At 39.6% G+C, this 101,864-nt stretch overlaps 1 protein-coding gene across 1 annotated transcript; it reads left to right on the plus strand.

The window, feature by feature from the left end:
- The first annotated feature begins 2,427 nt into the window (after window positions 1-2,427).
- On the plus strand, window positions 2,428-93,009 carry LOC124994247 (uncharacterized). The gene is made up of 3 exons (XM_047566023.1): window positions 2,428-2,494; window positions 3,019-3,362; window positions 92,473-93,009. Exons 1-3 carry the CDS (start codon window positions 2,428-2,430, stop codon window positions 93,007-93,009), a joined length of 948 nt encoding a protein of 315 aa, XP_047421979.1.
- Window positions 93,010-101,864: the final 8,855 nt, after the last annotated feature.

The following is a 101,864-nucleotide window of genomic DNA, read 5'->3' on the forward strand; positions in this document are numbered from 1 at the left end:
CTTAGACAAGTATTTTATACATATCTGCCAAATAAAGTCTCTCTGTTGATTTCAGAGGAGATCTGGAGTATTGACCTATTCGTGTCCATGTCTGCTTTCCTAATTAATGTCCTTTGTACTGTCCTTGCAAGCCACAAAGGCTTTCCTCCAACTGGAAGATGTTTATTTTCCTTTTGCAAGGTCTTTTCTTTGACCCACTTATTTGATCATTTCTTCTTCATTTATCCAGCACCAGCTGTGGACCTTCTTTCTTTGTGCACCAAGCCTCAGCCACATTCCCCTGGCAGCAGCCACCCTGCCTCTTGGCTCCCTCCTCCTCTGGAGGGCTAAGCCTTCCCCTCTTTATGGGTCAGCGGAATTGCAAAGGTCTTTGACCCACAACTCACTTGAGACTTTGCATTTCTCTTGTCACCGTAGCCTTTTTCTACTTTTGATTGTTTTTAGTCACTGGGTAAGATACCCCCAAAATGTATGTAAACACCTCTACTCTGCTCTGCATTCTTGGCATTTTTATATATGGAAGCCAGGAGATGTTACCTTCGCCCATCCAAAATAATCTTAAAAGAGGTAGGTAGAACCAGGGCTGCTGTCATACAAATTTTGACTTTACAAATGATTTCTCCAGGAAACAGACCTACCCTCCCTCTATTATGTTTGCAGGGGGTCATTCTATTCTTATTTTATTTGGAATACAGAGATCACTTAGAAAAAAAGAAAGCAAATGAATGAAATATCACAAGTCATTCTTTCAAGAATTAAATCAAAGGAAATGAAATCTCAGGACAATGATGTGTGCCAAGATATAAAGGTAAGGCTTCTTGGGCAATGACAACTCTGCTAATACAAAGCCAGGTTAATCCAGAGTGAAGTGGCTTCTACTGGGATTCTGAAAGGTAGGGCAGGAATGTCCAGAGTCTCCTGAAGCATGCTCAGAATCCCTGTCCCTAAGATTGTGTGAAGTAGGCAGTTTCCTTTTCCTCAGACTCTGAGAGTTCAACTATAAAAATCAACACATAATAGATGAGATAAGACATATTCAAAAGGGCATCTTAGAGACAAAATGTTTCCCACACCAGAAGCAGAGAGTGCAAGACTGCTCAGTAACCTTATCGATTTCATTAGCATATCTAAAGAAAGAATGTGTCAATCAGAAAGGGGATTTGGTGTTGACACACAGAAGAAATGAGAATGGAGAGGAGCCCTTTAGTAGCATGATTCTCTGGGGCCCAGAGGAGAGAGGCCCTGACTCGCTTATGGAAGCATCTGGGCTGCTTGGCAGACTCGTCTCCAATAGGCAGATGAGCCATTTGGCCAGCAGAAAGGATGCCAGCATACACTGGCACCCACAGGTCCATGCTCTTCACTCTGAGACAGTTCATCACGCCAATGCCTGACCATACCTAGGCTTCCTGTTTTGTTTTCCTGTAGGGATGAAGTATGCTGATTCTTGGTCCATTCAAAATATTTTTCCCACTTAGAGTGGTCTTTCTCCAACTAAGTTAAGGCATTGGCATTCTTCAGTTTCCTATGAGCTTGGACAATGTGACTTAACAAACCTAAACTTCATGCCCTCTGGGACAGTCGTAACTAGTTTTAGACCTATAAGGCTGGTGTACCAGTCGCTAAATGGAATGAAAGGGGAGCTTTCAGATAACCAGGCAGCCAGCATATTTGGTAATATGGCAATGCTCCTCCGTGTTACCACAAACCTCTCTCTAACCCTGTCCAGAATAATAATGATGAAATATTGCCCATATACTATGTGCTTAAATTTTATTTAGTAAAATCCTTATAGTGCTCTTTTGAGGCAGGAATTATTTCCATATTACCAATGAGGAATGGAAGTTTACAGAGGCCCAAGGTCACACAATTTGCAAATGACAAGGCCAGTGTTTTAAGTCAGTTTTTTCACCGCTGTGACTAAATGATCTGACCAGCACAATTATAGAGGAGGAAAGGTTTATTTGAAGACTCACAGTTTCAGAGGTCTTAGTCCATAGAAGGCCGGCTCCATTCCTAGGACAGATCATCATGGTGGAAGAGCATGGCAGAGGGAAGCAGCTTATATCATTAGGAAGCAGAGAGAGACTCCGCTCTCCAGATACATAGCCACACCCCAATTCCCACCTCCTTCAGCTGCACCCTCCACTTCAATTAATCCCACCAGGGATTAATTCACTGATTGGGTTAAGACTCTTACAACCCAATCATTTTTCCTCTGAACCTTCCTGCATTGTCTTACATGTGAACTTTTGGGGGACACCTCACATCCAAACCATAACAGCCAGATTCCAACATCAAAACTGTCTGTTTCCAAAGGTTCCCTTTGAAGTAGTTTAAACCTCACTTCACCATCAACTATACAGCATATCTAGAAAGCAGCATAACCACTCTTCACAGCAGGGAAATGGGAAAGCCTTTCCGGAGATGACGCTATACTTGAGTCCTGTCAAAACATATCAGGAGTGTGGATTCCACTATTGGCCTTCAACGGGTAAACACCAGTGTTCTCAAGTTGGACTTTAGGTTTCAATGCCAAGGTAAGTTCACACCTTCAACACTCTTTTGGACACAGGGAACAAGCCTAATAATTCTGAGTCTTTCTATCCATCTGTTTCAAAAACCACTACATTTTGAAACGACTACTTGATTTACTCAAATCTTGACCCAGAGGAATGGGCCTATGTCTAGTGTTGGCCAATAATAATATAAATAATATCAGGAATATCTTTTGTTAACATGTAGAATGGTACACTTAATCTTCCCTATTATCTTCTAGAGAAGGTTGAACTTCACCCTCCCCCCCAGCTTTACTGCAGTATAACTAACAAAACAATAGCTATTCAAGATGTACAATTTAATGACTTATATATGTACATTGTGTAATGATTACCACAATTAAATGCCTTTGCTTTCTCCTCATGGGCCACAAGATGGGCAAGAAGAAAGAAAAGGAAAAAGGCACAAGTACCCCCTACACAGGTTTAAAGACAAGCTGCCAACCTTGAAATTCCCCAGCCTTACCCCCATCAGTGGGGAGGCGGAGTGAGGTGGTAGGAGGAAATGTGGGGGCCAGTGCCCACCTACCTGCGCACCACCAGTCTGAGAGTCTTGTAGGATCCTTTCACGAGGGAGACGGCCTCCCTTCTGGAGCTGTTCAGTGTGACCTCATTGATGTGGACAACCTCGTCCCCAGCTTGGAGTTTGGTGGTCACCAAGTCAGCTTTTCCCCCTTCTTCAATCTGCTCAGAGAGATGAGAGAACCAAAAGTGAGCTTCCACCAGCCTGGGGTCCAACTGACTGTCCCAGGGCCTGTCTGGACTCCTGCAGAGTCTGATAAACTGGCTCTGACCAACCAGAGGGTAAGCTTCTAGAAGGCAGACAGGCTTCTGTTTTTCCATACCCTGCAGCACTCAGCACCGACTACCCAGAGTGTGCTCACAAATATTAGCTGAACAGATCAATGAAGGTATTTGCATCCAAAGACCATTATCTCAGGGCACTCAGGAAATACTCCCCTCTTACATCTCCAACTCCCAGCAACTGCTGCGCTTGCAGCAAATGTTTGTTTGTTGGTTTGTCCTTTCTTTTAGAGGTTGAGTTCTTTTTATCTCATTTTTTGGCCCCAAATTAAAATTCACTGGATGTGTAAAGTGGTACAGACAATGGAATTTATTCAGCACTAAAAAGAAATGAGTTATCAAGCCATGAAAAGAAATAGAGGAACATTAAAAGCACTTGATTAAATGAAAGCAGCCATGTGAAAAGGCTACATGCCCTATGATTCCAACTACATTAGACTCTGGAAACAGTAAAAAGATCCTTGGTTTTAAGGAACTGAGGAGAGGGAGGAATGAACAGGTGGAACACAGAGGTTTTTTAGGTAAATAAAACGATGTGATACTGTAACGTAGATACATGTCATTGTACATTTGTCAAATCCCACAGAAGGTACAACACCAGGAGTGAATCTTGCTGTAACCTATGATGGACCAATGGAGCCACCGCAGCGAATGTAGCACCTCGGCACTGTTGTCAATGGTGGGAGAGGCTAAGTACGTGTGGGAACAAGAGATATATAGAAAATCACTGTACCTTCTGTTCAATTTTACCATAACCTAAAACTGCTCTAAAAATAAAGTAATACAATAAAAATAATAAAATAAATTATAATTCATTCAACAAGGATATTCAACACCTGTATTATTCCAGAAATTGTTTTGCTGTTTGGGCTCTAATAGTGGATAAAACAGGAAAAAACCTTGGTTCTTCTGGTGTTTAGACTAACAGGTTCTGGAGAAGAAGCAAATGACAAATATAAGAAATATGTCACTGATATAGCATGTTAGAAATTGATGATATGCTCTGGGAATAAATAGAGGTAAATAAAGCCCGATCCAGTGCCCATATGTTAATACTAGCGGGATGTCAATAACGATAAAAGGGAAGAAGAAACTGATTCATATTTTCTTTTTTGGAGAATTATTTTCCAGAATTGCCCATATATTTAAAAATCTTCAATAGGTCTTAAGATATGTAAGATAGGGCTGGGGTTGTGTCTGAGTGGCAGAGCGCTTGCCTGGTATGTGTGAGGCACTGGGTTTGATCCTCAGCGCCAAATAAATAAATAAATAAACAAATAAATGAATGAATAAAGTTTAAAAAAGATATCTTAGATCAGATCAATTAACAATATATATGATTTTAATGATATAAAATAGTTTAAATTTATAAATTTGGCCCTTGTCTAACTTTTATTTTAATAACTGAAATAACTCACTAAAATTAACACTTCTATTGTTTTGTTATTAAATTATTTTATATTTATTTATTTTGGAGGCTGAGAACATCACACAATGTGTGTAAGAGGACAAGGATATAGGACCCTAGCCCTGTTTCATCCGTATTACTCTCTAAAGATAACCACTGATTGCTGTTCAGTTTATGCATTTCATGTGTATTTTTTTCTCCTTTTCACAAAAATGACATCCCACATCACATACCTCCTCAAGCCTCTTTTCACACTTGATGAGAGGCATTAAAGTGAGGTAATTAAGAGTCTGAGAAGTCAGATAGCTGAGAGGAAGTTACGAATTCTCTCTGAGCCTCCGCCTCCTCATCTACAAATGGGACTAACCATATTAAGCACCTAGCAGAACTACAGTGAGGGGGCTGGGGTGGTGGCTCAGTGGTAGAGCACTTGCCTGGCACATGTGAGGCACTGGGTTCGATTCTCAGCACCACAAAAAAAATAAAGATATTATGTCCACCTACAACTAAAAAAAAAAAAAAAAAAAAAAAAAAAAAATTAAAAGAAGAACTACAGTGAGCATTAATGATGTATACCACATGCATTGTTAGATGCAGCTGGTTTACTGTTAGACCTCAAAAGTGGTAGCTATTGTTTTTATATACCATATATTATGAAGATATTGCCAGTAATAAAATAACCATAATAACATCTTGGTTATTCACTGCATGATATTGTACGGTGTAAAAATATCTTGGTGTATTTAGCCATTCTGTATTGATGGTCATTTCTTCCTGCCTTTCTGTGCATCTTATCCTATTAAAGTTCACTGCCCACCTTCTGCGAATTCACTACTGCTCTTACGTATTGAGCACACTCTAACATCCAGGCCTCTATATCAGTTGCTCAGGTTTTTCTCCTGCCTGGATTTCTCCACCTTCGGCTGGCCTCTTAGACACCTACAAAAGCTGCAGTATGCTATAATGGTCAAGAGTGGGTGCTCTGGAACCAGACCATATGGCCCTGCTTCTTAATAGCTGTGTGTCTTTGAGGAGGCTATTAAACCTTGCTTTTCCTGGATTTCCTCTTCTGTAAAATGATAGTACTTAACCACATATATTGTGAAGATTAAATGAGTTCATGCAGATAAAGTGCTTAAACAGTGACTGACTCATAGTATGTATTCAATAAAGTTTAGCTATAATTACTACCCATCTTTTGAGGTCAAGTTCAAATTCCATCTCCTCTAAAGCTTTCCAGGCCTTTCATCAGTACCCACCTCACTTCCTTGCCCCTGCATTCTGTCCTTTAAAAAGTAAACTCTTGGACTGAGGATGTAGCTCAGTGGTAGAGCACTTGCCTAGCATGTAAGAGACCCTAGGTTTGTTTCCCAGTACTGCAAAAAGAAAGAAGTAATCACTCCCGTTGATTCCATTTCAAATAATAATTCCTTCTCTGATCCCCTCCATTTCAAATAATATATAAACTACAATGTGACCTTGAAATAATTTATTATTTTGATACTACTTTAACTTGCAGATGTGGTTATCACACCACCTTTGGGCAAAGTTATTTACGTCTATGCCTGATGCCTGTTCCCTGACCAGCTTGAACTGTGAACTCTTGACTTCCTCTTTACTTCTGGCAGAATGCCTCCCCTGAGCTTAGCACATAGGACCTCCTCCGAAAATATTGGTTCCTTCATTCAAAACATTTACTGAGCAGGTATAGAGATTAAAGTTGGGGTACAAGGTGGAACACAATAGATGTGGTTCTGCTCAAGGTGCGGTTTGTAAAACTGAATTCCCTTTGCATTATCTGTCAACAATTTTGATAAAATGAGATCTAGGATATGTATGATCAACTCCTTATATGAAAAAGGAAGTCAAGAAAGCTCATTGTATAGCTTATTATCATGTCCTTATGATGGATTTAATGTGAATGCAAACAGGAGGAAGAATGTCACAATTTCACTGTTGTTCACTGTTCTCATCAACGATTTCTGTAACCTGTATTTATAGAGTTTCTCACAAGCTCCTGTTGCACTAACCTTTTAGGTATAAAAGGCTTACCTTTTCAAAGTCAATTGATGAAACTGAGAAAGTGAGGATTGGGATGATTTTTTGGAAACGGCATTTATCACATACTAGCTGGCACTTACTACCTGCTTAGTTTTTGCCTTGCAGAGAATGGAGCCCAGCATGTTAGGCAAGTGCACTACCTCTGAGCCCACCACCTGCCCCGACTACATGTTTGGATTCTCACATCTCTCCATACTTTCTCAGTGACTCATGCTGTCTCAGGATTTGAATTATGACCATAGATAACTTTTAATTCTTTTCTCCAACACTGATCTTTCACACAAACTCCTATCCTATATTTTCAGTTTCTTGTTTCCTCTTCCTCCTTTTTTCCCCCTTCTAAACCCTTCTTCTATTACACATGTTCTCCTTATATCCCAGACTGAATTCATATCTCTCTCCCTCTCTCTCCTGATTTCTTTCTGTCTGAGACAAGCCTTAGTCACCACCTTTGTCATGGGTATTTCAGATCATGCCCTGTCTCTTCTTTTAAGTTTTAAACTCCTAAAGTTAGAGACTTGGAATACCTTGTTCCATTCATTCTATAAATATTTTTTGAGCATCTCTCATTGTCAGGCACTGGGGATATGTCAATGAAGGAAACAGACCATACTCTCTTCTTTCCTAGAGTTCACATTCTAGTATGTTTTTAGTATATTTCACATCTGTGTATTTTTAAGAAAATACACATTCCCTGTGGCATGTCAGAGAGCCTGGTGATACAAACAAGACTGGATTCTTCTCAAAAGCCCTCTGATCGATGCATATAAACAAGTCTTCCTGGGAGGTCAAGCAATTTCTAGTGAACAGGAGACCCCTCACCTACTTCATTTCAGCTATCTGGGTTGAAGCTGCTGTCCCTGTGTGTGGATTACCTAGGACCCCCACCTGCCTTCTTCACCGCTGCTGTACCCCACCCCCACCTTTCCACTTGGTTGCACCAGGGTCAGTGGATTTGCTATTTGTTGGCCACTCAGTGTTAAACCTGGTTGCCAAGCAAGTTGAAGATCCTGGCTAGAACAAGGCTATGACTTACCTTAATCTATAATGTTGTCACCATATATTACCACAAGTGATAAATTAAAATGTTGATGTGCTTTCATGGATGCCCTGGTAACAGCACAATTGATTGCAATGTCCTGAAGCTGACTTAGGTTGATGTTGATTGTTCTCGAAGTTTATCTAAAATCATTGTTATGACATTTTTTTAAAAAGCATATTTACAAAATATTTAACAATAATCTTCCTGACCTATTCATCAAAGAGAATTCTACTCTTTCTAATCTTGCACCCTGCTGATCCTGTCTGTCAACAGGATTCAGTGAGAAATGAAGTTTATTATTTTAAACCTTTGGACCAATACTTGAGCAGCTAAAGAGGTCAGTGGCATTATTTGTTCAATTTCACCTGTGTAGAATTTACTTATTCCAAGAATGTGACTGTCAACAGGTTAAATGACTTCAGATAACACACCAGGTACAACTGGGTGGGAAATCCCAAACTACAAACTAAGGAGAAGATGTGAAAACACACAGTGAAGCCTAAACCATAAGCGTGCTTTCTCCCTCTCAAATACTAAATTTATCCACACATAATAAGCTGATTTTTTTTTTGATGATTCATTGTTCTTTTTCTGATATGTGAGGGGTTGGTGTGTGTTTTTAAAACTATTTATAATATTTTACACACATTTAGAACCTACTATAGGGCCTGCACATAATAGGTGACCAATAAAGATTTATTAAATACATATTGGAGCAACTGACCTTAAAGAAATAAACATAGGCCGGTGGGGGGAGGGGGTTGTGGAACACACCTCTAATCCCAGCGGCTTGGGAGGCTGAGGCCAGAGGATTACAAGTTTGAAGCCGGGCTCAGCAATTCAGTGAGGCCCTGTCTCAAAATAAAAAATAAAAAGGGCTGGGGATGTGACTCAGTGGTAAAGCACCTCTGGGGTAAATTCCAAAAAAAAAAAGAAAGAAAGAAAAAAAAAAAGAAAAGAAAAAGCAAGCAAGCACGCACGCAAGCACCAGGTTTTACGTGCTGTGATAAGAGTTCATTTGAAATACAGGTGTAGGCAAAAAAGGGAGAGTTCTGTGTGCCCATGGCAGCAGCTGGATGTAGTGCTGTGAGGAGCAGGGTGCCAGCCCATCACTTTCCTGCCCTCTTAACCCTTCTGGTTCAGTCAAAATGAGGAAGAATGAAGTTGCCCTTTGGGGACTGGGCCAATGTTGTGCTTCTCCAGATCCAAACGCCTCCACTCTGCCTCCCCAGCCCTGTCTTCCATCTTTCCAAGCAAGCCACTCACATTACCTTGATCACCAGCATGTGATCGGTGGCAAGCTAACAACCTATTACCACTTCAACTAGATGAGGTCATGCCCCTTCTCACGACCCTTGTTGCCACACTCAAGAGTAGAAACCAGTCATCCCTGTGCATCACGGGCGCTGCTGGATTGGGGCCCCTTGGCTCTGTGACGAGTGCTGCTCGGCCCATGCTTGCTCAGTGCCAGCCCCTGACCGCCTAGTGGCATGTGGAATATGTCAGGGACACTCCTGCCTCACAGTCCTCACAGGCAACTTGCCGTGCCTCAGCCTAGCATGCTTTTCCCCAGGTAATCATCTGACTTTCTCCCTCAACTCCACCAACCAGGTCTGTATCCAAATTTAAATAGGTAAAAGCTGGAAGAAGACTTTCCTACCTATTCCTTTAGAATTTTTGAGAGGGTGGGGGTGAGCAGGGCTAGGGATCTAACCCAGAACCTCAGGCACTCCAGGCAAGTGCTCTACCATCCAGTTACACCCCAACCCTGCACCTCTAAATTTGTTGTGGAGGGTAATGGGGATTGAACTCAGGGGCACTAGCCCACTGAGCCACATCCCCTGCCCTTTTTTGTATTTTATTTAGAGACAGGGTCTCACTGAGTTGCTTAGGGCCTCGCTAAATTGCTGAGGCTGGCTTTGAACTCATAATCCTCCTGCCTCAGGCTCCCACGCTGCTGGGATTACAGGTGTGTGCCACCATGCCTAGCTCTGCACCTCTAAATTTTAACCTCCCCTAATGCTACTTATCTTCCTCCCCAATTTTAATTTCTTCAGCACGTAATTCATGACATATATTTTACTTATGTGTCTTGCTTCTTGTCTGTCTCCCCTTGGAATGCCAGCCCCATGGGAGCAGAGACTTACATCTGTCTGGTTTGCTATTGTATCCCCTGGCTATTGTATCTCCAGTGCCTAGGACAGCGTGGGAAATAGAGCAGTGGGCACTCAATATTTACTGTAGCTCGTCATTGCAGCTACCAGTTGCTGAGTGTTTCACGTTCCAATGAGTTTATGGTATCGTTTTTATTATTACAAAGTCCCCTTAAGATTATTATTATCCCCCCCTTTTTCATATTCAGGATGCAACCCAGGGCATCCTACCACTGAGCTACATCCCCAGAACTTTTAATTTTTTATTTTGAGACAGGGTCTCACTAAGTTGCTGAGGTTCTCGGCTACATTGCCCAGGCTGGCCTCAAACTTGCAATCCTCCTACCTCAGCCTCCCGCCTCAGCTTCCCAGGTCACTGGGATTCCAGGGGTTGTGTCACTACACCCAGTTAATTGCTTTTTTATGTAAATGAGAATACTAAGGTTCAGAGGAGCAAAACACCTTGTTCAAGTTTGCACAGTCAGTAAAATGAGAGGTGGGAATGGAATTTCAGATTCTGATTTCAAAGCCCACATTCTCCAGCCTCTGCGAATCCTCCAGATCTTTTTCTGTACACTAATACTTCTTCACTTGTCTGCCTAATCCTTCAAGTGCCTCAGAGACCTGACACCCCACACTGCTGTGTGCTGATCTTTGTCTTTCAGGGATCCTAAGAACTCCGAACCTATTATAGGGGCTTACAGGTCCAACAGAATTCTCAGCTTACTCTTGAGAAAAAAAAATTTTTGGCATACACTACCCTGGGGCAGGGAGATGGCCTTGCTACAGAAAACTGAACCCATAATGACTTCTATTTACATATGCCATTTGCAGTTCTATCTGGAGTTTAATTAAAATCAAATTTATCCTGCAGAGATCTACCACAAGTGAATTTCACTTGCACATTATTTCTAAACTCTCGAATGACTGAATTTCCTTTTCCGACTATTTTTGTTCCCTGATGACTAGGCAGGAGCACAGGGAGGGAGGGGGTGTTCAAGGACTCATAGTTAACACAACATAACCTACAACTTATTTGCTGTTGATGGTTTGAGGAGAAATACACTCTCTGTTAGTGTAATAATGGTACTAAGGCAATAAGTAGAATATAGAAAGATAAAAAAGATAAGTAGATGAAGAAATACATTAAGAATCTCTTGAACAACGCTGTTCAAGTATTGCTTTTTACTCTCTGGAAATGATCACTACAGATAACCTGGTGCACATTGTTGGTTTTGAACCATACATAATGCAGGGACAATGAAATTAAGTAAAATAAATGAAAGTTCCTCCCATGATCTATTTCTGGTTCTCAGGTTGTATGAAACTAACCAGCATTTGTGGGGGAAACCCAGAACCAACTGCTGGGTCTTAAAATACAAAGAAGCATTTCAGTGAATTGCACTGAGTGGCTCAAGGGTACAGATGTGATTCCTCCCATGTCCCTACCTGCTCTCAGCTAACCCCAAATCATTAGACTTATGTGGTAGAAGATTCCTTTACTGGGTCACAAAATACTATGTATTGTGGCAGCAGAATGAACAGCAGGCAGGGCATCAGGAATCCTGTGCTCCAACCCCAACTCTGTCCCTTTCACCTACAGGACCCAGGTTAGGCCCCTCATCTATATAAAGTGTGGATAATGCTGCATGTCCTCCATCATGCTGAGACCGTGCCTTGCAAACAGAAATGCATCTTTATCACATTCAAGATGACCAACAGAAAATTCCATAGTTTTTTAATACATACATACCACTTGATATTAAAAATTACATAAACACTTTTGTTACTTTTTAGATAGGTGGTATGTTACTCTTTTCCAATTTTCATAACCTGGATGGGAAGCAAAAGAAGAGAGATTGAGGCAATGTCATGTATAAAAAGTGGGAGCTCTGGACTCAGACCACATGGGTCTGAAGTCCAATCTCCAAAGAGGGTGATCTTAGGCAAAATATGCATTTACTCTGAACATCTGGATTTCTACTCTAAATAAGGAACCAAGAAGACAAACCAGAGAGAGCTGGGGTAAGCATCAAGTGAATGAAGACACAGAAATTTCCCAGCACATAGCAAGGGTTCTATAGATGTGCTTTATGAATTGCATGGCTTTATTCAATAAATTTAATATTTTTCTGTTTCTGCCACAATACTTACATTAGCAACTGCAGAGAACAAGGGGAAGAAATTTTCTGGGAAGAGGAGAGAGATCATTTTCTTCAAGTCAAAGAATAAGAGATAACTTGATTTATAAATGAAAGAGGAGACAGTCTCTCCTTCGGAAGGAAGTTTTTGTTTCAGAGAGAGGTCCCAGGGCAGGAAGTTAGCCGGTGACACCCTATATAATAGTCACATGAGCTGTGGCCCTGGAAAACCAAGACATGCTGAAGTTCTTGATTTACTGCTCACTGGAGGAAGGAACACAAAGGTAGGATCATGTCAAGCTTCACCGAAGCAACCAGGTCACTCAGATTTCCTCACTGCTTTGAGAAAAGGTCACAGATCCTGTATTCCCTGAGATAGTTGATGCTAAAAAAACAAGTTTGGGGGTAATTAAAAATTAAGTTGTCAGTATTTGTTTTTGTCTATTTATTTCCTGCCTCAAGATGGGAGGCAACTCCTTAGAAATAGAGGAAAGGAAATAGTTGAGGAACCTGAGTAAAAGAGGGGACAGTAATAAAATAAAAAAACAAGGGTAAGAATGATTGCACGAAATATACATGTGGGGCTCTCATTATCGAGCTGGGTAGTCACTGTCCAGGTCTCCACAGTTACAAGGTTTCATGAGAGGCCAAGTCTTCCTAACTCAAAAATATGCACTGGCCGACAGACCAGTCACAAAATGAGGCCACACTCAAACAGCACTGGCAGTTGAGTCTCATCTGCTGTCCTGTCAAGGTCTCTACAGTCTGCCTGGGCGTGTGAAGTCAAACAACCAACACCACAAACAAATAAGATGCAAATCAAAGGTTTAGTTGACTTGAATATCTTTCGAATAAGGCAAAACATAAACCATTGAGTTATCTTAAATTTTTGTACAGAAATTAGAATCCAGACTGTCAACCTGATTACATTCTTCATTCTGAGAATTTATTTGTAGTTTTTTTTTTTTTTTAAGGAAGATTAAATCAGCTTATTTTCATAGTCTTTTGTCTTGATTTGCAACTTTATAAAAAAAAATCCAAAATCATTTTTGGTCCTTGATTTAAAGTGAATTCCCAGTCAGATGCAGTGGTGCACACCTGTAACACCGGTGTCGGGAGACTGAGGCAGGAGGATCACAAGTTCAAGGCAAGCCTAGGCAACTTAATGAGACCCTGTCTCAAAATAAAAATAAAAAGGACTGGGAATGTAGCTTAATGTTACAGCACTACCTTCAAGTCTTGTTCTTTGACTTGAAGAAAATGATCTCTCTCCTCTTCCCAATAAATTTCTTCCCCTTGTTCTCTGCAGTTGCTAATGTAAGTATTGTGGCAGAAACAGAAAAATATTAAATTTATTAAATAAAACCATGCAATTCATAAAGCACATCTATAGAACCCTTGCTAGGTGATGGGAAATTTCTGTGTCTTCATTCACTTGATGCTTACCCCAATCCCCAATACTGCAAAAAGTAAATACATTTAGTAAATTCCCTTAAACAAACTTCTTTTGGTACTAACTGTTTGCAGATAATAAAGACTATAGTGCAAATCTGACTCTAAGCTTCTTGGTGGCCAAAGCACAGCAAAAACATGCTTTGATAGAAAAGTCCTGGTGCATAATATAAAAACAGGAAGTCATTGTGGAGAACTGGAAATAATGGTATTGAAATCTACTATTAGAAAGGACTCAAGTCAATTTTTTTAAAAATAAAAATTAAAAAAGAAAAAGAAAGAAAGGACGCAAGCCCATACTGGCTACTAAGAAATCAAAGAAGATAGAGAGCAGTCTTTCTAAATTGCTTTGTGTTTAGCTTAACAGTGTCCCATGCTATGTCAGTTAGTTTTTGTCACTGTGACCAAAATGCCTGACAAGAACAACTTAAAGGAGAAAAAGTTATTCTGGCTCACAGTTTCAGTCCATGGTTGGTTGACTCCATTGCTCTGGACCTGAGTGAGGCAGAACGACATGGTGGAAGGGCAACCAGGAAGGAAAGAGAGAGAGAGAGAGAGAGAGAACGAGAACTTAAGTAGAGAAGCCCCGGACAAAATAGAAATTCCTAAGAGCATGTCCGCAGTGACCCACTTCCTCCAGTCATGCCTCATCTGCCTATATTACTACCCAGTAGTTCATTCAAATTAATCCATTAAATGAATTGATTCATTGACAAAGTTACAGCTCTCATCATTGCCTAAAAGCCTCGCCTCTGAACCTTGTTATACTGGGGACCATGTCTCCAAAACATGAGCTTTTGGGGAAACATTTCCAAATCTAAACCATAATGCATGCTAAATGCCAAATGAACACAAAGCTGTCATTAATGCTCTTCAGCAAGTAGGTATTCCTGGCTTTCCGCCTTGGCTACAGGGGAAATGCTCTTTTGCTGAGTGTTAGGCTGGAACCTGTGCTGTTGGATGGAACCATGAAACTATTTCTGCTCAGTGTGTTTTGAGCAGAAGAAGCATGTCACCTACACTTCTCCCTGTTTCCTTTCCCTCTGTGACTAATGATGTTTGACATGCTGGTCCCTCTGTCAGCTAGTGTCTGAGTAGGAAAATGAGCTGCTGTCCTGCAGATACATCATGGACATATAGAATGAGCCAAAAATAAACCTGTGGGCTGGGGTTGTGGCTCAGTGGAGAGTGTTTGCCTAGCATGTGTGAGGCACCAGGTTCGGTCCTTAGCACCACATAAAACTAAATAAACAAAAAAAAAGGTATTGTGTCCATCTGCAACTAAAAAAAATACTTAAAAAAACCTGTAATTTAAGTTATTAAGATCCCCTCTTTTCACTCCATTCAGATCAAAGACTAAGGCAGGCACTTTCTTTTAATTTAAAGGTATTTATTTGTATTTTACACCATACCACAAATATTTTCAGGCAATTTAGCATGTTTTTTTCCTCCATATTCCTAAGAAAAAAATCTCTGAACTGCCCTTATTTGTTTCTATTTAAATCACAATGTTTTCAGAACTTAAATTCTGCTGTATTTATTCATGGAAGTATAATATATTCTGCATATGTAACATATATATGTATAAAACATTTCTTTTTTTAAAAATTTTTTAGATGTTTATAGACCTTTATTTTATTCATTTTTTTTTTTAATATGTGGTGCTGAGAATCGAACCCAGTGCCTCACTTGTGCTAGGCAAGCGCTCTGCCACTGAGCCACATCCCCAGCCCTATTTTGTATTTTATTTAGAGATAGGGTCTCCCTGAGTTGCTTAGTGCCTTGCTTTTGCTGAGGCTGGCTTTGAACTCACGATCCTCCTGCCTCAGCCCTCTGAGCCGCTGGGATTACAGGCTAGAACATTTATTTTTTATGTATATATGAACATATTACAAATAAGAGAAGGAGAGAACTTCTTTTCACTAACTTCATCATAGAGAGCCTGTGTCTTTGGAAAATAAACAAAATCTACAAATTGCTTGCGTACTTCAAGTACTTTAGAGATACATAAAGTCCACTTTATTACCAAATAGAAATAGAAATAGAACTCATGGTTAAATATGCACATTGGCACACACAAACATGTACATTCCCATCTCATTTTAGCTAACAAATTCCAACTCTTTTTTCATCAGATTTATATCAAAGTTATTGACATATTTAAATAATCAGGCTTTAGTTTCCCCTATTTCTGGTCTGGGAGAAATTCCAGTGGTTACAAACTAAAGTGAGTGGCAATGAGAAGAAAAATGGCAAATCTCTCAAATCTCTCTCTCTCTCTCTCTCTCTCTCTCTCTATATATATATATATATATTTTTTTTTTTTTTTTTTTTTTTTTTTTTTTTTCTTGGAAGTACAGGGGATGGAACCCACTTTACCACTAAGGTACATCCCTAGCCTTTTTTATTTTTTATTTTGAGATAGGTCTCACTAAGTTGCTCAGATCTGGCCTTGAACTTGTGATCCTCCCACTTCAGCCTCCTGAGTCTCTGGGATTACAGGCATGTGCCATGACACCCAGTGAGCATCTCTTTATATTTTAAATGACCATCTGTTGATTATCTCTCACCCTACCAACAACACTTAGCTATGAGGTCTCTAGCACTGAGTAAAGAGACTACAATGTGAAAAAGTAGATCTGTTCTAAGATGAGTGCCTAATAGTTTGATCTTAAGCTAGATATTCTGCTTCCTAAGGAAAAGTTCACACAAGCCAGAGAATCATGAGATTGATTTTATTCTCTTGAATGATTTGTTTCTCAAAGTTTCCCCAATACTTTTAGATTTATGATGTCAAAAGATTTCACGGTTGTGTCATTATGGTTTTAATATTAATACTGGAAGGTGGTGTGCAATAAGCAGGGTTGAAATGTGATAAGGGTGGTTGTTAATACTATTATCTCAGAAGTCCCAACTTCTTTGTCTCTGCAAAAGAATTCTCAGGGGTGGCTGTGCTGGAAGGATTCAGGGTAATAAATCTCACAAGGAGAGATGCAAGACTCCCCTCCTCTCAAAGGTAGCTTCCCTGTTCTATTAGTCTCCACCGTGAACTGACAGTTTCTACAAGATGCATGAGATTCTGGAGGCCAGAAAGACGCCTGAGCTGTAACTGGCAAAAGGAGCCCTTCACGATGTAGACCCAAGATGACATGTTTACTTATATCCGAGGCCACATTGTGGTTAAGCCATGCAACCAGACTGTGGGCTTCAAATCCTGCCCAAGCTCGGAAGTTATGTGAACTTCGACAAGTTATTTATCTCTCTGTGCCTGTTTCCCTTCCTGTGAGATAAAGTTAATAGTACTTCATAGGATTGTTATGAAGATTAAAAAAATTAATGCATATAAAACAGTTTGAAAAATGTCAATTCATATATTGTCCAATGAATGTTAAGGTTATGTTCAGTCTTTTCTATTCTCCTTCATAAGGTAGGAAAACTGATGTCTCTTTTTTAAACCACTTATTTAAATGGTAAGATTAGAAATATTTTATAAAACACTTTGAGAAGTATAACATGGCACGTTAAAGTAAGTGACCAAGTGACTCTTTCAGCTTGGAAGCTGGCTTGGTTATTTCAATCATCCCTAAAAGAATGTTTCTGATCTGATGCCAGACCCTGGAAATGCTGGGAGTGAGGGATACAACAGTAGAAGTACCATCAGCAAGAAAGCAAAGGAAGGGAAAAGTGAGGAAGGAAGAGAACCAACACTTCAGGTTGCACCTACTATCTCTTAGGAGCTGGGCCTGCAGAGTGTCCTTGAATTTTCACCAGTACATATAAGGTGTTTTGTCAACAAACAAAATACAGACTAACATCAGCAAGATTAAATAAGTTGTACAAGTTCACAAAGTTATAAATAGCAGCAACAAAATTCAAACCCAGAGCTGTCATAAGTCAGAGCCCATCATAAATGCTCCTATCCAATTCTTGTGTGTGTGTGTGTGTGTGTGTGTGTGTGGTGCTAGGGACCAAGCCCAGGGCCTTGCACATGCTAGCTAGGCAAACTCTCCATCACTGAGTTATAGCCCCAGCCCTTTCGCACCTAATTCTAAAACAGCCAGCAACCACTCCTTGAAATATTGAAGCCATAAACTGTGATGGTGTCATTGAACAATGACAGCCAGTATGAGGGCTGTGATCAAGGAAAGGTGACACACTGATCAGGACAGCCCTCCACTCTCTTCAAGGGCGACAGGTTTTGGGAAAGTTGCTGAAAAAGAGATGGTCATATAGCAGCTGGATGCTCTCGTCACCAAGTGTTAGCTCTAGCATACCTGGCTGCATCAGCAGAGACAACCTCATGAGTGGATAAAAGCACCAGAAAAAAAAAAAAATACATGCCGTATGAGTAAATAAATAAAGGAAGGAAAAGTACAGTGTGCCCTTAATTCTTAAGAATAATTTAAAGTCCTTCACAAATACCCCGGTTCCAGAATTTTCTCTAAACACACCTTAGTTTTGAACTACCTGCTACCAGACTCCCTGCTATGCTTCCTTCTTCTAGTCACCTGAAACCTCACACTACCCGTCTCATTCCCTAGAGGTTTTTACCCCCTGACTTGCTGTCAGACCTCTTGCCAACATGATTCCTGCCACCAGTCTTGGTGATGCCCATCACTTCCTAGATGATCCCGCAGTGGCTGAGCCCATCTCCCTCGACTCCTTCCCACAAGCCATCTTGTTTACTCACTTCCACAGCCAGAGTGCAGCTCTTGTCATTACCAAAGTGCAGACTCTCCCTCATCTCAATTTGAAGCATCCCACTCTCTGACCACCATCTTTATTTATTTATTTTTGGTAACAGCTTTATGATGCAATTCAGATATCATAAAGTTCACCCTCTTAAAATACATAATTCAAGATTATTCGTATATTCATGAGGTTGTACAACCATCACCATAATCAACTTTAGAATATTTTTATCACTCTCTCCCAAAAGCACTGTACCTATGAGCTTTCACCATTCCCCACCCCATCATCTCATTGTTCCCAGCTCAAGGCAATACTTTACTATTTGTCTTTATAAATCCGTCCTTTCTGAATATTTTATGTCATACAATACATAGCCTTAAGTGGCTGGCATCTTTCTCTTAGCATGTTTTCAAGATTCATTCAAATTGTAACATGTATTTTATTGCCACATAGTATTCTACTGTATGGATGTGCCATATTTTATCAATCCATCAGTGGATGGACATCAAGGTTGTTTCCACTTTAGGGTTATTATGAACAATGCTGCTATAAACATTATGTACAACATTTTAAGTGCACATATGTTTTTATTTCTCTTGGGCCTATACCTAGGAGTAGAATTGCTGGGTCATGGTAACTTTATGTTTAACATTCAAGGAATTTCCACATTGTTTTCCAAAGTCACTGCACCACTTTATAATCATACTAACCAAGTATAGGAATCCAATTTTTCTACATCTTCCTCAACACCTACTATTATGTCATTTTTATTATAGCCACCTACTGAATGTGAAGTGATATTTCATTGTGGTTTTGATTTCCATTCCCCTCCTAACTTTTTTCAGACCACTTCCTCTAAAACTCTTACTCCAAAAATTTTTGTTTGTTTGGTTTTATTTTATTTTGAGACAGGGTCTTGCCTTGGTGCCCAGGCTGGCCTTGAACTTGTGATCCAGCTCTTCCCGGGATTACAGGAGAGTACCACACCATCTGGGTCCAGCTTTTTTTTTTAATCGTTTTTATTTTTAGTTGTAGATGGTTCATTGTTTTCCACCCATTTTATGTATTTACTCCCCTCTAACCCATCTTAACATCCATGAACCAACATTAAAATCAGCTATTTGCATAAAATCTCAGCTCTATTGCTCTTCTCTCGCTTCCTCACACTTAACTGGCAAAACCCCAGTCCTGGTTAAATTGAGTTCTCTACCTACTCCATATTTTTACTTGCAGAGATGAAGGTGGCTTGCCTCAGTTTAAATACATGCCTGGAAGTCCTAAATTCATTTACTTGGCAGTCCCAAATCCATTCATTCTTTTTTTTTTTTTTTTTTAACATTTTGTTTTAATTGTAGGTGGACACAGTACCTTTATTTTATTTTTATGTGGTGCTGAGGATTGAACCCAGGGCCTCATGCATGCTAGGTGAGCGCTCTACTACTGAGCCACAACCCCAGCCCCCCATTCATTCTTTTGTTCCCTGGTCAATTTTATAACTTTGTTATACTCCTGAAGTTTCCAAGATCTCTATCACCTACACTGACTTTGCTTCCTATTTCACCAAGAAAACAGATGTGAGAAGACAATCCTTCAAGTTCCCACCACCACATTGGGACTTCTGTATGCACATCTCCTTCATCACCATTTTTGTTAATAGGAATGGACCAGCAACATTGTTCGCTATGGCTGTCCCCTTCATTTGTACACTAGATCCTGATATTTTATTGCTCAAGGATACCACTTCAGCCATTATCTCAGGCTTTATCACATTGTCCCACTCTACTGGATTATTCTCATCATTGAAAAACATTCTATTATTTCTCCCATCTTAAAACAAACATACTATCCCACATTCCTTCAAGTTATACCCCGGTTTCTCTCTATGGCCTGTATCTCATCTGAACTCTAGGCTCACATATGCAATGGCCTTCTGTTGGATATTTATTTGGCACTCAAATTTTATAAGGCTAAAGGTAAATTCCTAGTGTTCCCTCCAAACCTGCTCCTTCATGGCAATAGCATCACGACCCTTTCAACTTCTCAGACCCAAAATCTTAAAGATGTCTTTCTCACATTATATTCTAAACCCACCAGCAAAGTCTAAATTGCTCTACCTTAAAAATATGTTCACAGTGTGACTACTTACCTACTCTACAACTGACCTGCTGCCACCTCCTACCTGGCTTATTCAGTGGAATCCTCATAGGTCTCCCTGCTTCTGTCTACATGCCCCTTGTCCTACTCACTTCATACTCCCATCCTATAATGTATTTTCAACACAGCAGCCAGAGCCAAAGCAGTTCCTTTCAAAACTAAGTGAAAACACATACTTCTCAGCTTAAAACCATCTTTAATGGCTTCCCAACCCACTTAGAGTAAAAGCTTAAGCGCTTCCTTTGCATTCCTCCACCCCCGACATTTGCCAAGGTGGTCTTGAACTCCAGGGCTCCAGCCATCCTCCCCTCTTGCCTCAGCTTCCTGAGTAGCTGAGACTACAAGCACATGCCACCATGCCTGGCTTCAAAGGCTTTCAGTGGCCTTCAAGGGGCTACACAATAGCACAGGCAGCTCCTATGTATCTCTTTACCTCTTTCCCACCATTCCCCTTGGAGTTACTCTACTTCAGCCACTCTGGTTTCCCTAAGAGTCTCTGAACTGTCCAAGAACGTACCCATTCACGACCTTTGTGCTTGGAGGGCCCTTTGAATTTCCGTCCCCAAGGTAGCCACATGACTCCCTTTCTCATCTCCTTCAGGTCACTTTACAGGCTTAGCAAAAGCAATTCCAGATCAGATACTTTTAGGACAGTCACAGATACTGCTGCTGGGGTAGGGTTGGAGGGAGACTGGAATAGAAGACAGAAGGGAAAAGAAAAAGGACATTTGAATTTTGAGGGTCTTCTAAGGCCTTGCTTTATAATTTGGTTTAATCTTTCAGCCTATGGGATGAAAATGATTATATCCATTTTACAGATGAGATAAGAGGAGCTCAGAGGGATTAAACAACCTCAAAAAAGCTCTCTAGTAAATAGCAGAGCTAGGTGTTGGATGAAAAATGTACCCTCGAACCCATCCTGGGTCTACTACATCACAGATTTCCAGCCTCCTATTTTAGTTGAGTGCAAACTTGGAATGAATGCCCATTACAAAATTCAAATATTTGCAAAAGTAAATCAATACAGCATATTTTTTATATGTATTTTTACCTTGGCTCTAAAATGAAACCTTTGTACACTCCACTGAGAGTTAATTAGATTCCAGAGATTCCTGGCAATCTTTCAAGGCATCATCCAGGACCATTTTTACATGATAAAAATTTCATCAATAATTCCATCTGTGGCCCTGCACACTGAGGCTTGTCAGCAAATTCACTTCTTCTATTTGCTTCTAAGGAGGCATAAACAGAAGGTCCTGCCGGTGAAGAAAATGAAAGGAAAGGCATTTATCATGGACTTACTCAATAGTGCCATCTCCCAAAATTCCCTGCTGGGTGGCCCCAAATATTTTGAAATCTGCGCTCTATGGGCCTTCCTTAAAGAACAGTTGTAACCCTGGGCCTTGCTCTGATGCTGGGGGTGTCTGGTCCCCCTGTGATTTCACTGCTGTGTTCCACCCCCACATCCATTATCTTTCAATTATCAGCTTGGCATTTCTTCCTCTCCCTCTGGTCTATTCTTCTCCCCTGACCTCCTGACATATGTATTTGCTTTTCCCTGTCTGGAATTCTTGCCCAAACTAACTTCAATCACTCAAAAACTTGATGCTGTGAGACAGAGATGAATGTGGGGAAGCCGTGACAACCAAGAAGTGCTGTGGCATCAGTCCTGGCCACCCTCCCACTTACTGGGTGACCAGGGGTTATTCATTTACAGTGGTGAGGGACTGGCTTCTATCATGGGCTGGTTTGCTGTAAACATTAAACAAATTCAACAAAATAGCGAATTTTAAATGTCTTATCAGAACTGGTTTCTGTCTGCTTCCTATAACTGATGAGACGAAGTGGTAGTCAGGATATTGATGGAATGATCCCCTAAGTCTTATGAATTATCATCAACATAACCACAATTTCCAGTTGGAAATGTTTCCCAGGTGTTAATCAGTTCAAAGTTGAGTTTAATCAAATAACAATCCCGAGAGCATATTATTCCCATTTTATAAAGGAGGAATGTGAATAACTTGCCCAAACTTAAATATCAATTAGGGAGGAGGAATTGGAATTCAGACTCAGATGAACTCTAAAGTCCATTAGACAACACACCTCCCAGTAACTGACTGCACCCAAAGGGAATGTTAATTTTCTCTTTTTGGGTACCATCATAAAAATTTGATACTTTTGGTAACTACTGTATGTTGAAGATACAAAAACATTTAGTTAATAGACCCTACTCTGTTGTTGTCCAGTTGAGAATGAAAGACCGGATCTCATGAAAATCAAAGGGAGATCAGTAGAACAGAAGAAAGGGACCAAAGGATGGGAGGAGGAGGGGTGGGGAAGTGCTAGGGAGTGATATTGGTCAAATTATATCACCATATTATGTGCATGTACAAATAGGTAACAACAAATTCCACTGTTATGTACAACTATAATGCACCAATAAAAATGTGGGGGGGGGGAGGTAAACAGTAATGCTAAGTATCAAGTTGGAATTGGGAACTGGCAGGGCTGTATGTTTAGAACAGAGAGCAACCACAGGTACTGGGCAGGATGGTCTTTTGGAAGGAAATGGTATTGGGCTGGACCTGACAGGTTCTTTAGGCTATTTACTATGAGGGCTTTTTAATTATCATATGAACACTGAGCCAAAGAGAAAATCTTTACTATGGTTCCTGAAAAGGAAATCAAAACAAGGATAGAAAAGCACATGTCAAGGGCCAATTTTTCTTTTAGAAAAATTAGCTGTGTATGCATGGCATTGACTTTAAAACAATTTTCTTATGTCTGGGTATTATTCATTATTTATCTGAAATTAAGATTTAACTGGGTATCCTGTATCTTTTACCTGCTAGATCTGCCAACCCTACTCTCTATACAACATTTCATTTAAAACTGCCTTCCTCAAGTGCTTTTTATAGACTTTGAAAAGAAGAACTGTGAGAAAGAGGAAGAACATAGTTCAACTTTGAAGCCCAGGAACTTGATTTGGTCATTTCAGCCAGAGGTGAGTTCAGAGGGAAAACTCACAGGCGTCAAGCTCATAAGAAACAACACGTGTATATCCAAGCCAATCAGCCCTGCTGTGTTCCAGATCACTATGCTTTTGCCTAGTGTCTGCAATACCTTTCTTTCTAGTCTCATCATTTGCTTGGAAAACCAAGTTATTCATTCACTTATTTAGTTGATCCATTCACTGAATCTACCAATCTAAGCAAGTGCTAGGTACTATGTTAGGAGCTAAACACCTGCACCTCCCCCACTATTCAGGCAACAATAATTGTGATAATAGCTAATATTTTTGAGGGCTTGCCATGAGTGAGGCCCTCTGTTAAATACTTTCTAGCTATTACATCTTTAATCTTCACACAACACTACGATATAGTTATCATTTTTCACATTTGACCCACAAAGACATTGAGACGAGATTTTAAAAATAAACAAAACTCTGCTTTGTTACTAATAATACAACTATAACATGTCGTAGGCAGAATTTGAAGCAGTTTCTAGAGCCTGTACCCTTAGTACTGTATTAAATACTTTCTCTTTAATACCTTCCCTTCCTGATCCCTCTCTCCCACATTCAGAAACTGTGAACTGCCTTTATTAGTATTATTTTCACTGCTTCATAAATTCTCCACTTACATACATATCTTCCCTATCAGACTGAGGTCTTTCAGGTCAGGGATAGCATCTTTTTGTTTGTTTTTTTCTTTTCTTTTCTTTCTTTCTTATTTTTTTGGATGGAACCCAGAGTCTCATGCATACGAGGCATGTGCTCGCCCACTGACCTATGTCCCAGGACTTATTTTATTTTTATTTTATTTTTGAGACAATCTCACTAAATTGTTCTTGTTGGCATCCAACTTGTGATCCTCCTGCCTCAGCCTGCTGAGTAGGTGGGATAACAGGCATGTACCACCGTGCCCGGCCCAGGGACAACATCTTGTATCCTCAGTACTTAGCACAGTTTGTGGCTCAATAAATATCATTGGATTCTTTTCTTGCCAGTGTGGGAAGCTAGAATGGTATATATGTCAGTCAGAGTAGATTCAGGAAAAGAAAAATTATTCTTTATTTAAAATGGGGAATCAGTTACCTAGTTGGTAGATGAGCTCACAAGTCACAGCAGGAAGCCATCCCCAGGGCACTGGACTGGCTGGTGAAGCCATGGCAGGCAGGATTAGTGTCATAGACAAGACAAAACCACTGCCATAGATCCTGTCTGCGACTGAGGAATGAAAGAAATACTTTGGCTCCCACCCTCCAAGCATCCACCTCCCATTGGCCAAACCCTGCCAGAAGCCAGCTGAGAGGAAGACTGAGAAGGGTAGCTTGCCAGAGTAAGTCCCCCAGGGAAGGGCCAGGAATGCATTAATGAGCAAGTAGACTCAGGACAATGAGCAGAGCACCCATCAGAGATTCCATTTCTCTTGTGGCCATGATGAGAAATGTGGGGCAAGTACTCTGGCTACCTTGAGGGCCAGATGACAATGACAAGCGTTTGCCCTTTGGTGTCCCATGACAGTCTAGCCTCCATGAACACATCATTTTCTCTCCTAACTTACTATTTCTTCAAATAAATCTAAACCCAGTTGGATCAGACCACATTTTTCTGTATGTTCCAAGTGCCAATGACGATCATACACATTTACTGAGTAACTGCTCTCCCCCAGACATGGTCTGAGGAAAGAAAGCTCAAAGGGTGAGAGTCTCTCTTATGTCTAGGAAATCCCAGACACAGGGTGACAGACAACTAAGCAGACAATTCGTCTGCCACATGGTAAGTGCTGCGACCATGGTTTGAACTTGAAGTCTCCCATGAGGGTTCCACCCACCCCTAATAGCTTGGAAACTCAGGAGATGAAATTGTCTTTTTTTTTTTTTTTTGGTACTAGGGGATTGAATTCAGGGACACTTTAGCACTAAGCTATATCCCTAATCCTTTTTATTTTTTTTATTTTGAGACAGGGTCTCCCTAAGTTGCTTAGAGCCTTGCTAAATTGCTGAGGATAGCCTTGAACTTGTGATCTGCTTGACTCAGCCTCCCAAGTCACTAGGATTGCACCACTGTACCTGGCATGAGATTGTCTTATGAAAGTTTAATCCGTAAAATCGATGCACCATATCAGAGTGGAAACATGCAAAGAAAAATGAAGAAATGGAATAGACCCTAAGGCTCCACCCAGCTCTGAAATCCCGGGAATCCACATTCTGCACGCACACCAAGAGGACACCCCTATGGCCACCTATTGCATCCCAAACACTGGGCCAGGTGTTGCAATGCATAATCCCCTTTATTAAGCCCCTGGGCCTCTGAATTTCACTCCATATAATCTTGAACCTCATAAGTAACCACTTTACAGGTAGAAAATGAGGCACTCAGATGTTTGTCCTATCCAGGATCATAGGGTTAAATAGTTGCAGAGCAGGTATTGGAAACCCAGTCTCCAGATTCCCATCTCTGTGCTCTAGGCACTACCTCAGACACAGGGGTGTGTGCTACAGTTGCAAAACAACACTTGGCCCAAGGAGGAGTCCCTAAATTTCTACTTAGTTACTGATAGTTTTCTAGGTTTTTACCTTAAAATTTTTTCCACTTAAAAAATTAAGTGTATGTAATATTTGGCTGATATTTTTCATATCTATACAGTTGTAAGATGGTATTTTGTATGCTTATTATTTGTTTTTCAAAAGCAAAATATTTGCACCTTTGTATGTTGCCTTTAAATATTCTACACCCATTGTGAGCTCATTCTTGGCTTTCCCACTGCATTGTCTAAGGTGATATTTACTGCACCCAGACTTTCTCCACCTCTGTCTTCTACCCACAGTCTCTAACCTGCTGAGCTACTGAAGCAGTTACCTCCTTGGCAATGAAAGAGAATAGCCTGGAAACAGGCTTTCCAACCATAAAAGCAATGGTTCTTGGTTCCAGTGGCAACAGCCATAGAGAGTGTCTGGGACCTTACAAATCCTTCCTTTGGATTTTGTATCCATTTCCATTTAATGACACATCTCCCATTTATAGATAGTTTTGCTCCTCTCTGACCCTAATGTATGTGTCCCCATGGTAAACCCAGAATAGGCCAGGCAACTATTATGAGGGTGCCTATAAGTAAAACAATAAAATGATAGTTCAAGACCTGCCACGTAAGGAAAAACGACAATTCCAGTCGTGACTCTTTCTAGTTATTGGAAATGAAGTGCAGCAGACTCTCAAATTTGAGGAATAATTTTATTCCCAGTGGAACAGGGGATTGAGGCGCTCATACTTTTCTAGCTACTTACTACAAAAGAAGGAAGCCTTCAAGAGCAAGTTGGCAGACAGAGCTGGAGCTTTTCCCAGAGGCCCTCATCATATTAAATCTAGGACAGCTTGGCCTTCCTGGAAAGGAGTTACTTGTTTGATGCCCTTGTTCATGGTTTTCAGAATTCTATTTGTGCAATGGAGTGGGAGGAAATTATCTTTTAGACAGTTTCCATACGCTGGCTAAATTGGATAGCTGGCTGTGGATTGCATGGAGGAGACATCGTGTCATTTGGCCATCACTAAGTGCTGTACTGAACACTTTGCATGGATCTCCATTTAATCCTTACAATAGCAATACGAGGAAAGTACAGTCATAATCGATACATTAGGAAAGGGTCACGAGGACAATGTATTCAGTCTTTTCCACATTATGGTATCTCTTCAAGGTCTGGGACTGGGGTGCGGGGGGCTCAGCTCTCAGCACATGTGTAAACCATTCACTGTGCCCTAGAGGGAAAGCTCAGATCTGGACCGGGTTATTTAGCTTGCTAGGGTTAAGAAAGCTGCAGATGTAGTGTTAAACCCAAGGCAGTGCTTCCAAAGATTGTGCTCTTTATACTGTGGGGTATCATCAAATTATTGTGGTGTAAAATTCTCACAAACATCTCCACAGGATTTATATAACATATATAATATATATATACTTTTGTATATCTAAATTTTTATTATGTTTATATATATACATTTTTAAATTTGAGGAGTGAATATAGGTAAGTCTCTTTACTATGCTGCTATTGGGATGTAGGACAAATATTTACTTTTTTGGGTTATCCTATTTATTTATGTGCTGGGGGTTGAATCCAGGGTCTTGCAAATATTACCCACATGTTCGACCACTTAGTTAGACCCCAGACCCAGATTGCATTTTCAATGTTCAGTGCTTGTCGGGTGAACATCTGGCTAATGGAGATCCTGAAATCTCATCGGCCACATTGTAAGATTCTACTATATGTACACTCTATGTCAGAGAGTGTTAGAGGTAGAAATTGCAAAGCCAAGAAAATAGCACAGCTATTCTTACTACACTAGAAATACAGTGAATGAATGTGCCAGACTGGCTTGATGTACCCTATGACAATATGGGAAAGCAAATACATTCCTCACCGAATTCTCCTTTTTATACATCTGAGTTCACTGAGAAACTGGGTGGGAGAGTGTGACTCCAGACACCAGCTACTCAGTGTCTGGCCTCCAAGTGCGCTAGAGTTTGTTCACTGAATGGAGACACAGGTGAGGGCCTTCTCTTCTCAGGGTCACTTGTTAATCTGGTCTTCAAGCTCCATGTTCAGTTTATTGGAAGCTTGTATGGGGTGGGAGTTAAACATGTCATGTGGGAGATAGTTCAGTTGGTAGAGTGCTTGCCTTGCAAGCACAAGGCCCTCGGTTCAATCCCCAGCACCACCAAAAAAAAAAAAAAAAAGATGTCATGTGAAGCCGGGAAGCTGGGCATGATGGTGCATGCCTGTAATCCCAGCAGCTCAGGAGGCTGAGGCAGGAGGACCGCGAGCCTCAGCAACAGTGAGGTGTTAAGCACCTCAGTGAGACCTTGTCTCTAAAAAAAAATACAAAATAGGGCTGGGGATGTGACTCAGTGTTCAACTGCCCCAGAGTTTAATCCCCAGTACAAAAAAAAAAAAAAAAGAAAAAAAGAAGAAGAAGAAGTCATGTGATCTGTCTACCCAGAGACAAAATCTTTCCCTGGGTTTTCTTCTTTTCTTCTTCCAAGTTATATTTCTCATCTTGTGTTTATTGCTTCCTCATCTAGAAGGTAGTTTCAATGTTCATTTAGAAAAGACAAAAAACAAATATACGAAAGACAGTAGGACTATACACAAGTTTTAATCCTAAGGAAACGCCTGTACATTTCAGTGAAATTACTCTCAGTTAAATGCTGAACTAAGGTGAATATGTGTTAAAAAACCCTGGAGGATGAAATGTCAAGCGAGGCGGCAATCTGGTCCTCACAGCCCCTGATCTAGGCCTTTCTACAAGCCCAAATTTGTAGGTACCACTTAATGAAGCAGAGTCTTCAGAGGAAAGGGGAAGTGGACGTGAGGTTGCCACACCACACCTTAAATGTACATACAGGCAGACTGTACTCGGTGTTTACCTAATGCTTTGTTAGTACATATTCTAAAAGACCAACCCATGGGTGAAATAGCAGAAGCAGTTGTCATTTATCCCTACAGGACTTCCCATTTGCCTTACAACAAATAACTTTTTCAGATAAGGACTTTTTTTTTTTTTTGTGGTTCTGGGGATTGAACCCAGGGCCTTGTGTTTGCAAGACCAGCACTCTACCAACTAAGCTATATTTCCAGTCCCAGATAAGTTCTTTTAAAAAAAAATCTTAAATATGAGAATCTCTGAAGAAAAGCAAATATTAAACCTCCATATATAATTATTCACCTCAAAAGAATTAGACCAGGAGACACAGTAAAGGGCAAATTGTGAATAAGGTACTTCCAGAAACAAAATTAGTAAGAAACAAAGTGTGAGCATAGCATACTATTCAGTTTGTGAGAACTTTCTATGGTACTGCTAAAGCTGAGAAAATAGTTTCAAATCACCTGACTATAGTCAATGTCCAGACTTAAAGCAGAATTATTATTAGGGTTCATGCCACAACTAAGAAATTTGAAAAAATGTGAAATTATGTAAACTTCCCTCCCCAAATTAGACAGAGGGAAAAATCTTTGCTAGACTGGAAAAAGTCAGAGAATTGGGAAAGGGAGCAAGAGGGTAAGTCACAGTAGCTGCTGAAAAATTCAAACTCTAGGAGTAGGAGTGACAGAAATCCCAGACGCAATTGAGAATTTCAGGATTTGTGCCTCCACTCCCCATCAAGAATCCTGCAAGCGGGCTGGGGATACAGCTCAGTTGGTAGAGTACTTGCCTTGCATGCACAAGGCCTGGGTTCAATCCCCAGCACCACCACCAAAAAAAAAAAAAAAAAAAAAAAAAAGAATTCTGGAAGGAAATATTCTCATAGAAATCCTCAAGCCAAATTGAGTATAGCAATGGCCACAGGAAAGACCCCCCAGAGAAACCACCAGAGATAGACCTGCCGTGTTATAGTTTGGATCTGGAACATCCCCCAAAAGCTCATATGTTGAAGATTTAGTCCCCAGCTGGTTGTGCTATTAGGAATTGGTGGAAACTTTAGGAAGTGGACCCTAGTTGGAGGAAGTGAGTCACTGGGGGTATATCTTTCCCTGGCCCCTTCCTTTCCCTGTTCTCTCTCCTTCCTGGACACCATGGGGTGAGCAACTTTGCTCCACCACAGCACCCCACCCCACCATGATGGTCCACCTCACCACAAGCCCACAGCAACGGATTCAACTGAAACCTCTGAAACAATGAGTCAAAATAAATCTTTCCTCATTTTAAGTTGTTGTCCTCAGGTATTCTGCCACAGTAACAGAAAGTTGACTAACACACCCCTCTTCCACAATCGTTCCATAGTTTCCCCACAACCTCCCCCATCTCCCTCAGCAAATGTTTAATAAGAAGCCAGTAGACTGGGAATACCCTGATAGTTGTATGGACCTGGGAGCTAAAGGGCAGCATTTGACTGTGGACATCAGTCATGGATGGCATTAAGACAGAATTCAAAAAAACAAAGCCATCTCAGAAGAGGTTTTCTCTCAAGGAGGATTTCACAGCTGCCCAACCCTTTAATGCCAAGATCATACATAAGAACCCCTGGAACTACATCGAGAACACCTTTAGGGAGAAGGTTTGTTGTTGTTGTTTTGTTTTGTTGAGATAGGGCCACTAAGTTGCTGAGGCTGGCCTCAAACTTGCAATCCTCCTGCATCAGCCTCTCAAGTTGCTAGGACCACACTCAGCTAGGGAGAGATTTTTAAAAAGAGGGAGGAGAAAAACTTTGAATTGACTGAGAATTTATTCAAAAAGACAGTTTTTAAGCAAGAAGTAATTGAATTTATCTTTAATTAGAAAACGTTTTCTATTATCAAGTAGAAGTTGGGGCTTGTGAGTTAATTTAATTCAATTACAGAGAAACAAAATTACTTCTTAGCTCACCTGACATTTGTAAAAGTGATTGTAACCGTTTATTCCTGTAACTCATTTTAGTATAAATTAATTCACTGCTACTACTTACATTTATCTCAAATTTCAGAATGAGACATTTGATGTTCTCTTAAAGGCAATTTAACCATCATCAGTGCAGAAATGAGAGTGAATTTTTTAGATGTAGTAGCGACGCCCCAATACTAAGTCACACTTCCTTCATGACTTATAAGCCAATAGGGCAATTCCACCACCACTGCCGTGGGGATTGGTCCAGGAAAGCCAAGCTTCAGCCAATCAGCACTTGACATTTCACTGGCCAGAGGGATTGGTCATGCTGCCATTCAGCATTGAGGACAGGCCTCCTCTTCAGGAGTTATGGGAAGGGATTGGCCTCTCTCTAGAAATGAACGCTGACACATGGAGTTAGCCTTAGATGGCAACTGCTACCACAAAAGGTGAAGAAAAAATGTTTGGCAAATTACTGAATCAAAACCACACTGAAATCACTACTTCTGAACTTTCCAGGGCCAGGCTAATCACGCTCTTTTTATTGTTTTATTGGTTGGACTTGGATTTCTGTTACATGTAACCAAAAAAACCTGAAATGTTACATTTGGAGAAGGCAACTCTTTTGGTTCCTAAATCGAAATGGTTGAAAGGTAGCATCTTAAAATAGTTACCACATCCTTCAACACCTTGTTCTAGAAGAGTATTCACTGAGAAAAATCACTTCTATGAAGTGAAATCACCGTGTGTCCCTTGATTTCCATATTTCATATTTCTCTTCCCTCTTAGTGACATCTATACAAGGGACTAGCATTCCTTCCCTTCCTGTTCCTTAAAGAGAGAGGAGGAGGAGGATGAAGAGGAGGAGAAAGAGAAGAAAGGCAATCAGGCAGGCATCTGAAAGCTCCCTGCTTCTGACTGGGTGCATGGAACATTCCTTATTAGCTCTTACATAAAACTAAGAATGTGTGCTCCCATTGTTCAGGGATATTGGTGACTCCAAGAGAACAATCCATTCCGCGAATTCCTCTGACAACTCATGACCAGGTGATGCAAGCGGTGGAAACGAGTGCAAATTGATTGTTTGCTCTGCCATGGATATCAGGGCTGGCAGCTAAATGAATATTAGATTTCCTTCACCAAGGTTCTCTCCTACATGCTACTCCTAGGCTCTTCTGGTAATCTCCCAGACCAGAGTTTAGAACAAACCAGGGACCAGGGCATTTATCAAAGTGCAAACGTTTACTTTACAATGTGGCAGTTAAAAATAACCAGAGACTCTGCTTACCCCAGGGAAAGCCACTGTCCTGTGTGGTATACAGCATACCCAAGACTTCCTCCTAGAGACCTTCTCTCCTGCATTCTGTATTTCTTTCCAGTGACTACAAATGGGGGCCACTGTCTTTAGGGGGTCACATTTCCAACTTCCTACCCTTTTCCATTTACTCTTTGCCTTTGGAAACATGAGACGAATCACAGACTGGCTGGTGCACAGAGGAACAAGAGCACAGGAACCGACTAGCATTTATCTTTTAAATCACAAGATATGAGAATCCAGGAAAGAGATCTAATTCTCAAAGCTTGGTTTCAGCTTGCAGAGTGAACTCTGGGGTCAGGAGGAAGTCTAAAGTCTGACGTCTAGGCTGTGCTGGAAACTTAAGTTACAGGAGAGAGGCTCAGGGAACGCCTGGGGAAGAGAGGAGGAGGCCGCAAAGTAGCTTCCAGAATGACCTAGGGGAAATACAATAAGAAAGAATTGGTTTCTGCATCCATGCTGAAGCAAGGATGAATTTAGAACTGATACCCTGCTAGTTAGAGTCACATTAGAAGAGATTTTGTGCTTGGGAGAATGATATCCAAGAAACTCTAACACTCTACTGAAAGAACTCACAAAGCTTCATTAAAAACAAACAAACAAACAAAAAAATCCCATTAGACAATGGGCAAAAGACAAGAAGAGATATTAACCCAAGAGGATTTATCAGGGTAAATAAGCACAGGAAAAGCTACTCCACATCACTAGCCATTGGGAAAATGCAAACTAAGATCAACTGTTAGAATAACTAAAATGAAAAAAATGTAATACTTCCAAATGCTGGCAAGCCTTGAAGAAACATGATCTCCTGTGTGTTGTTGGCAGGAATTTAAAACGTTATAGTCACTCTGGAAATAGTTTGGGAGTTTCCTTAAAAATTAAACACATACTGACCACATGATGCAGCCATTGTGCTATTATTTACCCCAGAGAAATGAAAACTAATGTCCATATAAGAACCTTCACACAATTGTTCGTAACAGCTTTGTTTGTAATAGTCAAAACTGGACATGATGAATATGTCCCTCAAAAGGTGAGTGGTTAAAGAAACTGCTGAACATTCAGACCATGGAATATGAATTAGCAACTAGAAGAAATATTTAAATAACATGTTCAAAATGACAGAATCAGAAATAGAAATTTGGTTAGTGGTTCGAGACGAGGGGCTGCAGGGGCATGAGCCTGACTACAGGGTGGCATGAGGGAGACAATTTGCTGAAGGAGTGGTCCTGCATGTTGATCTCACCGCTGGCTATATGAGCCTACCTACGTGACAAAGGGCACAGGACTATACTCATGCATTGCACCAATGTCAAATTCCTGGTTTGGATATTGTACTATAATTATGTGAGATGGAACCACTGGAAGCAATTGGGTGAAAGGCATACCAGATCTCTCTCTAATTTTTTTTCCAACTTTCTGCTTCTAAAATTATTTTTTAAAGTTTTTTTATTTTAATTTTTATTTATTCTAATTAGTTATACAGGACAGCAGAATACATTTTGACTCACTGTACAAGAATGGAGCACAACTGTTCATTTCTCTGGTTGTACGTGATGTAGAGTCCATACCATTCATGGGATCATACGAGTACCTAGGTTAATGATGCCAATCTCATTCCACCATCTTTCCCACTCCCCTACCCGCTTCCCTCCCTTCACTCCCCTCTGCCCAACCCAAACTTCCTCCATTCATCCCTCCCCCAACCCCATCATGGATCAGCATCCACATATCTAAGAAAACATTTAGCCTTTGGTTTTTTGGGAGTGGCATATTTTGCTTAGTATGATATTCTCCAACTCCATCCATTTACCTGCAAATGACATAATTTTATTCTCCTTTAAGGCTGAGTAATATTCCATTGTGTATATATGCCACAGTTTCTTGATCCATTTATCTATCGAAGGGCATCTAGGTTGGTTCCACAATGTAGCTATTGTGAATTGAGCTGCTATAAACATTGATGTGGCTGCATCACTGTAGTATGCAGTATGTATGTAGTATTTTAAGTATTTTGGGTATAAACCGAGGAGGGGCCTAACTGGGCCAAAGGGTAGTTCCATCCAAGTTTTCTAAGGAATCTCCATATTGTTTTCCAGAGTGGTTACACTAATTTGCAGTCCCACTAGCAATGTATGAGTGTACCGTTTTCCCCACATCCTCACTAACACTTATTGTTGCTTGTATTCTTTATCATTGCCATTCTGACTGGAGTGAGATGATATCTTAGTTTTGATTTGCATTTCTCTAATTACTAAAGATATTGAACACTTCCTCATGTATTTGTTGATCAATTATATATATTCTTCTATGAAGTGTCTGTTCAGTTTCTTAGCCCATTTATTAACTAGGTTATTTGTGTTTTTTTGGTGTAAAGTTTTTGAGTACTTTATATATCCTGGAGACTAGTGCTCTATCTGATGTGTGTGTGGTAAAGATTTTCTCCCACTCTATAGGCTCTCTCATCATGTTATTGATTGTTTCCTTTGCTGAGAAAAAGCTTTTTAGTTTGAATCAATGCTGAAGATCCAGAAACACAGAAGTTCACAGCAGGTGGTTTAGGTTGATTCTTGATTTGTTGAGACTTGATTTTATTTCTTGTGCTTTAGGAGTCTTGTTGAGGAAGTCAGCCAACAGGATGAAGATTTGGGCCTGCTTTTTCTTCTATTAGGTGCAGGGTCTCTGATCTAATTCCTAGGTCCTTGATCCACTTTGAGTTGAGTTTTGTGCAGGGTGAGAGGTAGGGATTTAATTTCATCTTGCTGCATATAGATTTCCAGTTTTTCCAGCACCATTTGTTGAGGAGGCTATCTTTTCTCCAATGTATGTTTTTGGCACCTTTGTCTAATATGAGATAACTGTATTTATGTGGGTTTGTCTCTGTGTCTTCTATTTTGTACCATTGGTTTACCTGTCTATTTTGGTGCCAATACCATGCTGTTTTTGTTACTATAGCTCTGTAGTATAAAGTCTGGTATTGTGATGCCTCCTGCTCCACTCTTCTTCTTAAGGATTGCTTTGGCTATTCTGGGTCTCTTATTTTTCCAAATGAATTTCATAATTGCTTTCTCTATTTCCACAAGGAAAGACATTAGAATTTTAATTGGAATTGCATTGAATTTGTATAAGGCTTTTGGTAGTATGTCCATTTTGACAATATTAATTCTGCCTATCCAAGAGCATGGGAGATCTTTCCATACGTTAAGGTCTTCTTTAATTTCTTTCTTTAGAGTTCTGTACTTTTCATTGTAGGGGTCTTTCACCTCTTTTGTAAGATTGATTCCCAAATATTTACTTATTTATTTTTTGAGACTATTGTGAATGGGGTAGTTTTCCTAATTTCTCTTTCAGAGGATTCATCATTGATGTATAGAAATGCACTAGATTTATGGGTGTTGATTTTGTATCCTGCTACTTGCTGAATTCATTTATGAGTTCTAGAAGTGGAATTTTTTGGATCTAAAAAAAGATTTTTTTAAACCCTGCCAAGAGTCTGTAAACCTAAGTCAGATGCTGTGAACGTCTGTGGTTTTGGCTCTTTAGCATCAATTCTCTGATCATTTCTTGTTAACTGTGCCTGCTTTGCCTCAGAGGGAACCCCTCTTTGGCATTCTCATCCCACACGGTTCCCGTGAAAGCATACAACCCAGGCCAAAATGGGCAGGGTCATATCCCCTCACCCAGTCAGACTGGACTTTTGCAGGAGTGCACGGCTGAGATGATTGTCTTTTTGCACTGGACTCAAATCTGGAAAGATGAAGGTGTGAATAGCACATCCAGGGAACATAAGTGAGAAATGGAGAAAGGAATCTGTGTCAGAGGACATGGTTTCAGTCATGCTTGCCTTTGGACTGTTCTGTTTGTGACCCCACAAGTCTCAAATTCTGCAGTAGGCAGCACTATGTGAGTTATCCTAACACTGGACATTTAATAGTTAAATGTAACACAGGAAAAGAAAATGTTCTTCTCTTTCATAAACAAAACAAACGAGGTCTCAGGGGTTGCCCGCTTGCCCCCCTCTCTGCATGAGTGGGACCCATGAAAACTTGTTTCTGGGTGTCCTGGCCACAAATCTATTGAAGCAACCCTGTAAGGGTTGATGCCGAAACCTAACACTCTCCCATCCCATCCAGGTGTACCAGCAAGATGGGACAAGGAGAAATTGTGTTTCATTAATTAAGGGAAGATTCTGATCCCTTGAGTCAATAATACCTAGGCCTCCATCTCTCCCTCCAACTCCACGTTCCAACCAATGCCGATCATTTTGCTTCCAAATTCCCTCTCTGTAACCCTTTTGGCTAAGTCACCCTCCTCGCTCCTGCCCACTCCAATCGCTGTCTTCCCTAAGACTCTGCCCAACCCCTTAGCCTTCATGAGGGCCTGAAAAAGCCTGAGACCCCCATCTCTTCCCTCCTCTAGCCCCCTGCCTCAGCGTCTCAGTGAAAACAGGGCTCTTGCTCCTGTCCTGCTGGTTCCAAGTCCCCAGGAATTGCTTCATCACTTATGAGGTACAGTTTTAAGTACTGACATCAAATAGATAATAAGTTTGACAACATGTGCAGGTTCTTATTAGTAACTTACAGCACCTCTTATAAATCTAGGACACACCGCTGGGGCACAGTGACTTTGCCATCTCCACTTCTACAAATGTTACTATTCTGCATGGAAATGTGAAACATGTGCAAACAGAGAGTTATTGGCTCTGTAGAATTCAACTGTGGACACAGGAGCTTCAGACCACAGTTATCAGGGATCAAATACTTTAAAACATAGTATCATAATATATTTTTTAAAAAGCAGATTATGTTTTACAGACTTGAATAAGATAATTTTCTTTTAAGATATCTTATTTAGGTCCTAGCAATTTAGGACAATTTCCAGAGTTAGTTAATATGTTTGTGATAGTAACATTATAAAATAATTATTAAAGTTATTAGTTTATATATATATTAATTGTTGATGGACCTTTATTTATATGTGGTGCTGAGAATTTATTTGATTTTTTTTCTTTTTTTTTTTTTTTTTGCGGTACTGGGGATCGAACTCAGGGCCTCGTGCTTGCAAGGCAAGCACTCTACCAGCTGAGTTATCCCCCAGTTCCCAAAGTTGTTTGTTTGTTTGTTTGTTTTTTGCAGTGCTGGGGATTGAACCCAGGGCCTTGTGCTTGCAAGGCAAGCACTCTACCAACTGAGCTATATTCCAGCCCCTGGTGCTGAGAATTGAACCCAGTGCCTCACATATGCTAGGCAAATGCTCTACCACTGAGCCACAAACCCAGCCCTTGTTTATTATCTACGCACACACACACACACACACACTTTAGATCCCTTAATATCCTGGGGCTTATTCATTTATTGATTATAAATCAATTAATCAATTTCTGTCTGGTCACATGTCAGTATTTTTTCAAGATACTCAAATTTAATCAAATCATTAAAGGGAAGTTAGAGATTAGATCATGAACAATAATTAAAAATAGAAGGTTCTTGTCAAAGGAGCAAATAGTAATAAAGTCATATGATTCAGCTAACTCTCCTGAGTATAAAAACAGCTAAAGGAAGCTACTCACAATCCACAAATGGAAACAGTAGTCCCTGATAACCATAAGAGGAACCGTTGACTCTCACACAGAGGGAGAATTCACCTCTAGGATATGTTCTCCCCAGTTTTAGCTGCCAAATATGGGTGGACAGTAGTGACAACTATTCTAATAGTGTATTATAATAGTAATAGTATTCTAATAACTATTCTAATAGTGACAACTATTTGCTCAGTCTGAGTGAACACCACATATTCAATACCGAGTAGATACAGTCACATTTTAAAGAAATTTGATGAGCTCCCTCTTGCCTCAGTTTTAGGAGGCATAGCATTGGCTAATGGAAATTTGGGTGTCATTAATAGAAATTTACTAAGTAGAAAAAGGCAGTTCATGGGCAGACAGCACCTCTAAAACCACATCCATTTTTGAACTTCATTCTAGGAGATTCAGGGACTACATTGATCACACACAGAGGAGCGCCATCTAGTAATAGTGTTAAGAAGAAAGGCTCAGGTCTTAAAGCTCCTGGGATCAAAGTTAGAGTCAGTTACTTACTAGCTATATAACTTTAGGTACATTAACTTTTCTGGGTCCAGTTTCTTCATCTGTAAAACGGGTATAGTACTTCTTTTAGGATTGTTGTGACATTTATACAAATATGTGTACATCCACATATAAAGCTTAGAACAACACCTGGCACATATTATGCAATCAAAAGATGTTGCCTATTACTAGTGTTGTTATCATTATCATCACATCAACAGTTAGTGAAAGCAAAGCAAGGAGGATAAAAAGTGAACCTGTAGAGACATGCCTGGTCTCTTCAAAGTCTTGAAATGCTGCCAAGAGGCAGAGAGATTAAATGATTTCTGTTGGACCCTGGAAGCAGATTATCAAATATCAAAGAGTATAAATAACAGGAATTCAAATTTGGGCTCCATATATAGGGAGGATCATCTTAATGGTCAGAGTTATCTGAAGATCAAAGGCTGCTTTGAATGGGAAGCACCCTAGGTGGCTGGGTATTCAATCCTACCCCGGATGGTGCTTTGGGACTGAAGAATTAGCTGGGCAACTAAGTTAGATGACCCAAAAGAATCTACTCTCTAATCAAATGCATCAATTAAACCACCCAGCATAATTTTAAGAAATGATTAAAATAGAAGAAGTACTATGCAAGTAAAAATTTCTATGTTGTGATACCACCATATTCCACACCTCAAAGACTCACTAGTCATCTTTCCCATATCCACTCAGTACCCGTAAGTAGTAAAGAGACTCAGCAAAGAGATTTCACTCGGAATAATACCCTCAGATGCACATATAAACATCATAAAGCACTCATTTTATGGAGGTTCAAATTCTAAAATTAAATTGATCAGTGTGTGTGGCTAAAATCACACATTATCAAAATACCCTGAAAAATCCTCCAGGGAGGCCCCACTTTGACACCTATCTCTTCTCAAGCTTAGTACAGTCTGTCCCCCTCTAGCTTTGGAACGGGCCTCTGTTTTTCTGTTTGAGCACTAGATAAAGGAGTTGGCGTTGAGTTTCAGTGCAAATTCTGGTAGACGCAATAAACATGAAAAGATATTGTTCTAGAGGAAAGAGATCAACTAAGATTCATGTACTCCCCTAATTTCACTTTAGGACATATATGCAGTACATAGAATGTCAGGATGTGTTAATTTTACCATTTACACTGCTGCTTTTCTATTTCATATATTTCTTCTCTTTTCTCTATTTATCCAAGTCACTTCAGTGATAGAAGTCATGGAAGTTACATGTACCTTCAGAACATTTAAAGTTGTGTTAGTTAGCTTCATGTTGCTAAAACAAAGACCTAAGGTTAACAGTGTAGGAGGAAAGGGTTGTTTAAGCTCATGGTTTTAGAGATTTCAGTCCATGGTCCCTTGGCCCTGTTGCTTTTGGGTTTGTGGCAAGGCAGAACAACATGGTGGGAACACATGGCTGAGGAAACTGCTCACCTCATGGCAGCAGCCACAAGCAATGGGAGAGGGAGGAGGGGCCAGGGTTCCAATATCTCCTTCAAGAGCACGCCCCCGGTGACCTAACTGCCTTCCACTAGGCCCATCCTAAAAGTTCCACTACCTCCCAAGAGGACCGAGCATTCAACACATGCATCTTTGGGGGAACTGCCAGATCCAAACTGTGGCAGAAGCAAACCAGGGCTTCTTGGTCAGCACCTGCTCTCCAACTCTACAGTTTCTATGACTACTTCTTGGCCCCTGGAGATGCACTTTGTTTATCCAGACCCCTTTCTTCTGGGGGAAAGGCAGCCCTTCTTTGGGGGCACTGCTCCTACCCTCAGTGATTCTAGGATGCCACCGACCATATTTTTTCACTGGTCATAGAGGTGGGCATGTAGGACCCACCAGAAGTTTCCTTCCAATTAGAGAGTAGTTCTCAGATGCTCTGAGGGCAAGGCTGTGCTGCAACCAGAGCCTGCATCAGTTATGTGCCCAGCCCATGGGGTGAGGGAAGACAAGGAGCAAAGAAGGAGAGATGGTTTCTGGCTTCGTTCCTGTGCCAGTTTCAGGAATCTCTAGTGTCCATAATCCCTATGCCTCGGCCCTTCCTGTGGTAAGCCAATAAATACCTTCCTTTTGCTTAAGTGGGTTTATGTCACGTGTGAGAAAAAGAATCTCACCACAGCCCTCAAGAGTTTGATTCTCTGACTTGCACTAGTGTCCAAAGTTCTCTAGCATATGAGAGAATACCCAAAATAGGCATGGATGTTTGGTCTCAGACTTTAGACAAGCTTCATAGAGCCCTGTGGAAGGTAAAGAGCCACTTTTGATCCTTTCATAAAATCACTTAGATTATTTAATGAAAGGAAGAAAGGGAGAGAGAAGGGGGAGGGAAGGAGAGAAAAATGGAAGAAAACCCAATGCCTTTATGAGAACTCATTCTGGTTTTTGCCTCCTTCAAAGGCATTGAAAAGGTTTGCCTTCAATCACAGGAAATGCTTATGGAGTACGTATTTGGTGTTGGGTGCTGATGTGGGGACATAATGGTAGCCCCTGCCTTCAGGAGGCTTGCCACTTAAAGAATTGGAGAGGTTGGGACCATACCTAAAGCATCTCTTCTTTTTCCCTATGCTTCAGAAGTTGAGACATTTTATATTTGACAAGAGTCTTAAGACTCCAGCTCCCACTCTGCACTAGCAACATACACAAATAACAGAAAGTCATCTTGCAATTTCTTAGAATTGAGTAGATATTTCCTTATAATGTAATTTCTCATTTTCATAACTATCCCTCTGTATTAAAAATATGACTTAAAGAAATTTACTGCAACCTTTTCATAGCATTTACTTTGGAAGGAAAAATGCTTCTTGTCCCTCTCCCACATGCATTGCTTGTTCTTGTAGCCACAATGTCCTGTGGATGCTGCTGGTGGCCATTCCATCTACCTCCTTCCCACAGAGGAGGGTTATGAAGCTCCATGTATGAGTGGTCCAAGGTTACGTGGAAACCAGTTCTTTTCCATTTCAATTTCAGGGATAAAAATCCTAAATCTCTTCTGCCTAGTACATAATCTGAAAAAATGACAAGTTAACCAGACAGGAATTCTGAGCAGTCACCCCGTGAGAGCCATGCATGAGGCATGCAGGGTGAGGAATGTTCTGGACTTGGGATGCAGCTTTACTGCCTGGGATGGGGAGGCAGTGGGTCTCTGGGGACCCTCTGTCTCTAATAGTCCAGGTAAGTTGCCTACACCCATCGATGCCACCCCAGTAAGCTGGGGTGACTTGCCAGTTCCTGGACAGTGAGGGTATGGTCCAGGATGGTCAAATACAGAGTTCACTCTTCCCCACCAGTGTCCATGGTGGACATCTGCCATTTAATCTAGTTCGGACTCCTTTTTCCACAGTAATGAGCAGGCAGTTAGTTGTCCCTTAGAAGAAACTTTATTGCTATTCTTGGAATGGTCCCTTGGACACTGAGTATATACAGTAGTCCCTTTGTAAGATGGGGATGAGAAAGTCAACAAGTCTGTTGTACAGCAGTAAGAAACACATTTGAAGACCGTTTTAATGATAATGAGATGACCAGAAATTCCAAAATGTAGGAAGGGATTTCCTCAAGTGAGAATGTAAACAACTCATCATCAGATCTTGGGTATGGTAAAAATTTGACTGAAAATAAGACTATTTGCATTGGCAAGATCAGAGAGAGTTCCTGAGTCTTTCTATAAACCTGTTTTTTCCAGATTTTTCTGTTCATAGGTCTGGAACTGGAAGTGGAAATAGCAGTTGTAATTTATGAAAGAACCCAGGACCAGAAACCCAGCAAATCAGGACTAGGGACGCATCAAGTGTTGTTGACTGGGCTTTACCTACCCAGAGACTGGCATTGGCAATGCATTATGGGACAGTGTATTTATTGCATGATACCTTTTAGATAGGGGTTTGCCTTCCTTTTTAATTTTTTTTTTTAATCATACTCTTTTATCTTTCTTTCCATATTCTGTTATCAAAGTGCTACTACCTGAGAGTGTTGGCTTACTGAGGACATACTGAACGGGCATTTTTCCAGGTTCCTGCTGGGTGCTCAGGTAAGGTAAATCCAATGGCCTTGGAAGGGACCCCAGTCCTTCTTGCCATCAGCATCATCTCTGCATATAGATCCATCTGCTCTTGACAGAGAGAGCGAATGAGGTGGGTAAATGGCAAGACAACAATAGGGAATGACTTTAGTGTGAAGGAGGGATTTTGAAGATAAAGGCAGGTTAGAGTCTAGAAAATGTTACAAAGCTATTGCAATTGACCAGGCTCTATAGGAATCAGGATCGTGTGAGAGAAAATGTTGTACAACTTGAGGAATGGGTAAGAGATAAAATCAGCAGCCTGGGTAATTGACCAGGGAGGGTGAGGAGAGGGAGGACTAGCCATTTCTAAGAAGGACCAGAACCTGATTCACCTCTTAGTTTATGGCTTCTTTCCATAATTTTATGTTAACCTTACTCTTCCCCAACCTCCCTTTGTATCTTTGTTTCATTATGAGAGGTGGTTTCTGATTATGAGAAGTGGCTTACCATGTGATTATGTCCCATGCCAGGCCCTATGTCAATAGGCTGAGCTCTCTAAACATGTGGAGCTGCAGTTTGTGTAGTCCATTTCATGCCCAAGACCTCGAATTCTATTATTTACCTATAAAATTGTACCAAGTAGATGAGTGATTTGTTTCTCCTGGAAAAGAAGAAAGACCACAACTGGGTTTCTCACTGTGACTATGAACAATGAAATTAAATTTGGCAATGGAGAACCCATATCCAGACAGCTTGAGTTTACATGGTTCTGGTCACTGATTGATGTTGCAAATTATAGAACATCTTATATCCTCAGCTTCATTCCACTGGGGACAAAAAACAAGCAACTAGAGAGTTTAGGAGTAACGGGTAATTAGAAAATCTGAAAACAACAACCAATTTGTTAATTAGAAGTTCAAAAGGCAGTATAATTAATAGATACTAGCATTCTGAAGACAGCGCCCAAAGGAAATTCAGAGAATAATGAAAGAAATTTTCTATTCCATCAAAAATCATACAATCAGCCTCCCATTCTCTTCTTTTGTTCTCATCTTTTTGGAGGGAGTCAAGTATTTTCTCTCATCTTTCCCTATTGTTGTCTTGTCCATCATCCTTTAATTTTAGTTGAATTCTATTTTAAATTTTTTTTTACATATGTGCATATATTTGTGTGTGTGTGTGTGTGTTGTGTGTTGTTTCTGGGGTGCTGGGAATTAAATTCAGGCTAAGCATGAACTTTACCCTGAGGTACACCCCCAGCCCATTATGCATGTCTATCTTTCTTCAGTGCTTGGGATTGAACCAAGGGTCTCACACATGCTAGGCAAGCATTCTACCACTGAGCCACATCCCTGGCCCCTTTCTAAAATTTGTATTTTGAGACAGGGTTTTGCTGAGATGCTGCAGCTGACCACATACTTGTGATCTTCTAGACTCAGCCTCCTGCATAGCTGGGATTAGAGACATGTGCTGCTGCATCCAGCTATGTGTGTCTTGAAAAGTCCCATGCTTCATATTTTGTTAAGATAAAATTCACATGTCATAAAATTAAATTCACATACCATAAAATTCACTCTTTTTAGTTGTACAGTTCAGTGACTTTTAGTATATTCAGAGCTGTAAAACTATTGCTACTAATTTCAGAATATTTTCATCTCCCCAAAAGGGACTACATATCCATGAGTGGTCACTATTCATTCTCCCCTAAACCTGGCCCCTAGAAATCACTAATCTACTGTCTACTTCTATAACTTTGCTTATTCTGCCCATTCCGTATAAATGGAACCATATATCACATGGCCTTTTGCATCTGATTTCTTTTACTTATCATAGGGTTTTCAAGGTTCCTCCATGTTGTAGCATCAATCAGTATTTTCTTTTTACAGTGTAAGACTATTCCATTGAACAGATATACCACACTAATCAATCAATAATTAATGGAAATTGGATTTTCTCCACTCTTGGGGTACTTTGAATTATTATGCTGTTATGAACTTTCATACCAACACTTGTTTGAATGTATATTTTCATTCTCTTGGATGTGTATCTAGGAGTAGACTTCCTGGTCATATAGTAAATTTATGTTTAACTTTTCTAAGGAAATTTCAGACTGCTTTCCAAAGTGGCTACCCAGTGTTACTATGCTTCAAATTTTTCACTTAAACATTGGGCTGGGGGTAGATTAAGTAACCTCATGCTTCCATTTAGCCTTTTTAAATGTGGGTCATCTGTCCTTAGTAAACTCCAGCAACTATAAGAGTTAATGACGGTATAAGGTATAATGATCAGTTAATGACGGTATAAGGTGTGTCATTTTTTAAAGATCAATGTCTGACCCAGATAAAAAAAATCAAAGTCCCAAGTCCCCCAAATTTGCCCTTTATCTTCAGTATTTTCCCAGTGCCTACCAGGTAAGGGCAGATATCATTTCTGTGGGTGTTTGCTAATGACAATGAAGTTATTTTTCTTTCAGAGGCTTTACGTCAGCAATTACCCCAGTTCTCCTTTCCCTCTTGAAGCACACTTTACCTGTAAATGTGATCAACAAGATAAAAGTATTATTTTCCCCCCAACGTTAGAAATGAAACTAGCAACTGGTTCCCCATCTTTCCCAGTCAGCCTGGTTGGCTTTTCCCATGTTTAGCTGGTGCTGTCTGCCTTTCAGAGGAGAAGCAAACATGAAAACCATCATGAGGAAATCAGGAAGGGCCCAACACAGACACAGTTCTATGCAAGTCCCTTGGAGCCAAAGGGAATCCAGGAGGCTTCCAACTCAGAGTCAAGGCCCTGCTACAGTGTCCCCCTCCCCACCCACGGAAGCCAGGAGTGCAGCATGGGCTGAGGCCACTTAGCACCACTGTAGGCCTGTGGTGGGGGGGGCAGGCTGCAAGCATCAGAGCATTTGTTAGGACTTGTTGACACAGATGTCGGTACACTCCATGGTTTGGGTATTTTATGACATTGCCAAGGAAGTGCATTTTGATCCAATCCACCCTCTTTCTTCCCTGTACTTCAGCAAAATATTAACTAACCATGTTCCATCCTAACTCCTCCATAAAGCTCTCTACAGTTAACAATAATTCTGGTCTGTGATAAGGCCTTTTCTGAATTTTTCACTAACTCCCCCTCCATGAGAGCACCCATTCGGTCCTAAGACCCTGCAGTATCTACTACTCACCACCCCAAGTCCCTTAGGGCCAAGTTAGACATTTTTTTTTTAACTTTATTTACACTCCCCATTCCACTAATTTTAGAGGTAGTTTGGGAGGCAACTACCAAAAAGCCCACTAATTCAAGAGTTAAGCATTTTCTCTCTGCCCCTCTATCCCTAGACACCCTACAGAGGGAGCAAACTCTAATGCAGGCTTATAAAGGTAGAATCCCAGGAAAATGAAGGAACTTAGGGGATATTCCAGATCTACTAGTTTCCTGCTACTGCTTCTCTTGATGATTTTCTGCTCTTCCAACTTCGGAAGAAAAGGGAAGAAGAAAGAGTATCTCTGAGAGTCAGAACTTGGTTCCTGGCCTGCCCTCCTTTCTCTCCTCTGGAGATCCTCTCTGCTTTTGCATCTCAAGAAATGAGCTGTAGGCCATGGAGGGGGTTACAAGGGCACTCTCAGTCATATGGTGTGCATTTAACCCATAATAAACTTCTTCCTGGTATTTATGTGTCCGTTTTCTTCTAGACTACATGCTGACACTCAATTCATTCCTTTGGCCCTTTCTACTTCCACTGCCCTGCTTAGGTCAGATTTTTTTTGGAAGTTCCCCAAATTCTCTGGAGAAAGGGGATCTTTTTATTTGGGCTTCATGCCAACTCTCTTTGGCCTCAGGTTAAAATTCTTCTCCTGAGTTTATCTGACCAGTACTTTCCCCAGGCCATTGGCTCTGCCCCTAGGGATTCTCAGAACTACTTTCTCCAAATTCCCAGGACAGCCCCGATGCTGCTTCTGAGACAAGGTTTCCATTTCACTTCATGGGCTCACCTTCTCCCCACCCTTTTCCAGTCCACCTGGCCAGGAGTCACCAAGGATCAGAGTGTCCCAACCCACAGATCGTCAGAATCTCCTACCATTGTTTGTCACTGGAACACATTTGAATAGATTGGCAACACATGGGCATTTTACGTGAAATGTATTTTCCCGAGGGAGTACTACCAACCACCAAATCCTCCTAGATCTAGAAGAAAGAAACTGTTTTTACCTGGTGAAGCCGAAGTCTGCCATCCTGCCACCCAGGCCCCCAGCTTATTACCGGAGAGAACATGGCAGGTATTTTTCCAAGAAGTAGGAGCAGTGATGGAAAAGGCCTTGGGGAAGTGGGCAGGACGGTGCATGGAGTGCTGTTGGGTGGTGCTCCTACCTTCAGTGGGTATATTGAAAGAGCAGGAGAGTCCTGATTATAATGATATAAGCATAATTCTAGGGACATTAAACTTGGCCTCCTAGGAACCACGGAGAGCAGGCAATGATCTTCAGCCACTTGGATCCTTTCATAACACGGTGTGAGTTAGAGAGCACCAGCTTCTTACTGGTTTCAGCAAATTGCAGCCAAGAGCCTTGCCTTCTGCTGCCACCTTGTGTTGAGATGAAGAAAGTCCAAATTCAGAGTGCTGTGGCATTGAGAAATTCTTTTTTTTCTTTTTTGCAGTGCTGGGATTAGAACCCAGGGCCTTGTGCTTGCAGGGCAAGCACTCTACCAACTGAGTTATATCCCCAGCCAGAGAAACTCATATTTTAGAGTCAGAAGAGATCTTAGAAATTCTGTAATCCGACTCATTTCACTTCATAGATAAGAAAACCAAGACCCAGACTGGAACCAACGTCCCTTTACTCACTGTGGCACTTCCCCTGTGCCACATGCCCTCTCCAGACAATTGCACTGACATCATACGCACATGGGTCAGTCCTCAACAACTAATGTACCTGGCAACAAGAACAGTATGCCCAAATCCACACGTCTCAGCAAAACATTTCCAAGGGACTTCAGTCATGTGTAACAAGGCCAGGTCACCAATAACAATGAGAGCTAACACAGAGCATTCACTGTGGATCAGGTACTGTGCCAATTAAACACTTTGTGTATAATGTGCTTAATTCTTCCAGTCGCTCCATAAAAAAATAACTATTATTAAGCCTATCTTACATTCAAGAAAGTTAAGACTTAGAGAGGTTAAGTAACTTGCCCAAAGTCACACAGGTGTAGCTGGTAGAGAGAATTCAAACTTGGGTCTATAGTCATGTGCTCTTAATTCTTTTCTTTCTTTCTTTTTTTTCCACTTCTAGAGATTGAACCCAGGGCTTTGGGCATGCTAGACAGGTACCCCAGCATGAAGCTGCATCCTTAGCTCCTGTGCTCTTAGTTCTTTATCACCACTTATTACACTGATCTTACCTTCTAGCTTCACTTCACATGAAAGGTTCAAACCAGGAGAGATCCCTCAATGGCCCATTCACTTACTTTCTTCATCAACATCCTGTGATCTCCTTGCCTTTTGCTCCCCTGAAATAACCTAACATGCTATCTGTGGTTCCCACAATGTGGTCCTCAGACCAGCATCTTCACAGTCACCAACGAACTTGTTAGAAATGCATCACCTTGGAAGAATATACCAGGTCATTGCCAAACACTGAATTTGCTGGTGCCTTAATCTTGGACTCTCCAGTCTCCAAAATTATGAGCAATAAATCTATGCCGTTTATAAATTATGCAGTCTAAGGTGCTATGTTATAGTCATAAGAATTGACTACCATGCATTGCTGAAAGAAATTAAAGAAGATCTAAGCAAATGGAAGGATAATCCGTGTTCACAGATTGAAAGACTTTTATCATTAAGATAGCTATATTGCCCAAATTGATCTGCAGCTCCAGTGCAATCCCTATCAAAATCTCATGTGGCTTCTTTGCAGAAACTAACAAGCTGATCCCGAAATTCGTGTGGAAAGTCAAGGAACCCATAATATCCAAAACAATCTTGGAAAAAACAAATTGAAGGACTCATACTTTCCAGCTCAAAACTTACTATAAAGCTACAACCATCAAGACAATATAGTACTGGCAGAAATACGGACATAAATTGAATGGAATAAAATCAAGAGGCCAGAAATAAACTTTCTTGTTTATAGTCAACTGATTTTTGACAAGGACACCAAGACAATGAAATGGATAAAACAACTGGGATGTAGCTCAGTGATAGAGTACTTGCCTAGCATGTGGCTTAAATTCCTAGCACCACACACCAAAATAAATAAATAAATATACAAATAAATAAACAAATAAATTCAAATGGGTAAAAGAATATTTTTTCAACTTCTCTGTTTTTCTATGTTTGATCAGGCATAAACCAAGAGAGGTGACTGCATTCTTCTTTTATTCTTTCTAAGTACTGTTGCATAAAGTTATCTGAAGACTCCATTGTTAATTATATTTTTATCATAAATTTATCTCTTTGACTCATTTAAGACAAGTTTAAACTTTTCTCATATTAATAATGTGAATTTAGTTTCCTTTTGCTAAAATTCACCTTTTATGCCTTAGTCTATACTTTAGGTTACTATAGAAAGACCCAAAATGTTATAATTAAATTATTTATATATAGGAGCATAAATGGGAGAATATGAGAAGAATACTCTTAAGAGAGTTAAATTTTCATCTTCTATAACAGAAAGTCAATTGATAATAACCACATCTGGAAAAAAAATTGAGAAAAAGCCATATGGCATGTTATTAAAAATATGGTGCTAAATATAAAAAGAACTAGTTGGGCTAGGGGTGTAGCTCAGTGGTACAGCACTTGCATAGCATGTGTCAGGTTCTGGGTTTGATCCCCAGTACCACTGAATGAATGAATGTATGAAAAATTTTAAAAGTTAAGAGTAAGGTAGGATGTGGTTGGGGAAAGAAAGGGTATCTTTAACCAGGGTGTTTTAGGGATATCGTATTCTACATACCCTTCCCTATTCTCTGATACCACTATTAAGATGATCAATAATCACAAATACCATTCATTGTGCCAGGTACTCACTCTCTGTCTCTGTCTCATATATATATATACATATATATCACAGCCAAGTCTGGGGAAAGGCTATAGTATTGGGTCTCAGAACTAAGTCAAAACAGAAGTGGACATCTTAGAAAGTACAGAATAAGCATTTGATAAAATTCAATACCTATTCATGGTTTCAAACAAAATCTTAGGAAACTAGTAGTCACTGTTGCTACTGCCACTTATCAAGTAAGGAATCTTAAGTTCACAGGGCTTGTACATGGCAACACTATGCCTGGCTCTGTGACTTGAAGTCTGTCTTTCCATTAGGTCACCTTAGATTATTGGGACGTGGGAACACAAAGTAGTCTTTCCATGAAGACTACATGGAAGTACTTTCTTCCATGTCCACAAGAGGGCACCATGGCTCATACTATGTTCCAAGGATGAAGTAATTGTGCAGAATTAAACTTTAAATATTGGTAAAATTAGAAACTCACAAATGTGGATTCCACAGGGCCCACCTGAAACTTGGGCCAGCATTGCCCAGCTCTGCCATTTTCTTTCTTTATGTGTGTGTGTGTGTGTGTGTGTGTGTGTGCACGCTGCTGGGTTGTGTGCATGCTAGGTACGTGCTCTACTACTGAGCTAAAGTCCCAGTTCCTGATCTGCACTTTTTCCTTACTCATAAGTTTAAGGCATTGATCTGCACTTTTTAATAATAAAATTCCATTTCCAGTTTGTCTTCACACAATTCTCACTTCCCTAACCATCTAGGAGCACTGAGATGGTATTAAGGATAGATTGCTAACCAGTTTCCCAACCCCTCCACCATATAGTGCTATTGGTGGTGCAACTTCAATGATTTTCAATTAGGAGAGTGGTGGGGATGATGTACAGACTTTGGGAATGAGAGAATATTGCACATAATTTGAAAAATGATTATATTAAATTTTGAATTTGAAGATAGCTTATTATTTCTGTAATATAAATATTAAAGAAAAATATGAGGTAGGTTTTTAATGATTATCTAAAGGGGGCAGAAGTTCGAAATATTGAGAACTCTGGTTCTATCTGATTTTAACCCATGCCCGGGGAAAGGGCATGTCCTTGAGCCAAAACAGAAGTGGACAACTTGAGATGCAGAAAAGCATCTGATAAAAATCAGCATGCATTCATGATTTTAAATAAAATCTTAGGAAGCTAGAATAGAGGCAACTTTCTTAAATCAATAAAGGATATCTACAAAAAGGCTGCCACGATATCCTATTTAGTGAATTTGCAAAATCATAAGACAAAGGGTCAATATGAAAAATCAATTGCATATCTAACAAAATAGCAGAAAATAAACAGAAAAAAAGTCAAAGCAATACCGTTTACTCTAACAAATCAAACACCTAGGAATAAATCTAATGAAATATGTATAAGACCTCTACACTGATACTACAAAATATAACTTGGCAAAATTAAAGAAGAACTAAAATAAATGGAGAAATATAACTACCATGTTCATGAAATGAAATAGTAACGCATTGATAATTTTCCATGAAATTAACATGTTCATCATTATACATCATTATCACAATCTTTTTTTTTTTCTGGTGGTGCTGGGCCGTGTGCATGCTAGACACATACCATACCACTGTGCTACATCCCCAACCCTTATCATAATCTTAATCAGAATCCAAGCATATTTTTTATGGAAATTGGCAAACTTCTAAAAAATACACGCAAAAATTCAGAACAACAAGAATAATAGTTGAGTCAATCTTAAAGAACAAAGCTGGAAGATCTCCACTTCCAAATATCGACAATCATCATAAAACTATAATAATCAAGATTGTGGAACGTTGGTATAAGGATAGAGAAGCTGACCAGTGGGACAGAATGTAGAGTCCAAAAAAGAACCACACATATAGAGTCACTTGGTTTATGGAAAGGGTGACACTGTAGTAAACTGGTGGAATGGATAATTTTTTAAATAAAAGGTTCAAGGTCCACCGGATAGTCACGTGAGCAAAACAACATCTAGACTCTAATCTCACGCCACATACTAAAATCAATTTCAGATGAATTGCAGATTCAACTGTGAAAGGCAAAACCAGGAAACATTTAGAACAAACCATAAGAAAACATCCTTGTGATATCAGAATAGCAAACATATCTTTTTAAAAATTGTGAAAAACAGAGTATAGACATAGAAAGGAAAACAATTTAGTTTTTCCTACTCTCCACTCTCAGAGTTACTCCACGCTTCTGGCACCAGAACTCTCCAGAAGCCTCTTCAGCAGATACCAGCTGGGTGTCCTCAGTTTAATTCAATTCGGACGCTACCTGGAGAGAGCATCAGATCCCGCAAGTCAAGGGCTCAGTCCCACAGGACTCTCCCCCATTTCACATGCCAGTTGTAAGCAGGTTGTGACCTGTACTTCAGCTTGACTAGCTATACACAGCCCCTCCTTGGGTTTGATTAGTTTGCTTTGCTAAAGTGATTCACAGAACCCAGGGAAGCATTTTATTTGTGTCTACCAGTTTATTAAAGGATATAATAAGGGATACAGATGAAGAGATATACAGGGCATGGGATAAAAGGATCCTCATTCCAGGACCCTCTGTCATCATGGAGTTGGAGTGTGTTCTCCTGGCACACAGATGTGTTCACCAATCCAGAAGTTTCCTGAACCCCATTATTTAGGAATTTTTATGGAGACATTATCATGTAAGTATAATCAATTATCAACTCGATTTCCAGCCTTCTCCCTCCTTTGGAGAATGGAAGTGGGGTTGAGCTGAAAGTTTCAAACCTGTAAATGTGACTTGGTATTTCTGGCAACCAACACTCATCCAGGATCCATCAGGAATTGCCTCCTGAGAACAACAACAACAAAAAAGTCCTCTCACCTAGGAAAATCCCAAGAGATTCAAGAGCTCCTGTCAGGAACTGGGGTCAAAGACCAAATATTAGAACAAAAGACTCTCTTATCATTCTTAGCACTCAGGAAATTACAAGAGTTTTAGGAGATCTGTTCCAAGGACTTTGGAGAGAGACCAACTGATATATTTATTATTTCACAAGTAATAACATAAAGAAAGAAAATTTGTAAAGCTGAGTATATTAAAATTAAGAGTATACGATTAAGAGAATGAATAGGCAAACCTCAGGGTGAAAGAAGATATTTGTAATACATGGCTATGACAAAGGAGTTTATCCATAATATATAAATAACTTCCACAAACCAATAAGTAAAAGACAATCTAATTTTAAATGGTCAAAAAATGTGGACACTTGATCAGAGAAAATATCCACATGGCCAATGAACACATGAAAAGGTGTCCAACTTTATTAGTTACCAGAGAAATACAAATTATAACCACAATGAGATACCACGAAATCCCCTCTAGAATGGCTAACATGAAAAGGACAAAAAATGCCAAGTTGAAAAGGTATGGAACTAGTAGAACTCCCGGACACTTGCTAGTAGGAATATAAATTGCCACAACCACTTCGGAAAAACAATTGGGCTGTATCTACGAAAGCTGAACATGTAATTCTCCTGTGACCCCAAAATTCCACCTTCTCTGAAATAAGGACTGGGTTAAAGGAAATAAGAAGGGATGGTGATGCACCCTGGGGGTAGCAACAGTTGCCCCAGCAAGAGAGAAGGGTTTCAAAACACGGGGCTACCTGTAGCTGTAGGAGAGGCTGGCCTGCGGGAGCCGGGCCTTGTATTGAGGAGTACACCCCTGGAAAACCTCATCTCTGACTTCCTTCCAATATTCTCGTGGGAAACCACAAGGCAAGGGAGCCCAGTGATAGAGCCCATAAAGCTCAGCTTCCTTGAGCCCAGAGCAGAGTAGAAAAGGGCAGAATTGAACAGTTTTGATAGACCAGTGTAAAAAATGGGATACGGACCCTAAAGTCATGAGTCCAAGAGTCCAGGGATCAAGTTTGGCTCCACCACACACCAGATATGAGGCCTTTAGGCATCACACTTAACCCACTTATGCCTGAGTTTCCTCATCTGCAAAATAGAGATGATAATGATGATAATAATGTCTCTCATATAACAAGTGTTCCATAAGTGGTAGTTACTATTTTTATTCTAAGCTTTCCCCTTCACATATTCTATGCTCACTTAAATTACGGCATTGATTAAATCTATAGCCACTTTTTGTTTGTGTTTAAGAGACTTCTTTCAAAAGGACTGTCTCTCAATCCTTTCTCTAGAACCTTCTAAAAAGCCTCTCGAATGTCACATTCTCCATGAAGACTTCGCTGAGCCCCTCTTCCAGAAGGAACCCCCTCTGTGCAGCCAGACCCAGGTTCATCCTCCCTGGGACTTCCCACCCTGAATCACAGGCCATTGCGCATGTGTCTACTCTCATTTCCTTAAAAACAGGAACCACGCCTTGTTCAGGGTTATGTTTCAACTCACTAAAGCGAGTAACCCAACACTTCATATAAAAAACATTTGTTGCTCTGAATTATATTGGAATTTTAGTATAGAAAACATTGCTTGAAACAAGTTCATTGGTTGATGTTTTAAAATCTTGTTATTGTATTGAGTATTTGCTAAGATGGCTTTTATTCTATATCATCTCTGGCAGCAAAAGGGAACTGATCATACTATCACGTATGGAGCCTCTTCCCTGTGTCAGGGCTCCACATATTATGCCACATGCCCGAGATCACATGATGTGCCCGAGACCACAGCGGCTAGTACGCGGCAGAGCTATGATTCCCATGTGGACCTCCACCCAGCCTGTGTTTATAAGACACTATACAGCTTCCCAGAATTGGCATACACTCAAGTCAGGTGTCAGCAGTGCCTCTGAGCTTTCCTTATTTTTTTCATTTGTACAATGAGGGAAGAGTGGATGATCTCTTGGTTCACTTCCAGTTCTAAAACATGTTTTGTCTCTTTTATCCCACGCTTGTGTTGATTACTGCAGGGACACTTCTTCCTTCAAAAATTGGTTAGAAAATGCGAGTGTTCTCAGCTTCCATCACACAAATCCAAGAGGCAGGTCTGCTGAAACTGCCTTCCACAGGACTCAAATTTCCACTTCTTTAGTTTCATGGGTTACAGTGAAGTCAACAAGAGTGTAATTTGTGTTTGCATGAAACCAGAACACAAAAGAAAAGACCCAGGCATTATTGAGCATTCAGGAAAGAAAGTGTCCCATACCGAAAGGACAAAGTTCAGTTTTGTTAACTACTCTCATTATCCAGAAAGTGTGCCCCTCATCCACTGGTAATATCCCAGCGTCAGCTTCCTCTAACTTTCCCACTGCCTCTGAGAGACAAGCAGAAACGTAATTTCTAGTTTGTTAAACTAGAATATATTTGATGACTAAGGGGCTAGAAATTAAGGTAGCATCTATCCAAACGTGTGACTTCTCAAATCTATGTTTGTGATTCATGAAGAAAGAAAAAATCAACCAGTCCTCTTTATATACTGCCTAAAGAGGAAGATCTCACTCTTTCCCTGTGTCTCTCTGTCTCTCTTCTCTCCCTTCCTTATAACTCATCCGTCTGTCCATTTGTCCATCTGCTCATCCATCCTATCTATCCACCATCTCTTTTCCTTGAGCCACTTATCCATCTGAATCTCAATCCAGCCTGAGGAGGTTGGTATACAGCATGAAAACTGGGTTAGGACAAAGTGGTCACCCCTATCTGTGTGAACTCCCTAAGAACCAGAAGTGCAAACTCTCCATTTATGAACACATAAAATTAGATGTTTTTGTCTCATCATCAAAGAAAATCATGTCTGCATGTTGGCAGGAAAGAGAACAAACTTGATTTTGCACAGAAGGAGAGGACTGAAAACTTCAAATCATGCCACTTTACTGCTCAAAATGCTCCAGTGATTCCCCATTGCTCACAGAAGAAAAGCCACGGTCCTTGAGCTGGCCAAGGTACACAGCGCCATCTTGCTGCCCGTGGCCATTTTTGCTTGCTCTGCTCTAGCCACTGAGGGCCTTGTTTCTGATTTTTTTTGGGGGGGGCGGGGGAGCATAACTAGGAATTAACCTCAGGGGCACTCAACCACTGAGCCACATCCCCAGTCCTATTTTGCATTTCATTTAGAGACAGGGTCTGACTGAGTTGCTTAGCGCCTTACTTTTGCTGAGGCTGGCTTCGAACTCACGATCCTCCTGTCTCAGCCTCTGGAACCGCTGAGATTACAGGTATGTTCTACCACATCCAGCTCATTTCTGATTTTTGAACGTGTCAGGTGTACCTGCAGAGGACCCTTGCATTCGAAGTACCCTCTGCCTTGAGCGCTCTTTCTCAAACATGGCATGGTCTGCTACCTCTCCTTGTTGTCCTAGTTCATTCATTTCTACTCTAATCTTTTAAGATTGCCTTTCTTCTGCTTACTTCGAGATAATGAATTATTGTGTTAAGTCACTAAATATGAGAATTATCTGTTACTTGGCAATAGATTACAGAAACAGAAAGGAAACTAGCTTCTCTGGAAATAAATTACTTCAAGAAGTTCTAGAAGAACACTTTTAGTTAGCTCTGACATACTACCGGGGTGAAGAATCATCAAGGTTTTGGCTGACATGCTGTGAAATGAGCAAATAATCATTTCACTCAACAAGCTGAAGTGAAGTGACTTGTCCAAGATCACACAGCCAAGTGGGAACAGATCTAGGAACAGAACTGGACTCTCAGTTCAATACGCATTTATGTACTTGTTCTATAAAAATTTATTGAGCACATTCTTTATGTAAGGCACTGTGTAAGGAGCAAGGGGTACAGAGAAGATGGTCCTTGTCCTTGCAGAGGTTACATTCCATCTGGTGTGCCAGATCTTAAACAATGGATTACTTACTTTTTCTGTTTAACTGAAACCGTGCTAAAAGTCACAAAGGGGAATATGGCGCTTTGATTAATGGAGAGAGGGGATCTGAAGTACTCTGCGGAAAACAGAAAAAACATGTAAGCTAAACCCAAAGGACAAGTAAGAATTAACTGAACAAGGAAGGAACAGGGGAACTGTAGCAGAAGGGAAAGTATGTGCCACTAGATCAAGTTGCTTCTCATTCAACATTTTGGTGCTCCTTATTCCTCAATGCCTGGGTCAAGAATCTGGTTAGGAGACAAGAACAGCAACTAAAATACAGGGAGAAAAAAGTGGGGGGAGTGGCCCAATAAGGGCGTTCTTCTGATTGGAAGAATTAACAGTGAGGTCAACTAGCCCATGAAAACAGGAAACAGCATGAAAACAGAAAGATGAGAAAAATTTTAAATGTTAATAAATGATTTGCATTTAATATCACCAAGAAAAAGGATCTTGCGAGGAAATTCTGGACTTTTAGTGATTTGTCTTCATCTACTGCCTTTATCAGAGGCACCGACTGTATCAGGGCTCAGACATGGGAAGTGATGGCATCTCTGGGACTTTGGACTTAGGTAAGAATTGCTTCCACATGGATTTCTCAGGTCGCTACCACTGCTCCATGCTGAAATGTCCTTGAGACTGACTCATCTAACCACTAGGCTTGGATCTCCTGGCCCAGAATCTTCCCCTCCACTTGATACAGGCACCTGCACCCATGGCATATCCTAGACATCTCAATAGGCAGAAATGCTCTCACTCTCAAGTCTTAAATTCTTACATTTCCTACTCTCAACACCCTCTCCTGGTCTGTGAACCCCTTCACATGACTTCCATGTTGTGTGGCTCACAACTTCCTTTAATCTTAATATCTTCATCCCATGCCACCTCCATTTTCTTCTAAACTAGTCATTCCTTCCTACCTCAAGTCCCTTGTTATCACACCCAGTCCCTTCACCTCTCATGGATCCATCTGTCAGAACCATGGCCTTGGGTCTTCTACTTCTCTGTGTAATCCAGGCTGCTCAGTGCTGAAGAAACTGAGGCCACAATACAGGCGGAGGCCATGATGACATTTTGGTCTCTCACCCAAGTTGACAACCACACCACTTCCAATCCCACATCAAACACACACTCCCACACCAGCCATTCCCAGATCTCCTCAACCAGCTCATCGACCTTCTCTCCCCACCTCAGAAAAAATGAACCCACAACCTCACAGTTAGATCAACTTCTAGCTCCTCTCCTGTGAGATGGGGTTTCCTAAGAGTACAGCCAGAGGAATTCTCAGGAGAAACCTGGGAGGAGATGAGGGAAGCAGATGGCTCAGAAGTTGAGCTGCTTCCAGTTAAAGTCTATCCTCAACCTGATCTCATAGGATCTCTGGAGCATAAACAGTACACAGGGTTGTCCATTCTGAGACGAGAAGGTCTGATTTTTGTACTCTTATCAGTCATTGACTCTAGGCCATCCCCGGGGGAAAAGTACCTCTAGGCATTTTCTGCACCTTTCAGCAAAGGGCAATTGTCCACGAGAGAGCAGCTATGAGCATTAGCAGTCAATAGTTATGTAGCTCAGTTTGAGGACATAAGATCAGTCAAGGGGATCTGGGCCAGGGGCACATCACCAACAACAGGTCTCCAGCATCCAAGCCCCAAATCTTCTTTACATCTACAGTTTTCCTCTCTTTGCTGAATCCCTTGGTCTTCCCCATCCCTCCAACATGCTCCCGACTCAGTGGGAACTATCACCACTTCATTACACTCTGTGGGGGTGCTGGCACATAGGAGATGGAGCCCAGGGCACTCTTGACTGAGCTAAATCCCCAGTTCTTTTATTTTTTTATTTTGAGAAAGGATCTCTCTAAGTTACCCAGGTTGGCCTGGAACTCGGGATTTTCTTGCCTCAACCTCCTGAGTCACTGGGATTACAGATGTGCACTACCACATCCTGCCATTACCCTGTATTTTAGCCATCTGCTGACTTTACCTTGTAAATTCCCAGTGAGGCCATCATTTTCTTCTTAATATCTCTGGTGAGCACAGAGAAAAAAGCTATTCTGAATGAAGGTCTTGTACTCATTAGCATTTCTGGTAGAAGGAACTGGAACTTCAAGTCAGGTATGTAACTGCATTTTTGTTGCTTTTTTAATTTTTTATAACTTTATCTTACTTATTTATTTTTATGTGGGGCTGAGGATCAAACCCATTGCCTCACACATGCCAGGTAAGTGATCTACCACTGAGCCACAACCCCAGCCCTGTTTGTTTTTTAATAGAAAAGCCACTCACCCTTTTAATCAGACCACATAATTGACAATGCCTGGACGAAAGACTTCTACTTGTCAAACTCCATCTCTCCCATATTGAGCATCAAAGGCTACAACACAACAACTACCAAGTGCACCCCTCCCACTCCCCCCAGAGGGCAACACCAAGAGTCTCTCCTGCTACCTACTCATCATCAGGACAAATAACCAAAAAGCCAGGGTTTATGGCCGCTCTTGAGCTGCCCGTATCTGAGGGGCAGCACCTTTGAACCACATGAGTCACCATCAGCATGTTCTGTCTTTATCCCATTCATTCTCTTGCTACGTCTAACATAAGGGTCTTGTGCTCTGAAACGCTTCCCATCTGGGAGAGGTCGCCTCCATTTCTCAAGCTCAACAGTCCCCTCACTTTTTAGGAAAGCAGTTACCAAGACCCAAGGTGTCAAGTGATCTTGTTTGACAGATGGGGACCAACCTAGCAGTGCGCAATGTCGACTCTTCCTCTGCAGTGCTACAGGAGGCTGCATACCAGTGTGGAAAACCCAGCGCCATTTTGTCCCAACATTCGTTTTAAAGATGTGTGCTCCTTACTTCCTTAAAGACATGCCATGTGGAGGAAGACTATACAAACAACTGGGCAATGAGTAGATATAAGACCCACACAGGCCCCAAAACTTGAAAAGAATTTGAGAAATCTGGCGATCACTTTTTTTTTTTTTTTTTTTTAATTGAGAAATAGCTAGTCTACACAGGGGAAAGTCAATCAGGGACACACAAGGGCAGAAATCAGTTTAACTAGAGAGAGGCGGTGAGCATGGAATGAGAAAAACCAAGAAGGGCCAGCCCACTGGTTTCAAAATTCAGAACAAGAACCATAAAAAGGATGCTGAGATTACAGTCCATCATGAAGAGTCAATATTTTCATTTTATGCAGAAGCCAGTGAAGGGTAAAAATGAGAAAGGAAGGAGAGAAATTCAGGGATTAGTGAAGAAGAGCAGGAAAGGACAGGGAGTGTTCTTAGATGTGTTTCTGAGGTCTCTCCTCAGCCTTTTCACTCTCTCATCTTCAGCTGAATCCTCCTGGGGTGTCAGACCTACCAAGCCCATGGAGTCTTCCACAGCTCCTCCCTCACGCCATCTTGAGCAACAAAGGCTGTTGCCTTTACTACCCTTCCCAGATTTGGGCTGCCAGACAGAAATGTAAACCCGTGACTCCCTGTACACTTTGAGTTTCAGATACTGAATGACTAAGTTTATTTTAGTTTAAGTTTATCCCATGTAATATTTGGGACATACTTATACTAAAAATAAAATTAAATTCTTGAAATTCAGGGCTGGGGAGATAGCTCAGTTGGTTGAGTGCTTGCCTTGCAAGCACAAGACCCTGGGTTCAAATCCCCAGCACTGCAAAAAAAAAAATTGAAATTCAAGTTGAACTAGGCATTCCATTTTATATCTGGCCTCTCCAGAATCCCATCATCAAAGTCGAATTGAATTGAGATTATACCTCTAGCAAGAGGCTTATTTGCCTGGTATGTCATGTCGTAGGTGTGTTCTCTGTGGGGAGGGAACAGGAGAGACCCCCACTTCAACCCAACCCAATGCTGGGTAGATCATGGGAATTGCATCTCTTTATAGAAAAACTCCAAGTTCATGTGGACAGGAGCTCATACAGGATTTAGTTAACACTTTCACTGACAAATATGAAAGTTGAGAAACATAAACAACTTTCCCTGGGTGGCAGGTATTAATGCAGAGCCAGAGAGACCATCTAAGCAGCACGTTTTCATTTTCTCTTTCTCTTTCACAAGAATTTGATCACAAACTTTATATGTACTACATGAAGAGACAAGAACCAGATGGTGAAGCTGTTACTAAATTATAAAATAACTCTGTAAACTTAAAAAGAATCAAATGAAGGAAAAGAAGAGGGTCGTAAAGACAGTTGGCTTTTGTGCAATCTAATTTGCAATGTTATCTTTTGAATCTCATTTTGAAATTCTGCAATCAATTACTTTTCAATCAACCAGTCACTCAGACCTTCAGCACAGCGGACTTGCTCCAATTCAAAAGCTCCACAAAGCAGACTCATTCTCCTCGGTGCATATCCATCACCGGGCTGAACATGTTTTCCTGCCAGCAGACACCAGCAAATGCAAGGAAGGTGGGAGGAAGCAAGTGAAAAGAACAGCAGTTCTGAAAAAGGAAAATGCTTCCTGCCCCTCGTTTGTATCTAAGGCTCTGAGAACGCTTCAATTTACTAATGAGCCCTGTTGTCATGTGAGAAGCACATTGCAATATTGAACCTTAACAGGGACTCTCACCTAGCTGCAGACTGGGTCTCAGCTCTAGGTCAGGCTATTTGACCTTAAGAGACTTTTTTTTATAAACCTTCATGTTTCTAGAAATAGTATCCAAAGTGCTTTCTTCCCCCACTCACCCCCTTTTGTTTGCAATTCCTACTATTTCAGTGGACAATTATGATTGCTCTCCCCATATGATATTTTTCCAAAATTAATGTCCAAAACAAGAACTATAGTAAGGTTTGGATCAAGGTAATCTGGAATTTAAAAAAAAAAATCTGTCAATTTAGACGCTCTGGCTGTAAATAACAGAACACCCATCTAAAAATGGTTTGGATAATGGTTGGTTTGTTTTTTCATAAGATCAGTGGAGAGGCAGATGGTCTCAGTGTTGTTTCAGGGGCTCCCCAATCGCAAGACTCTGAATCAGCTTCCCATGTGTATTCTTGTTCTGCCCCTCAAGACTGCAAGATGGCTGCAGCAGCTCCCTGTATCACATCCTTGTATTTGAAACTCAAAGCAGAAAGGTTTTTCTTACTATATTTTTATTATGAGAGAGAAAAATCCTTCCTAGAAGCCCACAGCACGTATCTCATAAGTTTAGGAAAGCAAGAATCCAGAGTTTTTAGCTTCTACTTTGTGAGATAATGGCTCAGCAAGGAAAGAGCCACCATACTTTTCACTAACTGGCCTATGTGACTGTGTCAATGCCCTGCCATCGCCCTGCATGGGCCCAGACTGTCAGTACAGGCCTAAAAGTCCAAACCGGCTTTAGCTCCTGATTTCCCCACTTTTATTTATGGCACCAGAACTATTCCTGTCTCTGTGCTGGAAATCTCAGGTTGGTCATGGACTCTGTCCTTTCCCTCATTCCCATAGCCAATGGCTGCCCATGTCTCAAGGTTGCTTCTCTCTCTACTTGGTTCTAATCTAGCAGTAACTCAAACTCTTGTCACTTCACAGACTAAAGTGCAGAAACTGCCAGACCATTCTGCTTCTTCTATTCCAGATATCACTTGTTATACGATTTCTGTTTGGAAAACTTCCAAGGATTCCCCCATTAATTCCAGAGAGCCTCCCCTAGCTGGGGCCACCAACCCCAACTCATGTCTTGACACTCTTTCAACTCTTTTAAAGCACACCATGCTTCCAGAAGCTGTTAGTGGTGCTTACTTATCTTCATCTGATATCTGTGCAGCTGAAAGGGAGAAGGGAAGAAAGAAAGAAGAAAGGCAGGCAGGAAGGAAGGAAGGAAGGAAGGAAGGAAGGGGCCCAGTGAGTCTTTGTTTCATGATGTCACAGTTAGATTATTTCTATAGAAAAAAAATTTTTTTTTCAGTACTCAGGTTTAAGCCCAAGAATGCACTACCACCAGGTCCTTTTTATTTATTTTATTTTACATATTTATTTTAGCAGGGTTTTGCAAAGTTGCTGAAGCTGGCCTTGGACTTGTGATCCTCCTGCCTCAGCCTCCTGAGTAGCTGGAATTAAAGGCATGCATCACCATGCCTAGTTTATTTCTGTAAATTTTAAGTACCAGAGATTAAAGGTGATGCCAGGGATTAAATGGATACACAGGTTACCTTCCCACTTTGCTATGTCCTAATGACTTAGATTTTCCTCCTTCAAAGATCTGATGACTTCTCTGCAAGTTTCCACAAGTAAGCCATGATGAAGAACAATACCGTGTACAAAACCCATTCTCTGTTAAAAAAAAAAAAAGAAAAAAGAAAAAATATATATATATATGTCTTTAAAGAAGCACTGGATCTGTGCTGGCTCATACTATGTGGCCACAAAAGAATCCATAGAGCTAAAGCATCTTTTACCCTCTGAAATTATCCAAACAGTGAAAGGCCAAGACAAAGTCCCAGTTCACCAGTTAATTTGGCAAAGTGCTGGTGGGGAACCAGCCTTACTTGCTCTGCTCCTCCAGAGCTCTAGTTGGGCACCAGAGGCAGGCACAGAAGTATCTCCAAGTTTCCAGTCAGCACACTTGGTGGTTAGGAGTACTGACTCTAGAACTACACCACCTGGGTTCACTCCGTGGCCATATGACCTTCTGCAAGTTCCTTAACCTGTGTGTGCCTCAGTTTCCTCATCTCATTTGGAAATAAAAACTGACTGCCCCCAAGGATTGCTGCAAGCAGTGCATGCACTGTGCTTGGTGCAATGCCTGACATATGATTCAGAGCTGTGCTAGAGAGAGCTCTTGTTGTTACTAATACTCTTCCTGGGCTTGGCCACCTATCAATAGTCTTGATGGCTTGCTGGAACACTTTCTAAACATTCCCCTAAAGCTCTCTATTCAAAACCTCAAGCCAGCCTATGAATCAACCAGTTTCATTCTGTAGAAGAGACCAGGAAGAATTAAATGGGGAATGCTAGATGTGGTGGGGCTGATGTTTCATCAGGTTCTCAAGATCAAGCCAACAGAAATGCAAACTGCTTTGCTTAAAGGGGAATTCATATATTATTCCTTTCCAGTGGAACAATGTCCCCCTAAGAATCAAACAGCATCCCTCTGACTGTGTACTCTTTATACCCTGCTACTCAAGTGTACATGCCACTAGGAAAATTATTAATGTCTGCACAGTTTAAACAGTTCCTTAAAATTCAGACTTTTACTAGTCCATTAGTCCTAGGGTGTCAACTCTAACATTATAGTCACTTGGCAAAGTCATAAGCTTAGTACCTGTGTACAAAGTTACTCTTAGGAAAATATGGTCTATTTTTAAAATCTTTCTGGCAGTTCTTATTCTCATTTAGGAACCTCCTTTATAAAAATAATATTAAATAATTTACCTCCAATACTTTAAGTGCTTTTTAATCATCCTTAAGAATAACTATAATTGCACACCCTTGGAAGCTAAGATTAGGTTGAAAGAAGCACACTGTAACTTTGTCATTGTTTCAGGATAAACAGCACAATGTACAAGGACATAAAAACCAGGATGAAACACATATTAAAAGTTCTTTTCACCCAAAGACTATAAAAATACTTTGGCTGAATCATCTGTGTTCTCTTAGCTCAGTAAGTGGCACTAATGGGAAGCAAAAGGGCCAAAAGAAAGAAGGATGGCAAGGAACTAGGAGAGTAAGGGCCCTAGAATAATCTGAAATTGGCTGCTTCCACCCTTTGAGAGTTGACTGATGAAAACAGGGAACCTCTGTTTCCAGTCTATAGTTCCCATTCTTAGTGAATACTGTCTGTGTTCCAAGTGCAGTAGCAAAATAATAAATCAGAGCAAATTCAATGTAAGTATGACCCTGTCCAAAGAGACTAAACATTTAGTACAATTCGATTTTCTGTGGTTCACCTACTGGTTCACAACATGGGTAGGGATGTGGGGTGGGGGTGGAAGGTTGGTGCAGGACCCACAAATTCCAGTCAAGCCAGGCACATAAACATTAATGACTTCAAATGCAAAAGTTAATAAAGTAGAAATTTCCAAATTCAAAGTCGCTTTTGTCTCCAGCAATTCCATGCCTAGGTATACACCCAAGAAAACTGAAAACATGTGTCCACATAAACATGAATATTCATAGTCGCATTATTCATAGTAGCCCAAAACTGCAAGCAACTTAGATGTCTATTACCTATGAATGAATAAATAAAATGTGGTATTATCCATACAGTGGAATGTGATTTGATAATAAAAAGAAGGGAAGGAAGTGTTAGTATGTGCAACTTCAACATGGCTAAACCTTGAAAACACTATGCCAAGTGAAACCGGGGACTATGCCAACTCACAAAAAGTCACAAAGTGTATGTTCCATTTGTACGAAATGTCCAGAAGAGGCAAATCTATAGGCAAGTAGGTTATACAAACCCGTATCTGTAGAAAATAAATTAGTGGTTGCCAGGAGCTGAGAAAAGGGACTGACTGTTAATGGGTATAAGTTTTTGAGGGGTGAGGAAGTGGTGGAATGTTTTAAAACTGATTGTGACGATGGTTACACTACTCCTTGAGCAAACTAAAAAAATATTGAATGGTATACTTATATGGGTAAATTTGATGTGCAAACTATATATCAGGAAAGTTCTCTTTTAAGTTGCTTTTCTCTCAATTTTCACAGAATAGATATTTATTGAGTAGTTACTCAGCACGACTTACAGGGTGAATAGTGAAGTATATAAGACACACAGTAGGCCTTTGTCCTTCACAAGGGATGCTTCTGGAAGCCTTTAAATTGCTGAATAAATGATTACACTAGAACTGAGACGCGGCACCACCAGAGGAGGAGTCAGGCCTTCTGTCTATGTGAATGCTGCCCCCAGGAGTCACGCAGAGCACAACATACGTGGCCATGCAGGGTAGTCCTGGCTGCCACTAAACCAGCATGTGGCTTTCTTTCCTGGAACTCCCCACCCCACCATACAATCACTCTTTCTCTCTCTCCCCACTTTACAAGAATGATTGAATTATAAGCCAATGGATGGGACATAGACAGTGGTTGGTCAGTCAGGCTCCATGGTTTATTCCCAAGAGCAGATATCATCAGGACTCATGCAGTGAAGCTGCTCCCATTGTAAAACTCCATGGTCAACCCTACAGCCTTACCCCTCTTATTCAAATATTCACAAAAGAGGCTGGATCCATCATGTGATTATAAATTATTGATTTTATTTATAGGCGAAAGAATCTTTTTTCTGCATAATTTATTCATCCTATTCAAAATTTCTTGACTGCTCGCCATTGTCTGCTCTGGCCTTTTTGAACTGTCATTAAATATACACAGCTGCTCAATTCACAATAGCCAGATTGTGGAACCAACCTAGATGTCCTTCAATGGATGAATGGATAAAGAAACTGTGGTATATATATACAATGGAATATTACTCAGCCATAAAGAATGATAAAATTATGGCATTTGCAGGCAAATGAATGAAATTGGAGAATATCATGCTAAGTGAGATAAGCCAATCTCAAAAAACCAAAGGACGAATGATCTCGCTGATAAGCGGATGATGACACATAATGGGGGGTGGGAGGGGTTAGTGTTAGTGTTAGTGTTAGGGTTAGGGTTAGGGTTACGGTTAGGGAGTGGGGCAAGAATGGAGGAAGGAAGGACTGTATAGAGGGAAAAGAGGGGTGGGAGGGGTGGGGGGGAAGGGAAAAAATAACAGAATGAATCAAATAACATTACCCTATGTAAATTTATGATTACACAAATGGTATGCCTTTACTCCATGTACAAAGAAACAACATATATCCCATTTGTTTACAATTTAAAAAAAAAACAGGAGTCAGAAAGAAAAAATATAGAAATGTCCAAACTGTGACCCTGTTAGGATCTATGCAAATGATCATATGACTACATAGTTTGAATTCCCCAAACTATTTGCTCTGTTATTTCTTAATACTATGACATGTTTCAAACACACGAGGCATAGAGAACAATAAAACACTCCTGGGTCCACTACCTACCCTACATAAGCAACAAATGCAGGTGGAGTCCCTGGGCACAGGATACTTTCTAATTATTTTCAAATGATTTGGGAAGGAATAAGAAGATGCATAAAACTTTTTTAGGGGCTACAGACAAAAGCATGGGTCGTGGCCAAGCCAACATTCTTTAAAGATACAGCCAGAGATTACCTGGCCAAAACTAAGAAATCCATAGTGACATGATGTCTCAAATACTCACTACTGGTTCCTCTTTTATGCCCAAAGCATCAAAGCCTCTGTAAAACAGTAAACAAACATACCTATCCATTCATAGGAGGTAGATTTTTGAAAGAATAATGAATGGCAGTATCCCCAAATATTTATTTCAAATCGGATAACTAAACAACTAAATATGTAATTCTTCTCTCATAAACATTCCATTAAATTTTCTATTTATATGCAGGAAACAATATTCAAGTAGGAGCTTATCTACTTTCCAATTCTTACTAATTTTAGCCAAAAAGAGTTGTAATTCCCCTTTTCCCATTGAAAATGAGCCCCCAGAGCCCAGATGACCTTCAGGGAGCAGGTATCAGTGAGAAATGGCAAGGTGAGGGGAAAGGGGGAGTAAAAGATGTCTGACCCTTCGTGTGACATCGCCACATCTCCTGAGAACACACAGGCTGTGGAAACAACAACGGAAGGCGACAGCGATCTGCAACCCGTGGATCTGAGAAGGGGATGAGTTTCTCTAAGATCCAACTCTGTGATCCAATCCACTTCCAGTGACTGTGTTCACACTGGATTCTGTCCCTAACAGACCTGTGGGCAGTTATATTTTGGTGGGCAGAGTGGAGCAGAAAGGTTCAGCAGCTGCACTGCTTCTGGAAAGACAGGCCTGCTGGGCTGCAGGAGAACTAGGGTGCTTTGGGTAAGCAGAGGGAGGGGGTGCAGGGAGCAAGTGCAGGAGAACCAAAGGGCTGGTCCTGTCCCTTTTCTCAAATGTCAAGCCCACCTGTCCAGGCTCCCAGGCTTAGATCATAATCACAGTCCTCTTACTTCCTGGAGATGTCAGGTCTCCAAGTCACTCCATCTCAACCACAGTTTGCAATCTGCGTAAAATCCTTGGTATCAGAAAGAAGGGAAGGTCAAAAGGCTGCTACTTGCTGAACTGTGATCAGCTCTCTCAAGACTTATCTTTCATTTGCTTTCTGTTTGTGGCATCTTCCAACACTCCACATTCACGTGGAGCTTTAGCATTCCCTTAGTATAAAGGAAAATGCTAACTAAGGTTATGGGCAGAGAAAGAAGCAGCCTGCACACATCATCTGTGTGATTGAACCCCCCCCCCCTTGCTGGTGATTGAACTTGGGGTTCTTTACCACTGAGCTACATCCCAGCCCTTTATATTTTTTATTTCAAGATAGGGTTTTGCTAAGTTTCCCAGGTTGGACTGGAACTTGTGATTGATCCTCCTGCCTCAGCCTACCGAGGAGCTGGGATCCTAGGTATGTACCATGGCACTAGTGGCATTATCTATTCACTTCTTTCCAAAAACAATTATAGATAACTTTACAAGAAAGATATACATGTGTGTCTGTGTGTATGTATACATATATATATGTAAAAGGTGAACACACTTATATGTTTATATATATACATATATGGATACAATAGAAAAATCATGATAGTGTTGTAAAAATTTTAAAAATTAATACATTCACTGTAACTGAGCATAATAATGGCTTTGAGTATCTGGGCAATTCAGACAAAAACAGAGAGTATCATGTTATGTGTTGTCCTGAAGCAAGAGGCAATGATCTGAATGCCGCTATGGCAGGGGCTATTCTTTCATCTTACCACATATCAAGTTTATTCAAATCCTATTAGTGTAGGAAATGTTCCCAGTCCGTCTTATTTCATCATTAGAAGTAGTTAAGATATATTTCATGAACATTCTCTCAATTCTTTAATCCTTACTTATCTCTCCAAACTCAGGAACTTCAAACTCATCGAAATTGTAGCTGAACCTGTCCCCACTCACCGGTGGTCACACACGTTGCAGAAACCTATAGCACATTTCCAGAAGCATTATCTTAATGCACTAGTTTATACAAGGGAGATTAAGAGATGAAAGAAGAGGCTTCATATCCTAATTCTTAATCTTCTGCTAGGTCTGCTTAAGAAAAAACAAAACGTTTCAGTCGAAAAAAATAAAAAGTTACACATAGCAAATATCTAAGAACAAAAGGCTATATGGTAAGATCTTTGATAAGCAGTAAAACTGAAAATCAAATAGGTCCACAGATTAATCTGCAACTCTTCTTTAACCAAGAAACAGAAAAACAAGAGAGATCACCTAAAGGAAAAAAAAACGTCTAGAGATGAATTGGATTTTGTTGCCACTAAGCTGATTTACAAGAAATGCAGTAATCTGATGCTCAGAGGCCAAGACTCTTAATAATGGATGGATCAGCATTTAGAAGTCTGAAGAAAACATATCCCAGGCCAGAGCTTGAGCCTTTGCGGGAGGTCATATAATGGAAGAGAATGGCTTTGGGATCTAGGAAAAACATAAGAGATCACCTCTCCTTGTGTGTGCAACACACAAGTTTCTAATCTAATTAGATAACTGACTCTTTCAAAACAAAGAGTTTTCAAATTACTCTAAAAAACTGCTGCTTCCAGATGCAAATTCTATAATCTCCCCCAAAGGTTCATTTCTCCTGTCTGTAGTACTCAGCACACCTTATTACAGAAGTGTTCTGCTGGCAGAGCTGCCCTAAGATGGTGTTGTATGCCCATGGGAGTTCATCAGGTCTAAATACAGTAAAATAAATGGTAATTATAGTAGGACTGTGTAAGGTGATTTCTAGAAAGTGATTGTTTTGCATTTATTCAACCACATGGATTCTATGGAATATTGTAGAAAACACCAGAAGAATTCACTACTGAACATTTTCTTACTTGCTATAATTTTTCCTAGTTGTAGGATATTAGATTAATGAAATCTGGTATTAAAAATGAATTTGCAGTTAGCATATTTTACTGAATCTGTCCTTCTGAAGAATTGTGTTGAGAAAGCTAAATACTGTGAATAAGTACAATAGGGATTTGCTTTGGATTCCTTTATGTTTTATTTCAGTTTATAGTTTTCTACTCCAGAAGTCAACATTTGCTGTATAAGTTTTCAAATGTCCTATATTCTATATTCAAAGAGCAATGTGGGAAACAGATTTTATACATTTAGTATTTTATTTGACAACACATTTGATAAAGTTTTCAAGTTCTAACTTTAACAATCTTTCAGGTACTTAACTTGACGCATTTTATTTATTTGTTTGTTACTGGGGATTGAACCCATGAGAGCTCTACTACTGAGATATACTTCCAGACCTTTTTATTTTTATTTTGAGACAGAATCTCACTAAGGTGCCTAGACTGGTTTCAAACTTGCTATTCTCTGGCATCAGCCTCCTGAGTGTCTGGGATTACAAGTGTGCATGGCAAACTTGATCCATTGCTAAAAATTCTGTAACTAGTTAACTCTTTCACCAACTAAAGTAGAAATTAACTATGGTCAAAAAAAAAAAAAAAAGGTAAAAAAAGAAAAAAAAATCCTTTGTCTCTGATCTAGCAATATTGTGTCTTCTGTCAGCATCCATGAAACTGGCAGGTTTCTTAGTCAGTTTTGCATTATTGAATCCCACAGACTGGGTAATTTATAAATAAAAAGAGTTATTTCTTCCAGTTCTAGAATTAGGGAGTTGAAGATTGAGATGCCCACACTGGCAAGGGCCTTTGTGCTGCATTACCCCATCACACATGACAGAAGGGCAAGAAAGCAAGCAAAGGTCGAACTAGCTCTTATAACAAGCTCACTCTCTCCCAAACTAACCCACACCCACAGTTAAGGCATAATAAATCTATTCATGAAGTCAGACCCCTTAAAACCTCTTTTTTTTTTTTTTTTTTTTTTTTTTGGTATCAGGAATTGAACCCAGGGGTGCTTTACCACTGAACCACATCCCCAGCCCTTTTTTAAAAACATAATATATATAGAGACAGGGTCTAGCTGAGTCGCTTAGGGCCTCACTAAATTGGGGAGGTTGGTTTTGAACTCTTGATCCTCCTGCCTCAGCCTCCCAAGCGACTGGAATTATAGGCATGCACCACCCTGGGTCCAATCATCTCTTATTAAGCCTTACCTCCCAACACTGTGCATTAGGGATTAAGTTTCCAACACTTGAATTTGGGAGGACACATTCAAATCATAGCAAAATGTTAACTTAGTAGCTTGGTAGAAGGATAAATTCTAAGATCTTTCAGAGTTCTTGACAACTGTCACTGAATTGTGCTAATATAGTGTCCCATTCAGACTTAGACTGTTACAGTAATGTTTTCCCTTTTCTGTTCTCTGAATCAAGGATGTTTATTGGTTAACATGACCAAAATCTCATTTGCATTTTCTAATTTTGTCTACCACCTCTTTCCTATGAAACAAGGTCATATGTATGTGTGTGTATATATATATATATATATATACACACACACATATATACATATATATACATATGGATACATATGATTGTGTATATAATTTAATTTACTGGGTCAATATGATCAAGGTTTATTAAGAAATATCCCATATCTTTTTAAATTGATCTATAAATAATAATTTAAAAGAAGTTTTATTGTAAATATAACATATACGTCAAAAAGTACTTACAATACAAATGCACAAGAGAGGAGTTTGAAATCCTTGGCAAATTCTTGGAGCAGCTTTTAATGGGAGTATGATGAAGAAGCACTCACAATTAACAGGAATACTTTCTGTTCATGGCATTACTAATAGCTGTCATCTAATCATAGGGTATTTGTCTCATTTATGACACACAGAAGTGAATGCATTAGGTGAATTAAATTCTGCCCAAAATGTGGTATTGCTAAATTGCCCATGGTTGGCTTGGTGGCAGTGTTCTAAGAGAATAATGAATTCTGCCTGAGCCTAGGGAACACATCCTTGGCAAAGGGCTTCCTGGCATTTTCAGCCTCATCCGTCAAGTAGGGATACATTTTCCAAGGCTTCATTAGCAGTTGAAGGTAGGAACAATCTATTAGGCCATGTAATTATCCTTTTATACTTAGGTCATTCCTGTTCCAGAGCTTGTTCTATAAAACCAGGCAATGAAATTGAAGCTTTCAGTTCTATGAAAAACTCTCACCCTATCAAAAAAGCCCATTTAAAAAAATTACAATTAGTCTTGTATTGTGGTTGTGTGTCATTTTTTTTTAATCACTGTATTTTCTTAGTATTCATTTTGCCATCCAAAAGTGTTCCTCTAATTTGTGGTTAATCTATTCTAGCTTTGACAGTAGCTTGCTTTCTGAGTACTCTGTGTGTGTGTGTGTGTGTGTGTGTGTGTGTATGTGTGTGTGTGTTTCTTTTGTACTAGGAATTGAATCCAGCTCTTAACCACTGAGCCACATCCCCAACCTTTTTATTTTTTATTTTGATACAAGGTCTCACTAAGTTGCCTAGGCCTTGCTAAATTGCTGAGGCTGGTTTAGAACCTGCAATCCTCCCTCTCCCAAGCCGCTGGGATTACAGGTGTGCGCCACCATGCCCAGCCCAAGTACTTTATTTTAAAAATTGTTCCACAAAGTTGAGTGAACAATATTCTCTATCTCTTGAGAACTGGCTTTCAACTATCCAAAGCTTTGTGATTTTCAAAGTACTTTCACCCAAAAGCTCACAGAAACCCCATAAGGTAGACAGAGGCACAGTACAGAAAGTCACTCTGAGTATGGGGTCAAATCATTTAATGTTTACCACTCCCTTGTGGTACTGGGGATTGAACCATTCACACATTCTAGGCAAGCACTTGGCCACTGAGTGACACCTCCAACCCTAAGTCTCTTTTCCAACTGTAAAACGAGGATTACAGTATGAACTACTTCATTGAGGTACTTTAAGAATAATGAGTTATGCAGAGTAACTGCAAATACAACATATGATCTCAGCCAACTTACTTAACTTTTCTAAACCCCAGTTTACTCAGATAAAACTGGGCTGACATGCTTACTTTCTGGATTCAGGGGAGAGCAAAGACAATATACATATATTTTAAAATTCCAGCGTAAGGACTGGCACACAGCCCAAATGCAACAAATATTAACTTCCCTCCACTGCTACCTTAGCAGAGAAGCATAATACCTTTATATCAGCATCTCACTCTCTCAAGCCTTCACTGTCATTGCATCTTCAGGCCCAAACCTGGGTCTATTCCTTCCCTTGTGTTTTATTATTGCTAAATTATAAAATTAAATAAACAAAAGAATTCCATTATTGTCTTTAGGGTTGGTTTTCCACAACTGCTGTAGTTAATTTGTTTAGTTTGTTTTTTGTAAGACTTCTGCTGATTTTATTGTTACTATTATAAGATGAATGTTTTAGATTCTTCCAAGATTAAATGAATAATATTTTTATTGAATGAAAGACTAACGCACCCAGAAACAGCAGGACCCCTATATCTGTGTTAAGTAAAATGTATTAGAGTTGGCAGTGGCTTTAGTTCCTGTTGCATGAAACTATCATACGACCATTTCCATAACCCTGATCCTTATCTCATTAATAATCATCAATTGTGCTGCCTTGAAAATTCATAGAACAAATTATAACATAAAAAAGGAAGAAAATTTAAGAGCAGGTGCAGTTGCAGAAGAGAAAAACAAATTTACTTTCGATTGGTCTGATTAGCTATGATAATGTCCTCCATGAATTTAGGTCACACAAGAGTCTGACCCCAGCACCCAGGCAACAAAGAGCAAACAATGACAATTTTAATTTTAGCTGATCCTTGAGAGGAGGAAAAAATATTTTTCTAAGAAGCCTGTTGAGAGCACCACATGAAACCCACATATTTTCATTTTTGACACATTAACCCTTTGTGATATAAAGTAGGAAGCCAATAGATAAAGAAAGCAAAGATTGGACAAATGTATAAATACTGTCTAGGTTTTTGGTTTCTACTGCCAATCTCAGAAATTTAACACCTTCCCTGGATCCACTTTAAATTTTTATGTTCAGTAGCTGGGGTGTAGCTCAGTGGTAGAACATTCGCTTAGCATGTATGAGGCTCTGGGTCCAATGATATTTTTAAAAAATGATAGTTTATCACTTAAGGCACAAATATCTTTCTTTCTTCTTAGTGTGTGTGTCAGTCACCATCACTTTTATAAGAAATGATATTCTAACACACACACACACACACAAATATAGGAAGACTGATTTCAGAATTAAAGACTTTTCCTTTCCAAGAATGCCCTATGGATATCCTTTTACTCTTTTTAAGGACTGGTGAACACATGGTAGTGGGTCAACATGGGACACACAGATTGCTCTGGTCCAAACCTGTTCCCCTTCTCCCTACGGCCCAACTAAATAAAATGGTTCCTTTTTATACTTATGTCAGTTACAAGTTTGGGAGTATTTCCGTGAAACAGAAGAAGAGCATCAGTCTGTAAGGCATTTTAAGAAAGCCTTGGACAAGCTGATGGGAAACCCCAGAGTGAAGATTGCCTGTCATGGTAGGCATCAGGCAGGATGGCTTGACTTCCAGAACTTGCCATGCTCAGCCAACAACCAGAGCAGCCTAAGGAGAGCAAGCCTTGAGTGAACTCTGCAGCTGAGCCACAGGTACAACATCAGGCGGCTGCTTGATAGTGATCTTCCCAGTAGCACTTCTTTGGTTGCTGCCACTTCTTAGACTAGCAGCCACTTGAAGTCATTTTTGGAATAAGATGGGTATGCACAAATATTTACAAACATATACGTATATATTAGCACTTTGGATAAAAAGCAATATGGATCAACTTTACTAGTAAGATTCACGTGAAGACTTGACCTTTTTATGGAAGGAAATCTATCGACCTTTGAAGAATTCTAAATAATGGTTCTGAATGGATACTAATTTCTGGGCTCAAAACACCACTGGAAATCAATAGTCAAAGAGAAGACCTATAGTGCTCAGATGATAAAGTTTGGGCTCAAGTCTATTTTGCAGGACGTACCTTGTGGTTATTTCCCTGATTCTTCAATGGAGACATGCTTGGAAATCAGTCTCATCTCCACACTGGAATGCAGAGAAAGAGCTAATAATGCAGAAGGTCAAATGGAAGCCCTTGGAAGTCCCCCTGCCCCACTCTGGATAGTAAACTAAAGCAGTTCTCATATCCTTGAAAGAATTTCCAATGCCAACACGGAAGTTTTAAGAGTTGCAGGTATATGAGACAGACATCATTACCCTATGTACATGTATGATTACAAAAATGATATGAATCTACATCGTGTACAACCATAGAAATGAAATGATGTACCCTGTTTGTGTACAATGAATCAAAATGCAGTCTGTAAAAAATAAAAAAATTAAATTTAAAAAATAAATAAATAAAAGAGCTGAAGGGGGAAAAAAAAGAGAGAGAGAGATGCAGGTATGTTGGTTTCTAACATTTCCATTTAACTTGTTTGTCTGGCCTGTGCAGATGATGTATTCATCTTGGGTAATGATTATGGATTACTGTAAACCTAATCAGGCAATGCCAATGTACTGCTGTTCTAGATGTGATAACTTATGCAAATCAACACAAGTGTCTGGCATCTGGTATACAGCTATTGATCTTACAACTTTTTTTCCATTTTCAAGGATCACCACAGACTTTCTGATTTCACTACAGCATACCTTCACTTACCTCAGGACTATGTCGATTTTCCTGTGTGTCATATTCTAGTACAGAGATCTGGATCATCTTGACATCCCACAGAACATCTTGTGTCCACCTCATTTATGGTATGCTAAATTGTACCCAATGAGCAGGTAGTGAATATCTTTATGCTAATTCCCTATATCAAATTTCCTGTGCTATACTAACTGATGCAGAATCTATTTTCCTATCTGATACAACCCCACCTTTAAATTCTGTATGGACTAATATATCTATGATTTTTCCATGAAAGTCTGAGTTTCTCCACAAAAGTTAGATATCTTTTGTACAGCTGATCTGTACCACTCACTCAAGGTATTCAAACAAATCTTACTACTGGACTCACAACTGCCTTTGACTCCTTCATGTGATACTAGAGTCAATTCTGTTCTTCGGCTAATTTCATATTGCCTACAAACAAAAGGCATTTATTTATAAAAGCCTGGTATGGGCTGTGAAGCCCTAACCCCCACCATCCCAAAATGAGACTGTAGTTGGAGATAGACCCTTTAAATAGGCAATTAAGTTAAAATAAGGTCATTAGTTTGGTCCTTAATCCAATATGACTGGAGTTCTTATAAGAAGAGGAAATTTGGGCACCCGGTGAGAGAGACACCAGGGATGTGTGCGCACAAGTAAAGACCAGAGAAAATGGTCATCTGAAAACCAAGAAGGGAGGCCTTGGGAGAAACAAAACCAGCTGCCCCCTTGATCTTGGACTTCTAATCTCAAGAACAATGAGAAAGAAAATCTCTGTTGCTTAAGCCACCCAGTCTATGGTCTTTTGTTAAACCTTCCCATAGAAAACTAATACCTAGCCTATGATATGTAAACGTAATGTGGTTTTGAAAATCTTCAATAATAAGCAGCTTAAACGTTGGCAGACAAGGGTCAAACTGCCCTTACCTTTGGGTCTATTTGGGTGTGTTTGCACATCTGAGTCTCTCTTGACCCCTGCGTTGATCTGTCTTCTCCACTGTCTTTACTCTGTTGATGACTCTTTCCTGGTTTGGTTTTGTTCTTTCATCTGACTCGTTTTGTTTCCTTTCCCAATTCTCTTCCAATTAACCAGATAATACAAATGATCTTATATATTAACTACAGTTCTAAGAGCTTTATTTCCATTAACTCATTAAAAGCTCAATATGATCCTATGAGATAGTTACCACTTTTTATCCCACTTTTCAAATGGGAAAATAGGACAGAGATATTAAATAACTTGCCCCAGGCACATTGTTAGAAAGTGAAAGATGTCAGATTTGAGCCCCAAAAATCTGGCTCTAGAGTTTGTACTCTTAATCACTGAACTATTTCAGATTTTACATAAAAGGGAAGAATGACTGAATATTTCAGTCCATTTATGCTGCTATAACAAACTACCGGAGAACAAATAATTTATAAAAAAGAGAAATTTATTTCTTATAGTTCTGGAGACTGGTAAGTCCAAGATCAAGGTGCTGGTGGGTTCAGTGTCTGGTGAGAGTCCTCATGTGGCAAAGGTGCAAAAAGGCCTGGCTAGTTCCCTTGAGATTTTTAATTATGGTACTAATCCCATTTATGAGGGCTCTGCCCTCATGACTTACTCCCCGCCTGGGTCTTAGGTTCCAACATGAAGTTGTGGGAGATACACACATTCAAAGTACAGCAATATCCATTCAAAAATATTCTATTTTTACTGAACAGTAGGAAATAGAGCACTTGATACATCTTATTCCTAAGCGAAAGTCACTTTTAGGTTAACATAGCCTTCAGCACTTTTCATTGGGTAAATAATAGTATAAAGTCATCCCTTTTGGTAATAATTTAAATCCATAACACATATAATCCAGAAGCAATCACAGACTCCCAACTTCTGAATTCAAATTAAAACTCTATAGATAACAATCATGCCTTGATGAACTGGAGTTGGGGCTCAGGGGTAGAGGGCTTGCCTAGCACATGTGAGGCACGGGATTCAATCCTCAGCACCACATAACAATAAATAAATAAAATGAAGATAATGTGTCCACCTATAACTAAAAAAATTTAAAAAATCAAGAATCAAACCGGGCATGGTGGCACACGTCTGTAATCCCAGTGGTTCGGGAGGCTGAGGGAGGAGGATTGAGAGTTCAAAACCAGCCTCAGCAAAAGCCAGGTGCTAAGCAACTCAGTGAGACACTGTCTCTAAATAAAATACAAAATAGGGCTGAAGATGTGGCTCAGTGGTCGAGTGCCCCTGAGTTCAATCCCCAGTACCCCAAAAATAAAAATTTAAACAAAGAATCATGCCTTGATAATGTAACATTTTCTTAAGAGCTAACCCTATTCAATCCTCACAAGAACCTTGTGAATGAAAAAAAGCAAGCACACTACCCATACTTTACGGATGAGGAAAGGAGCCTAGGAGAGACTGGCGACCAGCAAGTTCGCAAGGCCATTAGGATGTATCTTTGGTATCAAGGGAAGGCTCCCAGCTCTTCGTAGACTCTGGCTGCTTCTCAGCGAGGTCAAGCGAGCAGCGATACTAATACTGCGAGCTGTTGTAGTATTACTTTAGCAAAAGCACCGAGGATACTGATGGCTGCGACGCAGTCAGATCCAGGATGGTACAGTTTTCTGCGCCCCAGCGTGGGCTGCGACATGACTCAGCATTAGGGAAAGGCGGTCGCAGGGCACCATAGCTGCTATGGGAGATTTTCCTCCATTGATTTATTTTCTCCGCATACTGCTCCTACTTGATCCTGTTTAGTGAATGAGGCCTGGCGGCAAATCCAAGACTGAATAAAAAGCTCCCTGCTGAAGTGCTGTCACAGCGGCTCAACCTAGGCTCCCTGGAACTTTGGCAAGCGGAAGAATCCTTTGTCTCCAGACTATGACAAGAGGGTGAAAAAATCCCAACTATTCGGCTGTGTAGCATCATTCAAGCATGCCTTAATGGGGAAGGTCTAATGAGGAATGTAGTCTTTGAAAACCTAGCGTTAAAAACGCCAGAAGCATTCTCACTGTACAATCCTACACAATTATAATTAATAGGATTCAAACAACAAATCAGAGATTATGTTACCATTTTACCCAGTTTGATGGCCTCAGACGCTTCCTTTCTTTACTGGTTATGTTCAAAGAGACCTTGGCCTGTTATTATAATCAAATGTGTAGGAGAAAACATCCCTATTCTTTGTGGATTCTATGGAGGTAGCAGGAATAAGAGAATAAAAGAAAAGGCAATTTTAAACTACCAAATGAACCGCAGCTGCGCTAGGCCCTTTCTATCCTTCCCCTTCTCTCCTGCTGTTGACCTATTAATGGATTCCTGCTTTTAAGATTAACTCAACTTTCACAGGGAGCTGGACCAAAAATCAGTTTTGAACAATTTTGCAAACACAGGACATGAGTTTCTGGCAGGTAAATTTCACGTATTCCCCTGTTTTTTTCCCCAATAAATTCAGTTAGCACTTACAATATCGTGCTTCATATCTGGTAAAAATGCTTTCAATTAAAAACAAACAAAAAGACACAGACAGCACTTCAAAAGTGTGTTCGCGATGGGAGAACTGTATGGCATGTAAATTACAGCTTGGTAAAAATTTTTAAATAACTGAGAAAGGGACATAATGGATAAACGCAGTTACATGTAAATTTTTCCTAATTTTAAAAGTCTTCATTAGGGGAGGGGTAAGGGGAAGTTATTAATGGGTACAAAATTTCAGCTTGGGAATATGAAAAAGTCCTGGAGATGGGCAGTGGTGATGGATGCCAACAACAATCTTAATGCTGCTGAATCACACACTTAAAAGTGGTAAATACTGCTGGGTGTGGTGGCGCACACCTGTAATCCCAGCAATTTGGGAAATGGAAGCGGGAGGATCACAAATCCAAGTCCAGCCTAGGCAATTTAGTGAGACCCTGTTTCAAAATAAGAAATAAAAGGGGCAGGCAGGGGTGCATGCCTATAATCCCAGAGGCTCTGGAGGTTGAGGCAGGAAGATCCCAAATTTGAGGCCAGACTAAGCAATTTAGCAAGACGCTAAGCAATTTAGTCAGACCCTATCTCAGAAAAAGGGGTGGGGTGGGGATGTGCTAAGTTAAGTGCCCTGGGTTCAATCCCAATACCACCGGCTCACCCCACCCTCACCCCCTGCAAAAAATGGCTAGGGATATAGCTCAACACTAGAATGCCTCTGTGTTCAATTCCCAGTACCAGGAAAAAGAAGAAGGAGAAGAAAAAGAAGGTGGTAGTGGTGGTAAATGTTATATGGTTTAAATTTTGCTGCAATAAAAATATCATCAGTATTTTTTTATTAAAAAATTAACAAAAAACATTATTCCAAGATTACAGTTCATTGTAGAAACTTGAGGAAAAAGGTATAAGAAAGAGGAAAATATAAATCACTTAAAATTCTGTGACACAGCACACTCACTCTTAATACTTTTGTATGTATACCCTCCCAAATTTTATGAAAAATATATATTTAGCCAGATACAGTGGCACATGTCTTCTATAATCCCAGATTCTTGGGAGGCTGAGGCAGGAGGATTCCAAGTTTGAGGCCAGTCTGGGCAACTTAGCAAGACCCCATCTCAAAAATAAGCAAATAAAAGACAAATAAAACTAGTATAGATAGGTAGATAGATAAAGGTGAATAAAAATCGGGATTGTACAAGGCATAGCAATCTGCCTCTCTCACTTGAATATATATAGATATATATTTTATATATTTTTATCATCTGTATCTTTGTTTTCAGTGGCCTCACAGATGATGGATATAGTCAATGATAAATTTTTATAGCTTTTCCTCTTTTAGATATATCAATGAATATCTTTGAACATACATCTTACATAAATGTTTCTTCAGGAAAAACTCAGAGAAATTCAATTGCTGAGTATGCATATTTTGAAGAGTTAATACTTGGTTCCCTCCAGAAAAGACTGTGCCAATTTGTATTCTATTGAAAACATGAAATTATTACTATCCAGTGTATGTTACCTTTTCCTCATCTTTGCCAATCTTATGGTTCAAAGGAAAGTCTATCTAATTTCAATTTTTATTTCTTTGATCACTAGGAAGGAAAACTCTTTTCCTGGATATTTCTTGACCTTTTCTATCAATTTTTTTGTTTTGTTTTGTTTCTCTGTTGTTGGGTTGTTGGCTTTGTGTTCACATACTTTGCCAAAATAGCTTTCGTGTGTGGGATTTTTCCTTATTTATATGTAAGAGCTCTTTTTATATTAAGAATCTTATCCCTGTGTATCATATCATTTAGTTTATGGAGCTTTTGTCATGTAGATATTTTTAATTTTTCACACAGTCAAATCTAACAGCTTTTTCTTTCCTTTGTAATTTTTTACTTTGGTTATGCTTTCCTTCCCTCAAACTTTAGATATATGTATCTATATTTTCTTTTGATACTTTCATAATTTTTTAAAAAAGCATGACATAATAAAAACCATATGTGAAAATCCCAGATCTAACAAAATACTCAATGGCTAAAGCTTTACTTCTTAGATCAGGAGAAATAAGACAAGGATGTCAGGTACCAGGGATTAAACCCAGGGGCACTTAACAACTGAGCCACATCCCTAGCCCTTTTAAATTTTTTTTTATATTGAGAGAGAGTCTTTCTAAGTTGCTCAGGGTCTTGCAAAATTGCTGAGACTGGCTTTGAACTTGCTATCCTCCTGCCTCAGCCTCTTGGGCTGTTGGGATTACAGGTGTGCACCATCATGCCCAGCAAGGATGCTAGTTTTAACCACCTCTGTGCAACATAAAATTGGAAACTCTAGCTAGAAAAATGGGTAAAAAAAAATTTTTTTTTAATCCAAACTGGATAGAAAGAAGTAAAAATTCCTGTTTGCAGATGACATGATCTTATATGTAGAAAACTCCAGAGTCCACCAGAAATACAAAGCCAAAACAAAACATGCTAGAATGAATAAGCAAATTTGGCAGATTGTATGACACAATTTCATGGTTGTGTTTCTCTATACTAACAATGAACAAATTGAAAATTAAGAAAACAACTTCATTGACAATAGCATCAAAAAGAATTAAATATTTAGGAATAAACTTAACCAAGGAAGCAAAAGTCTTATACACAGAAAACTATAAAGTATTGCTGGAAGAAAGTAAAAAAGACACAAATGCTAACGTGGGAAGACATCCCATGTTCATGAATTAAAAAGATTTAATATTGTTAAGATGTCAGTACTACCTAAAACAATCAACAGTTTCAATGCAACCTCCATCAAAATTCCAACAATAATTACAGCCAGAAATAGAAAAATCTATCCTAAAATTTATATGGAATTATAAGGGTCTCCAAATAGCATAAAGAACAAAAAGAAAAACAAAAGAAGTAGGTCTCATAGTTCCTGAACTTAATTACAAAGCTACAATAATAAAACAAAGTCACACTGTTCATAAAGACAGACATGCAGACCAATGGAATAAAGAGTAGTCTGGAAATAGTATGTGTTGCCAGATGATTTTCTACAAGAGTGCCAAGATCACCAAGAGAAAAAGGAGAGTCTTTTTCAATATTGGGAAAACTGGATACAAAATTAGACCCTAATCTAATACTGAATACCAAAATTAACCTAAAATAGACTAGTGGCCTAAACGTAAGAGCTAAAACTATAAAAATCCTAGAAGAAAAAAAATAGAAAATTTTCATGACGTTGAATTTGGTAATAATGTCTTAGATCAAAAGCACAGGCAACAAAAATTTTAAAATAGTGTGCTTCATCAAATTAAAGGTTGTGTGCATTAAAGGACATGATCAACAGATTAAATACACAACCCACAGAATGGAAAATATATTAGCAAATCATATATCTGATAAGGGATTAATATCTAGATTATAGAAAAACTGCAGGTGTGGCTGGGATTGTAGCTCAGTGGTAGAGTGCTTGCCTAGCACATGTGAGGTATTGGGTTCGATCCTCAGCACCACAAAAAAAAAATAAATAAATAAATAAAATAAAGGTTAAATTATTTTAAAAAAACTACAAGTCAACAAAAAGCAAATGTTCTAATTTTTAAAATGAGCAAAGGACTGAAACAGATATTTTTCCAAAGAAAATACACAGATGGTTAATATACACATGAAGATAATGTTAAATGCCACTAATCATTAGGGAAAAGCAAATCAAAACACAATGAGATATCACTACAAACCCATTCAGAAGTCTATTACTAGAGAAAAATAAAAACAGAAAATGAAAAGTCTTGGCAAAAAAAAAAAATGGAGAAATTGGGAGCTTGGTGCATTGCTGGTGGTTGTACAAAATGTTACAGCTGCTTCGGAAAACAGTATGATGGTTTCTCAAAAAATCGAACATAGAATTACTATACAATCCAGTGAAATTCTGCTTCTAGGTGGGTATATACCCAAAGGAATTGAAAGAAGGAACTCAAATAGGCATTTGTACATTCAACTTCACAGTAACATTCATAATAGCCAAAAGGTAGAAATAACCTACATGTCCATCAGTAGGACAATACATGGATAAACAAAATGTGGCATATACTTATATTGACATATTACTCAGTCTTAAAAAAGAATGAAATTCTGACACATGCTATAAAATGGATGAACCATGAAAGCAGTTTGCTGAGTGAAATAAGCCAATCACAAAAAGACAAATACCGTGTGATTCCACTTATAAGAGGTGCTCAGAGTGGTCAAATTCATAGAAAGCAGAATTAACAGGCTGCATACTAGGGAGTGAGAAGTTGGTGTTTAATAGGTACAGAGTTCCAGCTGGGGAAGATAAAAAATTTCTGGACTGGATGGCGCACAACCATGTGAATGTACTTAATGTAGCTAAATTGTACACTTAAAATGGCTAAGATGATAAATTTTTATGTTGTGTGTGTATGTACACATATATACATTCTCTATCTTTCTCTCTCTGTACTGAGGACTGAACCCAGGGGTGCTTTACCACTGAGCTATATCCCCAGTCCTCTTTCTTTTTTTTTCTTGAGACAGGGTCTCACTAAATTGCATTGTCTGCTTTCTTTCATTCAGCACAAGACTTTTGAGGTTCATGTACAAAATGGAATAAATCACATTTTTAGATTCTTAGAATAATTAGGACTCTGCAATCTTTTCTAGAAATTCATTGTGATCATCATCCTCAACTGTGTTAAACATCAATTAATTAAATCAATACTGAATGCTTAATATGGTAGATAACAATTTACTTCACATTTCTTAAACATTTTCTATCTTTCTTATTTTGTTTCCTTTAACTTTTATTAATAAAACTAGGGGTTTTCTTTCTGTATAGTTCATTGACTTTTTTAATATATATATATTTTTTTTTTCTGTTTTTTAAAAAAGGAATACTTTTAAAAAATCCGAGATGCTCGGATTAAAAAAAAAAAGCCCCATCTCAATATTAAATTGTGTATGTAACTTTTGCATTCGGTCTACTATGTCCCAAGAACAAAGCGTTCTTTCTTAGCCTCAAATATGTACAGCATTGAGAAAAATTATCTCAAATCCACTTGGCGAGCCGGGTTCCTCCGAGACGGAAGGAATGGATAACGCTTAATATATTTACAGAGTCATGCAACCACTATCATGATTGACATTTGGAACATAAAATGATAACCTTCCATCACCTCAACAGAAAACTTGGGGCTAGGGATGTAACTCAGTGGTTGAGCACTTGCCTAGCATTCATGGAGCCCTGGTACCAATCCCTAGCAGAGAGAGAAAGAGAGAAAGGAAAGAAGGAGGAGGGGAAGGGAGGAGAAAGAAGGAAAGGAAAGGAAAGGAAAGGAACCTGTTTACAGTCACTCTCCATTCCTATCCCCAGCCTTAGGCAACCATTAATTTACTCTGTCTCTTTAATTTGCCTTTTCTGCACATTTCACATAAATGGAGTTACATAACATGTATTCTGTGTCTGGTTTCTTTCCTTGAACATAATATTTTTGAGATAGACTCATGTTGTAACATGTATCTGTACTCGGTTTCTTTTATTGTCAAATAGTACTCCATCACATGCCCTCTGATTTTTGTCTATCATGTCAATGAACATTTGGTTTTTTACTACAGTTTAGATACTGAGAATGAGGCCATGAACATTTGAGCATAAGTTTTTGTATAGGTGTATGTTGTTGTTCCTCCTAGGTACATCCGTTGGGGTAGAATTATTGGAGGAGATATCAATAACTTTTACAATATACAATAACTGTAGCATTTTAAGAAATCACCATATGGTTTTCCAAAGTGACCACACCATTTTACTTTCCCACCCACAAGTATGGAGTGGTGCATCTTCAATCTTCCATGAAATGACAGCAGGGAGGACAAAGCAAGGAATTCTGACTGTGAATGCACCTACCCCCTGCTTGAGAGGAGGAGGATGGGAGGTGATTTTCTTCTGTGCTATGTTCTGAAATCTCTATTCCACAGCCTCCCTGGAGCTGGAGAAGGCATGAATGTGTTTAGCAATCAATGCCATCAGTTGAAAATGAACACTAACTTGCCAAGGCCTCCCTCATTATGACGAAATGCCCCTCCCTGGGCTTACACACACACACAGACACATATTTTAAGAAGCACTTGTAAATTCTCATTAACACAAAGAATCAATTATCTTCCGCAACTATTTTTTTGTACATTTATCTCTGTTATTCATAAGTTCAGACTGCTACAGAATTGCTTTAACTGAAAAGAGGAACAATGTCTTTTGCATTATTATATTCAAATAAGAATTTAGAAAAGAAAGAACTGGAGGCACATTTACTTTCTCTTGAACTGCCAATTTCATATAACTGACAACATGACACAAAACCTATTCATTACTCTGTCCATTCAAGATCAAGTCAAGGTTTAAAGCAGACTTATGGCTATTACACGAAGCAACTGTTCGTCAGTCTTCAGTGAATTCAAGCAAAAAGACCAAGGAAATTGGGAACGGACAACATAGTGAGTCAAAGAATATTCACATTGTGGGGGAATAGCCCCAGAGAAAAGAAGCTTCTTGTATTGAACTTGGCAGTGGTACAAATTATACAAGGAAACCACACTTTACTGTTATATCAAGATTTGGGGTGGGTTGGAAATTATGTTATATTCTTGCCCGCTTAGGGCAAATTTCATGCCACTTCCATGCTATACTGTCAAATATTGTGGACTGAAAAATAGTAATTGTCCACTTTTATTTTTGTGTTATGTTTGTAGCATACATTCAATAAGAAGCAACATAAATAAAATTCCACTAAAGAAACTATCCTCAGAGAACTCCAAATGAATAATTTTCTCTGTTTCTGCATAGGGAGTCACATTTTCCTTAAGTCTGTAGACTAGAAAAAAAACTGGATCTTACTCTCAGAGGGAAGGGAGAAAAATCTCTTGGTTGACACAGAGAAATGAAGAGATGATAAAAGTAGAAATGGGGCTTATCAACAAGTTACTGCAGAAAGAGGGACAACAGGCCCATCCTGTTAGATGGTGGAGGTGAAGGAGAGAACTGGAAAATATATCTGGGGATGGATTTCTAGTGTGTAGCACCCAATAAGTGGTTAGATCTAAAATACTATGGGGTCCTTCTGGAAAGACCATGGGCTTTGGAAACAGAGCGATCCATGTCAGACTCCAGGTCTGGCTTTCACTTGGCGAAACTTCTCCAAGTGGCAGTTGTTCTCCTTTGGATTTCCTCAGATAAAGAGCCCCTGAGACAAGACTTCAAATGCCAAGTGGTTTATCTGGGAAGCAAAGAACACTAACAGTGAAGTGGGCAAACGACATAGGAAGGGAAGGTGTTTGACCTTCATATAGCATCAAGCCAGCTTCAGGTGTGTGCGACTGGCACTTAATTCTTCAAGGGGAACTCTAGGAGCTAGTGGAAAACACGCACCTTGGTCATCCCGCCTGAGGAATGAGAGAGCTGGGCTATTCATATAGCAGCTTCAGCCAGTCACACATGGAAGGTCGCTCCTATTGACATTAATTTGCATCTCACCAGGCAAAGGGGAGGCAAAATAAAGCCCTTAAGCAAAGAACTATGATGTTGACAGGTGGAAGTCTAGCCAAAGTGCAGAGAAGTGAGGGGTGAGGGAACATGGGTGTAGCAGTAATAGAGTCAGCAACATGGTTTAAAAGGGAAAACACACCCTTTGTGGGTGCGGATACTTCATCCATGGTTGTTTTCCAGTGCCATCAGATTTAATGCATTCAATGAATAACGTATTGACAAATATGGTAGTGAAAAGGACTTAGCTTTAAATCTTGGCCTTATCATTTATCAGAAACTTCTCTCCCCACATATAAAAACAAATATCATTTTAATGGAATAATGATGAGCCAAACATAGCACCTGACCCACAGTAGAGATCAAATGAATATAAATAATGCCACTATGAATTGATTTCCTTCTTCCTACCATGTAATACTTCCTTCTTTATTTTTCCCACTCTATTAAAGAAGCAAGGGAGTACTAGTACTTTATAGTGCCTAAGTTCAGAAATTTGCAACACATCTTGACCCACTGGGAAGGGTTTATACCAACTGTTCTTAAAGGTCAAATTCATTGACTTATGTATGTAGGGGAAATTATGATAGTAATCTTTTAAAAAGAGTGCCAACAGCTCATTGAATTATAGACTTTGAGCCAAGTGCACCACTATGCATGCAGTCCTGAAGAATGAGACTAATTCTTTCTTTTAACTTCCTCCTATTGTCCTATGCTTAGGGCAATGACTGCCTTGTTTGACCTGATGCTCGTTAGCAAACACTCAAAAGAAAAAATATGGGCAAAAAAATGAAGCCCACACACACAACCAAGGCATAAGAACAAAATATCAGCTATTTTTTGACTTTCCATCCCCAACAGTTTACTCACTCTCCCATTCTTTATCTATCTCAACACTCAACATGTGTATTTATTTCTGGAATCCAGCCAGATCCTGGGTCTGAATTCCAGAGACTTGTTTCCCAGTTTCCATGAGACAAGTTCTTAAAAATACAGACTTCTTATAACTAAAAAGAACAAACAAACAAACAAAAAAAGATTTAAAAAATACAAACTTCTCAGAGAACAGATACAAGATGATGAAAACCTAAATTATACCCCTACAATGTTATTCATTAAAAATTTTAACTTTTCAATGGAAAAGAGAAACACAATTAGTTCAATTAGTCCAATCTTCCTTTCTACCTTATTGCAAATGTGTGGCTCAAGACATAATTTAATACCCAAAGTGCTAGGTACTTAGTCCAACTAACCTGAAGAATGCTTAATTTCACTTAAATTCTCTGGGTTTTGTTCTGAATCCATGTCAGAGTTATTTTTAAATTTTGAGATCTTTAGAATTAATGGAATCTGTGTTCCAGAAACCAAAAATGCGTGAGGAATGAGGCCACTAAACTGGAATCACAGCAGAGAGCAATGGCTTTGAGATTAACAGTTTGCATGGAGTTCCCAAAATTATACTGAGTATACTATGAGGAGAGTCAGAAAGTCTACCTGCAAGAAAGGTTAATGCTAATGAGAGTCATGGAACCAGAGCAGGAGACTGAGTGCGGAGAGAGCCAACTAAGCAGAAGAACAAGCTGGAAGAACAGAGCAGATGTACTTTATTGTGAACTAAGCAAGAGCTAGAAAGTGACAAACAAATGAGATAATGTGTGATACAATGGACATGCGGCAGGAAGACCATCGTCGTGGTGTCCACCTTGCAACTAGGTATCTTCACACTGGTGATGTTCATGGGTGGCATGAACTTGAAGCTCCCCAACACATCAGCGCTCTATAAATTTGCAATTCAAGTCTGATTTGCTATGCTAGCTGGATTTAATCCTTGTTAACTTTAAACAATTACTTGTTCATTTAGTATTTCTCCTTGGGTACCCAGCCTGATGTAGGGTTTGAGATTTTATCATGGGCTACCCATGCATGGAATTGTCCAGCCCGAACAATCCAAGTGGTGAACCAAGATCAAGACTGGAACCCCCTCTCCAGAAGGAAAATTAGCAAGAAGGGACTGGGAAGACATGGAGGGTCCAATTTGATTCTCAGCATTGATGTCTCACTGGAAGGAATTTTTAAGCCTTAAAGTTTAAAAGGTCTTAGATCTGCCCCTACCTAGTTTTATGACCTTCAGCAAATTTCCAGCTTTATCATCTATAAAATGAAAATAATCATAGACCCTCACAGAGCTTTGTGAAGTTTGTGTGTGTTGGCAGACCTGTTAGAGAGCGGGACCTTGGTAAAAAGTCAGGCATATCTCTGTGTCAAAAGCAACTCCAGCAAATTTTGTCAGCTTGGAGTGAAAAGTAACCCAAAAGTGGTGGGGTGTGAGGGCAGGGCCTAACTTCCTCCCAAGTCATCAAGAAAAGATTATTTATTGTTTATTTGTGTGTCATTCCATGAGTTATCATGAATTTTGTAAAACCCTGTCCTGGTGTGCCTAAGAAATATATATGAGGGAAAGAAAAGAAAAAAAAATCTCCAGGAGTTTAAATACATGCAGCAGGTGCATCTTACCATGAGTAGACAGAGATCTTAGTGTAACATACCCTCAGCCCCTGCATTTAAATCCAGTCTAATATCCATATAGGCCACAAGAAAAATGAAAAAAAAAAAAAAAAAAAAGTCCAGAGCAAGGTCCTTCCTACAACCTACAATGTTCTGTGTGATCTGACCCCTGCCTACCTTTCCCTCTTCATCTCATACCACTTTCTCCTTTGCCTACCATGTTCCATTAACACTGACTTTCTTTTTGTTTCTGGAACATTGCAAAACTTTTGTGCTTCAGCTCAACCTATAAAAGTTTTTGATTATTTGATTTCTTCTCATCCATCAGGTCTTAGCTCAAATTTCATCTTCTCAGAAATTCTTCTCTAATCATTCTTTTAAATATAAATTCTGCTCTCCACATTTCTACCCCACACATGTGACTGACCATTCTGGAATCTATCATATTGTTTTTTTCTTTTCTTTACTAATACTTAATATTCCCTGAAATTATCTTGTACAAACATATTTATTGTCATCTTTCTACTGGAATATAAGCTCCCCGAGGACAGGGAATTTGTCTTCTGTGTTTCATCGAAAGGTAGCAACTCTGGCCATGATATGGGAAATCATCCAGGTATCATCTTTGTTACCTGAGTTGCCTATTTTCACTGTATTCCTATGATTCAGTCAACAATTCATAACATCACAGCATTACTAACATCTGGGTCATTTTATTCATTCAAAGCACTATTGCAGGCCTGGGGCAGTAGTAGCACATGCCTATGATCCCAGTGGCTCAGGAGGCTGAGGCAGGAAGATCGAGAGTTCAAAGCCAGCCTTAGCAACTTAGTGAGGCCCTAAATGACTCAGTGAGACTCTGTCTGTAAATAAAATTTTAAAAGGGCTGGGATGTGGCTCAGGGGTTAAGTGCCCTTGGGTTCAATCCCTGGCACCAAAAAAAAAAAAAAAAAAAAAAAAGCACTATTGCTAGCTTAAACCACTGGATATTTGTAATAACTCAATGGGGCAAGAATGTTCCATTTTCAAAAATAAGGAATCTGAAGTTCAGGAAAGCTAAGATACTTGCCCACAGTCACAAAGCAATAAAGACTATGGTAGCAATGAAACTTATTTCTTTTCACTCCAAGCCCTCTACCATTTGGCATGTGGATTTTGCTACACTGGGCAGCCTTGCCCAAAATGAAAAAAATTAAATGACAGAAATTACAAACATACAAAATTGTGTCTTCAAATAATTTTAGATAAAAACCTCATAAATCTCCCAGAAAACATACAGTTCAAATTGGAGAAGGACATAACAGATGCAGGGGAATAAAAAAAATGCAGTTAACATCAAAGTAAATTCAGGCTCTGATGCCCAGGACAAAGTTTGCCACATCCATCTGCCAAGTTAGGAAAGCATCCTGGGAAGGCAGGAAAGGACTGTCACTTCCATTCTACAGATCAACAGTGTACCAATATAGCTTTTGTGGGGAAAGTCACTAGAAGAGGGGGTAAACAGTACTTGGATTTAGCAGAGATTCTTTGCCTTACTTTGTTTCATCGAGAAGCGCCTGGGAGGTCAGAGCACCAGAGATGGATGGACTCCTGGGATGGACCGAGAGGGAGAACAACAACTCTGCAGCTCTCTGGATAAGATGCTCACTGGTTGGAACCACATCAAAGGCAGAGATGTGGGAGAATCTGTCTATGGGTTAGTTCAGATCCAGAATGTCCTTTGAGGTTTTGTTTTTTCAAAGATTGATAGTAAGTCTCTCATTATGTGTCTCCAATCACACTGTGGGATCACTAAAATGAGATGAATATTTCTTCAATTAAATTGTGTTCTCTGAGTAGGCGGCAAAGCCTGGGGAATGTATTAGCTTTAAAAGAAAGTGGAGTTCTTACTGATGCTAACATCCATTTGGCAAGTCAGCATGTTACTTGAATAAAAGTTAATTCCATCAACATTCAAAGGATCACAGCTTAGTTTGCCTTTTAAAACACAGAACACTTCAACCAAAGTTGAGGCAACCTTTAAAATGTTAAATAAAAACATGAATTTCCCTTTTTTCCAATACAATTTAATTCAACTTACATTTGCCACAAATTACATATGTCTAAGACATCATTAAATTAAGAGTTAAATTTAGGGCTGAGAATATATAGTTCTGTAGCAGTGCTCTTGCCTAGCATGTATGAGATCCTGGGTTCATTTCCTAGTACCACCACTAAAAAAAAAAGAAAAAAAAAAAAAAAGTCAAATTCAATCTGCTTACTTTATTTTTTTAAGAACAGGTTTTTCTAGTATCCTGTTTGTATGCTGCCCTAGAAAGCTTTCTAAGATCCTTTTTAATGTTCATTTATCTGTATTCATTAACACATTTTCATTTTTATAATTGCTAAGCACTATGGATAACTGCAAAGAAAAATGAGAGAGAGGAAGAGAGGGAGGGAGGGAGGGAGCAAGGGTTCAAGGGAAGGTCCCTCAGCTTCAAGAAGCTAACATTCCAACAGGGAGGATAGGACTCTGGCTAAAGCATAGATGGCATAACCAGAAAGTAATTATTCCCTCACTAGCTGAGTTTAATGTGCATACACACACACACACACACACACACACACACACACAATCTGTTTCCTGAAACAAAAACCATCTTATAAGTAAATAAGCTTTTTTTGTGCCTCAGTTTTCTCTCTGTACAATAAGGAAATTGGATTCCATGATTGCTGAGATTCCTTGTAACTCTAAAATTCTTTAAGTCGCTTAATATTTATTGAAAATTTGCTGTGTGAAATGAGAATTTCCCAGGAGAAGCAGGATATATAGCATAAGTAAAACCAGTGGCCTTAAAGATATTGCAACTTATTCACAGGATGTTAACAACCACTTTAGTAGAAGACAGCATAAATAAAGGTGCTGAGAGATGGGAGGAAAGGCAGAGGTGGACTGAACAGTGAGGGAAGAAACAATTTGTTTAAGGGCAGCAGAGAGATGAGGCTACCTAGTAGAAAGGGCAAAGAATATTCAAGGAAAAGTCAAAAATGGTCAGGAGAGGGGCTGGAGTTGGGGCTCAGTGATATAGCGCTTGCCTGGCATGTGTGAGGCCCTGAGTTGGATACTCAGCACCACATATAAATAAGTAAAGGATCCATTGACAACTAAAGAAAAATATTTAAAAGAAAAAAAGAGGGGCTGGGGTTGTGGCCCAGTGGTAGAGGACTTGCCTGGCACATGTGAGACATTGGGTTTGATCCTCAACAGCACATAAAATAAATAAAATAAAGGTATTTTTAAAAAATTTTATTAAAAAATATTTTTTAAAAAAGGTCAGGAGAGTAACTCAGAAAGATTAGGTAATTTTAAAGATGAGAATAGCAAGCAGATCTAGCTTGGAACTTAGGAGAAGGTGAAAAGAATAAATTTGTAGTAAACCAGATTAATCAATCCAAAGTCTTGGGGCACTGCCTAAAAGTCAATTTCAAATAGAACTTAGGAACTCTGGTTGAAGATCTAGTAAAATAAGCCTGCAGAAGAAATGGGCCAAGAAAGAGTGTATGGCTAAAGTTGTCTTAGTGTCTTTTTATAGTACTAAGAAATATAGAAGATTGAAAAGTGCCCACACCTATAATCCCAGTGAGTCAGGAGGCTGAGGCCAGAGGCTCACAAGTTTGAGGCCAGCCTCAGCAATTTAGCAAAGCCCTAAGCAACTTAGCAAGACATTGTCTCAAAAAGAAAAACTTTTAAAAAGGACTGGGGATGTGACTCAGTGGTTAAGCACTCCTGGATATAATCCCTGATACAACAAAAAAAAAGGAAGGAAGGAAAAGAAAGAAAAAGAAAAGTGCTGAATCTGGACATACTGATACAGAAAGAACATCCAAAAATAAGAAAAATCATAACTGGCATATCCACACAATTCTGTTCCCAAATGGGTAATTTCCTAACCTATGGGAACCTAGGTTCCCAACCTGTTTGTATTTCCAAGGTTTCTCATAGTGCAATAAAGCAGTTCATTTCACTTTGAAGTGGCAGACTGATGGGAATATTCTGGATGGTTCTCTCCAGTGTATAACTGTAAAGAGAACTAATATGATATTAGATCATATCACTAAGGCTAGAAGAATCCATTGAAAGAACCCACTTTGAAATCTGAGTAGTGTCAACCAACAGGAAGCCTGGGGACATGTATGAAAGTGCCTCTGGCTCTCCCAGTCTCGACCGCTCTGGGAGCAGCGGCTTACGGTGCAGACAAGGCCAAGTCCAAGAACGCACAACCAGTCCCCAAAATGGCACAGAAATGGCATCAAGAAACCCCGATCACAGAGATATGACTCTCTTAAGGGGGTAGACCCCAAGTTCCCGAGAAATATGCGTTTTGCCAAGAAGCACAACAAGAAGGGCCTGAAAAAGATGCAGGCAAACAATGCCAAGGCCTTGAGTGCGCGTGCTGAGGCTGTCCAGGCCCTGGTAAGGCCTAAGGAGGTGAAGCCCAAGATGCCAGAGGGTGCCAGCCGCAAACTCGATCGCCTTGCTTTGCTTGCCCATCCCAAGCACGGGAAGCGTGCCCGTGCCCACATGGCCAGGGAGCGCAGGCTCTGCCTGCCAAAGGTCAAAGCCCAAGCCAAGACCCAGGCTGCAAGTCCAGCTGCAGTATCAGCATCGGCTCCAGCTCTGGCTCCAGCTCCGGCTCCCGCCCCCAAGGGTGCCCAGGCCCCCAAGAGTGCCCAGGTCCCTGTGAAGGCTCCATAATAAAAACCTCTGTGAATGTGAGGACAGAAGGACTGGTGTGACCCCTGACCCCCTATCTATGGGGACTGGTGTCCTCCTGTGCTGTTTGTATAAATAAATCCTGAGGCAGGAAAAAAAAAAAAAAAAAAAGGAAAGAAAGAAAGTGCCTCTGAATTCACTTAGCCAGCACACTCCCCTACAGATTAAAATAAAGAGAGAGAAAGAAAGGGATGGAGCCTTGGTAGACAGGGCCCAGAGGAGGCTGGGATTTGGATTGACAGGAAAACGATGGTGATGTTACAGGTGGGAGAAGGAGCATCAGAGAAGGAAGGTAATGATGGGGATGATGGAACCAACAGGATGGGCAAAGGAGATGGTACAGAGCCCAGCTGGAGCAAAGACGCAACCCAGGGGAAGAGGAAACAGAAATACAAGCACTGAGGAAGGGAGTCTTGGCCAGCACATGGCTGCACGTGAATGACCAAAGAGACAAGAAAGACAAGGACAGTGTCCTATCCTTGAATTCCAATACACCCATGAAGATACCTGCCAAGAGCAGTAATTGGCTCCTCAATTCATAGGTCCTGGTCTATTTAAAGAAACTGAGTAGCAGTCACAACTATTTTATGGGACCTTAAAATTTTTTTTCCTCTAATAGAGCTGAAAACATATAGCAAAAGATCAATACCATATTCCACCCAAATAATAGACCTAGGCAGCCAAATTGGCAGGCAGTGGGGACTGAATGGCATACAGTCATAAGCGTGCCAACTCTGAAACCAGAATACTGGGGTGCAAATCCAAGCTCTGACACTTACTAGGTAGGAGAAATTCAGCAAGCTACTCAAATTCTGTGTCCCACTTTCTCATGAATATCAATGATTGGGGTACTCATATTACCTTCTGCATGGAGTTGTGGGAAGTAAATGAGACAACACGTGTAGATCTCTTGGAAGAGAGTCTGGGACACAGTAAGCACTCAGTAAATGCCACTGTTGTTGTTTGTTGTTATTATTGTTATTACTTATTTTATGAGCCCTGGGTGCAGGTGCATCCCCATTGCAGGTGGAACTGCTTTTCTCAGCTACAATGCAGTGAATGAGTCATAACAAAATCCGGCTGCCAACTTCCTGAACTATTGAATTGCCTGAGCACCCTCTTACAGTCACTACTTTTTTTGAAAAGTTACCCTTTCTTTTTGAAGTTCATAGATTACAGTGTCTCCTCAACCCCACCTTTCCTTTTCAAAGACATTAAATCCCAAAGAAAGCAATTAGAAAATCATTTCTTTTATTGCCACCCTTTTGTAGTTCCTTTCTCCCTATTCATTCTTCTGTCTCATTTGTACCAAAAGAAAAATAATACTTCATGCATCACATTGTCCTCTGTACCTGGCGGTTTATAACTGCTGGGGAAATGCATACATGCCTCTCATATGTGTGACTCAATGTATACTAGCCCTTTCCTTCCCCTAAAATGGGAAGTCATCCTACTTTGGGATAAAAGGGGACATTTGGTTAGCAGTGCATGAACTGATATGCACTTTTTCATTGTCCTAGAAAGAAGGTCTGGGATATGCACTATCAGCCACCAAATCTCACTTTAGACTCATTCCTAGTAGTGCCTTCATTTTATGAACTTTCACTAATACTCAAACACCCCGGGGTTGGCAAAATAATGCCCTCCCTTCCCAAAGACATCTGCATTCTAATCCCCAGAACCTGAGAATATGATAGGTTATATGGCAAAGGGAAGTAAGGTTGCAAATGGAATCAAGGTTATACATCAGATAAAATAGGAAGATTATCCTGGATTATTCTGGTATGCTCAATGAAATCACAAAGGTCCTTAAAGGTGGAAAAGGTAAGCAGAGTTAAGAAGTGGGAGCTATGTGAAGAGAGAGGACTCAACTTGCTATAGCTGACTTTGAAGATAGAGGAAGGATACTGTGCACCAGGTAATGTGGGTCCCTAGAATTTGCAGGCTTCTAGAAGCTGGTATAAGGAAGAAGGTTCTCTTTCACTTAGATTTTAGCCCAGTGAGACCTGTGTCAGACTTCTAACCTACAAAACAGTACATTAGTAACCTGTTTTGTTTTAAACCACTAGGTTTGTTGTAATTTGTTATAGCAGCAACAGGAAACTAATACACACCCCATCTCTGGAGACCTGCCTGGCATTCTCCACTTCTTGGGACCCTGTCTCCCTGCTTAAACTGCCCACTACTATATTTTGTCTTTTGCCAGTTAATTCAATAAAAATTATCCAGCACTTACTCCTTGCCAGGCATTGTTTTAGGTCCTGGCAATGCAAGAGGAGTAAAACATAGAAATGCCCTTTCATTTACCCAAAAAATATTTGTGTAGTCAGGTTCAGGGTGGATGTGTTGGAGATGAAAAGAAAAATAGTTACTACCCTAAAAATGTTCACAGATTTCTGAGAAAGCAAGCAACATACATAAAATACCATGATTCCATGTAATAAGTATATGATATAGGAATATAGAAGAGAGACCTCCTAATGCAGCTGGAACACATCAGGAAAACTTCAGGGAGAAGAAATGAGGCATTCACAAACAGGGCTTTGCTGGACAGACAAAATGGGATGAGATGTTCGAGTTTTAGAGCAATGTGACACTTGAAATGTGACTATTGCAAATGAGGATCAGAATTTTCAATGTTATTTCATTTTTGGTTACCTTTAACTTTAATGGAAATAGCCACATATGACTATTGGCTACCATACTGGATAGAGTAACTGACCAGATTGTACCCTTATGGAGATCGACTTGTCTTTCCCCTTTCCTATTTCTTTCTGAATGGAAAGCATATGTGATAGCAAGTCACCTTGGACCATGTCAATGGAACATCAGACCAGGATGGAAGTAAAAAGTAGAAGGAACTTGAGTCCCTAACAATATTAAGAGCCATCTTTCAGTCTGGATTATGCTCAGACTGTTATGTGAAATAAATAAATTCCAAAATTATTTAAACCATTGTTATTTTGGATCTTTGTGCAGTAGTCAAATCAGTCTAATATAAATACCTGTTAAAAGGAAAACAAATAATCATAATCTTTGCTAAGATTTTTTGAGCTACTTCTATGTAGCAGAACCTATGCTAAATGTACGATCACATTCAAATCATACGCAGCCTAAAAAAGTAGATAATAGTATGCCCCCATTCTGCAGAGACCATGAAGGTTTAGACATGCTAGCTCACCAGGCAGGATCAGACCTTTCTGACAACAAACATCTAACAAATGGATACATAGTATTTTATCATTAAAGGTCAGGCAAACTGAGGATAAAATCAGTTTTAAAATGCAAGGGATAATGTTTGCGCAGACATTCTCAGCTGTTTACCCAATAGCCAGCCATTCCTTTCTTCTTCCTCTAAAAAGAACCCCAATTTGTTCAAACAGTACCCAAAGACTTCTTGACTTCAGGAGACAAGGCCTCCATTGCAGAACCCATGAAAGAAATCCTAACTGGTCTAAACTAGTTTTGGTAATTTCATTCCCTTTGGCCAGTGATTGGTCTAAAGATAGGCATGTGACACAGTTCTGGCCAATGAGATGTAAGTACAAATCTGATGGGAACGGGGCGAGCCAAAAGCCTACCTGGAGTGAAGAAACGATGCTGGGGGTGCAGCGTCCGTCATACAACCATAAACTCGAAGGACCACATTATAAGAATGACTCAGTAAAGGTCCAAGTGGGACCTTGATGACCTTATTGAGGCGCTGTTCTTGCCTAGATATCCTAACTCTAGATTTCTTGTAATATGAGAAAAAGCAATCTCAATATACTTTAGGCCTCTATAAATTTTTAAAGTTTTTTTACACATAGAATCCTTCCTAACTCAAATAAATACACATCCTCTGTTTTCCAAAGTTAAGGAAAAGGTTACACCATTTATAGAATATCTCCTGAACACCCTTGGCTGGCTGCTGTGAATCCCAAGTCCTAAGGCTCTCCACAGTAAAAATCAATTTGCTCTCCTTCAAAACACTTTTGGGGATATAAGGTATAACAAATAACAAGAGCTCAAATGAAGAATATATTGTCATTTCCCCCAACTTCAAACCAAAAAAATTTTCTCCTTCAATTACAATTGTTTCTCAGAGAAAAAACATGTAAAAAAGGCACTTAAATTGTTGCACTAGACAGTTAATATTCTAAAATTTTTAAATATTATAACAAGTAATGTTAATTTCTATAGTTTAAGAGAAAAGCAGAAATATCTAAGGCACAAGGATTCACTCAATGGTTATAACTACTCACACCAAAAGATAAATGAAGAATTGAGACTGTTTCAATATGACTAAGATCTAAAAATTGATTCAAATACACAAAAACGTGTTTACACAGAGTAATGTGAGAGAAGTAGTGTTTTGCTCTTGAATTATACTGAAAGCTGAATTAATTCTCCTGAGTGTGTAAAAAAAGCAATAAATAATATTTATGCAATAAATTATCCAGAATCATATACGAAATTTAAATATTTTTAAAAATTAGATATTTTCAGTTGAAGGGAGACAGAGCAAATATTTTCTGTCCATAAACATATTATGCCACCATCTGACCATGCTGTTAATCTTTAATCTGATTTATAACTGAAAAGCTCATGTGGCAACTGATCTTACACCATTTCATTCACAAAAAGGAAGATTATCTTTCAAATGAGCACATTTTTCCTGGGATTTCAAAGAGTAAATGAGCCAGACATATTTCTCTTTCAAAGACCAAGCTATCCAAAATATTTCCAGATAATCAGAAAGGCATGAAACATGAAATTAAGTAATATTGAGGCAATCCTTGGAATTATTTTGCAGTTTTGACCAATCTGGCCCAAGTTTAAAAACGGGGGTGGGGGGTGTAAAAACACAATATGAATACACAATATGAATAAAGATAACATTGAAACAAGAAGCATACCTTAGAGATGATTAATGGTTCTCCGTGCTCCAGGCCACCTTTCAAAGTAAAACCCCAGGGAGCTCCTCCCTCCAGGAATGCTTCCAGATAAATGTACCTTCCCTTGGGGGTCGCGCTGGGGTTTAGCGTGGCACTGGCCTCATCAAAGTTCTCCGTGCTCTTCATCATGCCGAAACCATGATCCCTCGAGTTCAATTTAAAATGCCCGAGGCAGATTCAGGCAAGTGGCGCTTCTGTAGCACAAGCTGTCCGATTGTGACACATGCCGGCCAAAAGACAGGTCTAGAGGAACGAATTCTTCCTGATGTACAGTGTTCCTCCTAGCTTCACTCCAAGATGCCGAGACAGAAGGATTTCTCACTTGAACATTTTGCAATATAAATCCTGCTCCGGGAATTCTGAGTTCTCACGGAAACCCCCAGTGATCTATATCTCTCCTCTCCGTTTGTAAAAACTTCTTTCAGTGGATCACTCTAAACACTGCTTTTTTAACATACATACACTCAAACTTTTTCTGTGTATTTTTACAGAGAAAAACCTCTCACTATCTAGGAAGAAAATGGCAAAAACTCAAAGGAATACCTCATTTTTGATTGATTACCAACCCTTTCTTCTTCTCCCAGTGAAATTTACCATTACAATAGCCTCCTCCCTCCCCAGAAATAGCTTTAAAAGAAAGCAAGCACTTACTATGCTTCTGCTTGCTTCAGAATTTTCTACTGTGTCCCAAAGGGACCGAGAAGTTATGGTCCCTATTTACTACTCCATCCCCAGCAATAAATTCATAATTTGCTTCTTGGGGAAAAAAAGAAAAAAAAAAAAAAAACCCAGTTTTTACAAGATGTAGAGAAAATGTAAAAAAGGCATTAATGCTCAATGGAAAAAAAAAAATCAAGGAGGCAGCTCAATTCTTTTCTTTGGTATTTTCAGTGATGATCAGCCACCGTGGCTGCCTCCACAGCCACTTGCCTCTACTGGGAGAGAGTAAGGAAGTGTGAGAGGCAATGGATTTAGGCGAAGAGAGGCATTGCAATCGTTCTGCACAGTAAGCACTGCTATGCAGAATTCAGCTTCCCACAAAGACCTGACAATCAAAACAGTCTCACAGTTGATAAAACCTAGAAAGTTGAAAACACCATACAGATGGCTAATTACCAAAGGGCTAGAAAATAGTTGCTACAAGACCCCGGGACCAATTAAAGCAGAGCTTCAGGGAGTGAGACACAGGAATGAGGTTTTTTTTTAAACCCTCCAGGCAATTCTGCTATGCAGCCAAGTTTGAGAAACGGCAGCCTATGCGATTTGGGTAAACATTTTGGTGTCAAGGTGGTGGCACAGGGCTTTATAGAAGAAAATGCCATATAATATTTGATGAGTCTCTCATCTTGAAATACGACTCTTGAGTCAAATTTCTGCTTGTTAAACTCAATGCAAATTTGAGGCAGATTTTCTTCTATTCTACATTTTAATTTGTTATTTACTCCAAGATTGTTTGTTATCATTCTTTAAATGAAGAGACTTATTTAGTGCCTTTTAAGTACTAGACATTCACAGTTGAATGTTATTCTGATTTCAGGTTATCAATGTAACTGTAATTAATATTGCATATCATTTAACATTATTTTTATTCAAATGAAAACAATACACAATAACTATATCTTTTACCCAGAAGCATTAGTTATTAGGTTATTGGAACAAATTCGAATTATTTCCAAGGAATATGTTTACTAAAACTTTTTCTATTTAAAAGTATGTGATAATGTGAATTTATTTTCAAAAAAGTTTAAAAACTACTGTGGGATGTGATAACAAGTTTGGTGTTTGTAATTGTGCTTAATGAAAGTTGATCTAGAGAAGCAAATAAGACTACATGATATTTTATGTACAACACATGGCGCATGTTATTTGATTTTGAGTAGTAACTTTAGTCATAACCTTAAGGGCTCAAAGCCAAAAAAATAAATAAACAAATAAATTCTTATTCTCATGTAATGTAGTATATTTATGGAAACATAAGATGAAACCAATAAAACCATGTGGTAAGATTTGTTGATTCTTAAAGATAATTTATGCAATTTTTATTGGGGTTTCCTTTGCAATTTAATTTGTAAACAATAGGAGAAACATTAACTTTTCTTTCAAAGTAATGAATAATGTTTTATTTTAAATAAATTTTAAACTAAATATACTTTTTTTTTCTGAAGAACTATTTCTTGTGACTCTCAATGACTGCTTCATTTATACTTTGTAAAATTAAGGTTTTGCATAATTAATGTTTAAAATTAAAAGTAATAAAGCTATATAAAATATCAGGAGAAATAAGTTCAAGAGATCCAATGTAACCATGGTAACTATAGTTAAAAAACAATGTACTGTATATGTGACAATTGCTGAACAGATTTTAGTACTCTCACCAACAATGGCAAAAAAAAAAAAAAAAGGTATGTGAGGTAATGGCTATGTTAATTAACTTGATTTAACCATTCCACAATATGTAGGTATATGAAAACATCATTTGGACACCATAGACATATACAATTTCATTTGTTGATAAATAAATATAAGTAAATATAATGAAGTTGAAAGCAAAAGGCAACAGACATAAGAAAAAGATAATCAGTGAAGAATATAAACTCAGTGATTAAAGACTGATAAAACTTTTATTTTATATTATTACCAAAAACATTTAAGAAACAAATGTTTAATGAAAATGATCTGTAATCTGAAACGGTAATTATGTAAAATTTCCTTTTGTAGGTATTCTCAGTAGCAACTGATAGACCAGGTTGGGGATAACTTCTTCCTCATCTTCAACTGTTTTTGGGGGGATAGTGGGATTGAACCCAGGTCCTTGTGTATGATCCATAAGTTCTCTGCCACTGAGCTATGCTCCCAACCCTATCCCATCTTCCATGTTTGAATTCAAAGAATATTAAAGATGCAAGGGACAACTCCCCTATGCCCTGTTCTCAGTGATGAGGACACAGAAGCCTCTAAAATGTTAAAAGAACTGACAAGAGGCACCCTTGTAAGCAGCATAAGCTCTCATGAAATTGAAATCTTTAGACATTTAGGAATGGAATCTCAGCTAAGTTAGAGCTATTGCATAAATGTATAGCAAAAAGACAACTTGCTTTTGGATCAACAGTTAATGTATAAGGAAAACTTCGGTTAGGACATGTGATTTGGACCCAAACTCTAGACAAAGAAATCAGACTCCTTTCCCCAAGAAGATAAAGACAATTGTAGTATCTCAAGATGGTACGGTGAAGGGTCAGGAATCTGAGAAAGGGGTAGTTGTACTTCTGAACCCTTAGCATAGGATTTAGACTTTTAGGTAGGAGACTTGGTTTTTCACCTGTTCATCATCTCTCTGGGAAACCAATCCTTCTTCAGCTGTCCTGTGGTGCTGGTGAGCTGACCCTGCTTCTAACTCAAGAGGTGGACAAAATGATCCAGGTGTAAACTATTTCCTGGATCAAGTGATAGGTATATGGATAGGCCTGTGACTCAACTGTGGTCAACATTGGAACTAGGAATTTCTCTGGTGGCCCCAAAAGGTGGCTAGGTTGGTAGATAAAATCCTGGAGTTGCACCAGTTGTCTTTATCATCACATGCCTGAGCAGAAAGCTACCGCCCAAAAAAGCAGTCAGATATGGAGACAGGATCCTGGTAGATGCCATTTAAGCTGCAGGTCCAGCTATCAGCTATCCCTTACTTAACCAGTAGTTCTCAAATTTAAGGTTTCAGGACCATTTTACATTCTTGAAAATTATTAATACTCCAAAGGAATTTTAAGTGTATTATACCTAGCAATTGTTACCATAATAGAAAATTAAAACAGAAAATAATATTTTAAAATATTGTTTTATTTATCCACGTAAAAGAACAGGAAATTGGTTACATATTAAAATAACATTTTTAAGTAGAGTGGTTTT

This window comes from Sciurus carolinensis, chromosome 10 (genome assembly GCF_902686445.1).
Source record: "Sciurus carolinensis chromosome 10, mSciCar1.2, whole genome shotgun sequence".
Lineage (NCBI taxonomy): Eukaryota > Metazoa > Chordata > Mammalia > Rodentia > Sciuridae > Sciurus > Sciurus carolinensis.

Bases quoted from the DNA above. Each gene is read 5' to 3' on its own strand.
- LOC124994247 (XM_047566023.1), top strand. From the start codon at position 2,428: ATGACGCTATACTTGAGTCCTGTCAAAACATATCAGGAGTGTGGATTC. The intron at 2,495-3,018 runs GTAAACACCAGT...GAAATTCCCCAG, and splicing joins CCACTATTGGCCTTCAACGG to CCTTACCCCCATCAGTGGGG. The intron at 3,363-92,472 runs GTAAGCTTCTAG...TGGCTCTCCCAG, and splicing joins TGGCTCTGACCAACCAGAGG to TCTCGACCGCTCTGGGAGCA.